Genomic DNA, 128,896 nt, shown 5'->3' with positions numbered 1-128,896 from the left:
CTCTTTCTACATGGTATCAGAGCAGGTCATCTATCTAGGGTGACTATTGGTTCTCATCACCCAGCTCAGGAGAGACCTTGGCTGTCGACCGGCTGTTTCGACTCCGATCAACATTGCCAGCGTCGCATCAACCCCCTCATTCCACCACTGTATGTTGTTGCCTGATCCAGTACACCATTAAAGGACTTCTTAGGTTTGGCTCTCAGATCCTATTTCGGTATTTGCTTGATTTGTGATTTTGGGTTATTTTGCTGCTGTAAACACTTTGGATTAGCGTTTCGGTTAGTTTTCTTTGTCTCACAAATGGCAGACAATAAGAATATTATTTCTGATGTGATTCCGGTGATGACTAAGATCACGGAACACAAACTTAATGGTTCGAATTATCTGGAGTGGAGTAAGACTGTTAGGGTCTATTTGCGTAGCATTGATAAGGATGATCACCTTACTAAAGATCCACCTACTGATGATACACAACAAACTTGGCTAAGAGAGGATGCTCGGTTATTTTTGCAGCTTCGGAACTCGATTCACAGTGAGGTAATTAGTTTAATTAATCACTGTGAATTTGTTAAGGAATTGATGGATTACTTAGATTTTTTGTATTCTGGTAAAGGGAATATCTAACGTATTTATGATATTTGTGAGGCATTCTACCGTTCTGAGAAAGAGGATAAGTCTCTCACGGCTTATTTTATGGATTTTAAACGGGTATATGAGGAACTTAATGTATTGTTGCCTTTTAGTCCTGATGTGAAAGTTCAGCAGGCCCAACGGGAGCAATTGGCTATTATGAGTTTTCTTGCAGGCCTTCCTTCACAGTATGAGGCTGCTAAATCTCATATTCTCTCCAGTTCCGAGATTTCCTCTTTGCATGAAACGTTCACACGGGTCCTTCGTATAGAAAGTACCCAATCTTCACAACCTGCCAGTAGTGCTCTTATTAGCTGTAGTCCAAATGGACAACAGGGTAATAGAAGAGGAAGTAGAGGAGCAATTACAGGCAACAGAAGTAATCAGCGTAATGGAGAGGCTAGTTCTAATCAGGACTCAAGAGGAGTCATTTGTTATTATTGCCATGAGCTTGGCCATACAAAATATAATTGCCCGCAACTTCAGAGGAAAAATCAGCGATCACAAATGGCAAATATGGCAGCAAAGGATTCTACAGTATCTTCCTCTGAGAAAACTATTTTGATATCTGCAGAGGATTTTGCACAGTTTTCCCAGTATCAGGCATCTCTAAAGCCTACCAGTTCCCCTGTCACTACGATCGCTGAGTCAGGTAAATCCACTACATGCCTTGTGTCTTCCTCAACCAAATGGGTTATTGATTCTAGTGCGACAGATCACATGATAGGTAATTCTAGTCTTTTATCTGCTTTTCAGTCTAATCTCACTTCCTCTACGGTTACTTTAGCTAATGGTTCTAATTCTTGTGTCATGGGTTCTGAAACTGCGGACCCGACTTCGTCAATTTCTTTGTCATCTGTTTTGTGTCTATCAAAATTCTCTTTTAATCTACTTTCTGTTAGTAAACTTACTCATACCTTAAATTGTTCTGTTTCCATTTTTCCTGATCAGTGTTTGTTTCAAGATCTTACGACGAAGCAGATTATTGGTAGAGGACGTGAGTCAGGTGATCTCTACATTCTGAAAAATCATGTACCGCAGTCGCTTGTTTGCTCCAGTACCTTAACACCTCTTGAAGCTCATTGTAGATTGGGCCATCCTTCTTTGTCTACCATGAAGAAGCTGTGTCCTCGATTTGATCTTTATCGATTTAGAATGTGATTCGTGTCGGTTTGCAAAACATCATCGTCGCTACGTGTCTAGAGTCAATAAATGGGCTTCATCCCCTTTTGAGTTAGTTCATTCTGATGTTTGGGGTCCTTGTTCAGTTACTTCTAAAACTGGATTTCGTTATTTTGTTACTTTTGTTGATAATTACTCTCGTGTTACCTGGTTATATTTAATGAAGAATCGTTCTGAATTATTTTCTATATTTTGTGCCTTTTGTAATGCAATCAAAACTCAATTTAATATTTCTGTGCTCATATTAAGAAGTGACAATGCCAAAGAATACTTTTCAGCACAATTTCAGTCTTATATGAAACAAAATGGCATTCTTCATCAGTCTTCCTGTGTGGATACCCCATCCCAAAATGGCGTGGCCGAAAGAAAAAATCGACATCTTCTTGAGGTAACTCGTGCTCTTCTTTTTCAGATGAAAGTTCCTAAACACTTTTGGGCGGATGCAGTTTCTACTGCATGTTTTTTGATCAATCGTATGCCGTCTTCTGTCCTTAATGGGGATATTCCTTATACTGCTTTGTTTCCTATAAAATCTTTGTTCCCTGTTGTCACACCTTACCCCTCTGTAAGGCATAACATAATCCCGTAGAATACTTAATGAACTACCGAACTTCACCTACCGATCATTAAGTACCCTACAAGGGATTTTAAAACAATTTTCTTACATTTTGAAAGTGGTGAGCATTTTGGTAGGAATTAAAAACCATTTATTCAAAGTTTAAATATTAGTAAAAAATTTTGTCCATTTAAATTTTGCCGCAAATTTTATAAAAATTTTGACAGAGTTCCGTTTGTAATTGGAGAAAACAGTTCTTCAATTACCTGCGAAAAACACTTCCAAAAATTTTTCACAACTCCCAACCTCCAATAAACCTCAATTCAACTCAATTCAATTCACTTCAAAATAAATCTGTAATTAAATCAAAATTTATCATCACAAAATATTTAATAATTTCATTCACATGGCATAAGGTATGAAATTCACAAGTATAAATATTTATTTACAGAAAGAAATCCAAAAAATAATATTATTACAATTTATTTACAACTGCTCAACTTACATTGATACATACAACATTTCTATATTTACATCAAAATTATCTACAAGGGTATAAAACAATACCCGTACAAAATGATCGATGCGGTCCACAATTCGATAGCAGCTCACTCTGCTGCTTTCTCCTTGCTCTTATCTGCGACAGCAAAATAAGCTATCGCTGAGTATAAAAATACTCAGTGGTGCACAATAAAAATTTAAAATGCAATACATAAATCGTTCATTGATGAAACACAATTTGAATACTTCTCAATCACATTTCACAAATATTAAAGTTCATAACAACTCCATTTAGTCAAATAATTTATTAAACACAGTGTTGCCAAAATCATACACAACTTAAGCCATGACACAAAATTTCAGATCAATGCCGTGCTGTACACCACGACAAAGCAATCTACAACCCCATTAATCGAAATCAATGAGGGAGGTGGCTAGCTAGCTAATGAGTACTCATCCGATCTCAACCTCAACAGGCAAGCCAGAGAGGGAGGAAAATAAACGATCTCAACCCCATAAATAGAGGAGGAATAGTGTGATACTGTCATGCTAAGTGTGAACACAAAATCAATTCAAAACAATTTATTCAAATAATTTATGAAAAATCTAATCAATTTCCAAAGTCATATTTGTGATTATAAAATGGCAACACAGTACATAATTAATCACAAAAGTCAAATTTTTGAGAATAAAATATTTAAACAAGAATTATTATGCACAGACCTGACGTGAGTCGCCTCTAGGCCTTGACTCAGTCTCTCCGAGTCTCCAAGTCTTTTTCAGTTGAAACACACAGTTTCATAGTGTTTTAGTACCATAACTTAACATAAGTCCAAAAATAAATTTAACTTCACTTTTACCTAGCTTTAATGTGTTAAATTTGACGTTCTCGAAGTTTTTGTATTTCGGGTTACTATTCACTATACTATTCAAGTCAAATTGTTGACTTTTTAAGGCTTAATAGGTATGGGAACTCCAACTTCACCCACATACCACATTTTGGTCATTAAATTTGTTGGTTTTGGTCATTTTCTCAAAGCTTAAGTCCTTCAAGCAAAATTGTCAAATTTTCAGCTTTGGTGTTCCTAGTTGCACTGTTCTATTGGTCAATCTACTGTTAGAATTTGGCAAACCTTCCTTCATAGAAAATGTTCCTTATTGTCTTAAGTTTATTCTCATTTTTGGATCACCCCAATTGGAGTTTTTTAGCTCAAGTTATGGCCATTTGAACTAGGGCTGCAGGATTGGAAACAACCCAGATTTTCTAGGCAAATTTTGGTGCTGGCAGATTTGGGTAACCAACTTGGGGTGGCCAAATGGCTTGGTTGCTGGCAGAATTTGGACTTGTGTTCTTCATGAAAATTTTAGGTCTATATCTCATCTAATCACTGGTAAAATTTCAGGTCAATTTGACCTGTCTAGCTCGAGTTATGACCAAAGGAACAAACACTGTTCATTTGGTCAGTTTGTATAGTGGCAGACTGCACTTATCCAACTTTGGTCAATTTGTTCACTAGGTTTTGGTCACTTTTTGGGCATGGTTCCTAAATGAAAATTGTGTCATTTTATGTCTATTTTCATCCCCAATTGGTGCCATATCAATTGGACTTGTAAAATTTCAGTTTTGGTCCTTCAAAGTTGACTTGGTCATGCTGCCAGCAGCATGACCATACACCCTCCGAATTTAGCTTCCATTCCAACAATTCAAACACAACTCATTTGGTCACAATTGACCATTTTTCACTTCACAATAGATCAAACACACCATTTACTCATTTCTCCAAATTTTGCCTCAAAACCCTAGGCCTCCAAACCCTAATCACACTAAATTATTGCATTCAATCACATTTAAGAATTTCAACCTTAACCATTCAACTAAATAAGGTTTTTAAACTCATTCAAATGCATCAAACCATACAAAATCATGCTCCCCTTCAAGCTGGCCGAAAATTCAATTTGGTCCTCTCCCCATATTTTTATTTCATTTCATTAGTTTCTAAGCTCATTTCAACAACTAACTATGCATTTAAAATGGAAAATAACAAGTTAACATACTAACCTCTATTAAAACTTCAAATCTCTATCTTTTGCTCTTCTTTCTTCTTGTAATCTTCTTCTTAAGTTGCAATAACAAGCTCTAGTAAGGTTTTTAGGGGAGTTATGAAGGTTGAGTGAAGGAAAATTAAGCTTAAGTGTAAGCTTAAATGAAGAATTTTCATGGAGGATTTTGGGAGAAGGTGAGGCGGCAACAAAGGGAGAAGAAGAGGTTTTTATTTTTTTTTTCTTTTCTTTCTTTTTATCTATTTTGCTTATGGAAGACCATAAAAAAAATCTAATTAATCAATTTATTAATTATACACTTATGGCATCATGCATTATGTCATGCATGATGTCATCACCTTTACTTTTTCATTTTCCCTCTTTTTTTTTTCTTTTTTTTTTCTATTAGTTCTTTAATTTAATTTTCGACTCCGAAATTTTCTTTTCTCCGATTTTATTTGACAGTTAGGTCAGGAGTCAGCTCTCGGGGTCAATTGACCAAATTGCCCCTCGTCGGTTCATCCCGGTTTGCAAATAATTCCATATTTCTTTCGGCTCCCTGACCTAATTATTTGACTGACTTAACAGTTCTTTTTCGTGATTTTCTCTTTTCCACTGTGTTCATAAGGGTCCTAAGGACCGCAGCGTCACATTTTACGGTTCGAAATTTGAGTTTAAAATGACTTCGCAGTCGTTCCCAAGGAGGTCACCCATCGCTGTGACTCTCGGCTCATTTAACTTCTTATGTTCTGTTTTTCTTATTTATACTTAACTAATTGAACATTACTAATTATTTATGTTTATGGCTTCTCTAATTGACTTAAGTGTGGTTCTAATCTCCTTAATTGTCCGGACCGACACCGGTCATCGAAACAGTGAAATATACCAGGCTATACAAATAGGGGTGTTACACCTGTTGAACCCCGTATTTTTTGTTGTACCTGTTTTGTGCGTGATGTTCGTCCACAGATTACTAAATTGGATCCAAAGTCTCTCAAATGTGTCTTCCTTGGGTACTCCTGGCTCCAAAAAGGGTACCGCTGTTTCTCTCCTACTCTTAATCATTATCTTGTTTCTGCAGATGTCACATTTTTTGAGTCCACTCCATTTTTTCCTCCATCATCTGTGTATGAGAGTCAGGGGGAGGAGGATGATCTCTTAATATATATTGTCCAACCAATGTCTAGTCCTCTCCCACAGCCTGATCCTTCTGTCTCTAGACCTACTCGACCTCCCGTTGTTCATGTTTATTCTAGGAGATTGGAGATTCCTGACTCAGATCCTCCACCAGCTACTTCGTTGGGAGATCCTGTACCTCATGCTGATCATGATTCTGATCTAGACTTACCCATTGCTCTTCGTAAAGGTAAATGTTCATGTACTTATCCTATCTCTTCTTTTGTTTCTTATATTTTGTTTCTTATAATCAATTGTCTTCTTGTTCTCGGTGTTTTGTTACTTCTTTAGACTCTGTTCCTATCCCTAATACTGTTGGTGAGGCACTGTCTCATCCTGGCTGGTGTGCTGCTATGAAAGAGGAAATGGAGGCTTTAAATGCTAATGGTACATAGGAACTGTTGCCTTTGCCCACTGGTAAGAAAGCTATTGGTTGCAAATGGGTATTTACAGTAAAGGTAAATCCTAATGGTTCTGTGGCTAGGTTAAAAGCACGCCTTGTAGCAAAAGGATATGCTCAGACATATGGGGTTGACTACTTTGACACTTTTTCTCCTGTAGCTAAACTTACTTCTGTTCGCTTGTTTATCTCTTTAGCAGCTACATATGATTGGCCCCTGCACCAATTGGATATCAAGAATGCTTTCCTTCATGGTGATCTTCAGGAGGAGGTGTATATGGAGCAACCACCTGGGTTTATTGCTCAGGGGGAGTAGCGTAAAGTTTGTAGGCTTCGAAAGTCTCTTTACGGCTTGAAACAAAGTCTTAGGGCTTGGTTTGGGAGATTCAGTGAAGCAGTACAGGAATTTGGTATGCAAAAGAGTAAGTGTGATTACTCAGTATTTTATAGGCAATCTGAAGCTGGTCTAATTCTCCTGGTAGTCTATGTGAATGACATTGTCATCATTGGGAGTGACTCTGCAGGTATTTCATCTCTTAAAACCTTCCTCCAAACCCAGTTTCATACCAAAGACTTCGGATTGTTAAAGTATTTCTTGGGTATTGAAGTTATGAGAAATAAGAAGGGTATTTTCTTGTCTCAAAGAAAATATGTCCTCGATTTATTGACAGAGACAGGAAAATTAGGTACTAAGCCTTGTAGTGCACCAATGACTCCAAATTTACAACTGTTAGCAGGGGATAGTGAGTTGTTTGAAGATCCAGAGAGATACAGGAGATTGGTAAGAAAATTGAACTACCTTACAGTCACTCGTCCTGACATTGCTTGTGCCGTTAGTATGGTAAGTCAATTTATGTCTTCCCCAACTGTTGCTCATTGGGAAGCCTTGGGACAAATCTTGTGTTATCTGAAGGGCGCTCCAGGAAGAGGTTTGTTATATGGTAATCATGGGCATTTGAATGTTAAATGTTTTTCAGATGCCGACTGGGCTGGATCTAAGGTTGACAGGAGGTCAACTACTGGATACTGCGTTTTTGTTGGAGGAAATTTGGTATCTTGGAGAAGCAAGAAGCAGAGTGTAGTTTCTCAATCTAGTGCTGAATCTGAATACAGAGCCATGGCACAATCAGTATGTGAGGTAATGTGGATACTTCAATTATTAGTTGAGACAGATTTTAAGACCTCCCTGCCTGCAAAATTGTGGTGTGATAACAAGCTGCTCTCCATATTGCTTCTAATCCGGTGTTTCATGAGCGGACCAAACATATTGAGATTGATTGTCACTTTGTTCGTGAAAAGATTCAACAACAGATCATCTCAACAGGACACATCAAAACTAGAGAGCAGTTAGGAGATATTTTTACAAAAGCTCTGAATGGAGCTAGGATTGACTACATTTGTAACAAGTTGGGCATGATTAACATCTATGCTCCAACTTGAGGGGAAGTGTTATGAAAAGTCAATCACTATATTATTTCTTTGTATATTCTGTATTCTGTATTCCTATTTAGGATTTCTTCCTAATTAGTAGAACACAATTATAGGAATCAATTGTATATATATACCCATGTACAGATTAATTGAAATCAAGGAGAATTATCTCTTTCTACATGCATCATCATCTATCACTTTCTCTCTTGGTGCGTTACACATTGTACATAGTATTCCCCACTAACTCAAATACTGCACTTTTGTAAAGACTAGATTTTTTAGATTGTTTTTTTAGGCTTTTACTTGTTTGTCTCTCTGTTATATGTCTAATATAGATATGTCCAGTTAATATGGTAAACTTGTTATGGAAATTAGTAAATGAATAAGTAGACACATAAAAATGTTGCACGCAGAAATAATAATGGTAAATTAATATTTCCCCCCAGGCTACACTACTCCGTGCCTACATTTCAAAATCACACGCACAGAGACAACAAATAGACACCTGAAGAACTTTGAGATGAATTAGTTTTGAAATCCACCCAGGTTTGTGAAAAAGATTAATATACTTCACTATGTTTAGTAAGTTACATGTCATACTCTTGAGATTGTTCACCAAGCATACATTCATGAGTTAAATTATATGAACAAATGTAATATAATCATTTTAGTCACTTATGTTGTTTCACTGCAGATGATCAAATTTACATTGTGGATTGTTGAATGATATGACACATAGATCACAGTAGTAAGAATTATTTACAAAATTGAACTATTTTAATAGGCAGAAATGAGCAATTGTTGGCCTGTATGTCCTTGATGGAAACCAACAGACAATGAGCAGCAATTGCTTTCTATGGACATAAGCAAAGCTTTCTCTATGTCTTTAGATAAACCCCTTTTGATGAGTGAAACTATATACTCCATGAACACAGCATCACATGGCAATTCAATAGGACCTCCACTTGGTAGACCAAACACTTCTTCAGACATCTTAAGTAGCTCTCTAATGATATTATTGTTGAGATATGCTATAGGAATAATAAATCGCTTATGATCATTGGTGTAGATAACAAAATTTCCTTTACCAATTGATGATGTAGTAGAACAATCTGCATTCTGGTTGCTACAGATCCTAGGAAAAGAAATTCTTTTCCTCCTTATGGCAGTTGTCCTTTGCCACTTTCTTGCTAATTTGATGAGCTTATTTGGGCTAATCATGCTTCTTGTTCTGTATTGGAAGGGGTATTGAGAACTTAAGATGGAATTAACTTGAGTGAAGGGCAAAGAAGTGGGCAGTATATATAGTTAAAAAGGTTTGGGACACTCCATATCATGTAGCTTTCCTTATATTGTTATTTTCAATGCAGAAGTATATGGTCAGTTAATTTAGAGGAGAAACATAGGGTTGTTGGCGTAGTTATTTGTGTTTAACAACTTTTGGACTATTAAGGTAGCAGAATTTGGTTGTAATCTCATTTTGTCTTTTGGTTCAAGGACATAACAAGTCCTATTCGTTTCTTCAGCGTGCCATAAATCACAATGTCTTTATGACAAAAGCCTTATGGCATCAGATTCTTCAATTTTTGCAAAACACTCTGAAGAACCTATACTAAGATTCTGGTGAACTACCAAAATTTTTCCAAGCAATAGAATTTTTGTGAATTATCATATGATTTTGATGAGACTTAGATTGCCGGTGAGGTAAAGATACAAACAAGAGGGCCAACAAAGCAAAATTACAAGGTTTGGTATTTTGTCGACTTCCATAAAGATTAGCAATAGTATAACATTATAGGAGATAGTAGATATCTTCCGTCATCCGCTTATTTCTAATTCTCTGGAAAACAATAGTGAATAGTACCTTAAACTTTGATTTCAGTTGGTAGAGATTTTTAATAAATTTTATAAATTTACATTTGTATTCTATGCTCACAAATCTAACTATAACTCTTCAAAAACTGCAAATTGATTACTGCTTGTTTGTTACTTGATCTTGAAGATAGAGAGAGTGGAAAACAACCACTAGATATGGACATCAGGAAAGCATTCTCCACTTCTCTAGTAACCTCTGTTTGATCAAAGCAATTGCATATTCCATAAGTTGTAAGAGGTCTTATACTTTGCAATTCGAGTTCTTCTTCTTCCATGTTGAATAGCTTTTTGATCATGTCATTGTTAAGATATTCCAAAGGAAAAAAGGTAACGTTTTTGTTCTGCTGAGTACGCAACAGAATGGCTCTTCTCAGCAACTAGTGATGTGTACAACTGATGGTATCTGTGATTCCAGCAGTTTGTGAAAATGTAAGCGAGCTTCTGCCCTTTCCTTGCCAAGTTGAGGAGTTTCCTAGGGCTGGTCAACTTGTTACTTTATAAACTGAAGTGAAAAATTTATGGGAGAAAGTGGATGAGAGCTTTAGATTGTAGGGTGCTGAATGCTAATCTTGTGACCATAAGGCTAAATGACTTGACTGTAGATATGCACATGGGAGACACAGTCTCTTTCATGGAGCTCCCACAATGCAGGGTTACATGGGAAGCAACACCATGTAATAAGCGACTGTGAGAGCCTCTGTTTGCTTATGTTTGACAGTCATCCCATCAAATTGTAGCAAGATGGTATCATAACTATATCCTTCTGACATGCAATTTACAAGCAAAATTGGTACAATGATCTAAACTATTGGTAAAATCTGGTTAGGTTGTGCAAGTCTGATTCTGTCGTCTACATACTTATCTGGTGGGGAAAGCAAGTTGGATCCAATAGGTCCAGGAACTGTGGCAAAACAGTTATGTTTGGAAAGTGTATCTGACAGTGATGTGCGTGTATATATTTTCAATAACAGAACTTTGGCAGAAGTTACACAACATAGTACAGCTAGCAGAATTTTAGTTTCAATCTCATTTTATATTTTGGTTCAAGGACACAAGAGGCCTTATGGGTATGAAAGGTCCCCATAATGTGCACGAAAAAAGTAAGCCAAACTCATAAGAAAGGATCCATTTGTTTTCTTCTTGATATTAGGTAGTATCTCATATTTGGTTACAGATTAACTTTATCACTATAAATCAAATCCTAAGCTGTAACTTGCTTACTAATACTGAGAAAATTTTGTTTCTCCTCTTCTCTTGGTGTTAATCACATTGTACTTAGCATTCCTTACTAACTCAAGCCAGCATTTTTGTTAATCAGCTTTTCAATGTTGTTCTGTTAGGTTCTTATTTGTTTTTCTCACTGCCATTTGTCTGCTATTGATATTTCTAAAATAATGGTTTGTAAATTTGTAAATGAACAAGTAGACGCATTAAAATGAAACACATAGAAGTAATATATAGACACTGAAGGCATATTGAGATGAATCAGTTTCTGGAATTCAACTAGGTTTATGAAGAAGCATAGCATACTTGTTGGATTTGAGGGAAGAAAAACTAAGAATAGATTTATGCTAGAACAATAGGAGAGAAAAAAACATAAATTCATTAGTAAAACAGGGGATTTACATATACAAATTTAAAGATTTTTTCTTCATTTCTTCCTCATTTTCTTAACTCTCTAAAACTCTCTTTCCAGCTCTCTCAAAGTCTCTATGCTCTCTCTATTTCCAGCAGCAACACTCACATTTTCCAGCAGCAGCACTCTCTTCCTCTTATATGGAAAGAATCCTTTCTTTAGTTAACATAGCCCATACTTGCACCATGCTTGGGTATGGCTGTTTCTTTACTTGTACACATATATTTTACCTACTAAATCTCATAACTCCAACAATACTTCAATATGTTGAATGAGTTTCCTATCATACTTTTGACAGTTTTCTCCAAGCAGACACTCGTGTCTTTACATCAACATTGCTGCATTACATGAAGTCCCACATAATCATTTTAGCCACTGATGTTTTTCATTCGACATAATCTATTTTCCATTATGAATTGCTGAATGATTTAACACGTATATTACACTGTAATAAGGATCAGTTACAAAATTGAACTACTTCAATAAGCAAAATGAGCAGTTGTTGACTCGTATGTCCTTGATGTAAACAAATAGATGTTGAGCAGCAACTGGCTTCCATAGACATAAGCAAAGCTTTCTCTATGTCTTTAACTAAACCCTTTTTGATGATTGAAACCACATACTCCATGAACACAGCATCAAATGGCAATTTGATAGGACCTTCACTTGATAGCCCATACACTTCTTCAGACATCTTCAATAGCTCTTTCATGATGTTATTGTTGAGATATGCTAGAGGAACAGTAAGTCGCTTTTGATCTCTGGTGCAGATAACAAAATTTCCTGTAGTAGTTGATGTTGATGTATTAGAAGATTTAGCGTTTCTGTTGGTGCTGATCTTAGGAAAAGAAATTCTATTCCTCCTCATGGCAGTTCTCCTTTGCCACTTTCTTGCAATTTTGATGAGCTTCTTTGGGCTAATCATGCTTCTTGTTCCATGTTGGAAGAAGAGATTTAGATCTTAAGACAATATTGAGTTGATCAGTAAATGGAAAAGCAGTGGGTAGTAAATATAGTGAAAAGGTTTGGGGGTTGGGACATTCCATATCGTGTAGCTTTCCTTGTGCTGTTGTTATTTTCAATGTAGAAATAGGTGGTTAGTTAATTCAGAGGGGATACCTTCGGTTGTTAGCATAGTTATTTATGTTTAACAACTTGTTTCCTATAGTGAAGATGAGTATTGTTTGCATTCTCATTTTGTCTTTTGGTTCAAGGACACTACAAGGTCACAAATCACAAGGTCTCCAAGCTTTAGGAGAAAATTTTATAAATTAATGGGAGATTTTTTTTGAGGTTTTTAGAATTTGGATTTCTGTTAGTAATGTTGAGTGTAGAGCATGAGCATGTTATTTTGCATTTTCAGCTGATTGGCATAATGCATGTTGGACAAAAATAAGCATGAAAAACATTTTGAGACTTTTGATAAATTGTATGAAAATAAGCTATTGTGTGCCTTATTTACAAATCTAATTATAACTCTTCAAAAACTCCAAATTGGCAGCTGGTTGCTAGTTACTTGATCTTGCAGACAGAAAGACAGTGAAAAACAATGGCTAGATATGGATGTCAAGAAAGCATTCTCAACATCTCTAGTAGCCTGTTGTTTGATCAAACCAAATGCATATCCCATATGCTCTGTGTCACATGGCAGTGTGAGAGGCCCCTTGTTTTGCAATCCAAATTCTTCTTCTGCCATGTTGAACAGCTGTTTTATGATTTCATTTTTAAGATATTCTAATGGAAGAAGGAAACGTTTTTTATCTGCTGAATACACAGCAAAATGGCCCTTTTCAGACATTGGTGATGTGCTGCAGTTGCTAGTATTAGTAATTCCAATGGTATGTGGCAATGTAATTCTCTTTCACTTGATTGCAGCCAGCTTTTGCCATTTCCTTGCCAATTTAAGGAGTTTCTTGGTACTGATCATCTTGTTACTCTATAAAATGAATGGAAAGATTTATGGGAGAAAGTGGAGGAGAACTTGAGATTTTTGAGTGCCGAATGCTAACCCTGTGATGGTTAATAAGGCTAAATAGCTTGACTATATATATATATTCAGAGGAAGACATGGTCCCTCACAATTGAAGGTCACATGGGAGGCAACACCATGTGATAGGTGGATGTAAGAGCCTTTTGGGGAGGTGGGCATGTTTGCTACTGTTCATAATCATCCCATCGAGGTGGAACAAGGTGGTGTCATATCTATATCCTTTTACCATGTAATTTACTAGCAAAATTGATACTCTGATCTCTGTTTATTGCTTTTAATGTTTGCTGATCTAAAACTATTTATAAAATTTGGTTAGGTTGTGTAAGACTGATTCTGTTGTCGACATGGATAGGCCAAGTTGGACCCAATATGTCCAAGAATTGCCAAAACAGGTATTCATGGAAATTGTATCTGACAGTGATGTGTGTGTGTGTGCTCTGTAACAGCATTGCTTATTAATAGGATGCTATTTGAGACTTCAGCAAAATTTCCACAACATGGTTCAACTAGCTGAATTTAAGTTCTGATCTTTTTTTCCTTTTGGTTGAAGGACACAACAGGCATTATCAATACAAAAGGTTATCAAGCAAAATACTGACAGCCTAGGCAGTGCAAAAACAAGATCAATATACTCTTAATTATATAGAAGGGACGGCATGGCAATTGACAACAGTAAGTAACTAAATATCACCTCCCTCAAAACAAGGTTAATTAGCATTAGTAAAGATCATACATATGTCCAACACAGTTTCATTTTGGTGCTGCAGCATCCTTGATCTCATCCTTAGCAAGGAAGACAGTGGTAAGAGCTGCTTTTGACTGCAGAGAAGCCTTCAACAATTCCAGACCCTGCAACAGAAACGCAATTAAGGACTAAAACCAATATTAATTGCATGCTATATTGCTTAATGTTCATGCTGCTATTGGAATAAATGAAGAAAAAAGAAACAAATTGTTAATATAATGAGTTGAAATTGAACATGCCTCATCAATGCCAAATTGAACCGTTTTCTCGTTAAGTGCACTAAAACCATTAACACTAAACTTGTTTAGCAGAGCAACACCGGAGATCATTGACATTGGTGACACTGACAAATCATCAGTCACTATGTACGTAACCAAGCCCTTCACAAAACCTCCCTCACTACCACTTGCTGTATTATTATCATTGATAACAATAAACTGCGGTTCAAAGGTCATTGGTGCATTGCAGTAACTACAAGGAGCATCTTTCCGATCAGTAACACACCGGTGGTGATAATTAGAACAACCATACACCTTTCGTCTTGCCCCAGGTTGGAGATGATCAATGTCAGGCAGCAAGAGAGGCATATTTGCCAGCTGGCTCAACGGCACAGTGGGTTTCAGAAGTGAATCCTTACTTTGATATGGTTGCATGTAAGCTTCATCAAGGTTTTCAAGGCTTTCGTGAAGATTTCCTATACAGCCAACCATTGCTGGTTTTTTGAGCAGCCTAATTACGGTTCCTACAGGCAAAGACAGGAGGGCGAAAAGGAAATCCACAAAATCTTTTCCAGCTTCTGCAAAAAGGACTCTATTCGCTTTCTTGTCGATCAATAGCTTCAAGCTTACTTTGTTCTCGGCAGCCATTCTTAATTGATATATAGCACGATATCTGTATTTACAGACACATATAGTTAATCTAATTATTTTTTTCTTCCAAGAAAGAGAATGATTTAATTATCTAGAGGAGAGACATATATTTGACCATAAAAGGCAGAAGGAGATGAATGTACCTGTGCTTTGGCGCGTCAAGTTCCTAGTTATAAAAACTTACTGAGTTGTGAATGAAGCCAGAAGTGATATATATAGAAGTGGGCAATATATATATATATATATATATATGAAAAATTTTCTTAATTTTCAAGAACTTAGCCTGGAAGTAACAAAGGACGACGGATGACTCAGGGCTCACTTTGCTTCCCTTTGTCTCTCTCTGTTTCTCTTATATTTGGTCTTTTCTCATTAGCTTTGTTTCTAACTTTTTTGTCACTCACTTTTTTTTTTTTATTAAAGATATTGTCATTCTTGTCTTTTTTAACTTCCTTCTTTTCATCTTTTTCAACCATAAGATGCACAAATTAATTTTAATTTTATTTATATAATACAATATCATTAATAAAAAATATTATATATTGTTAATGCAAAATTTTAATTAATGTTATGATTGTATGTAAAATGCAGTGATTAAAAAAATAATAATTTAATCATAAAATTTTAATTAAATATTTCTGGCATTACTTTTTTAAAAATATGAGGTAAATAATATAGAGCTTTTTTATTTTCATCATGATTCCTTAAATTTCTTTTTCAAGTTAAATGTTGGCAGTCATTTTTTTTTTCTTTGTAATATTATACTTAGCATTGAGTTTTTATATATATATATATATATATATTAAGTATATAATATAGTTGTAAAATATTATATTTAATTAAAAAATAAAAAATTCATGGAAATTAAGGATATTAAAAGTGTTGTGGAAAGAATATATATCAACTATTTGATTTGTGAAGAACAAAGTTTTGTTTGAAAAGGGGAAAAAATCTTTATATTTACTTCAAACTTAAACTATGACCTCAATTTTAAAATATATTATTTTTAGCTAAAATTCAATTGGAAACTCGATGCTTAACTCCTCATTAATTCGTGGCATTTGTCATTATATGGGGAAATTTTTTTTTTAGTAGGAGATTAGGGAGTAGAGACTCGAAATTACCAAGTGAATGATATATTTTCAATATCAAATTAAAACAGGTTAGCTAGAAAGTATTATACAGGTTAAATGCAAATGTCTGAGCAACTAAAATAATTTATAATAATTAAATTTAATTGAAAAAGAAAATTATATGAGCAATTGATTAATATTATGTAACACCCAAATTTAATTAATTCAAATAAATTTGAATTCTAAATTAAGAGTCCAAAATTTTAATTAAGTTATTTTAATAGTTGAATTAGGAATTATTTAAACCCTTTAGCTACTTTTGTATCCCTCCCATATGGGATACTACAAATTAATATAAGAAAATAAAAATGAAGATCTCTTCACATGAAAGCGAACATTGGAAAGTTGCTGAAAATGAAGAAGAAGAAGAAGAAACAAGCACTGTTATGCAAACTTTTCGACTTTTAAGATGTCCATCAGTGTCCTTTTTGGATTTGCAATGGCTCACCCTCAGATCAATCACAACTTATTGCTTAGGAGAGAAGTTTGTCACCAAAGCTTGTTCACTGAGAATTTTCTTACCTACACCTAGTCTATCATGGATATAAAATAAACCATATACGATAGGATTCACTTATTAAATATATGAATTGTAAGTGGGTTTAAGAAAGAGTTTTCAATGGAAAAGCATTAACTCTAAAGAGATTCTAGTGCATAGCCAAAAGAAATGTCATTACATTAATTACAAACTATAATCTCCCTCAAAATAAGGATAATTAGAATTAGGAAATAACATATATATCCAACATAATTTCAATTTGGTTCAGGAGCATTTATCCTTGATCTCATTCTTAGCGAGGAAGACATTAGTAAGAGCTGCTTTTGACTGGAGAGAAGCCTTCAACAATTCCAGACCCTGCTAAAGAAACACAATTAAGGGCTAAAACCAATATTAGTTACAAATCACTCTAAATCAGTGATTTGAAACAAAAGCTGGCTCTCAATTGCGTGCTAATGGGCAATTGATTCTCCTGATAGACTATTAAAAAAAATCCTAAATGTAATAAGTTGAAGTTAAACGTGCCTCATCAATGCCAAACTCAACCATTTTCTCGTTTAGTCCACAAAAACCCTTAACACTAAACTTGTTCAGCAGAGCAACACCAGAGATCATTGACATTGGTGACACTGAAAATCATCTGTGACCATGTACGTAACCAGACCCTTCACAAAACCTCCCTCATTACTACTAGTTGCTGTATTACTAGCTGATGTATTACTTTTATTAGTGCCAATAAACGTCAGTTCATATGTCATTCAATGACTGCAGTTACTACAAGGAGAACCTCTCTGATCAGTAACACACCGGTTGTGATAACAATAAGAACAACCATATCCCTTTCGTCTTGCCTCAGGTTGTAGATGATCAGTGTCAGGCAGCAAGAGAGGCACATTTGCGAGCTGCGTTAATAGCACAGTGGGTTTCAGAAGTGAATCCTTACTTTGATATGGTTGCATGTAAGCTTTATTGAGGTTTTCAAGGCTCTCGTAAAGATTTCCTATACAGCCAACCATTGCTGGTTGTTTGAGCAGCCTAATTACAGTACCTACTGTCAACGAAAGGAGGGTGAAGAGGAAATCCACAAAATCTTTTCCATCTTCTGCAAAAAGGACTTTGTTCGCTTTCCTGTCGATCAATAGCTGCAGGCTTACTTTGTTCTCGTTAGCCATTCTTGATATAAACCGGCTGCTTTTACGCGTCAATTTCTAATTAGGAACTCATGAATGAAGCCACAGGTGATATATGATATATGGGAGTGGGCAATGGGAGAGATACGATTTGGGCAGGCCAAAGAGAGTAGATGATAAGGTTTATCGGTTAGCTAGCTCAACATCTTGTTGAATGTATAGTTATCCTCATCTCATGTAACTGATAATTGAGGTTAATCGAAACACTACAAGATTTTTCCAGATTATAAACAGATTTCTGTTTATAATGTAGAAAAATACGTTTGTAAAATTATTTACAAACCGAACAAAAATGGTTTATATAATCCTTGTTTGTAATTTTTCACAAACAAATTTAAAATCTCTGTAAATTCAAACAGATTTTGAATCCATTTGTAATGTTAAAAAAAAAAAAAAAAAAAGCAGAATTTTTCCTTTCAAAATTTACCAAAATTTGCAAACAGTTACAAACGGATTTTGTAATCCATTTGTAGTTAAAATTAAAGGCAGGATTTTAAAAAAATGGCAGATTTGTTCTATTTAAATTTACAAACGGTTTTTGGAATCTGTTTGTAAAATTCAACATAAGCAAAAAGTCAATGAACACCCGGAGAGAAGCCTCCACGTTGAGGCAAGATTACTTTCATTTCTGTCTACGCACCTACTAAGGGCTGAGTCAATGAGTGGATGAACATCAGCTTTTAGAGCTTAGTTTCCAGACTCTACTCACTACAACTACACTTGCTTCATGGCTTGATTTTTTGCCCCGCCCTAAGTTGGTTGAAGTCGATCCTGCACCCATAGGTTGTAAATTGCTATACTTAAAAAAATAACTTTTAGATTTACAAACGGATTTTAAATCCATTTGTAAATTGCAAGCGGATTTATTTATAAATTGCCTTACTTAAAAAAAAAAAAGTTTTAGAATCTATTTGCAAATTACAAATAGATTTGCAATCCATTTGTAAATCTAAAACTTTTTTTTTAAGCAAAGCAATTTACAAATGGATTTTTCAAATCAATTTGTAAATCTTAGTATTTATTTTTTATTCAGAAATTTGCAAATGGATTGAAAATCTGTTTATAAATTGCAAATGGATTTCAAACAGATTTTCAATCCATTTGTAAATTGTTTTACTTAAAAAAATAAGTGCGAGATTTACAAACAGATTTTCAATCTGTTTGTAAATTGAATAATTTCTTTTTTTATTGTGATATCCGTTTGTAAAATTCATTTGTATTTGGGTAAATTCTTGTAGTGAAATTAAGTTTAAATATGTCTAAATTTTTTTTCACATGTTTAAATAAATCAATTTAAAATCTTTTATCTAAATTAGGCTTTTAAACTTTTCATTTAAACTAAAATTAGTAATACTCTAATTAAATATGGATATGAACTTTGTGGGGGTTAGGGTAATTATAATTAGGGTAAAAAACTATGTCATTTTTCTCTTTTTCTTTTTGCACTAGGTTTTAGTCCCTCCATCTTCTACCAATGCGAGGCTTCCTCTGGCCCTGAAGGGCAAAGGGGCCTCTTCCTCCTCCTCTACCCAAGAGTGGGTCCCTCTTAGGTGGATTGTGTATAACATTTTGATTTTTGCAAGTCCTGAGCTTATTACATTGAGGGGTTTCCTTTAGACCTGAGCAGTCTCAATTAGTCAATTGTATGTGTGTTTTTCTAGTTCATGATATCCATTTAAGCTTTCTGAGTCGGTAGGGTACTCCATTCTAGCATGGCAAGGAAACAGTCTCAATAGGTGGTGGTAGCTCACGAGGTGCAGTTTAAGACCTGAAGGCACGAGTGAGACGCCAAAAAGCCAACCAACGCTGTTCTCCACTGGTTTGGTGCTGATGTGAAGCTTTGTAATTTTGTGTAGTGAGAGTTTTTTTGGGCCCTGAGGTAGTGCCTTAAGCAAGGAAGTTGGGGAACCTGAGGGTAGAAGTGCTGGATTGTGGCTGTCCCCTACGGATACAAGAGAGTGACACGCCATCTAGGCTCTCCCTCATCTCTTGATGTTCTCCCATGGGCCTATGATTTCTATATTACCCTGGTCTTGTGCTTCAAGTGTTTGAGTGAAATTTAGCTTGTTGCCTTTCGTTCCCATGAATTTGACTGTTGATGATTGAAATCCGATGAAGGTGCAAGTGTTTAGGTGGGATGGTCCTCCATGCAGTGCTGGTGCCTCATCTACTTTTGGGTTCGTGGGTTTGAGCGCAACCCACCTTAACTAGGGTTTCTGCTTGCCTTTGCCTGTATGGGTTGGGATGTTTTGTTAGCTAGACTTATGTTGAACCTTGGGTTTTTATCTGTTTGGGCCCATAGACCAGTTGTAATGTGCTCTCTAGTTGGACCTCTCTCACTAAAATTTGGCTTTAAGTCTTACTATTGTTGAATTTCATTCTACTTTTGAAAAAAAAAAAGATATTATATATTATTTTTATGTAATAATATATTATTTTTATATAAAATTAAAATTATTTTAAAAAAAAACAAAAACCCATCATTTATCTGCTCTTTTGGAATCTTTGGTTCACCAAACAAGCAAACCTAAAACTAAAATCAAAGCCAAAGTTTATTCTTCCCTCCTTCAAAACTTTAGAATCAACTTAAATTTTGAAAATGGAGCAAGGTGTGAAGGGCATGAAGCAAGGAGCAGCCAAGTAGTTGTCATTGCTCACTATCAGTTTTCGCTGCTCGCATCAATTCGCGTCCACCCAAGCAAAGATCTAAAGGTGAAGCAAGACCTAGAGGCTCTAAATTTGCAAATCTAGACCCACTCGAAGACATCATTGTCCTTCAATCTTAATATTGCCTTCCTTCCCTTAATTTTAGAAATGTTAATGAACTCGAGGATCCTGACGCAAATCTCGTTGCCTGAACATGATGGCGGGCAAAGCCGTGCAATTGGTTATCTCGTGAATAGGGGCGGACGCAGGTGCACGGTGAGAGGGGCCCTAGCACACCATCCCTCCCCCGCCACCTCCACAACCCCCCCTTCCCTCCCAATTTTTTTTTTTAAATTATATGTTAAGCTTCTCCTTTAAAGAAATTAAAGTTTTAACAATTTTTATATTTAAATTATTAAAAAATTTAATTTTAGTGATTAATTTTATAAGTGTCTCTAATGAGAATAATCAATTTTAATATTTAAAATTAATTTTACTGCTCATTATGAAAATAATTAAATATTAAAACTAAAAAATCTAAGTTTTTTATACATAAAAATTTGCATTTATTTATTTTATTTCTATGGAGTCAAAATTTTAGTTATTACTTATTATAATAATTATAAATTATTATTTAAAACTATAATTAATTTAAAAATATCTCTGTACACACTTAAACTTTTAAAACCTATTCTATGATATTTTCATTGATGTGTTTGACTCATAATTTCTCGAACAATAAGTTTAATAATTATATAATATAATTGCTTGTTTTTAATACAATTTGAGATCAAAAGAAATATGTGCATCATTTAGAATTAAATGACATTTGCCGATTGACAATAAATTTCTCTTCGACTTATTGTATATATTAAAAAAATTGCTAAAAAGATTACTATAAATTCAATTATAGATAATTTTCGTGACATAATGGGCTTTTTTTTAGCATGCTACATATGATAATGAAGATAAATTGTTATTTAAATGTTGTCTATATCTATTCATGCGTTCACCCCTCTTGGTGAACCTTTTTGGCGTTGGAGAAGTCTAAGAGGATGTGCAGGGAGAGAATATTCTTGATGGTGTATATGCAAGGGTGATTAGCAAAGAGCTCAAAGAGGGCGGTTAATACAAGATAACATAGGTTTTGCCCTATCCACTACATGTCACCCAGTAATATCTCTGTGTTAAACTCACTTCATCAAAGTATTTGCAATGGAAAGGTCGACTTCTTCTTTTGCTTAATGGCTGTAATCTTGCTGCACACATTTCTCCAATGTCCAATGAATCTTCACCAACCTTGGATGACAACGGACCTAATCCTGATTTTTTTAGTGGTTTCAACTTATATTAAGTAGGATATTTTCCTCCATCTCTGAGCGTCTTCTATCGCAAATCGTCGGCTCCACCACCGCTAAAAGAGGCCTAGAACAAGCCAACCACCATTTTCTCTTTTGGGTCATGCACTCAAGTACTTCAACTTCGAAAACAGTTGAAGCATCTCATTAAAGGCGCTGATACTGTTAACACTTATACGAGGCATGGTCACATGTAATTGAAGAATCCCTTGTTAGTGATATCCTTCAAGGATTTGGCAGTGATTATCTACCAGTTATACATGCTATTGAGACTCAAAATGCACCTAAATCCTGTGAGGATCTCTATGCTCTTCTGCTAAGTGAGGAGACCCAATTAAGGATGGAATCTCTCCCTATCAAACCCCATGTACCACCAACTCGTATGGCATTTCCTATGCAGCCAACCATTGCTGGTTTTTTGAGCAGCCTAATTAGAGTCCCAACGGGCAAAGAAAGGAGGGTGAAGAGGAAATCCACAAAATCTTTTTCAGCTTCTGCAAAAAGGACTTTGTTCGTCTTCTTTTCGATCAATAGCTTCAAGCTTACTTTCTTCTTGGTATCCATTCTTGATAATACATAGCTTATATCTGCATTCATAATTAATCTAATTATTTTGTTTTCAGAATTGAAAAAAAAAACAAAAACAACACACACACAGAGATCGAGATGGAGAGACATATATATGAACATAAACCGCAAACGAGATGAATTAATGTACCGGCCGGGTGCCTGGTGCTTTGGCCCCAAGTTCTAGTTAAAATCTCACACCGAATTGTGAATGAAGCCAGAGATGTTTTATGATATATACAGTTTTGGAACGCCAGAGAGGGAAGGGAAGTGTGAATATTCATTTATTTATCATATATGTTTTAATTTTATCAATTTAATTCACAAATTTAAATATTAATTACTCTTAATTTTAGAAATCAGTTCAATTGACAATTGAAGTGATCCAAATTAGTTTAATTGATATGATGATTAAATTAAATTTTTGGGATTCAAAATCTTTAATATATATATATATATATATATATATATATATATATATATATATATATATATATATATATTACAGTAATTTTCATGCCACATCATCTAATTCGGATTACTTTAGTGATCAACTAGCATTATGTCCATCCTATGCATGGCAAATTTATAATTTTTATTTTTTAATTTAAGTTTTAATTACATTCTAAATAAGATAAATTATTATTATTAAATTAATTTTTAACTAAAAATTCTCTTTTATTTAATTTAAGTTGAAAAAAAAATTATCTGTTATAATAATAAAATTTTAATTAATTTATAGTGTAATAATTAAAATACCTATTTAATTCTTTTTATACATATATTAACAGTAGTTTCTATGATTACTTCAATTAAAATATAATAAAATTACTTTATTCAAAATATAATTTAAATTTCATGAAATTTAAATTATTGTATCTCATAATTTATGTATGTATATTATAAAAAATATATTAGATTAATGGGAAAATAATGTTATTTAAAAATATAAAAATATAATTTTTTATTATTAATATAATAAAAAAAATATATTAAATTACTAATAATGAATTGAATTATTTAATTTTAATAACAATGAAAATATATAATATTATTATTAATTAAAAATAACGTTTTATTACAATATTTTTTAAAAATATTTTATCCTTAAATTTTTATAAAGTGTAAAATTTTTTTATTAATCTGATATATTTTTTAATAAATTAATTCTTTCACAAAAATAATTATCGTTTTACATAAATTTATGATATAAGATAAATATATTCCATAAAAATTAAAATTTTAAAATATCATTATTTTTTATTAATATAATAAATATTAAAAATACATATTATTCTTCAAAAGACAGATTCTATAATTTTAATATTGTAACTTTATTTTTTTTAATCATCTTTACTTATAATTAAATTTTCAATGTAATCATACTTGCATTCTATTTTTGAAATTCTACTTTATATAAAAATATAGTGAGAGATAATTTATATATAAAAATTTAGATATTTAATTAAATTTTGAAAATATATCTATTTAAAATTAATAATAATAAAATATAAATAATAAAATATAAATATTAGTTATAATTGTATTCGATATATAATTATAATGAAATAAAATATTAAAAAGTTGAAGAAATATTAATTACATAAGAAATTTATAAAAAAAAATTAGTAATTAAATAAATATTAATTAAATATATTTAAATAAATAAATTTTGATAATGATAACTAATAACTTTTGAAAAAAATAATTAAAAACAGAATAAATAAAAAAATTTTTGAGAGTACCTATGTGAAATGAAAATACTTGGTGAGAGGAAAGTGGTTGATATGTATCAAATGTCTCATATGATATATTATATATGGACAAACATGTCACGACCCGAACTCACGGGCTGAACCGACACTAGGACTTAGATTGGCGTAAAGCCCCTGAGGCCCGTAGTAAACCTTACTAATCCCACATCTATAATCAGGGCCTAAAATTGAGGCCCATCATATAAATAAAATAAGATAAAATATTATATTATATTTTTATTCAAGTCAATCTAACCTGATAACTATTAAAATCTAAAGTCAGGGAAGTCCAGCGCAACCCTGAATCAATCAATTATAAACTATATAAATTTCATAAAAATTTCATTTATTAATATCAAAAACTTAAATTAATATACTATCCAACAAGGCTCATACTACTGCTAATACATACGGAGTTTTAGATTTCAAATTTTGAAATTAATAAAACAAAAAAATAACTGATGTTAAACCTGCAAGGAAGAAAACAGGTTGCTTTGAAAAAGAACTCCTCTTGGAGCTTGAAAAAATGGTGAACAGGAGTGAGTGTTCGACTCAAAGAGTAAATATTTATTTTAAATATAATTTCTATAACTATCTAATTCTAATGCATCATTGGAAATAAAATGCATCATTTTCATACAAGTCAAACAAATCATATTAAGTCACAGCAAAGATAATCTGGAACACTCACACACCTATGTCAAATCCATACTCACACATACATATATGGAGAGATAATCCCCCTACTCAGCTCTCTTAATCTAAGGCTTGCCAACAAGATCAATTCAAACTGGACTTTCGCTTAATAATCCATATGCGGGAGCCAGCAAGATCAACTCAAAGTCGTGCCTACCCTGACTTGTCCATAATAAGGATAAGGTCTCAACGAGTCAAGCTCTAGTGGCATCTACCCATCCTACTGATGCATTCATTTTATATCATCATTTAGGAATAATTTTTACACATAATTTACCCTTGTTTATAGCTATTACTATAGATATTAGCATATATTTAGTTAATTTTGCCTTTTTACACTTCTTAGCTTAATTTTTTGAATTTATTTGTTTTGTAGGTTAAATTTGGAGAATCTTGGTGTATTTTGATCAGAGCAGCCATTTGGAAGAAATTAGAGTTGAATTACAAAATTTTGAAATTGAGTTAAAGAAATCGAAAGTTGCATAACCTGTGACACAGCTTGTGTCACAGGTTGTGTCGTTGTCAGATATGAAGTTTTTCTCGAGCAGAAGGTTTCACAACCTATGACACAAGGCGCGACACAACCGATTTAGCTTGTGTCATTTTAATGAAAATGGCTGACGTAGCACTTTCGTTAAAACGACAACTCCACATATACACCAACTCACACACACAGCTCCAGATTATCAAAATACAACAACTAAAGTAATATCATCAAGTATAAATGCAAAACATGATATGTCTAATATTTAACTACATAAATATAAGTAATGCATGAGCATGCCATAAATATAATAATATTAAAATTATAAATAAAATAAATATATACTCACAATATTTTTATAAGCTACTGCAGTGGCTGGGCAGAAAAAGAAAACTGTCTCAGATCACCTAAATAATATATCAAAATTTATTAATAAACAACTTGAAACAAAACTGTAGAGAATCAAAAGACAGTCCTAAGGTTTTGCCGAAAATCCGATAGAGTTCCCCCTATACCTAGGACCTACCTCTCCTGTGAAAATGTTCAAATAACACTTATAATTTCTAAATTTCTCACAATCACAACTCATCAATAACTTATGGCCCCTCCTGGGCCCTCTAACTCAGACAAATCCCACATAATTTAACAATTCAATTATAAGGCTTAAAAGGGATATTTTGCACAAGTCATTCTAGCTAGCTCTAAAAATTCTAAAATTTATTTCGTGGTCCTTAGCAATATTATAGAGCTAACACAAAAAGAATTATAATTTTTAACTACCCAATAATATTTTATGAAATTTTATTCTAAACCCAGCATTATAAAATTGAATAAACTCAGAGTTCGGGTTTACCTATGCTAATTATGATACTTAAAACGCGTCTGAGGCGTTTGAAAATTGTGGGGTAGCCTATAACATTGACTCGGTTCTGAAGTGATTCCGGCAGCTTATCTGTTCGGCCCAAAATTACAAATCCGGACAACAGTCGAATTACAAAAAAATGAAAGTGCCTACGCAAAGCCCACAATACTAGGGGTTAGACTAAAATATTTATATTTGCATATAAAATAATTATTTGAAAATTAGGAATGTTACCAAACAAATAGAAACTATTTAAATAAAAATTTAATTTTATAACTAAATATTATTTAATTGAAAAATGATAACAAAAGTATTTAAGTTCAATTTTTAAAATAATAAAATATTTTTCATTTATTTGGCCGTTTCAATTCAGTGGCCACAAGTTAGTCATGATAATAATAATAATAATAATAATAATAATAATAATAATAATAATAATAAACATTAATTAATCATAGAAAAGTAAAATAAAAATAATATTAAATTATTAAAATAAAAATTAATATATAATAATTATAAATATATCGAATCTTTATATTTTATTTTTATAACTTTTTATATAGACTACACTTTTTAACTCTCAAATTTTTTAACAAAGATTTTTTAATAAAAATAATAGAAAATATAATAATATAATAAAAATATTATTAAAAATATAAAATAATTTAAAGTTAATTAAATTATATAATAGTTGATAATGAAATTATAAATTAATAGTCAATTTTCTTTAAGTTAATAGCTATTACTAACCTTTTATTATTATTATTGTTGTTAAATTAGTTTTTATTTTAAACTATTATTATTATTGTTAAATTAGTTTTTATTTTAAATTATTATTATTATTATTATTGTTAAATTAGTTTTTATTTTAAACTATTATTATTATTGTTGTTAAATTAGTTTTTACTTTAAACTATTACTATTATTATTATTGTTAAATTAGTTTTTATTTTAAACTATTATTGTTGTTGTTCTTGAGGGTGACATGTGGTAAATAATATTTTTACATAAATAAATTTATAAAAATAATAATATAAATAATTTTTAAATATTACATTTAATCATAAAGGGTTTTAATTTTTTAAAAAATTAAATTTTAAATAAAATAATAATTTAAATCATAAATGTTAAAGTATAATCATAAATAGAAAAATAAAAAAATTAAATAATTATTATTATAAAAAAAATATAAAAAAGAGCTATTAATAAAAGGTAACACTAATCACTATTTAACACTAATCATTATTTAACCTCCATATTTTGAAAATTGAGCGATTTAATTTATGACTTTTACTTTTACCAAAATTTGAGGTTAATCTATCCAATCTAATTTTTAGTCTCACTGGTTTCAATGATCCAACAGATAGAACTTTTGAATAACTAATTTACACTTTCTCAATTCTATTTCTCTCTCACTATTGTTTCTCTTTTCTCTCTATCTTCTCTCTCTCATCTATTATTTAATATTTAATTTTAACTTAATAAAGGGTACAATAATCCTTTCGCCTAAACTAACGGTAATTAGGTTATGAATTAGATAAAGTGACCTTGAATTTTAATAGAAGCAAAAGTCATCAGCGATTAAATTATTTAATTATAAGAATCAAATTGTCATTAATAGTAAAATTTAAAGATTAAATAGTGAAATTTTTAAAATAAAAAAATATTAAATTTATAAATTAAATCTATAAAATTAAAAAAAAAAATCTCAATTTTCAAGAACTTAGATTGAAAGGAAGTAAGGACGACCGATGACTTGGTTACACATGACTCGCTTTCTTTCTCCTTTTCCCTTCTTCTTTCTTATTTTCTTTTCTATCCTTTATAACCTCCTTTTCTCTTGCCCTTTTATTTGGTTCACTCACTTTAAAAAAAAAAAAAAATTGTAATTATCGCCTTTTGAACTCCTTTCTTTTCATTCTTTACAACTAGACATCAATCCATGAGTGTAAATTAATTTTAATTTTATTTATTTAATATAATTTAAGTTAAAACATATTTAAATATTATAATTTATAATGTTAATGCAACTTTTAAATGTTATGATATAAAGTTCAATGGTGAAAAAAATAATAATTTAAGTTTTGTTTATTTTTTAAAAAGTATTTTTTATATTTTTTATTATTTAGAACACTAAAATAATGGTAATTATAAAAAAAATTAAGTTGTTTTTAAAAGAGGAAATTATTTTTATTTAATAAACTTTAATAATCTTATAAAATGTAAAAATATTTATGCATGCATAATATAAATATATACAATTAGTTTAATATTACAGCTAAATAATGAAAAATATTTTCATAAAAAATATTTTTTTTTAAAATATTTTTCATAAAAATTATTTTCATATACAAGCTATTTTTTACGAAATAAATGAAGTCTTAATCATAAAATTGTAATTATATATTTTTAGCATTCTTATAAAAAAAAAATATGAGGTAAATAATATATAAGGTTATAATTTTTTAAACAATTCTTTTTTTTTCTTTTATAATATTATACTTAGCATTGACAAAATATCAATCAGTTCATAATTAATTGCTCATATAATATTTATTTTTCAACAAAATTTAATTATTATAAATTGTTTAAGCTGCTCATATTTATGCATTTCATGATCATTTGCAATTGATTGAAAATTATAATAATACAAAGATAAAAAAAAAAATTATATGATCAATTAATTATGATTTGATTTAGACATTATATAACAATACAAATTCAATTGACCTAAATAATTTTAGGCTCTAAATTAATTAGAGATTTTAAATAATTAAACTATTTTAATAATTGAATTAAGGATTATTTAAACCCTTTAGCTACTTTTGTATCCCACTGACTTGGATACTCTACACATTAAGAAAAAAAAAAAGAAAATTATGTTAAAAATAAAAAATTGAAGACCTTCACATGAAAGAAAACATTTAAAAGTTGCTTAAAATGAAGAAGAAGAAGAATAATAAACAAGCATAGCCACCGAAGTTATTGCAATGGACACACACTTAAATCCAGCACAATTTATTACTTATGAGATAAGCTTGTTCCAGGAGCTTATTCCCTAAGTCATTATTGTTTGGAAAAGTTACTTTTTAGTCCTTGAGGTATTACCATAATTAATACTTTTGAATCTGTATTTTTTAAAGTTAACGATTTTGTTTTTGAGTTTTTATTCAGTCGCACAAAAGGTCCTTCCATCCATCAAATTCATCGAGTCAATGGTAAAACATGGTCAATGGTGAGAGAAAACTCTTTATTCCCCAAAATACCCTTACTAAAGCAGAGTTAAAAATAAAAAATGCTTCAATCCCTAGGAACTTCTTCTTCTCCATCTTCGATCTTCATCTCTCCTACCTTCCCATCTCTCTCTTGTTCTGCAATCCAAGAAATCTTTACAAAAGGAAGACATTCAACACAACAATTAATTCAGCTTTTTATTGTGAAGGTATAAAAAAAAAATCTCATCATTTCTTTCCCTTTTTTCATAGACAAATAATAAGGTTTAAAACTGATCAATCTTCTATCACTCACCAAAACACATGCAAGATCAAAGCCCACAACTCAGAAAGGTTAACCAAAAACACCATCAGTAACCAAAGAAAAAAAAAATGTTATCATCACCAAAAGACCTATAAGAGCTCACACTTAATATGGAATCAAAAGCCAACCCAAATTCCAACCCAATCCCAATAATTCCATGATTACTCACAGATCCAGACAATGTAGGAAGTGTTAGCTCTTTCTTCTCAACAAAATTCGAATTGAAACCCAAAAGACCCACACGCGAGAATCACACTTGCAATCGTAGTTCCACAGACCCAACTTACTCATCCACTGCAATCGTTCACAGCAGAGGCGGAACCAGAAGATTTAGTTAGCGGGCAATATGCGTTAAGTTTATAACACTATATGCATGTATTCAAATCAAAGTAAATATAAAAAATATCAAGAATAAAAATAATAAAGCTTATTGTTAAATTTCCAATTTTTTTTTAATTCCATTATCTAGTAAGTCATTTATTATTTTTGTAATAAACCATTTGAATTTTCACGTGAAAGTGAATTTAATTATTTAAGGAAGCTTTTTTTTTTTCTTAAAGATTATTCTACTTAACTCAACTAAGTATTTATCCCAAAAATTTAGGATTGGCTATATGAATTCTCTTTCTTCACTCTAAACGATTTTGGGTTAAATTCTCGAAAATGTATAATGCTTCTAGGTCATGTTGTACTACTATCCTCCAAATCAGTTTAAGTCAGTTTAAAGATGATTGAAAAAAAAAATTAACATGTAATAAATATAAAGATTTTATAATTTGCAAATGAAATTGTTTTTTCTTTAGTTTAAGGATGAAGATTGTCACATATAAGATTGAACTTGAAAAAGAAATATATTACAATGAATAAATTGATTTAATTTAGTGATAACTTTATTTATTTTTTAATTTTAGTAGCATTCTAACTAATATCAAAATAATGATTTGTATTTATTCTAATTACAATAAATAAACAACTTAAAAGACTAAATGAACTATGGGGTAAATTGATAAATTTAATGGGGGCAAAATCAAATGGTGCAAAATTGATAAGTTTAGCAGAGCAAAATTAATAAATTTTATGGGGGTAAAATTGCTAAATTTAGTGGACAATATTAAAAATAATCTACCTATGTAAAGGATTTCAAAGAGAGCAGTGGGGCAAGTGCCCTCATTACCCCAGGCCCACAACAACAATATCAATAGAGACACAAGGAGGGCAAAGATGCAAATTTTCGAACCTTAACTGGGAAGACCATAACTCTCGAGGCAGAGAGCAGCGACACATCGATAATGTCAAGGTCAAGATCCAAAACAAGGAATGAAACCCTAAAGTTTAAAGTATTGATGAAATAAATTGTTGTAGCTCCATTGTCTTGAAGCGGAGCACCCAATGCGGCAACTTCTCTTGGAGTAAACAATGAAGAAGATCGGGAGGCGAGCGTGCATGTGGAACATGGTACTCTACGTGAAGGATGATGAGGAGAAGAATGGGAGGAGAGAGGTAAATGGCGCCGGACCTATGTATGTGGCAGTGGCGGAGGAGGCACACAACAAATAGGCCCTTAAAAACTAGTGTCATTTCACTTTCATTTGAGATCAAATGAAGCCCTGATGTCTTAGCCATAATTTTAGCCAATTTATATTCAACTTCTTACTGTGTTAATCATGCATTTGTTGAGTTGGCTTTATGGAACTCTATTAATGCCTTAACTAGGATTAACTTGAACAAATGACAATGTTTTATGCTAATAATTTTTCAAAAATTTTGCCTACTTTCTCAACCTCCCCTCTATCCTTTCCATTTCGTCTCCTCTCCCCACTCAGATCATTTGCTGAATGGCTTCCTGGATCAATTGTTTGAATAAGCAATTCCTAAAATACAAGAATTGGATCACAGTGCACATAATTTTAGTTGCCATCCAAATTCTAATGGATGATCAAGTGGAGGTGGGATTGCAATGTTATATATATAATGTGAAGTGTTCAACTGTACATACATGGAACAAATAGAAATTTCAAAACAGAGTAAAACAGAGTTAATGTAATTCTCTTTCACTTGACTGCAGCTGGCTTTGGCCATAAGGGTGTTTAATTAATCACTAAAAAGTGTCAAGCCTGGGTAGTGTTTTGGTAAAACCTTCCCAACAATGACAATTCCAGGATTCGAAGCCCCTGATCTAGGTAAAATCCGCCTGAGTTATATTCCACACCACTGATTCAACCATTTATTGGTGCTCAAAGAAGGAATTTAATCTCAGTGCACATGGAAATAGCAAAAAGAAAATATTTAATTAGCAGTTGTAAGATTCATGAAAATGTTAATTGAAACTTCAACAACTAACAATCAAGATGGTGCAAAAACAAGATCAATTTACTCTTAATTATATATAAAGTACGGCAGGGCAATCGACAACGGTAAATAACTAATTATCAACTCCCTCAAAACAAGGAAAGATCATATTCCAACATAGTTTCAATTTGGTGATGCAGCATCCTTGATCTCATCCTTAGCTAGGAAGACACTAGTAAGAGCTGCTTTTGACTGGAGAGAAGCCTTCAACAATTCCAGACCCTGCTAAAGATAAAAAATTAAGGGCTAAAACCAATATTAATTGTATCCTATATTGCCATTTAGCTTAGGTTGATTCAACGATTAAAAGCATAATTTTCCTTATCGACAACAAAAAAAAAAATTAAAAAATTCCTAAAGGTAATGAGTTGAAGTTAAACATTCCTCATCAATGCCAAACTCAACCATCTTCTCATTAAGTGCGCTAAAACCCTTAACACTAAACTTGTTCAGCAGAGCAACACCAGAGACCATTGACAATGGTGACACTGACAAATCATCAGTCACCATGTATGTAACCAGGCCCTTCACCAAACCTCTCTCACTATTACTAGTTGCTGTATCACTAGCTGATGTATTATTTGTATTGGTGCCAATAAACGGCAGTTCATAAGTCATTGAACAACCGCAGTTACTACAACGAGAGCCTCTCTGATCGGTAACGCACCGGTGGTTACTATAATTAGAACAACCATACAACTTTCGTCCTGCCTCAGGTTTTAGAGGACGAGTGTCAGGCAGCAAGAGAGGCACATGTGCGAGCTGGGTTAATGGCACAGTGGGTTTTAGAAGAGAGTCCTTGCTTTGATTTGGTTGTATATAAGCTTCGTTAAGGTTTTCAAGGCTCTCGTAAAGATTTCCTATACAGCCAACCATTGCTGGTTTTTTAAGCAGCCTAATCACAGTACCTACAGGCAAAGAGAGAAGGGTGAAGAGGAAATCTACAAAATCTTTTCCAGCTTCTGCGAAAAGGACTTTGTTCGCCTTCTTGTCTATCAATAGCTTCAAGCTCACTTTGTTCTCGGTAGCCATTCTTGATATAAAGCTGATATCTGCATTCAAACACATAATTAAGTAATCTAATTTTTTTTTTTCCGAAAATAAAACGCAGAACGCCATGAATGTACCTGATGCTTTGGCTTGTCAAGTTCCGGTTAAAAGCTCACGAATGAAGCCATAGGTGATATATGATATACAGGAGTGGGCAATGGGAGAGAGGAACAGTTTGGGGAGGCCAGAGAGGAAAGGGAGGTGTGAATATTCATTTATTTATGACCTATTTAAAGAAAAGGCATATTTACCAAAAAAATCAAAATTATTTATTCATTTCCAATTTTAATTAAATCTTTTAATTTTTAATTTTAATTTTAGTAACTGATTCAATTTTTTCAATTTTAAATGTCAAAAATTTATACGTTTTTCAATTTAAAATTTGTTTTCCAAATGTCACAGGTAATAGAGAATTGTGGTGTTAAGATTTTCTTTCCTTTGATGCAAATGTATAATATTTTCCTAGTAAAAATTAAATAAAATAATTTTATTATTATATATATATTAATAGAGCTTATTTGGTATTAATGTTAAAACTGTTATTAAAAAAATTATTTTTTAAATATATTAATTAAAAAATATTTAAAAATAATATAAAATAAATATTTTAATTATACTTTTAAATTATTTTTTTAAATAATATTTAAAATTATACTTTTATTTAGAAAAATAGTTTGAGTCCTGTAGACTCAATGATTATAATAAAAAATAAAAAATATTTTATAAAAAATATTTTATTTTAAATAAAAATATTTCTTCATATATAAATTATTTTTCACAAAACAAAGGAGTTTTAAACTAAGCAAATTTTCTTAACTCAACTTTTTATTTTATTTTTTTTAAATCTTTTCAAAAATCTATGAGTGCTACTAGCACTAATTTAAAAAATATAGTTTTTAACCTAATTAGCTTGTCACATTAACTTTCTATCTATTAACCCAATAGCTAAAATTAAAAGCAATGTCAAATTTTATGAATCAAATTAATAAATTTAAATTTTAAGAAATGTGTGAAAAATATTTTATTTTTATCAGTAGCCCTAAAAAATTATCATTTTACATTTTAATTTTAATCACAGTATAACCTTATTGTAAGATTTTGGAGTATTAAGCATTCAATGTGTTAACTTTTTTTGTTAAATGGCTTTATTTTATTATGTTACATCAATTAGTTTTAGCCCCTTAAATTTAGTTAAATTGCCTTATATTAATCAATTAATTTTCTTATTTTAAATTTAGTAAAATAAGCATTCACATGACTCGCTTTCTATTTGAGGTTTTAAGAATTTGGATTTCTGTTAATAATGTCAAGTGTAGAGCATGAGCATGTTATTTTGCATTTTCAGCTGATTGGCATAATGCATATTGGACAAAAATAAGCATGAAAAACATTTTGAGACTTTTGATAAATTGTAAGAAAATAAGCTATTGTGTGCCTTATTTACAAATCTAATTATAACTCTTCAAAAACTGCAAATTGGCAGCTGGTTGCTAGTTACTTGATCTTGCAGACAGAAAGACAGTGAAAAACAATGGCTAGATATGGATGTCAAGAAAGCATTCTCAACATCTCTAGTAGCCTGCTGTTTGATCAAACCAAGTGCATATCCCATATGCTCTGTGTCACATGGCAGTGTGAGAGGCCCCTTGTTTGCAATCCAAATTCTTCTTCTGCCATGTTGAACAGCTGTTTGATGATTTCATTTTTAAGATATTCTAATGGAAGAAGGAAACGTTTTTTATCTGCTGAATACACAGCAAAATGGCCCTTTTCAGACATTGGTGATGTGCTGCAGTTGCTAGTATTAGTAATTCCAATGGTATGTGGCAATGTAATTCTCTTTCGCTTGATTGCAGCCAGCTTTTGCCATTTCCTTGCCAATTTAAGGAGTTTCTTGGTATTGATCATCTTGTTACTCTATAAAATGAATGGAAAGATTTATGGGAGAAAGTGGAGGAGAACTTGAGATTTTTGAGTGCTGAATGCTAACCCTGTGATGGTTAATAAGGCTAAATAGCTTGACTATATATATATATTCAGAGGAAGACATGGTCCCTCATAATTGAAGGTCACATGGGAAGCAACACCATGTGATAGGTGGATGTCAGAGCCTTTTGGGGAGGTGGGCATGTTTGCTACTGTTCATAATCATCCCATCGAGGTGGAACAAGGTGGTGTCATATCTATATCCTTTTACCATGTAATTTACTAGCAAAATTGATACTCTGATCTCTGTTTATTGCTTTTAATGTTTGCTGATCTAAAACTATTTATAAAATCTGGTTAGGTTGTATAAGACTGATTCTGTTGTCGACATGGATAGGGCAAGTTGGACCCAATATGTCCAAGAATTGCCAAAACAGGTATTCATGGAAATTGTATCTGACAGTGATGTATGTGTGTATGCTCTGTAACAGCATTGCTTATTAATAGGATGCTATTTGAGACTTCAGCAAAATTTCCACAACATGGTTCAACTAGCTAAATTTAAGTTCTGATCTTTTTTTTCCTTTTGGTTGAAGGACACAACAGGCCTTATCAATAAGAAGGTTATCAAGCAAAATACTGACAGCCAAGGCAGTGCAAAAACAAGATCAATATACTCTTAATTATATAGAAGGGACGGCATGGCAATTGACAACAGTAAGTAACTAAATATCACCTCCCTCAAAACAAGGTTAATTAGCATTAGTAAAGATCATACATATGTCCAACACAGTTTCATTTTGGTGCTGCAGCATCCTTGATCTCATCCTTAGCAAGGAAGACAGTGGTAAGAGCTGCTTTCGACTGCAGAGAAGCCTTCAACAATTCCAGACCCTGCAACAGAAACGCAATTAAGGACTAAAACCAATATTAATTGCATGCTATATTGCTTAATGTTCATGCTGCTATGGAAATAAATGAAGAAAAAAGAAACAAATTGTTAATATAATGAGTTGAAATTGAACATGCCTCATCAATGCCAAATTGAACCGTTTTCTCGTTAAGTGCACTAAAACCATTAACACTAAACTTGTTTAGCAGAGCAACACCGGAGATCATTGACATTGGTGACACTGACAAATCATCAGTCACCATGTACGTAACCAAGCCCTTCACAAAACCTCCCTCACTACCACTTGCTGTATTATTATCATTGATAACAATAAACCGCGGTTCAAAGGTCATTGGTGCATTGCAGTAACTACAAGGAGCATCTTTCCGATCAGTAACACACCTGTGGTGATGATTAGAACAACCATACACCTTTCGTCTTGCCCCAGGTTGGAGATGATCAGTGTCAGGCAGCAAGAGAGGCATATTTGCCAGCTGGCTCAACGGCACAGTGGGTTTCAGAAGTGAATCCTTACTTTGATATGGTTGCATGTAAGCTTCATCAAGGTTTTCAAGGCTCTCGTGAAGATTTCCTATACAGCCAACCATTGCTGGTTTTTTGAGCAGCCTAATTATGGCTCCTACAGGCAAAGACAGGAGGGCGAAAAGGAAATCCACAAAATCTTTTCCAGCTTCTGCAAAAAGGACTCTATTCGCTTTCTTGTCGATCAATAGCTTCAAGCTTACTTTGTTCTCGGCAGCCATTCTTAATTGATATATAGCACGATATCTGTATTTACAGACACATATAGTTAATCTAATTATTTTTTTCTTCCAAGAAAGAGAATGATTTAATTATCGAGAGGAGAGACATATATTTGACCATAAAAGGCAGAAGGAGATGAATGTACCTGTGCTTTGGTGCGTCAAGTTCCTAGTTATAAAAACTTACTGAGTTGTGAATGAAGCCAGAGGTGATATATATAGAAGTGGGCAATATATATATATATATATATATGAAAAATTTTCTTAATTTTCAAGAACTTAGCCTGGAAGTAACAAAGGACGACGGATGACTCAGGACTCACTTTGCTTCCCTTTGTCTCTCTTTCTCTTTCTCTTATATTTGGTCTTTTCTCATTAGCTTTGTTTCTAACTTTTTTGTCACTCACTTTTTATTTTTATTAAAGATATTGTCATTCTTGTCTTTTTTAACTTCCTTCTTTTCATCCTTTTCAACCATAAGATGCACAAATTAATTTTAATTTTATTTATATAATACAATATTATTAATAATAAATATTTTATATTGTTAATGCAATTTTTTAATTAATGTTATGATTGTATTTAAAATGCAATGATTAAAAAATAATAAGATAATAATAAAATTTTAATTAAATATTTCTGGCATTACTTTTTTAAAAATATGAGGTGAATAATATATAGTTTTTTTTTTTAATTTTCATCATGATTCCTTAAATTTCTTTTTCAAGTTAAATGTTGGCAGTCATTTTTTTCCTTTGTAATATTATACTCAGCATTGAGTATTTTTTTTATATATAGTGAGTATATAATATAGTTGTAAAATATTATATGTAATTAAAAAATAAAAAATTCATGGAAATTAAGGATATTAAAAGTGCGGTGGAAAGAATATATATGAACTATTTGATTTGTGAAGAACAAAGTTTTGTTTGAAAAGGGGAAAAAATCTTTATATTTACTTCAAACTTAAACTATGACCTCAATTTTAAAATATATTATTTTTAGCTAAAATTCAATTGGAAACTTGATGCTTAACTCCTCATTAATTCGTGGCATTTGTCATTATATGGGGAAATTTTGTTTTAAGTAGGAGATTAGGGAGTAGAGACTCGAAATTACCAAGTGAAAGATATATTTTCAGCATCAGATTAAGTTAGGTTAGCTGGAAAGTACTATAGAAATCTGAGCAACTAAAATAATTTATAATAATTAAATTTAGTTAAAAAAAATTATATGAACACCCAAATTCAATTAATTGAAATAAATTTGAATTCTAAATTAAGAGTCCAAAATTTTAATCAAGTTATTTTAATAGTTGAATTAGGAATTATTTAAACCCTTTAGCTACTTTTGTATCCTTCCCATATGGGATATTACAAATTAATATGAGAAAATCATGCTAAAAAAGATGAAGATCTCTTCACATGAAAGCCAACATTGGAAAGTTGCTGAAAATGAAGAAGAAGAAAGAAGAAGAAACAAGCACTGTTATGCAAACTTTTCGACTTTTTAAGACGTCCATCAGTGTCCTATTTGGAATTGCAATGGTACACACTCAGATCAATCACAACTTATTGCTTAGGAGAGAAGTTTGTTACCAGAGCTTGTTCACCGAGAATTTTTCTTGCCTACATCTAGTTTATCATGGACACAAAGTGATAAAATTTTCTTATTAAATATATGAATTGCAAGTTTATATTTTTGGTCCACAATAGACTGGATTTAAGAAAGAATTTCTAATGGAAAAGTATTACCTCTAAAGAGATTCTAATGCATAGCCAAAAGAAATGCCATTACATTAATTGCAAACTATAATCTCCCTCAAAATAAGGTTAATTAGAATTAGGAAATAACATATATATCCAACATAATTTCAATTTGGTTCAGGAGCATTTATCCTTGATCTCATCCTTAGCAAGGAAGACATTAGTAAGAGCTGCTTTTGACTGGAGAGAAGCCTTCGACAATTCCGGACCCTGCTAAAGAAACACAATTAAGGGCTAAAACCAATATTAGTTGCAAATCACTCTAAATCGGTGATTTGAGCCACAAGCTGACTCTCAATTGCATGCTAATGGGCAATTGATTCTCCTGATAGACTATTAAAAAAAATCCTAAATGTAATAAGTTGAAGTTAAACGTACCTCATCAATGCCAAACTCAACCATTTTCTCGTTAAGTCCACAAAAACCCTTAACACTAAACTTGTTCAGCAGAGCAACACCAGAGATCATTGACATTGGTGACACTGAAAATCATCTGTGACCATGTACATAACCAGGCCCTTCACAAAACCTCCCTCATTACTACTAGTTGCTGTATTACTAGCTGATGTATTACTTTTATTAGTGCCAATAAACGTCAGTTCATATGTCATTCAATGACTGCAGTTACTACAAGGAGAACCTCTCTGATCAGTAACACACCGGTTGTGATAACAATAAGAACAACCATATCCCTTTCGTCATGCCTCAGGTTGTAGATGATCAGTGTCAGGCAGCAAGAGAGGCACATTTTCGAGCTGGGTTAATCGCACAGTGGGTTTCAGAAGTGAATCCTTACTTTGATATGGTTGCATGTAAGCTTCATTGAGGTTTTCAAGGCTCTCGTAAAGATTTCCTATACAGCCAACCATTGCTGGTTTTTTGAGCAGCCTAATTACAGTACCTACTGGCAACGAAAGAAGGGTGAAGAGGAAATCCACAAAATCTTTTCCATCTTCTGCAAAAAGGACTTTGTTTGCTTTCCTGTCGATCAATAGCTGCAGGCTTACTTTGTTCTCGTTAGCCATTCTTGATATAAACCTGCTGCTTTTGCGCGTCAATTTCTAATTAGGAACTCATGAATGAAGCCACAGGTGATATATGATATATGGGAGTTGGCAATGGGAGAGATACGATTTGGGCAGGCCAAAGAGAGTAGATGATAAGGTTTATCGGTTAGCTAGCTCAACATCTTGTTGAATGTATAGTTATCCTCATCTCATGTAACTGATAATTGAGGTTAATCGAAACACTAAAAGATTTTTCCAGATTATAAACAGATTTCTGTTTATGATGTAGAAAAATACGTTTGTAAAATTATTTACAAACCGAACAAAAATGGTTTATATAATCCTTGTTTGTAATTTTTCACAAACAAATTTAAAATCTTTGTAAATTCAAACAGATTTTGAATCCATTTGTAATGTTAAAAAAAAAAAAAAAAAAAAAAAAGCAGAATTTTTCCCTTCAAAATTTACCAAAATTTGCAAACAGTTACAAACGGATTTTGTAATCCATTTGTAGTTAAAATTAAAGGCAGGATTTTAAAAAAATGGCAGATTTGTTCTATTTAAATTTTTACAAACGGTTTTTGGAATCTGTTTGTAAAATTCAACATAAGCAAAAAGTCAATGAACACCCGGAGAGAAGCCTCCACGTTGAGGCAAGATTACTATCATTTCTGTCTACGCACCTACTAAGGGCTGAGTCAATGAGTGGATGAACATCAGCTTTTAGAGCTTAGTTTCCAGACTCTACTCACTACAACTACACTTGCTTCATGGCTTGATTGTTTGCCCCACCCTAAGTTGGTTGAAGTCGATCCTGCACCCATTGGTTATAAACGGATTTCAAATAGATTTCCAATCTATTTGTAAATTGCTATACTTAAAAAAATAAGTTTTAGACTTACAAACGGATTTTAAATCCATTTGTAAATTGCAAGCGGATTTATTTATAAATTGCTTTACTTAAAAAAAAAAAAAAGTTTTAGAATCTATTTGCAAATTACAAATAGATTTGCAATCCATTTGTAAATCTAAAAACTTTTTTTTAAGCAAAGCAATTTACAAATGGATTTTTCAAATCCATTTGCAAATCTTAGTATTTATTTTTTATTCAGAAATTTGCAAATGGATTGAAAATCTGTTTATAAATTGCAAATGGATTTCAAACAGATTTTCAATCCATTTGTAAATTGTTTTACTTAAAAAAATAAGTGCGAGATTTACAAACAGATTTTCAATCTGTTTGTAAATTGAATAATTTCTTTTTTTATTGTGATATCCGTTTGTAAAATTCATTTGTATTTGGGTAAATTCTTATAGTGAAATAAAGGCCTCTTCCTCCTCCTCCACCCAAGAGTGGGTCCCTCTTAGGTGGATTGTGTATAAGATTTTGATTTTTGCAAGTCCTGAGCTTATAACATTGAGGGGTTTCCTTTAGACTTGAGCAGTCTCAATTAGTCAATTGTATGTGTGTTTTTCTAGTTCATGATATCCATTTAAGCTTTCTGAGTCGGTAGGGTACTCCATTCTAGCAAGGCAAGGAAACAGTCTCATTAGGTGGTGGTAGCTCACGAGGTGCAGTTTAAGACCTGAAGGCACGAGTGAGACGCCAAAAAGCCAACCAACGCTGTTCTCCACTTGGTTTGGTGCTGATGTGAAGCTTTGTGATTTTGTGTAGTGAGAGTTTTTTTGGGCCCTGAGGTAGTGCCTTAAGCAAGGAAGTTGGGGAACCTGAGGGTAGAAGTGCTGGATTGTGGCTGTCCCCTACGGCTACAAGAGAGTGACACGCCATCTAGGCTCTCCCTCATCTCTTGATGTTCTCCCATGGGCCTATGATTTCTATATTACCCTAGTCTTGTGCTTCAAGTGTTTGTGTGAAATTTAGCTTGTTGCCTTTCGTTCCTATGAATTAGACTATTGATGATTGAAATCCGGTGAAGGTGCAAGTGTTTGAGTTGGATGGTTCCTCTATGTAGTGTTTGTGCCTCATTTGCTTTTAGGTTCATGGGTTCAAGTGCAACCCACCTTAACTAGGGGTTTCTACTTGCCTTTGCCTGTATGGGTTGGGGTGTTTTGTTAGCTAGACTTATGTTGAACCTTGGGTTTTTTTTTTGTTTGGGCCTACAGACTAGTTGTAATGTGCTTTCTGTTTGGACCTCTCTCACTAAAATCGGGCTTTAACTCTTGCTATTAATGATGAATTTCATTCCACCTTTTGGAAAAAAATTTATTATATATTATTTTTATGTAATAATATACTATTTTATATAAAATTAAAATTATTTAAAAGTAAAACAAAAATCCATCATAAACAAAAATATATCATTTATCTGCTCTTTCAAAATCTTTGTTTCACCAAACAAGCAAACCTAAAACTAAAATCAAAGCCAAAATTTATTCTTCCCTCCTTCAAAACTTTATAATCAACTTAAATTTTGAAAATGAAGCAGGGTGTAAAGGGCATGAAGCAGGGAGCACCCAAGTAGTTCTCATTGCTCACTATTAGTTCTTGCTGTCAGGGGTGAGCATTATTAGATTCAAACTGAATAAACTGAAACGAACTGCCTTAATTCAGTAATTTGGTTTAGACTTCAATCCTTGAACCCATGAACCAAAAACTCATATAGCAACCGAAAACACCAACACCTCAATCCTTGATCTCATCCTTAGCAAGGAAACACTAGTAAGAGCTGCTTTAGACTGGAGAGAAGCCTTCAACAATTCCAGACCCTGCTAAAAAGCACAAAAGAAACACTATTAAGGGCCAGAACCAATAATAATTGCATGATATATTGCCTTATAACAAACATGCATTAACCTCGTGACTCAGTTTATTAATAACAAATTCTTAATCTTCATGTTATTAGAAACTAGCATAAGTGTTAAGTTAAACATACCTCATCAATGCCATACTCAACCATTTTCCCTTTAAGTGCACTAAAACCCTTAACATTAAACTTGTTCAGCAGAGCAACACCAGAGATCATTGACATTGGTGACACTGACAAATCATCAATCACCATGTACATAGCCATTCCCTTCATAAAACCTTCCTCACTATGACTAGTTGCTGTATGTTGTCCCAAAAATAGTCCAAGAGATGGAGTGAATTAGACTTAAATAATTTTTCGGCCCTTACTTGAAGCCTAATGAAAAATTATTGTTTTATTCAATTAGGTGTTTCTATATGTAGTGAAAGTGATATGTGTTTAAAGAATATATTCCTAAATTACAATTCAAGTCTCAATCAATATTTATAGCAATTTTCAACACAACATGTATCACAAAATATTCAATTAATTTGTCAACATAATCAATATATCTCAAATATATCAATTCAATTTATCGTCAATGTCTCTCAACATCCAATATCATGCATGGATAATAAATTATACAAAAGTAAAAAGATTAAAGTTAGAAAAATCAAACACAATAATTTTTATAGTGGTTTGGCTTAACTAACCTACATTCATTCTCTCAAATAACTTTCTTTGAGCATTCACTCCACTATTTACTCTTTTAAAGGTAAGAGACCAAAAGTCCTTTACAAATTCTTCAACACCAAGCCTTTATAAAGGTAGCTTGAAACCTTAACAAGTGCTATCTCAAGCACTCACACTCACAAGCTTTAATAGGTGCTTGTACAACCTCTCTTAAATACAATTTAATGTTTTAACACTCACTCTCACTCAATACAAATCAAACTATAAAGAAAAGATGAGTTGATTTGCCAATGGTAGCTTAAACACTTTAAAGCTCTTGAATGAAAGCAATAAATGAAAATATCAAGATTGGAGAGCAATTATAGGATTTCATTAAGTGTAAAATGAAGTAAAAAAAAGTGTATTTATAGTTCCAAATTATTTTAGACTGTTTTAAACCTTTTTGGAACATTACACACACTGTTCTAGGCAAATTAGCCGCTATTTTGTCTTTTTGCACGAAGTAGAATAACTCTAATCATTTAGCAAACTAATGAAATTTTGGCAATAGTAGCAAACTGGTTAGGGATAAATTTTGACAACTGTCCCTGAACTTATCTAGTTGTAACATTACAGTCTCTCAACTTAAAAATGTAACATAAAACTCCATCAACTTTTAAATTTTGCACAGTAAAATCCCTCAAACCTCCAATTACCAGTTTTTCAGTTAGACGATGACGTGGATAGTTCTAGTATGGAGATTAGTCAGTATTTCTCTTTTCTCTCTCAAGTTATGTGTAAATTGAATCATTTTTCTCTCTATAGACAGAATAATTTTTCATGCATAAAGAGAATAATTTTACACTTTACATAAGAGAGGAGAGAGAAATGTTGACTAAGTATCATGCATGAGCTATTCACATCAGTTTCTAACTAAAAAATCAGTAATTAAAAATCAGAGGGATTTTACTGTACAAAATTTGAAAGTTCAGGGGATTTTATGTTACATTTTAAAATTAAAGGACTATAGTGTTACAACTACATAAGTTTAGGGATAGTTGTTGAAATTTAATCAACTAGTTAGCAAACTATAATTTTAGCAAAAATATTAGCAAACTAATATTTTAGCAAACAAGTTAGCAAACTAATTTACCAAATACCCGTTTCAAATATAAAAAAAAAATTAATTTTTAAAAATCTGATTTAGACCTTAAGAGAATTATATATTCCAATAGAAATATCCAAGGTCATGATGAGAGAATTTTATAAAGTAATTGAAAGAAAAATCAATTTGAGCTCCAATTGACTAAAACTTTCATCTATTCTTTTTACACAAATCCTGAGGCCCAATTCATAAATCTATGACTTTCATACCTTCAACTTGAGTCTTAGGTTTTATAATCTTGTTCTTTCTCAACTTAAATTCATCTTGGGATGCCTTTGAGTGCCCTTCCTCCTTAGATGCAACTTCAAATATTCTTCATGAATAAGAGAAAGAATCTACACATCACTTGGAATTGAGTTAAATAGATTTTAGTTGAGTTTTGTTATCATCAAAATCAATGCTCATTTTGAGCTAGACGGGTCAACATTGTATTACTAGCAGATGTATTATTATTATTGGTGACAATAAATGGCAGTTCATAAGTTGTTGAAGCACTGCATTTACTACAAGGTGCACCTCTCCGAGCAGTAACACACCGGTGGTGATAATTTAAACAACCATAAACTATTCTTCCTGCCTTAGGTTGTATGTGATAAGTGTCATGTCAGCCAACCATTTCTGGTTTTTTTAGCAGCCTAATTACAGTTCCTACAGGCAAAGAAAGGAGGATGAAGAGGAAATCCACAAAGTCTTTTTCGGCTTCTGCAAAAAGGACTTTGTTCGTCTTCTTGTCGATCAATAGCTTCAAGTTCACTTTCTTCTTGGTATCTATTCTTGATAATGCATTGCTCATATCTACATTTATAATAAATCTAATTATTTTGTTTTCAGAATTCAGAAAAGAAAAAAACACACACACGCAGAGATCGAGATGGAGAGACATATATATGAACATAAACAGCAGAACGAGATGAATTAATGTACCGGCCGGGTGCCTGCTGCTTTGGCTCGTCTAGTTCTAGTTAAAAATTCACACTGAATTGTGAATGAAGCCAGAGGTGTTCTATAATATATACAGTTTTGGTATGCCAGAGGGTGAAGGGAGGTGTGAATATTCATTTATTTATCATTTTATCAATTTAATTCACAAATTTTAATATTAATTACTTTTAATTTTAAAAATCAGTTCAATTGACAATTAATGTGATCCAAATTAGTAAAATTGATATAATGATTAAATTAAATTTTTGGGATTCAAAATCTCTATAATATATATATATATATATATATATATATATATATATATATATATATATATATATATATATATATATATATATATATATATATATATTAGTCTTAAATGTGTTTTCCAAATACCAAAGGTAAGAGCAGCTTATAGGGTTATAATTTTTTAGAGACCAAAAAAAAAATTATGCTAACGGTGAGGAATAAATTTTGATTAATTATTTTAATAATTAATTTTAACTTAACAAAGGGTACAATAGTCTTTTTGCCTAAACTAACGGCAATTAGGTTACAAATTAATATAGAGTGACCTTGAATTTTAACAGAAGAAAAAGTAATTAGGGACTAAATTGTTTAATTTTACAAAATATATACAGGAATTAAATTGTGATTAATAGTAAAATTTAAGAATTAAATAATAATTTTTTTTAAATAAAAAATTGTTAAATTTATAAATTAAATCTATAAAATTGAAAAAAAAAATTCTTAATTTTCAAGAACTTAGATTGGAAGTAAGGATGACTGATGACTTGGTTACACATAACTAACTTTCTTTCTCTTTTCCCTTCTTCTTCCTCTGTTTTCTTTTCTATCTTTTATATAAAAAAAAATGTAATTCTTGTCTTTTAAACTCCTTTCTTTTCATTCTTTGCAACTAGACATCAATCCATGAGATGTAAAAATTAATTTTAATTTTATTTATTTAATATAATATAAATAAAAACATATTTAAATATTATATTTTATAATGTTAATGCAACTTTTTAATGTTATGATATAAAGTTCAATGATGAAAAAATAATAATTTATTTTTAAAAAATATTTTTCATATTTTAAAACACTAAAATAATAGTCAATGCAATGCCTAATATAAAAAAAGCCAAGTTAAAAAATGACTTTCTCTTTTTAAAAGAGATAATTATTTTCTATTTTATAGACTTTGATAATCTTATAAAATGTAAAAACACTTATATATACATGATATAAATACATACCATTAATTTAATACTACAGCTAAATAATAAAAAATATTTTCATAAAAAATTGTTTTTTTAATAAATATTTTTTACAAAAAATATTTTCATATACAAATTATTTTTCACAAACAAAATAAATGGAGTCTTAATCATAAAATTGTAATTATATATTTTTGGCATTCTTACAAAAAAATGATGTAACACCCCTAATTTTTAAATTTATTATTTTTGGGTAAATATTGATATTTTATTTTATTTGAATTTTAGGAAATTATTTAAAATTTTTCGAAATTTTTGGACCTCGTTTTCGGTCCCAAGACAAAGTAAAAATTCAAAATTTTGTATCCTGAATCGGACTGGTCAAATCGAACCGGACCGGACCGATCAAATCGGACCGGCCTTTCTTTTCTTCTTCTTATCTTCCCCGCGCGTCCCGACCATCCTTCCTCTCTCTCCCGTTTTCTCTCTCCTCCCTCCTCCCCAAGCCGCGCCGCCGCCACCCAGCCCTCCCCACCTTGCCGGCGCGCCACCCCAGCCTCCACCCTCGAAGCCGGGCAATGCGTAGTGCGCTGTTTCGGCTTTCCGATCGAAATCTGGCCGATCTGGCCACCGATTGGGTCGGGTCTTGTGTCAAACACCATCTACACCTCGAGAGTTTTCCATAGACACCAAGAACACCAAAATCCATCAAGCGGTTTGTCCAATTTTTGTTCGGAAAGTTTTAGCCCATTTTGAATTTTGGGCTAGATTTCTCGCAAACCGTGAACCCCAAGAGAAAATCGAGAATACCAGAGCGCTCCACTCTTCGAGAGCTTCGCGGCAATATAAATTTCAAAATTTTCCGACACCGTTTTTTAATGGATCCCACGAAACTTCATAGTATTTTTTCAAGTATTAAATGAGCTTAGAAAATTCCGTAAAATTTATGTACTAACCCCCGTATTATGGGCTTCGTGTAGGTATCTTCAATTCGCGGAAAATTCGACAGTTGTCCGGGTCTATGAAATTCCGGCCACACAGACCGGTTATCGAAAAAGTCTTAGAATCAGATCGAGATTTTAGCTACCCCACCGTTGTCAGACGTCCCGAGCACGTCCCAGAGTCGGAATCGGCATAGGTAAACCCGAATCTTGCTTTTTCATAATTTTCTAGTGCTTAAATGGGATTAAAAATCCATAAAATATTCGTGGTAGCTCAGAAAGTTATGATTCTTTTTGCATTAGCCTAGTAATATTGCTAAGGTCCGCGGGGCAAAGTTTTAGAATTTTTAGAGTTTATTTGGGTAGTTTTTGCAAAAAGGATCAATTATAAGGACTAAACTGTAAATTTATATATTGTGATTGATGACAGTTTGGATGGGCCCAGGCGGAGCTGTGTGATGTGATTGAGTTGTGGGTGTATGGTTAGTGGATATAGAAGTGTGTTTTAAACCCATTTGCAGGTTGGGTAGGTCCTAGGTATAGGGGAGACTCTGCTGGATTTTCAGCACGACTTAGGACGTCTTTGGTCTTTTTCTTAGTGTATTGAGTCAAATTTATTAAATGATTGTAATAAAATTGTCAGGTAAGCCGGGACAGCCTTCTTCCTCAGCCCACCCGCCACAGTGACTGCTGTCAAGTCTGTGAGTAAAATATTAATTTTAATTGTAATTTCGATATTATTATATGCATGTTTATTGGATTAGATGAGGGAGCGGAGCTCCCATTTATTTTTATGACATATTGAGTATATGGAGGGTGAGCTGAGCTCCCCAATTGATTATATATTGTGTTTACAGGTCGGGTGAGTCAAAAACTTCCCGTTGAAATGTCCATTTTATGGCAGGACTCTGTCTGGTTGAATTCTTGAAATTGGGCCCAAATGGGCCTTAGAGTTGGGTTAAGGAATAGTTAGTCTTACTATGGGCCTCGGGGGCCTTAGGCTGGCCCAAGTCCTAGTGCCGTTCCGTCCAATAGGTTGGGTTGTGACATATGAGATAAATGATATATAAAGTTATAGTTTTTTAAACAATTCTCTATTTTTTTTTCTTTTATAATATTATACTTAGCATTGACAAAATATCAATCAATTCACAATTAACTGCTCATATAATATTTATTTTTCAACTAAATTTAATTATTATAAATTGTTTGAGTTGCTTATATTTATGCATTTCATGATCATTTGCAATTGATTGAAAATTATAATAATACAAAGATAAAAATTATATGATCAAGTAATTGTGATTTGATTTAGACATTATATAACAATACAAATTCAATTGACCTAACTAATTGTAGGCTCTAAATTAATTAGAGATTTTAAATAATTAAATTATTTTAATAATTGAATTAAGGATTATTTAAATCCTTTAGCTACTTTTGTATCCCACTGATTGGGATGGTCTACACATTAAAATAAATTATTGGGATAGTGTACACATTAGAAAAAAATTATGTTAAAAAAAAAATTGAAGACCTTCACATGAAAGAAAACATTGAAAAGTGGCTGAAAATGAAGAAGAAGAAGAAACAAGCATAGACACCTAAGTTATTGCAATGGATACACACTCAGATCCAGCACAATTTATGAGATAAGCTTGTTTTAATACAAGGATCTTCATTTTAACGAAATAAAAGATGTAATTCTCATTTTAGCCAAATTTAAATTCAACTTCTTACTGTGTTAATCAGGCATTTGTTGAGTTGGCTTGATGGAACTCTATTAATGCCTAAACTAGGATTAACTTGAACAAATGACAATGTTTTATGCTAATATTTTTCAAAAATTTTGCCTACTTTCTCAACCTCCCCTCTATCCTTTCTATTTCCTTTCCTCTCCCCTCTCAGATCATTTGCTGAATGGCTTCCTGGATCAATTTTTTGAATAAGCAATTCCTAAAATACAAGAATTGGATCACAGTGCACATAATTTTAGTTGCCATCCAAATTCTAATGGATGATCAAGTGGAGGTGGGATTGCAATGTTATATATATAATGTGAAGTGTTCAACTGTACATACATGGAACAAATAGAAATTTCAAAACAGAGTAAAACGGAGTTAATGTAATTCTCTTTCACTTGATTGCAGCTGGCTTTGGCCATTTACTTATAAGGGTGTTTAATTAATCACTAAAAAGTGTCGAGCCTGGGTAGTATTTTGGTAAAACCTTCCCAACAATGACAATTCCAGGATTCGAACCCCCTGATCTAGGTAAAATCCGCCTGAGGTTCAATTCCACACCACTGATTCAACCATTTCTTGGTGCTCAAACAAGGAATTTAATCTCAGTGCACATGGAAATAGCAAAAAGAAAATATTTAATTAGCAGTTGTAAGATTCATGAAAATGTTAATTGAAACTTCAACAACTACCAACCAAGATGGTGCAAAAACAAGATCAATTTACTCTTAATTATATATAAAGTACGGCAGGGCAATCGACAACGGTAAATAACTAATTATCAACTCCCTCAAAACCAGGAAAGATCATATTCCAACATAGTTTCAATTTGGTGATGCAGCATCCTTGATCTCATCCTTAGCTAGGAAGACACTAGTAAGAGCTGCTTTTGACTGGAGAGAAGCCTTCAACAATTCCAGACCCTGCTAAAGATAAAAAAAATTAAGGGCTAAAACCAATATTAATTGTATGCTATATTGCCATTTAGCTTAGCTTGATTCAACGATTAAAAGCATAATTTTCCTTATCGACTACAAAAAAATAAAAAATAAAAAATTCCTAAAGGTAATGAGTTGAAGTTAAACATACCTCATCAATACCAAACTCAACCATCTTCTCATTAAGTGCGCTAAAACCCTTAACACTAAACTTGTTCAGCAGAGCAACACCAGAGACCATTGACAATGGTGACACTGACAAATCATCAGTCACCATGTATGTAACCAGGCCCTTCACCAAACCTCCCTCACTATTACTAGTTGCTGTATCACTAGCTGATGTATTATTTGGATTGGTGCCAATAAACGGCAGTTCATAAGTCATTGAACAACCGCAGTTACTACAACGAGAACCTCTCTGATCGGTAACGCACCGGTGGTTACTATAATTAGAACAACCATACAACTTTCGTCCTGCCTCAGGTTTTAGAGGGCGAGTGTCAGGCAGCAAGAGAGGCACATGTGCGAGCTGGGTTAATGGCACAGTGGGTTTTAGAAGAGAGTCCTTGCTTTGATTTGGCTGTATATAAGCTTCGTTAAGGTTTTCAAGGCTCTCGTAAAGATTTCCTATACAGCCAACCATTGCTGGTTTTTTAAGCAGCCTAATCACAGTACCTACAGGCAAAGAGAGAAGGGTGAAGAGGAAATCTACAAAATCTTTTCCAGCTTCTGCGAAAAGGACTTTGTTCGCCTTCTTGTCGATCAATAGCTTCAACCTTACTTTGTTTTTGGTAGCCATTCTTGATATGAAGCTGATATCTGCATTTAAACACATAATTGATTAATCTAATCATTTTTTCCGAATATAAAACGCAGAACGCGATGAATGTACCTGGTGCTTTGGTTTGTCAAGTTCCGGTTAAAAGTTCACGAAAGAAGCCAGAGGTGATATATGTTGCATGTGGTTCCCTCAAACATGGAGGGTGGCAGTTACATTTTGATGGACTATTAAAAAAAAAGGTTTAAAATTCAAAAAATATGTGTGCTGGTACCAAGCTGTAAATGCTTAGTACCAAAGGAACCAATTCTTAAGTCTTAAGAATATTGATTCATGTCCAGTTATCCAATGAGGAGATAATTTAATCACCGCTAGGCACAGTGCAACTATTTTAAAATTGTGTGGGAGAGTTGTTCTAAAACTAAAGTGAGTGTTACAAGATGGTGAAAAATTGAGAGCCAGTATTGTAAATTTAGAAATTATTTTCTAAAGGAGGAGTGACGAAAATGGTGAAGAAAATTTTGTGAGTTTTTTGGGAAAACACTTTTGAGTATCATTATTTTTTGTAGATCACATTTGTACTCTTTTTACAGGTTTTATTTGGAGTTTAACTCATGGACGTAGCCCAAAATTAAGAGTGAACCACATTAAATTTTTGTGTGCGATTTTATTTATTATTACTATAGTATTTATTTTTTGTTATTTAATTTGAGGTATTTTCCCCAATAAGTTGTATTGATTCCTACCTCAAGTGCTACAGAAATGGAGGCAAAGACAAATAAAATGGTCAATATAAATGGTGTGAATTACTACATATATGGAGATACAAGATGAAGGATCTCTTATTTGTGATGAAATTGCATTTAGCAGTGTTTGTTACAAATAAACCCAAAGACAAAACAGATGAGGATTGGGTATTTGAGCATGAGTAGGCATGTAGCTTCATCCGACGGTTTGTCAAAGATAATGTGTACAATCATATTTGCAGTAAGACTCATGCCCGGACATTGTGGAACAAACTTGAGGAACTTTATGCTTCAAAGACCGGCAAGAACAAATTATTTTATTTGACAAATCATCAGTCACCATGTATGTAACCAAGCCCTTCACGAAACCTCCCTCACTACCATTGGTTGCTGTATTCCTTACTAACTCAAACCAGCATTTTTGTTGATCAGCTTTTCAATGCTGTTCTGTTAGGTTCTTATTTGTTTTTCTCACTGCCATTTGTCTGCTATTGATATGTCTAAAATAATGGTTTGTAAATTTGTAAATGAACAAGTAGACGCATTAAAATGAAACACATAGAAGTAATATATAGACACTGAAGGCATATTGAGATGAATCAGTTTCTGGAATTCAACTAGGTTTATGAAGAGGCATAGCATACTAGTTGGATTTGAAGGAAGAAAAACAAAGAACAGATTTATGCTAGAACAATAGGAGAGAAAAAAAACATAAATTCATTAGTAAAACAGGGGATTTACATATACAAATTTAAAGATTTTTTCTTCATTTCTTCCTCATTTTCTTAATTCTCTAAAACTCTCTTTCCAGCTCTCTCAAAGTCTCTATGCTCTCTCTATTTCCAGCAGCAACACTCACTATTTCCAGCAGCAGCGCTCTCTTCCTTTAATATGGAAAGAATGCTTTCTTTAGTTAACATAGCCCATACTTGCACCATGCTTGGGTATGGCTGTTTCTTTACTTGTACACGTATATTTTACCTACTAAATCTCATCAGCTCCAACAATACTTCAATATGTTGAATGAGTTTCCTATCATACTTTTGACAGTTTTCTCCAAGCAGACACTAGTGTCTTTACATCAACGTTGCTGCATTGCATGAAGTCCCATATAATCATTTTAGCCACTGATGTTTTTCATTCGACATAATCTATTTTCCATTATGAATTGCTGAATGATTTAGCACATATATTACACTGTAATAAGGATTAGTTACAAAATTGAACTACTTCAATAAGCAAAATGAGCAGTTGTTGACTCGTATGTCCTTGATGTAAACCAACAGATGTTGAGCAGCAACTGGTTTCCATAGACATAAGCAAAGCTTTCTCTATATCTTTAACTAAACCCTTTTTGATGATTGAAACCACATACTCCATGAACACAGCATCAAATGGCAATTTGATAGGACCTTCACTTGATAGCCCATACACTTCTTCAGACATCTTCAATAGCTCTTTCATGATGTTATTGTTGAGATATGCTAGAGGAACAGTAAATCGCTTTTGATCTCTGGTGTAGATAACAAAATTTCCTGTAGTAGTTGATGTTGATGTATTAGAAGATTTAGCGTTTCTGTTGGTGCTGATCTTAGGAAAAGAAATTCTATTCCTCCTCATGGCAGTTCTCCTTTGCCACTTTCTTGCAATTTTGATGAGCTTCTTTGGGCTAATCATGCTTCTTGTTCTATGTTGGAAGAAGAGATTTAGATCTTAAGACAATATTGAGTTGATCAGTAAATGGAAAAGCAGTGGGTAGTAAATATAGTGAAAAGGTTTGGGAGTTGGGACATTCCATATCGTGTAGCTTTCCTTGTGCTGTTGTTATTTTCAATGTAGAAATAGGTGGTTAGTTAATTTAGAGGAGATACCTTGGGTTGTTAGCATAGTTATTTATGTTTAACAACTTGTTTCCTACAGTGAAGATGAATATTGTAACACCCCAAAATTTTAAATTTTATTATTTTATGAGTATTATGGATATTTTAATTTTATTTAAATGTTAAGAAATTATTTGAGATTTTTCGGATTTTCAAAATCGGGTCCGATTTTCCTAAAATATAAACTTTGATGATTTTTAAAAATTAATTTAAAGACCACGTGGCAAAACTAAAAATATATTTGGAGTTTATGAATTTTTCTAAATTTTCTGAAATTTTTTCGAATTTTTAGACCTCGTTTTCGGTCCCGAGGCAGAGTAAAAATTCAAAATTTTGTATCCTGAATCGAACCGGCCGAATCGAACCGACCGGATCGGACCGATCGAATCGGACCGGCCTTTTCTTTTTCTTCTTTCCCTTCCTCGCGCGCGTCCGACCTCCTCCCCTTCTCTCTCTCTTTTCTCTCTCCTCCCTCCTCCCCTTGCCGCGCCGCCACCTCCCCTGCCTCCCCACCTCCCCGGCGCGCCACCTCAGCCCTCCCTCATGGCCGGCCGCCGCCTGGAACGCCGGAAAACGGCTCCAGAAGCGACGCGCAGCGCGCGCGCGGCCATTCATCTTCTCGGCCGAAATCTGGCCGATCCGGCCACCAATCGGACTGAGTCTTATGTCTAAACTCATCTACCCATCGAGAGCTTTCCATAGACACCAAGAACACAAAAATCTGTCGAGCGGTTTGTTCGATTTTTGTTCCGGGAAGTTTTTAGCCCATTTCAACTTTTGGGCTAGATTTCTCGTAAACCGTGAACCCCACGAGAAAACCGAGAGTACCAGAGCGCTCCACTCGTCGAGAGTTTCGCGGCGACATAAATTTCGAATTTTTCTGACACTGTTTTTCGGTGGGTCTCACGGAACTTCGCATTGTTTTTTCGAGCATTAAATGAGCTTAGAAAATTCTGAAAAATTTATGTGCTAACCCCTGTGTTGTGGGCTTCGTGTAGGTATCCTCAATTCGCGGAAATTCGACAGTTGTCCGGGTCTGTGAATTTCCGGCCAGACAGACCCATTACCGGAAAAGTCTCCGAATTGGATCGAGGTTTTGGCTACCCCACTATTGTCAGATGTCCCAAGCGCGTCCTCGAAGTCGGAATTGGCAAAGGTAAACCCGAACCTTGCTTTTTCGTAATTTTCTAGTGCTTAAATAGGATTAAAAATTCATAAAATATTCGTGGTAGCTTAGAAAATTATGATTCTTTTTGCAATAGCCTAGCAATATTGCTAAGGACCGCGGGGCAAAGTTTTAGAATTTTTAGAGCTTGTTTGGGCAGTTTTTGCAAAAATGATCAATTATAAGGACTAAATTAAAATTTTACATATTGTGATGGATGACTGATTTGATGGGCCCAGGAGGGACTGTGTGATGTGATTGAGTTGTAGATATATGGATTGTGAGTATAGAAGTGTGTTTTGAGCCCTTTTGCAGGATGGGTAGGTCCTAGGTATAGGGGAGACTCTACCGGATTTTCGACACGACTTAGGACGTATTTGATCTTTTTCTTTGTTTGTATTGAGTCAAATTTATTAAATGATTGTAATAAAATTGTCAGGTGAGCCGGGACAGCCTTCTTCCTCCGCCCAGCCGCCTAAGTGACCATTGTCAAGTCTGTGAGTAAAATATTATTTTTAATTGTAATTTCGATATTATTATATGTTCAAGCATGCCCATGCATTACTTATATGCATATATTTATGTAGTTAAACTCTAGGCACGATTTATGTTGCATTCATAACAGTTAAAGTGTCATGGATGTTGTTGTGGTAATTTGGAGCAGTGTGCGTGCGTTGGCGTGCGTGTGATGTGGTGTGGACTATGGATAGGACGGGTAGTCACGGCTTGAGTTCTTCCCGATCCTTCGGGGGTAGTCACGGCTTGAGTTCTTCGCTAGGACCCCGATTTGGTTTATTAAGTGAAAGTCCAGCTTGAGTTCTTCGCTGGCACCAGGTTAGATTTAAGAGGACTGTATAGGGGATCAGCTCCCATATATTATGATTGATGTTACAGGGTGTGTGAGTGCTCCAAATTACCTTTTTGATGTTATGATGTGAAATTATTGCTGGTGTTGCATTTTACTCTATAGGGTGCATTAGTTTTAGATAGTTATAGAGATTATGGTTAAAATTGATATTTTACTCTCTGAGTCGAACGCTCACTCTGTTCAATATTTTTCTAGGCCACAGGAGGATATTTTTGAGGTTAACCTGCTTTTCTCCCTCGCAGGTCATTTATTAATGTCTGTATAAACCTGTTAACTCTAGAATTTCCGCATGTGTTAGAAGTATTTATTGAATTGGGTCTGTAATATAAATTTTTACTTTGGACCTGTAAACTTATTATGGTATGCATGATTGATGGACTCCCATTTATTTTTATGATGATTTGTGTATGTGGAGGGTGAGCTGAGCTCCCCAATTGATATATATTGTGTTTACAGGTCGGGTGAGCCAAAAACTCCCCGTTGAAAGGTCCATTTTATGGCCGGACTCTGTCCGGTTGATTTCTTGAAATTGGGCCCAAATGGGCCTTAGAGTTGGGTTAAGGAATAGTTAGGCTTACTACGGGCCTCGGGGGCTTTAAGCTGGCCCAGGTCCTAGTGCCGGTCCGGCCCATAGGTTGGGTCGTGACAAATATTGTTTGCATTCTCATTTTGTCTTTTGGTTCAAGGACACTACAAGGTCACAAATCACAAGGTCTCCAAGCTTTAGGAGAAAATTTTATAAATTAATGGGAGATTTTTTTTGAGGTTTTAAGAATTTGGATTACTGTTAGTAATGTCGAGTGTAGAGCATGAGCATGTTATTTTGCATTTTCAACTGATTGGCCTAATGCATATTGGACAAAAATAAGCATGAAAAACATTTTGAGACTTTTGATAAATTGTATGAAAATAAGCTATTGTGTGCCTTATTTACAAATCTAATTATAACTCTTCAAAAACTGCAAATTGGCAGCTGGTTGCTAGTTACTTGATCTTGCAGACAGAAAGACAGTGAAAAACAATGGCTAGTTATGGATGTCAAGAAAGCATTCTCAACATCTCTAGTAGCCTGCTGTTTGATCAAACCAAATGCATATCCCATATGCTCTGTGTCACATGGCAGTGTGAGAGGCCCCTTGTTTTGCAATCCAAATTCTTCTTCGGCCATGTTGAACAGCTGTTTGATGATTTCATTTCTAAGATATTCTAATGGAAGAAGGAAACCTTTTTTATCTGCTGAATACACAGCAAAATGGCCCTTTTCAGACACTGGTGATGTGCTGCAGTTGCTAGTATTAGTAATTCCAATGGCATGTGGCAATGTAATTCTCTTTCGCTTGATTGCAGCCAGCTTTTGCCATTTCCTTGCCAATTTAAGGAGTTTATTCGCTTTCTTGTCAATCAATAGCTTCAAGCTTACTTTGTTCTCGGCAGCCATTCTTAATTGATATATAGCACGATATCTGTATTTACAGACACATATAGTTAATCTAATTATTTTTTGCTTCCAAGAAAGAGAATGATTTAATTATCGAGAGGAGAGACATATATTTGACCATAAAAGGCAGAAGGAGATGAATGTACCTGTGCTTTGGCGCGTCAAGTTCCTAGTTATAAAAACTTACTGAGTTGTGAATGAAGCCATAGGTGATATATATAGAAGTGGGCAATAGAAGGTAAATGAAAGTAATGTATGTACAACATTTGTAACGTTATTACATATATCCCATTATATATATATTGATTTTATTAAATAAAAATTTATTAGAGAAGAAAGGGCGATGTAAATATTAATTTATTTATGATTTATTTAATTAAATAAAAAATATATTTATCATAAATAAAATCTGAACCTTTAATTTTTTTTCAAAAAAATATAAACCCTTTTATGAATTTTCAATTTTAATAATTTAATCTTTCAATTTTATCAATTTAATTATAAACTTTAACATTACTTTCAATTAGCACAGATATCCCAATTAGCTCACTTAAAATGCTGATTATATTAAAAAATACATTTTCTAAATTTGTGGGATTCATAATTCTTTGAAAAATATATATTTTTCATTAAATCGTAATAATTAATCACCATTCCTATTATTGTTCTTAAGGCTGCGATGTTTCACAAAAAATATTTTTTATTTAAAAATATTTTTTTGCATTTTTTAATATTTAATATACTAAAAATATAAGTAAACAAAAAATATAATAACACTTTTATATATATATACCATTAGTTCAACGATCAACATTGAAATATTTTCATAAAAAATATTATTTTAAAAATATTTTTTACATAAAATATTTTTCATATATAAATTATTTTTTATGAAATAAATTAACGAAGTTTAAATTTGTTGTCTAAATTTATAAATTTCTAATTATCAAAAGATTAACCTTAGCAATCAATTAACCCGATTGCTAAAATTAAAGGAATATTAAAATTGATAAATTAAAAATGAGTGAAAATTTTTATTTTTATTTTTCAAAAACCCTAAAAAATTATTTTATCATTTCACATTTTAATTAGAGTATATATAGCTTTATTGTAAAATTTTCAAGTATATATATATGAAAAAATTTCTTAATTTTCAAGAACTTAGCCTGGAAGGAACTAAGGACGACGGATGACTCAGGACTCACTTTGCTTCCCTTTGTCTCTCTTTCTCTTTCTCTTATATTTGGTCTTTTCTCATTAGCTTTGTTTCTAACTTTTTTGTCACTCACTTTTCTTTTCTTTTTTATTATTAAAGATATTGCCATTCTTGTCTTTTTTAACTTCCTTCTTTTCATCCTTTTCAACCATAAGATGCACAAATTAATTTTAATTTTATTTATATAATACAATATTATTAATAAAAAATATTTTATATTGTTAATGCAAAATTTTAATTAATGTTATGATTGTATGTAAGATGCAATGATTAAAAAAATAATAATTTAATCATAAATTTTTAATTAAATATTTCTGGCATTACTTTTTTAAAAATATGACGTAAATAATATAGAGCTTTTTTATTTTCATCATGATTCCTTAAATTTCTTTTTCAAGTTAAACGTTGGCAGTCATTTTTTTTCCTTTGTAATATTATACTTAGCATTGAGTTTATATATATATTGAGTTTATAATATAGTTGTAAAATATTATATTTAATTAAAAAATGAAAAAAGTCATGGAAATTAAGGATATTAAAAATGTTGTGGAAAGAATATATGTGAACCATCTTTTGATTTGTGAAGAACAAAGTTTTGTTTGAAAAGAGGGAAAAATCTTTATATTTACTTCAAATTTAAACTATGACCTCAATTTTAAAATATATTATTTTTAGCTAAAATTCAATTGGAAACTTGATGCTTAACTCCTCATTAATTCGTGGCATTTGTCATTATATGGGGAAATTTTTTTTTTTCTTAGTAGGAGATTAGGGAGTAGAGACTCGAAATTACCAAGTGAATGATATATTTTCAATATCATAATAAAACAGGTTAGCTAAAAAGTATTATACAGGTTAAATGCAGATGTCTGAGCAACTAAAATAATTTATAATAATTAAATTTAATTGAAAAAGAAAATTATATGAGCAATTGATTAATATTATGTAACACCCAAATTTAATTAATTGAAATAAATTTGAATTCTAAATTAACAGTCCAAAATTTTAATTAAGTTATTTTAATAGTTAAATTAGGAATTATTTAAACCCTTTAGCCACTTTTGTATCCCTCCCATATGGGATACTACAAATTAATATAAGAAAATAAAAATGAAGATCTCTTCACATGAAAGCGAACATTGGAAAGTTGCTGAAAATGAAGAAGAAGAAGAAGAAACAAGCACTGTTATGCAAACTTTTCGACTTTTAAGATGTCCATCAGTGTCCTATTTGGATTTGCAATGGCACACACTCAGATCAATCAAAACTTATTGCTTAGGAGAGAAGTTTGTCACCAAAGCTTGTTCACCGAGAATTTCTTACCTACACCATGGATATAAAATAGACCATATATGATAGGATTCACTTATTAAATATATGAATTGTAAGTAGGTTTATGTAACACCCCTAATTTTTAAATTTATTATTTTTGGGCAAATATTGATGTTTTAATTTTATTAAAATTTTAGGTAATTATTTGAGATTTTTCAGATTTTTGAAATCAGGTTTGATTTTCCGAAAATATAAAACTTTGATAATTTTTAAAAATTAATTTAAAGACCACGTGCCAAAACTAAAAATATATTTGGAGTCTACAAATTTTTCTGAGTTTTCTAGAATTTTTTTCGGAATTTTTGGGCCTCGTTTTCGGTCCCAAGACAGAGTAAAAATTTAAAATTTTATATCCTGAATCGAACCGACCGAATCAAACCGAACCGGATCGGACTGATCGAATCGGACCGGCTCCTTCTTCCTTTTTCTTCCTCCCCGCGCGCGTCCCGACCCCTCGCTCTTTCTCTCCCGTTTTCTCTCTCCTCCATCCTCCCCTCCCCGCGCACCGCCCCACTACCTCCCCACGGCCGACCAATGCTCCAAACGGCCAGAAAACGCAGGCAAACGCCACCCCTGCGCGGGCACGACGCTTCGTATTTCTGGCCGTTTCGACCACCAATCGGACCGAGTCTTGTGTCTAAACCCATCTACACCTCGAGATCTTTCCATAGACACCAAGAACACCAAAATCCATCGAGCAGTTTGTCCAATTTTTGTCCGGAAATTTTTAGCCCATTTTGACTTTTGGGCTAGATTTCTCGCAAACTATGAACCCCACGAGAAAACCGAGAGTACCAAAGTGCTCCACTTGTCGAGAGCTTCGCGGAAATATAAATTTCGAAATTTTCCGACACCGTTTTTCGATGGGTCCCACGGAACTTCGCAGTATTTTTCCAAGCATTAAATGAACTTAGAAAATTCCGTAAAAATTTTATACTAACCCCCGTGTTGTGGGCTTCGTGTAGGTATCTTCAATTCACGGAAATTCAACAGTTGTCCGGGTTTGTGAATTTCCGGCCAGACAGACTGGCTACCGAAAAGGTCTCCTAATTGGATCAAAATTTTGGCTACCCCACCATTGTCAGATGTCCCAAGCGCGTCTCCAGAGTCGGAATCGGCATAGGTAAACCCGAACTTTCGTAATTTTCTTGTACTTAAATGGGATTAAAAATCCATAAAATATTCGTGGTAGCTCAGAAAATTATTATTCTTTTTGTAATAGCCTAGTAATATTGCTAGGGACCGCGGGGCAAAGTTTTAGAATTTTTAGAGCTTATTTGGGCAGTTTTTGCAAAAAATGATCAATTATAAGGACTAAACTGTAAATTTACATATTATGATTGATGACTGTTTGGATGGGCCCAGGAGAGGCTGTGTGATGTGATTGAGTTGTGAGTGTATGATTTTGTGAGTGTATGATTTGTGAATATAGAGGTGCGTTTTGAGCCCTTTTACAGGTTGGGTAGGTCCTAGGTATAGGGGAGACTCTGCCGGATTTTCGGCACGACTTAGGACATATTTGGTCATTTTCTTAGTTTGTATTGAGTCAAATTTATTAAATGATTGTAATGAAATTGTCAGGTGAGCCGGGACAACCTTCTTTCTCCGCCCAGCCGCCACAGTGACCGCTGTCAAGTCTATAAGTAAAATATTAATTTTAATTGTAATTTCGATATTATTATATGTTTAAGCATACCCATACATTAATTATATGTATGTCTCTATATAGTTAAACTCTAGGCACGTTTTATGTTGCATTCACAACTGTTAAAGTGCCATGGATGTTGTTGTCGTAATTTGGAGCAGTGTGTGTGCGTTGGCGTGCGTGTGATGTAGTGTTGACTATGGATAGGACGGGTAGACACGGCTTGAGATCTTCGCTAGGACCCGGTCCCTCGGGGTAGACACGGCTTGAGTTCTTCGCTGGGACCCCGATTTGGTTTATTAAGCGAAAGTCCGGCTTGAGTTCTTCACTGGCACATGTTAGATTTAAGAGAGCTGTATAGGGAATCAGCTCCCATATATTATGATTGATATTACTGGGTGTGTGAGTGCTCTAAATTACCTTTTTTATGTTATGATGTGAAATTATTGCTTATGTTTAGTTTTGAAGAGAAAAAATCGATTAAACTAAACCGAACGGAATAGTTTTATTGATTTTTGAATTGATTTATTTTTATGGGAAATTTATGAATTATATGTATATATATATATATATATATATATATATTGTTTAATTTCATTGATTAATAGTTATTAAGTTCAAATCAATGTTAAAATCAGACCAAATAATTTGAAAATCAAGTCTAAATTAAGAAATCAATTAAAAATAAAAATTGATTGTTTGAATCGAATCGAATCGAAATAGAACAATTCGGTTCGATTTAATTTTTCATCTATTTCGATTCAATTTTTAAAATTTATAATTCGATTTTTATGATTTGATTTGGTTCGATTCAATTTAAACCAAATGCTCATCCCTACTTGCTCTCCCTAATTCGCGTTCCAAGCAAGATCTACAGGTGAAGCAAGACCCACTCGTAGACATCATTGTCCCTCAGTCTTAATATTGCCTTCCTTGCCTTAATATTAGTGATGTTAATGAAATCGAGGATGCAAATCTTGTTGCTTGAACATAATGGCGGCCAAAGCTGTGAAATTGGTTATCTGGTGAACAGGGGCGGACGTGGGTGCATGATAAGAGGGGCCCTGGCCTCACCCCACACTAGGGGAGAGCAATTTTCGGTTTAAACCGAAAAATCAAATTGAACCGATTGAATTCAGTTCAATCAGTTCGGTTTTAAAATTCAATTGGTTCGGTTCGATTTATAATTTTGATAATTTCGGTTAATCGGTTCGGTTCAGTTATTTTCTTAAAAAAAATAAAAAAACTAAACCGAACCGAAATTATTAATATATATATAGGAAATAAAAAAAAAATCGAATCGAATTGAATCAAACCGAATCGAACCAAACCGAAATCAAAGAAAACCGAACCAAACCTTAAGATTTTTTAGTTTTGATTTCTAATTTTTTTTGTTTTTATGTTTTTATTATTTAGATTTAATGTTAAAAATATGAAATTTTATAAATTTCGGTTTGATCAGTTTAAAATCGAACCAATATTTATCGGTTCGATTTTCTCTTATCAATCGATTTGATTTGATTTTTAAAATTTTTAATTTTCGATTTTTGATTTTATCGATTCAGAACCGAACCGACCGTTTGCACACTCCTACCCCACACCACCAACCACCGCGCCACCTCCCCCCCTCTCTCCTTCGCTAATTTTTTTAAAAAATTATATGTTAAGCTTCTCCTTTAAAGAAATTAAAGTTTTAATAATTTTTATATTTAAATTATTAAAAATTTTAATTTTAGTGATTAATTTTGTAAGTGTCTCTAACGAGAATAATCAAATTTAATATTTAAAATTAATTTTACCACTAATTATGAAAATAATTAAATATTAAAACTTAAAAATCTATTTTTTATGCATAAAAATTTGCATTTATTTCTTTTATTTCTATAGAGTCAAAATTTTTAGTTGTTATTTATTATAGTAATTATAAATTATTATTTAAAACTATAATTAATTTAAAAATATCTTTATACACACTTAAACTTTTAAAACCTATTTTATGATATTTTCAATGATGTGTTTGACTCACAATTTCTTGAACAATAAGTTTAATAATCATATAATATAATTACTTATTCTTAGTGTAATTTTAGATCAAAAGAAACGTGTGCATCATTTAGAATTAAATGACATTTGTCAATTGACAATAAAGTTCTTTTTTACTGTTTATTGTATATATATTAAAAAAATTGCTAAAAAGGTTACTATAAATTCAATTATAGATAATTTTCTTGACATAAAGGACTCTTTTTTTAATATGCTATATATAATAGTGAAATAAATTGATATTTAAATGTTGACCCCTCCATTCCTGCGTCCACCCCTGCTGGTGAACCTTTTTTAGCGTTGAAAAAGTCTAAGAGGATGTGTAGGGAGAGAGCATTCTTGATGGCGTATAAGCAAGGCGATTGGCAAAGAGCTCAAAGAGGGCGGTTAATACAAGACAACATTGGTTTTGCCCTATCCATCACATGTCACCCCGTAGCATCTCTCCGTTAAACTCACTTCATCAAAGTATTTGCAATGGAAAGCTCAACTTCTTCTTCTGCTTAATGGCTATAATCTTGCTCTAATGTCCAATGAATTTTGACCAACCTTGGATGACAACGGACCTAATCCTGATTTTTTTAGTGGTTTCAACAGGACCAACTTATACTGAGTAGGATATTTTGCTCCATGTCTGAGCCCCTTCTACCGCAAATCGTCGGCTCCACTAACGCTAAAAGAGGCATAGAACAAGCCAACCACCATTTTCTCTTTTGGGTCTTGCACTCAAGTACTTCAACTTCGAAAACAGTTGAAGCATCTCATTAAAGGCGCTGATACTGTTAGCACTTGTATGAGGTATGGTCACATGTAATAGAAGAATCGCTTGTTAGTGATATCCTTCAAAGATTTGGCAGCAATTATCTACCACTTATACGTGCTATTGAGGCTCAAAATGCACTTAAATCCTCTGACGATCTTTATCCTTTCTACTGAGTGAGGAGACCCAGTTAAAGATAGAATCTCTCCTTATCACGCCCAATGTACCACCAAAACACCAACACCTCAATCCTTGATCTCATCCTTAGCAAGGAAACACTAGTAAAAGCTGCTTTAGACTGGAGAGAAGCCTTCAACAATTCCAGACCCTGCTAAAAGGCACAAAAGAAACACTATTAAGGGCTAGAACCAATAATAATTGCATGATATATTGCCTTATAACAAACATGCATTAACCTCATGACTCAGTTTATTAATAACAAATTCTTAATCTTCATGTTATTAGAAACTAGCATAAGTGTAAGTTAAACATAACTTATCAATGCCAAACTCAACCATTTTCCCTTTAAGTGCACTAAAACCCTTAACATTAAACTTGTTCAGCAGAGCAACACCAGAGATCATTGACATTGGTGACACTGACAAATCATCAATCACCATGTACATAGCCATTCCCTTCATAAAACCTTCCTCACTATGACTAGTTGCTGTATGTTGTCCCAAAAATAGTCCAAGAGATGGAATGAATTAGACTTAAATAATTTTTCGGCCCTTACTTGAAGCCTAATGAAAAATTATTGTTTTATTCAATTAGGTGTTTCTATATGTAGTGAAAATGATATGTGTTTCAAGAATATATTCCTAAATTACAATTCAAGTCTCAATCAATATTTATAGCAATTTTCAACACAACATGTATCACAAAATATTCAATTAATTTGTCAACATAATCAATATATCTTAAATATATCAATTCAATCTATCGTCAATGTCTCTCAACATCCAATATCATGCATGGATAATAAATTATACAAAAGTAAAAAGATTAAAGTTAGAAAAATCAAACACAATAATTTTTATAGTGGTTTGGCTTAACTAACCTACATTCATTCTCTCAAATAACTTTCTTTGAGCATTCACTCCACTATTTACTCTTTTAAAGGTAAGAGACCAAAAGTCCTTTACAAATTCTTCAACACCAAGCCTTTATAAAGGTAGCTTGAAACCTTAACAAGTGCTATCTCAAGCACTCACACTCACAAGCTTTAATAGGTGCTTGTACAACCTCTCTTAAATACAATTTAATGTTTTAACACTCACTCTCACTCAATACAAATCAAACTATAAAGAAAAGATGAGTTGATTTGCCAATGGTAGCTTAAACACTTTAAAGCTCTTGAATGAAAGCAATAAATGAAAATATCAAGATTGGAGAGCAATTATAGGATTTCATTAAGTGTAAAATGAAGTAAAAAAAAGTGTATTTATAGTTTCAAATTATTTTAGACTGTTTTAAACCTTTTTGGAACATTACACACACTGTTCTAGGCAAATTAGCCGCTATTTTGTCTTTTTGCACGAAGTAGAATAACTCTAATCATTTAGCAAACTAATGAAATTTTGGCAATAGTAGCAAACTGGTTAGGGATAAATTTTGACAACTGTCCCTGAACTTATCTAGTTGTAACATTACAGTCTCTCAACTTAAAAATGTAACATAAAACTCCATCAACTTTTAAATTTTGCACAGTAAAATCCCTCAAACCTCCAATTACCAGTTTTTCAGTTAGACGATGACGTGGATAGTTCTAGTATGGAGATTAGTCAGTATTTCTCTTTTCTCTCTCAAGTTATGTGTAAATTGAATCATTTTTCTCTCTATAGACAGAATAATTTTTCATACATAAAGAGAATAATTTTACACTTTACATAAGAGAGGAGAGAGAAATGTTGACTAAGTATCATGCATGAGCTATTCACATCAGTTTCTAACTAAAAAATCAGTAATTAAAAATCAGAGGGATTTTACTGTACAAAATTTAAAAGTTCAGGGGATTTTATGTTACATTTTAAAATTAAAGGACTATAGTGTTACAACTACATAAGTTTAGGGATAGTTGTTGAAATTTAATCAACTAGTTAGCAAACTATAATTTTAGCAAAAATATTAGCAAACTAATATTTTAGCAAACAAGTTAGCAAACTAATTTACCAAATACCTGTTTCAAATATAAAAAAAAAAATTAATTTTTAAAAATCTGATTTAGACCTTAAGAGAATTATATATTCCAATAGAAATATCCAAGATCATGATGAGAGAATTTTATAAAGTAATTGAAAGAAAAATCAATTTGAGCTCCAATTGACTAAAACTTTCATCTATTCTTTTTACACAAATCCTGAGGCCCAATTCATAAATCTATGACTTTCATACCTTCAACTTGAGTCTTAGGTTTTATAATCTTGTTCTTTCTCAACTTAAATTCATCTTGGGATGCCTTTGAGTGCCCTTCCTCCTTAGATGCAACTTCAAATATTCTTCATGAATAAGAGAAAGAATCTACACATCACTTGGAATTGAGTTAAATAGATTTTAGTTGAGTTTTGTTATCATCAAAATCAATGCTCATTTTGAGCTAGACGGGTCAACATTGTATTACTAGCAGATGTATTATTATTATTGGTGACAATAAATGGCAGTTCATAAGTTGTTGAAGCACTGCATTTACTACAAGGTGCACCTCTCCGAGCAGTAACACACCGGTGGTGATAATTTAAACAACCATAAACTATTCTTCCTGCCTTAGGTTGTATGTGATAAGTGTCATGTCAGCCAACCATTTCTGGTTTTTTTAGCAGCCTAATTACAGTTCCTACAGGCAAAGAAAGGAGGATGAAGAGGAAATCCACAAAGTCTTTTTCGGCTTCTGCAAAAAGGACTTTGTTCGTCTTCTTGTCGATCAATAGCTTCAAGTTCACTTTCTTCTTGGTATCTATTCTTGATAATGCAGTGCTCATATCTGCATTTATAATAAATCTAATTATTTTGTTTTCAGAATTCAGAAAAGAAAAAAACACACACACGCAGAGATCGAGATGGAGAGACATATATATGAACATAAACCGCAGAACGAGATGAATTAATGTACCGGCCGAGTGCCTGCTGCTTTGGCTCGTCAAGTTCTAGTTAAAAATTCACACTGAATTGTGAATGAAGCCAGAGGTGCTCTATGAAATATACAGTTTTGGTATGCCAGAGGGTGAAGGGAGGTGTGAATATTCATTTATTTATCATTTTATCAATTTAATTCACAAATTTTAATATTAATTACTTTTAATTTTAGAAATCAGTTCAATTGACAATTAATGTGATCCAAATTAGTAAAATTGATATAATGATTAAATTAAATTTTTGGGATTCAAAATCTCTATAATATATATATATATATATTAGTCTTAAATGTGTTTTCCAAATACCAAAGGTAAGAGCAGCTTATAGGGTTATAATTTTTTAGAGACCAAAAAAAAAATTATGCTAACGGTGAGGAATAAATTTTGATTAATTATTTTAATAATTAATTTTAACTTAACAAAGGGTACAATAGTCTTTTTGCCTAAACTAACGGCAATTAGGTTACAAATTAATATAGAGTGACCTTGAATTTTAACAGAAGAAAAAGTAATTAGGGACTAAATTGTTTAATTTTACAAAATATATACAGGAATTAAATTGTGATTAATAGTAAAATTTAAGAATTAAATAATAATTTTTTTTAAATAAAAAATTGTTAAATTTATAAATTAAATCTATAAAATTGAAAAAAAAAATTCTTAATTTTCAAGAACTTAGATTGGAAGTAAGGATGACTGATGACTTGGTTACACATAACTAACTTTCTTTCTCTTTTCCCTTCTTCTTCCTCTGTTTTCTTTTCTATCTTTTATATAAAAAAAAATGTAATTCTTGTCTTTTAAACTCCTTTCTTTTCATTCTTTGCAACTAGACATCAATCCATGAGATGTAAAAATTAATTTTAATTTTATTTATTTAATATAATATAAATAAAAACATATTTAAATATTATATTTTATAATGTTAATGCAACTTTTTAATGTTATGATATAAAGTTCAATGATGAAAAAATAATAATTTATTTTTAAAAAATATTTTTCATATTTTAAAACACTAAAATAATAGTCAATGCAATGCCTAATATAAAAAAAAGCCAAGTTAAAAAATGACTTTCTCTTTTTAAAAGAGATAATTATTTTCTATTTTATAGACTTTGATAATCTTATAAAATGTAAAAACACTTATACATACATGATATAAATACATACCATTAATTTAATACTACAGCTAAATAATAAAAAATATTTTCATAAAAAATTGTTTTTTTAATAAATATTTTTTACAAAAAATATTTTCATATACAAATTATTTTTCACAAAATAAATGGAGTCTTAATCATAAAATTGTAATTATATATTTTTGGCATTCTTACAAAAAATATGATGTAACACCCCTAATTTTTATATTTATTATTTTTGAGTAAATATTGATATTTTATTTTATTTGAATTTTAGGAAATTATTTAAAATTTTTCGAAATTTTTGGACCTCGTTTTCGGTCCCAATACAAAGTAAAAATTCAAAATTCTGTATCCTGAATCGGACCGATCAAATCGGACCGGCCTTTCTTTTCTTCTTCTTATCTTCCCCGCGTGTCCCGACCATCCTTCCTCTCTCTCCCGTTTTCTCTCTCCTCCCCAAGCCGCGCCGCCGCCACCCAGCCTTCCCCACCTCGCCGGCGCGCCACCCCAGCCTCCACCCATCGACGACCGTCGCCTAGAACGCTGGGAAAACGCGCTCGAAGCCGCACGATGCGTAGTGCGCTGTTTCGGCTTTCCGATCGAAATCTGGCCGATCCGGCCACCGATTGGGTCGGGTCTTGTGTCAAACACCATCTACACCTCGAGAGCTTTCCATAGACACCAAGAACACTAAAATCCATTAAGCGGTTTGTCCAATTTTTGTTCGGGAAGTTTTAGCCCATTTTGAATTTTGGGCTATATTTCTCGCAAACCGTGAACCCCAAGAGAAAACCGAGAATACCAGAGCGCTCCACTCTTCGAGAATTTCGCGGCAATATAAATTTCAAAATTTTCCGACACCGTTTTTTAATGGATCCCACGAAACTTCATAGTATTTTTTCAAGCATTAAATGAGCTTAGAAAATTTCGTAAAATTTATGTACTAACCCCCGTATTATGGGCTTCGTGTAGGTATCTTCAATTTGCGGAAAATTCGACAGTTGTCCGGGTCTGTGAAATTCCGGCCACACACACCGGTTATCGAAAAAGTCTTGGAATCATATCGAGATTTTGGCTACCCCACCGTTGTCAGACGTCCCGAGCACGTCCCCAGAGTCGGAATCGGCATAGGTAAACCCGAATCTTGCTTTTCGTAATTTTCTAGTGCTTAAATGGGATTAAAAATCCATAAAATTTTCGTGGTAGCTCAAAAAATTATGATTCTTTTTGCATTAGCCTAGTAATATTGCTAAGGCCCGCGGGGCAAAGTTTTAGAATTTTTAGAGTTTATTTGGGTAGTTTTTGCAAAAAGGATCAATTATAAAGACTAAACTGTAAATTTATATATTGTGATTGATGACAGTTTGGATGGACCCAGGCGGAGTTGTGTGATGTGATTGAGTTGTGGGTGTATGGTTGGTGGATATAGAAGTGTGTTTTAAACCCATTTGCAGGTTGGGTAGGTCCTAGGTATAGGGGAGACTCTGCTGGATTTTCAGCACGACTTAGGACGTCTTTGGTCTTTTTCTTAGTGTATTGAGTCAAATTTATTAAATGATTGTAATAAAATTGTCAGGTAAGCCGGGACAGCCTTCTTCCTCAGCCCACCCGCCACAGTGACTGCTGTCAAGTCTGTGAGTAAAATATTAATTTTAATTGTAATTTCGATATTATTATATGCATATTTATTGGATTAGATGAGGGAGCTGAGCTCCCATTTATTTTTATGACATATTGAGTATATGGAGGGTGAGTTGAGCTTCCCAATTGATTATATATTGTGTTTACAGGTCGGGTGAGTCAAAAACTTCCCGTTGAAAGGTCCATTTTATGGCCGGACTCTGTCTGGTTGAATTCTTGAAATTGAGCCCAAATGGGCCTTAGAGTTGGGTTAAGGAATAGTTAGTCTTACTATGGGCCTCGGGAGCCTTAGGCTAGCCCAAGTCCTAGTGTCGTTCCGTCCAATAGGTTGGGTTGTGACATATGAGATAAATGATATATAAAGTTATAGTTTTTTAAACAATTCTCTATTTTTTTTTCTTTTATAATATTATACTTAGCATTGACAAAATATCAATCAATTCACAATTAACTGCTCATATAATATTTATTTTTCAAGTAAATTTAATTATTATAAATTGTTTGAGTTGCTTATATTTATGCATTTCATGATCATTTGCAATTGATTGAAAATTATAATAATACAAAGATAAAAATTATATGATCAATAAAAATTATATGATCAAGTAATTGTGATTTGATTTAGACATTATATAACAATACAAATTCAATTGACCTAACTAATTGTAGGCTCTAAATTAATTAGAGATTTTAAATAATTAAATTATTTTAATAATTGAATTAAGGATTATTTAAATCCTTTAGCTACTTTTGTATCCCACTGATTGGGATGGTCTACACATTAAAATAAATTATTGGGATAGTGTACACATTAGAAAAAAATTATGTTAAAAAAAAAAATTGAAGACCTTCACATGAAAGAAAACATTGAAAAGTGGCTGAAAATGAAGAAGAAGAAACAAGCATAGACACCTAAGTTATTGCAATGGATACACACTCAGATCCAGCACAATTTATGAGATAAGCTTGTTTTTATACAAGGATCTTCATTTTAACGAAATAAAAGATGTAATTCTCATTTTAGCCAAATTTAATTCAACTTCTTACTGTGTTAATCAGGCATTTGTTGAGTTGGCTTGATGGAACTCTATTAATGCCTAAACTAGGATTAACTTGAACAAATGACAATGTTTTATGCTAATATTTTTCAAAAATTTTGCCTACTTTCTCAACCTCCCCTCTATCCTTTCTATTTCCTTTCCTCTCCCCTCTCAGATCATTTGCTGAATGGCTTCCTGGATCAATTTTTTGAATAAGCAATTCCTAAAATACAAGAATTGGATCACAGTGCACATAATTTTAGTTGCCATCCAAATTCTAATGGATGATCAAGTGGAGGTGGGATTGCAATGTTATATATATAATGTGAAGTGTTCAACTGTACATACATGGAACAAATAGAAATTTCAAAACAGAGTAAAACAGAGTTAATGTAATTCTCTTTCACTTGATTGCAGCTGGCTTTGGCCATTTACTTATAAGGGTGTTTAATTAATCACTAAAAAGTGTCGAGCCTGGGTAGTATTTTGGTAAAACCTTCCCAACAATGACAATTCCAGGATTCGAACCCCCTGATCTAGGTAAAATCCGCCTGAGGTTCAATTCCACACCACTGATTCAACCATTTCTTAGTGCTCAAACAAGGAATTTAATCTCAGTGCACATGGAAATAGCAAAAAGAAAATATTTAATTAGCAGTTGTAAGATTCATGAAAATGTTAATTGAAACTTCAACAACTACCAACCAAGATGGTGCAAAAACAAGATCAATTTACTCTTAATTATATATAAAGTACGGCAGGGCAATCGACAACGGTAAATAACTAATTATCAACTCCCTCAAAACAAGGAAAGATCATATTCCAACATAGTTTCAATTTGGTGATGCAGCATCCTTGATCTCATCCTTAGCTAGGAAGACACTAGTAAGAGCTGCTTTTGACTGGAGAGAAGCCTTCAACAATTCCAGACCCTGCTAAGATAAAAAATTAAGGGCTAAAACCAATATTAATTGTATGCTATATTGCCATTTAGCTTAGCTTGATTCAACGATTAAAAGCATAATTTTCCTTATCGACTACAAAAAAATAAAAAATAAAAAATTCCTAAAGGTAATGAGTTGAAGTTAAACATACCTCATCAATGCCAAACTCAACCATCTTCTCATTAAGTGCGCTAAAACCCTTAACACTAAACTTGTTCAGCAGAGCAACACCAGAGACCATTGACAATGGTGACACTGACAAATCATCAGTCACCATGTATGTAACCAGGCCCTTCACCAAACCTCCCTCACTATTACTAGTTGGTGTATCACTAGCTGATGTATTATTTGTATTGGTGCCAATAAACGGCAGTTCATAAGTCATTGAAGAACCGCAGTTACTGCAACGAGAACCTCTCTGATCGGTAACGCACCGGTGGTTACTATTATTAGAACAACCATACAACTTTCGTCCTGCCTCAGGTTTTAGAGGACGAGTGTCAGGCAGCAAGAGAGGCACATGTGCGAGCTGGGTTAATGGCACAGTGGGTTTTAGAAGAGAGTCCTTGCTTTGATTTGGCTGTATATAAGCTTCGTTAAGGTTTTCAAGGCTCTCGTAAAGATTTCCTATACAGCCAACCATTGCTGGTTTTTTAAGCAGCCTAATCACAGTACCTACAGGCAAAGAGAGAAGGGTGAAGAGGAAATCTACAAAATCTTTTCCAGCTTCTGCGAAAAGGACTTTGTTCGCCTTCTTGTCGATCAATAGCTTCAAGCTCACTTTGTTCTCGGTAGCCATTCTTGATATAAGGCTGATATCTGCATTCAAACACATAATTAAGTAATCTAATTATTTTTTTTCCGAAAATAAAACGCAGAACGCCATGAATGTACCTGATGCTTTGGCTTGTCAAGTTCCGGTTAAAAGCTCATGAATGAAGCCAGAGGTGATATATGATATGCAGGAGTGGGCAATGGGAGAGAGGAACAGTTTGGGGAGGCCAGAGAGGAAAGGGAGGTGTGAATATTCATTTATTTATGGCCTATTTAAAGACAAGGCATATTTACCAAAAAAATCAAAATTATTTATTCATTTCCAATTTTAATTAAATCTTTTAATTTTTAATTTTAATTTTAGTAACTGATTCAATTTTTTCAATTTTAAATGTCAAAAATTTATACCTATTTCAATTTAAAATTTGTTTTCCAAATGTCACAGGTAATAGCGAATTGTGGTGTTAAGATTTTCTTTCCTTTGATGCAATTAATTCAATGAATAATGTTTTCCTAATCAAAGCAAAAATTAAATAAAATATTTTTATTATTAAAAAAAAAAATATATATATATATATATATATATATATATATATATATATTATTAAGGTTAAAACTGTTATTAAAAAAATTATTTTTTAAATATATTAATTAAAAAATATTTAAAAATAATATAAATTAAATATTTTAATTATACTTTTAAATTATTTTTTTAAATAATATTTAAAATTATACTTTTATTTAGAAAAATAATTTAAGTCCTGTAAACTCAATGATTATAATAAAAAATTAAAACTATTTTATAAAAAATATTTTATTTTAAATAAAAATATTTCTTCATATATATAAATTATTTTTCACCAATAAAAAAGTTTTAAATTAAGCAAATTTTCTAAACTTAACTTTTTATTTTAATTTTTTTAAATCTTTTAAAAAATCTATGAGCTCTACTAACACTAATTTAAAAAATATAATTTTTAACCTAATTAGCTTGTCACATTAACTTTCTATCTATTAACCCAATAGCTAAAATTAAAAGCAATGTCAAATTTTATGAATGAAATTAATAAATTTAAATTTTAAGAAATGTGTGAAAAATATTTTATTTTTATCAGTAACCCTAAAAAATTATCATTTTACATTTTAATTTTAATCACAGTATAACCTTATCGTAAGATTTTGGAGTATTAAACCATTCAATGAATTAACTTTTTTTATTAAATGGCTTTATTTTATTATGTTACATCAATTAGTTTTAGCCCCTTAAATTTAGTTAAATTGCCTTATATTAATTAATTAATTTTAGTATTTTTAAATTTAATAAAATGAAGTTATATTAATTTATTTTTTATTATATTATATTAATTAGTTTAAATTTAATGAAACTATTTTATATTAATTTTCAAAAACTTAGAGTGGAAGTAACTAAGGACGACCAATGACTTCGTTCGCAATGGGCGCACTTGACTTACTTTCTATTTGGTCTTTTCTCATTGGCTTCGTTTGTAGCTTTTTTCATTCACTTTTTTTTAAAAATTAAAAGAAAAAAAAATTGTCACACTTCTCTTTTGAGCTCCTTTATTTTTCATTCTTTATGACTGGAGATCATAATTTTATTTTATATAATATAATATTAATAAAAGCATATTTCAAGATTTTTATATAATTACTCTGGTTCTTTGTGAAATTAACCTGCCAAACAAAGAATAAATGAATCAAGGTATTAAAGTTTTATATTAAAAAATAAAATAAAAATGAACATAAGTAAAGGAAAGTCTAAACTATTTATTAAACATTGTCAACAGTTTCCAGTACTCTTTGAATCAATGCGAATTTCACATAAAAGTCCATCAAAGGTATTTTTGATGAAAATCCTCCAATTTTTAAGTTAGAGTTGGTATAGAGAATGGTATATAAGATTTATTAAGGAGAAGAGCCCTACCTTATAGATGATCTAATCTCTTTATATAGAGATTTAGATAATAATTTATTATGATAAGTTAATTATGTCATGAATATTATTAACTAATATAATTATATTAATATATTTTCTATTTATAATGTATAATTATAGATATTGTTATTTTTTACAATTCTACTAATATAGATATTGCTATTTCTTATTAAGATTTTTTCTTTGTGTTAAATGAGTCTTATAGTGGTTGAAACGACTGAATAAATTTCATGATTGAACTATTAAATATAATTAAGCTAATGAACTATATGAAAATATGAGTTTATATATATATATATATAGCAGTAATATTTAATTAATTATGTGTATCTATAGCTAACCAAGTCTGATGCTCAATTATCAATAATTATTCAAAAATTTGTTGCTCGAATGAATGGATCACTCCAAGATTGGTTCTCAACTCCTTGTTCACCCATCTCTAGGAGCCACACATTTTTTCTAAGTTTGATCTCAAGACAGGATTTTGACAATTAGGTTGGGATAAATTAACGGTATGATCTTGAAGGTGATATAATAAATTAAAAAAAATGTTGGTAATAATTATAATTTTTCTGTTTTCTTCTTTATATTATTATAGTTATAATTGACTTTTCTTATAAATGGTGTATAATGTACTTGTGAAATATTATATTTAAATTAAGACTAAAAAAGTTATGGAGATTAACAATAATAATAATGTTGAGGTCCTAAGGTAAGAATAAATAGGATTGTGATGAAGAACAAAGAGCTGTTTGAAAAGAAAAAAAAAACTTTTAATTTACTCTAAACTTCAATTATAAATGATTAAAATATAAATATTAGTTAAAATTCAATTAATTAGAAAGATACATGCTTAAATTCTTTTCATAAATTCATATGACTTATTATAGTACGAAGAAAATACTCTCTTCAGTTTGGCGTTTTATGAGAATTTCAACTCAAAAAATTATAATAATTAAATTTAATAGAAAAATAAAAATTATATGAGTGATTAATTATTATTTGGTTTAGAAAAAATTAGATCTTTAAGAAACAAAAAACAATATTAAAAAAAATAAAAATCAAAGATCTTCACATGAAAGCAATTATTGAAAAGTTGGTAAAAGGGAAAAAGAAGAAATTAACATTATCCAAAGGAGATGCACTAATAAAGCAGGTTTTTCCGAACTTTTTTAATCTGTACTTAATTTATTATAAAATATAAAATATATAATAAAATATATATATATATTAAATAAATAAATTTTTTATATTTATATTTTAAATTCATAATATATTAAATTTAGGCAGAAATATTTTCGATCCCATCAGATCGTGGTAGCGAAAGAACTTTGGAATTGCAATGGACATTCACAAGAAGCACAACTTACAGAACAAGTTTAAAGTTGGCATTTTTGACATGGCGATGGGACACAACTTATGAGAGAAGTTTGTTTCCAGAACTTGTTCGCCAAGTTATTACATATTACAATATTTAATTTTTTATTTTAATAAATATTAATTTCAATGAAATTATCTATTTTATTCTCTTATTTTAAAAAATAGGTTAGTTTTTATAAAAATATTTTTTTATATTAGTTATGTTGAAAAATATAAAAGCACAACTATATGATCTTTGAATTTTTTTTTTTAATAAGTAATATGGAAATTTTAACTTCTTCAAATACGTTAATTTTTTTTAAAAAATTAAATTTAAATTAGATGAAAGAATTAAAGAGTAAATAAAAGAAAAATATAATTATTAACTAATATATTTTTCAAAAAAAATAATTAAAATAGTTGGATAAATTTATTCCGTATTCACTCAATTTTATTAATTGTTTCATTTCACTAATTATATTTTAATTTTTTTAATAAAATTACTCACTTTTTATTATTTTATTGTCAATCACTCAAATCAGAATCTAATAGAACTTCTCTATCGCGTATTTTTCGTAACTTTAAATCATAAAGCATAAAGAGATTATCCATAGAATAATGAAACTTTGTATGTCTCATCTTCCTAATTTAATAGTGTAATTATTTTTTATATGAATATTTAGTACACTATTTTTTAATGCAGTATACTTTATAATTTACCAAATTTTAGATGCTGCCCAAATTTCAATGCGTGATCAAGTCCAGATAGGATTGCAATGTAAAAGGCTATACGTACACATTAGCATATGGAACAAATTGGCCCTTGGCATGTAAAATTAGAACTTTTTATTTTAAAAATTCATGGGATGGGATCACGAATTTAAATGATTTTGTTTTTTATATTGCCAATGAGAAGAAAATATATACTTTTTCTACGGTACCGGGTTTACAAGCGCGCCGAAAATGAGTGATTCGTCCTTGGGTGCATTTGGCGTCGATGGAGATCCATGAGTGGGTCATTTTTACAACAAACATTACCCATGATTTCAAGCAGACTGTGCCTAAACTTTTGAGTTTTGACGTACAAGTCCACTAGTATTTAACAAAATGGGGTTTTAAGATGAAAGAAGATTGAAAGGCTACAAGAGAAAAAGGCCAGGTTTTGAAGGGAAGAATACAATTCCTCGGATTTTCATGGATGGAATTAATTGCACGTGCATATACACTACACTGAAAAGTTTGTAGCAGAGTTCGAATCTGAAACCTGATAAAGTTGTGCAAAGTCCAACTTTGTTTTATGTACACTTATGTGATGGATAAAGCAAGTTGGATTTCCAATATGTTCAATAAATTCCAAAACAGGTATTCATAGAAATTGTATCTGGCTGTGATGTATATGTGTGTGCTCTGTTACAGAATTGCTTATTAATATGTAGGATGCTATTTAAAACTTCATCAGAATTTCCCCAACATTCTATAACTAACTGAAATTACGTTTTATCTATGATCTCAATGCAAGTAAATGGCAAAAGGAAATGCCAATTAGCAACAGTAAGATTCATGAAAATCTAATAACCAAGGCAGTGCAAAACAAGATCAATACAGTCTTAATTATATAGAAGGGACGGCATGGCATTTGACAATGGTAAATAGCTAAATGTCACCTCCCTCAAAACTGCGTTGATTAGCATTAGAATAGATCATATATCCAACACAGTTTCAATTTGGTGCTGCAGCATCCTTGATCTCATTCTTGGCAAGGAAGACACTAGTAAGAGCTGTTTTTGACTGGAGAGAAGCCTTCAGCAATTCCACACCCTGCCAAAGAAACACAATTAAGGGCTAAAACCAATATTAATTGCAAAACACTCTAAACATACCTCATCAATGCCAAACTCAACCATTTTCTCCTTAAGTGCACCAAAACCCTTTACACTAAACTTGTTCAGCAGAGCAACACCAGAGATCATTGACAATGGTGACACTGACAAATCATCAGTCACCATGTATGTAACCAGGCCCTTCACAAAACCTCCCTCACTATTACTAGTTGCTGTATTACTAGCTGATTTATTATTTGTATTGGTGCCAATAAACGGCAGTTCATAAGTCATTGAACAACCGCAGTTACTACAAGGAGAACCTTTCTGATCAGTAACGCACCGGTTGTGATGACAATAAGAACAACCATACAACTTTCGTCCTGCCTCAGTTTTTAGCGGACGAGTGCCAGGCAGCAAGAGAGGCACATGTGCGAGCTGGGTTAATGGCACAGTGGGTTTTAGAAGCGAGTCCTTGCTTTGATTTGGTTGCATATAAGCTTCGTTAAGGTTTTCAAGGCTCTCGTAAAGATTTCCTATGCAACCAACCATTGCTGGTTTTTTGAGCAGCCTAATTACAGTTCCTACAGGCAAAGAAAGAAGGGCGAAAAGGAAATCCACAAAATCTTTTCCAGCTTCTGCAAAAAGGACTGTGTTCGATCTCTTGTCGATCAACAGCTTCAAGCTTACTTTGTTTTTGGTAGCCATTCTTGATATGAAGCTGAGATCTGCATTTAAACACATAATTAATTAATCTAATTATTTTTATCCGAATATAAAACGCAGAACGCGATGAATGTACCTGGTGCTTTGGCTTCTCAAGTTCCGGTTAAAAGCTCATGAAAGAAGCCAGAGGTGATATATGTTGCATGTGGTTCCCTCCAACATGGAGGGTGGCAGTTGCATTTTTATGTACTATTAAAAAAAAAAGGTTTAAAATTCAAAAAAGATGTGTGCTGGTACCAAGCTGTAAATGCTTAGTACCAAAGGAACCAATTCTTAAATCTTAAGAATATTGATTCATGTCCAGTTATCCAATGAGGAGATAATTTAATCACCGCTAGGCACAGTGCAACTATTTTAAAAATGTGTGGGAGAGTTGTTCTAAAACTAAAGTGAGCGTTACAAGATGTTGAAAATTTGAGAGAGAGTATTGTAAATTTATAAATTATTTTCTAAAGGAAGAGTGACGAAAGTAGTGAAAAAAATTTTGTAAGTTTATTTGAGAAACACTTTTGAGTGTCATTATTTTTGGTAGATCTCCTCTGTGCTCTCTTTGCAGGTTTTATTTAGAGTTTGACCCATATGCGTAGCTCAAAATTAAGGGTGAATCACATTAAATTTTTGTGTGCGATTTTATTTATTATTATTATAGTATTTAATTTTTGTTATTTAATTTGAGGTATTTTCCCCAGTAAGTGGTATTGATTCCTACCTCAAGTGCTACAGAAATGGAGGCAAAGACAAATAAAATGGTCAATATAAATGGTGTGAATTACTTCATATGGAGAAACAAGATGAAGGATCTCTTATTTGTGATGAAATTGCATTTACCAGTGTTTGTTACAAATAAACCCAAAGACAAAACAGACGAGGATTGGGTATTTGAGCATGAGTAGGCATGCATGTACCTTCATCCGACAGTTTGTCAAAGATAATGTGTACAATCATATTTGCAGCAAGACTCATGCCCGGACACTGTGGAACAAACTTGAGGAGCTTTATGCTTCAAAGACCGGCAAGAACAAATTATTTTATTTGACAAATCATCAGTCACCATGTATGTAACCAAGCCCTTCACGAAACCTCCCTCACTACTATTGGTTGCTGTATTACTAGCTGATGTATTATTCTTATCGGTGCCAATAAATGGCAGTTCATAAGTCATTGAAGCACAGCAGTTACTACAAGGAGCACCTCTCCGATCAGTAACACACCGGAGGTGATAGTTAGAACAACCATACACCTTTCGTACTGCCTCAGGCTGTAGATGAACAGTTTCAGGCAGCAAGAGAGGCACTTATGGGAGCTGGGCCAATGGCACAGTGGGTGAATCCTTACTTTGATATGATTGCATGTAAGCTTCATTAAGGTTCTCAAGGCTCTCGTTAAAGATTTCCTATACAGCCAACCATTGCTGGTTTTTTTAGCAGCCTAATTACAGTTCCTACAGGCAAAGAGAGCAGGGTGAAGAGGAAATCCACAAAATCTTTTCCAGCTTCTGCAAAAAGGACTTTGTTCGATCTCTTGTTGATGACAAAATAGAATTTTTTAAACTGTTTTTTTAACTGTATTTAAAAAAATATTTTTATTTAAAAAAGCAATTTAGACCCTGTAAAATCTTGTAACTAAAAAATAAAAAATATTTTTATAAAAAATATTTTTTTAAATAAAAATATTTTTTATAGATAAATTATTTTTCATAAAATAAATGAGCCTTAAATTAAGTAAATTTTCTTAACTCAACTTCTTATTTTATTTTTTTTTAAATTACTTTTCAAAACTTTGTGGGTGCCACTAGTGCTAATTAAAAAAATATATTTAACTTTTTAACCTAATTAGCTTGTCACATTAACTTTCTATCTATTAACCCAATAACTAAACTTAAAAAGCAATGTCAAATTTTATGAATCAAATTAATAAAATAAAAATTTTAAAAATGTGTGAAAAAATTTTTTTATCAGTAACCCTAAAAAAAAATTATCATTTTACATTTAAATTTTAATCAGAATATAACATTATTGTAAGATTTTGGAGTATTGAGAATTCAAAGAGTTAATTTTTTTTTCTTTTTTTTTTTTTAGAAATTATAGGCTCAGTGAGTTCATTCTTAAATGTACAACAACAGTATCTTCATACTTAGGTCTTGTCTTCGGTTTAGTTTGACTGGAACCGAAATTTCCAGTTTCAGTTCAATTTCAATTTTAAATGATTATGAATTTAAATTTTAGAATCACATAAAAAAATTTTATTTAATTTTGATTTATTTAATCAAAATTTTTTAAAATAATTACAAAAGATAAAATTTTTATTTTTGATTTCATTACCTTAAATTTAGCCAAATTACCTTGGAGTAATTGATTTTGTTAACTTAAATATAGTCAAATTACCTTATATTAATTGATTTTATTTTTATTATGTTATATTAATTAGTTTTATACGATCAAGTCTATAAATTATCTGAAAATCCTTGTTTATATATATATATATATATATATATATATATATATATATATATATATATATATATATATATATATATAGTGTGTGTGTTTAACATTTAATTAATTTTTATATGAGTGATTAATTATTATTTGATTAGAAAAAATTAGATATTTAAAAACAAAAAATAAAATTAAAAAAATAAAAATCAAAGATCTTCGCGTGAAAGCAATCGTGGAAAAGTTGGTAAAAGGAAAAAAGAAGAAACGTTATCCAAAGGAGACGTACTAATAAAGCAGGTTATTTCGAACTTTTTTAATCTGTGCTTAATTTATTATAAAATATAAAATATATAATAAAATATATATATTAAATAAATAAATTTTTATATTTATATTTTAAATTTATAATATATTAAATTTAGGCAGGAATTTCTTCAATGTCCCATCAGATTGTGGTAGTGAAAGAACTTTGGCATTGCAATGGATATTCATAAGAAACACAACTTACAGAACAAGTTTGTTTCTAGGAAAAGTTGTCATCTTTGACATGGCGATGGGACACAACTTGCGATAGAAGTTTGTTTCCGGAGCTTGTTGGCCAAGTCGTTATCAATGGTGAGTATTAGGCTAAAATCAATCAAATTAAATTATATATTTTAAAAATTTAAATAAAAATTAATAAAAAATAAAATTTTATATTAATTATGTTAAAAAATATAAAAACACAACTATATGATCTTTGAACATTTTTTTAATAAGTTTAAATACGTTAATTTTTTAAAAATTAAATTTAAATTGATGAAATAATTAAAAAGTAAATGACAAAAAAATATAATGATTAACTAATATATTTTTTAAAGAGATTGAATAAAATAATTAAATTATTTTGTATAATTTAATAGTATAATTATTTTGTATGTGAACATTCAATACACTATTTTTTAATGCAGTGCATACTATAATTTATCTAATTTTAGATGCTGCCCAAATTTTAATGCGTGATCAATAGGAGATAGGATTGCAATGTAAAAGGGTATATATACACATTAGCATATGGATCAAATTAGCCCTTGACATGTAAAATTAGAACTTTTTATTTTAAAAATTCATGGGATGGGATCACGAATTTAAATGATTTTGTTTTTTATATTGCCAATGAGAAGAAAATAGATACTTTTTCTACGGTACCTGGTTTACAAGCGCACCGAAAATGAGTGACTCGTTCTTGGGTGCATTTGGTGTCGATGGAGATGCATGAGTGGGTCATTTTTACAACAAACATTACCCATGATTTCAAACAGACTGTGCCTAAACTTTTGAGTTTTGACGTACAAGTCCACTAGTATTTAACAAAATGGGGTTTTAAGATGAAAGAAGATTGAAAGGCTACAAGGGAGAAAGGTCAGGTTTTGAAGAGAAGAATACAATCCTCGGATTTTCATGGATGGAATTAATTGCACGTAAATACACAATACACTGAAAAGTTTGTAGCAGAGTACGAATCTGAAACCTGATAAAGTTGTGCAAAGTCCAACTTTGTTTTATGTACACTTACGTGATGGATAGAGCAAGTTGGATTTCCAATATGTCCAATAAATTCCAAAACAGGTATTCATAGAAATTGTATCTGGCAGTGATGTATATGTGTGTGCTCTGTTACAGAATTGCTTATTAATATGTAGGATGCTATTTAAAACTTCATCAGAATTTCCCCAACATTCTATAACTAACTGAAATTACGTTTTATCTATGATCTCAATGCAAGTAAATAGCAAAAGGAAATGCAAATTAGCAACAGTAAGATTCATGAAAATCTAACAACCAAGGCAGTTCAAAACAAGATCAATACAGGACGGCATGGCATTTGACAATGGTAAATAGCTAAATGTCACCTCCCTCAAAACAGCGTTGATTAGCATTAGAATAGATCATATATCCAACACAGTTTCAATTTGGTGCTGCAGCATCCTTGATCTCATCCTTGGCAAGGAAGACACTAGTAAGAGCTGTTTTTGACTGGAGAGAAGCCTTCAGCAATTCCACACCCTGCCAAAGAAACACAATTAAGGGCTAAAACCAATATTAATTGCAAAACACTCTAAACATACCTCATCAATGCCAAACTCAACCATTTTCTCCTTAAGTGCACCAAAACCCATAACACTGAACTTGTTCAGCAGAGCAACACCAGAGATCATTGACAATGGTGACACTGACAAATCATCAGTCACCATGTATGTAACCAGGCCCTTCACAACACCTCCCTCACTACTACTAGTTGCTGTATTACTAGCTGATGTGTTGTTTGTATTGGTGCCAATAAACGTCAGTTCATAATTCATTGAATAATGGCAGTCACTACAAGGAGAACCTCTCTGATCAGTAACGCAACGGTGGTTACTATATTTAGAACAACCATACAACTTTCGTCCTGCCTCAGGCTTTAGAGGAAGAGTGTCAGGCAGCAAGAGAGGCACATGTGCGAGCTGGGTTAATGGCACAGTGGGTTTTAGAAGCGAGTCCTTGCTTTGATTTGGTTGTATATAAGCTTCATTAAGGTTTTCAAGGCTCTCGTAAAGATTTCCTATACAGCCAACCATTGCTGGTTGTTTAAGCAGCCTAATCACAGTACCCACAGGCAAAGAGAGAAGGGTGAAGAGGAAATCTACAAAATCTTTTCCAGCTTCTGCGAAAAGGACTTTGTTCGCCTTCTTATCGATCAATAGCTTCAAGCTCACTTTGTTCTCGGTAGCCATTCTTGATGTAAAGCTGATATCTGCATTCACAGACACATATAACAAATCTTTTAATTATTATTTTTTTCGAATAAGGGATTGATTTTAAACACTGGAAATTGATAGAATTCTGCCCACAAATACAAGGCCTGGAAAGGTGGATCAATACCCAAAGCCTCTAAGGGTATATTTCAGAAGGTATCTCAAGAGGAATCGAAAGGAGACAAATTCTGTTGAAATTATCTCATGGGAAGAAAGAAAGGAATAAGACCTTCTCCTGGTTAAGTGATTCTGGCAATCTTTATTTTCTAAATTCATCAATACAAGATTACCATTTCTCCAATTTCAGTTCTTCTATATCTCTGTCGCTGCTCCTAACTCTATCACAAACAAATCAAATGTTCAAGATGAAGTTAATTTTAGTCTATTATTTAAAAAAGAAAACGATATCCATATATCGCATTCTCCTACCAATCATATTTGAACATAAAACGCAGAACGAGAAGAACGTACCTGCTACTCTGGTGAGTCAAGTTCTACTTAAAAACTCAGCACTGAATTGTGAATGAAGCAAGAGGTGATACATGTATATATAGGAGTGGGCAATGGGAGTGACTGTTGGTTATCTCAGTTTAGAGGTATATAATAATAAAGTAAATAAATTTTCATTTATTACGTAAAACTCTTATAACCTTTTATTTCTAAATTATTTATATTGATATATTAAATTAAAAAAAATTATATTTTCAAGAATTGTTAGCTTTGAGTTGGGTATTCATAAAATTGTTCAAACCTATGAGATCGTATTAATTCGACCTAATTTTTATTATTTTCATTTGAGTTATATTGATTATGTGTTAAAAATTATGTAAACCGATGTATTTTGATTTGATTTTGATTTTGAAAATTTTTAAACCGATGCAACTTGTGTCGATACTTATTAAAAATACTAAAGAAGGGGGCCATGAATATCTCTACTATAAGTAAATATTTTATATAGTGTATGAAGGAATAAAAGAGAGTATTCCTCAGTGCATGATATTTGCGGATGATATTGTTCTGATAGATGAGACACAAGAAGGAGTCAATAGAAAGCTAGAGCTTTAGAGAAGTACTATAGAGTTAAAAGGTTTTAAGTTAAGTAGAACGAAAACATAATACATGCATTGCAAGTTCAGTGAAGGCCAAACTGGTGATAGGAAATGAATTAGTTTGAATAGAGTGGTACTGTCCCAAAATAATCACTTTAAATATCTAGGCTCAGTCCTTCAAGTAGATGGGGGGATGTGAGGAAAATGTTAGTCATAGAATTAAAACCGGATGGTTGAAGTGGAGATGTGTCACGAGAGTTTTATGTGATCGTAAGATTCCCAATAAGTTGAAAGGAAAATTTTACCGTACAGCCATACGACCGGCTATGTTATATGGTAGTGAGTGTTGGGCACTGAAAGAGTCGTATGCGTCTAAGATAAAAGTTGCAGAGATGAGAATGTTAAGGTGGATGAGTGACCATACTAGATTAGATAAAGTCCATAATGAAAGTACTAGAGAAAAGGTATGAGTGATGCCAATTGAAAATAAGTTGAGAGAAGTGAGATTGAGGTGGTTTGGTCATGTGAAGCGTAGACATACGGAAGCTCCAGTTAGAAGATAGAAAGAAAAAAAGGGGTAGACCTAAATTGACTTAGAGGAGAGTAGTACAACATGATCTATAAGCATTACGCATTTCTGAGGATTTAACCCAAAATCGTTTAGAGTGAAGAAAGCGAATCTATATAGCCGACCCCAAATTTTTAAGATAAAGGCTTAGTTGAGTTGAGTTAAGTATGAAGTAATTTATAAAGACTAAGTATCAAGAAATCTAATTTCAATTGAATGCATTAAATTTTATTTTTTTTATTAATGATGGAAATAATTTTAATTATTCAATAAAAAAAATAAAAGTAAAAAACTTAAAAGTTTTATGAATCTAAAAAATTAAAAGAAAAAAAAGCACAACTCGAACCTACCCCATTTTATTATAAAATCGAAGACATTGATTTTGTAATTTGTTTTATTAGTTTCGGTTCTAAAATTTTCCAAACCGACTTGATCGGTTGGGTTTGGGTAAATACGTTGAACCCAAGCAAACCAACCCATGTATATCTCTAGTTTTGAGTAAATACATTTTAAATTAAATTGTACAATTTGTACCGTTAGAACTGCAAAGGAGAGAATAGAGGAAAGAAAAATTAGGGAAAAATTAATTATAAATATTATTTTTAATTAATTATATTTTTCTTGCAAATATTAAATTAATAGATAAAAATTCAATTTTTTTTTAATTTAATAAGTGTCACATAAATTAAAATAATTTAAAAGTTAACTACTGAAAATTAAAAAAATAAGTTTTATATCAATCAAATTATATATGAGGAAGTTTTAAATTACAAATTAGAATTTAGTGTTTTATTGTAATATACTTTTAAGTATATGTAATTTAGAAGATAGGCTGCAAAGCTATGTGTGAATATTCATTTATTTATGACTATTTAAATAAATAAATAAATAAATAAATAAATATATTAATAATTATCTTATACAAAAATTAAATAATAAATTATCTTAATTTTAGCCGTTCAACTTCTTAATCAGGTACTTGTTAAATTGGCTTGATGAACTCAAATATATATATATTCCTTAATTTTTTTAATAAGTAATATGGAAATTTTAACTTCTTTAAATACGTTAATTTTTAGAAAACTAAATTTAAATTGATGAAAGAATTAAGAAGTAAATGGAAGAAAAATATCATGATTAACTAATATATTTTTGAAAGAGAATGATTAAAATGGTTGGATAAATTTACTCAGTCACTCAACTCTGTTAATTGTTCATTTTAATCATTATACTTTAATTTTTTTTAATAAAATTACCCACCTTTTATTATTTTATTGGTGACCACTCAAGTCAGAATCTAATAAAATTTTTAGTGAAACTCTTCTATTCGCGTATTTTACGTAGCTTTAAATCATAAAAACTAAAGAAATTACTCACAAATCAATAAGACTTTGTGAGTTCCATCTTCCAAATTTAATAGTATAATTATTTTTTATGTGAACATTCAGTACACTATTTTGTTATGTAGACAATATAATTTACCTAATTTTAGATGCTGCCCAAATTTGAATGCGTGATCAACTGGAGATAGGATCGTAATGTAAAAGGGTATACATACACATTAGCATATGGAGCAAATTGGCCCTTGGCATGTAAAATTAGAACTTTTTATTTTAAAAATTCAGGCGATGGGATCATGAATTTAAATGATTATATATATATATTGCCAACGAGAAGAAAATAGATACTTTTTCTACGGTACCGGGTTTACAAGCGCGCCGAAAATGAGTGATTTCGTCCTTGGGTGCATTTGACATCGATGGAGATGCATGAGTGGGTCATTTTTACAACAAACATTACCCATGATTTCAAACAGACTGTGCCTAAACTTTTGAGTTTTGACGTACAAGTCCACTAGTATTTAACAAAATGGGGTTTTAAGATGAAAGAAGATTGAAAGGCTACAAGGGAGAAAGGTCAGGTTTTGAAGGGAAGAATACAATCCTCGGATTTTCATGGATGGAATTAATTGCACGTAAATACACACTACACTGAAAAGTTTGTAGCAGAGTTCGAATCTGAAACCTGATAAAGTTGTGCAAAGTCCAACTTTGTTTTATGTACACTTACGTGATGGATAGAGCAAGTTGGATTTCCAATATGTCCAATAAATTCCAAAACAGGTATTCATAGAAATTGTATCTGGCAGTGATGTATATGTGTGTGCTCTGTTACAGAATTGCTTATTAACATGTAGGATGCTATTTAAAACTTCATCAGAATTTCCCCAACATTCTATAACTAACTGAAATTACGTTTTATCTATGATCTCAATGCAAGTAAATGGCAAAAGGAAATGTCAATTAGCAACAGTAAGATTCATGAAAATCTAATAACCAAGGCAGTACAAAACAAGATCAATACGGTCTTAATTATATAGAAGGGACGGCATGGTATTTGACAATGGTAAATAGCTAAATGTCACCTCCCTCAAAACAGCGTTGATTAGCATTAGAATAGATCATATATCCAACACAGTTTCAATTTGGTGCTGCAGCATCCTTGATCTCATCCTTGGCAAGGAAGACACTAGTAAGAGCTGTTTTTGACTGGAGAGAAGCCTTCAACAATTCCACACCCTGCCAAAGAAACACAATTAAGGGCTAAAACCAATATTAATTGCAAAACACTCTAAACATACCTCATCAATGCCAAACTCAACCATTTTCTCCTTAAGTGCACCAAAACCCTTTACACTAAACTTGTTCAGCAGAGCAACACCAGAGATCATTGACAATGGTGACACTGACAAATCATCAGTCACCATGTATGTAACCAGGCCCTTCACAAAACCTCCCTCACTATTACTAGTTGCTGTATTACTAGCTGATTTATTATTTGTATTGGTGCCAATAAACGGCAGTTCATAAGTCATTGAATTTTTGCAGTTACTACAAGGAGAACCTCTCTGATCAGTAACGCACCGGTGGTTACCAGAATAAGAACAACCATACAACTTTCGTCCTGCCTCAGTTTTTAGCGGACGAGTGCCAGGCAGCAAGAGAGGCACATGTGCGAGCTGGGTTAATGGCACAGTGGGTTTTAGAAGCAGGTCCTTGCTTTGATTTGGTTGCATATAAGCTTCGTTAAGGTTTTCAAGGCTCTCGTAAAGATTTCCTATGCAACCAACCATTGCTGGTTTTTTGAGCAGCCTAATCACTGTACCTACAGGCAAAGAGAGAAGGGTGAAGAGGAAATCAACAAAATCTTTTCCAGCTTCTGCAAAAAGGACTCTATTCGATCTCTTGTCGATCAACAGCTTCAAGCTTACTTTGTTTTTGGTAGCCATTCTTGATGTATAGCTGATATCTGCATTCACAGACACATAACAAATCTTTTAATTATTTTTTTTTTGGAATAAGGGATTGATTTTAAACACTGGAAATTTATAGCAATCTGCCCACAAATACAAGGCCTGGAAAGGTGGATCAATACCCAAAGCCTCTAAGGGTATATTTCAGAAGGTATCTCAAGAGGAATCGAAAGGAGACAAATTCTGTTGAAATTATCTCATGGGAAGAAAGAAAGGAATGAGACCTTCTCCTGGTTAAGTGATTCTTGCAATCTTTATTTTCTAAATTCATCAATACAAGATTACCATTTCTCCAATTTCAGTTCTTCTATATCTCTGTCACTGCTCCTAACTCTATCACAAACAAATCAAATGTTCAAGATGAAGTTAATTTTAGTCTATTATTTGAAAAGAAAACGATATCCATATATCGCATTCTCCGACCAATCATATTTGAACATAAAACGCAGAACAAGAAGAACGTACCTGCTGCTCTGGTGAATCAAGTTCCAGGTAAAAACTCAGCACTGAATTGTGAATGAAGTAAAAGGCGATACATGTATATATAAGAGTGGGCAATGGGAGTGACTGTTGGCTATCTCAGTTTAGAGGTATATAATAATAGAGTAAATAAATTTTCATTTATTACGCAAAACTCTTATAATCTTTTATTTCTAAGTTATTTATATTGATATATTAAATTAAAAAAAATTATATTTTCAAGAATTGTTAGCTTTGAGTTGGGTATTCATGAAATTGTTCAAACTTATGAGATCATATTAATTCGACCTAATTTTTATTATTTTTATTTGAGTTATATTGATTATGGGCTAAAAATTATGCAAATAAATGAATTTTGATTTGATTTTGATTTTAAAAATTATTAAATTGATGTAACTTGAGTCTATACTATTAAAAACACTAAAGAAGAGGGCCATGAATACCTCTATTGTAAATAAATATTTTATACAATGTATAAAAGAATTTATAAAGATTTAATATCAAGAAATCTAATTTCAATTGAATGCGTTAAATTAAATGACTTTGTCGGTTGGGTTTGTGTAAATACGTTGAACCCAAGCAAACCAACTCATGCATATCTCTAGTTTTGAGTAAATACATTTTAAATTAAATTGTACAATTTGTACGTTAGAACTATAAAGGAGATAATAGAGAAAAGAAAATTTTGGAAAAAATTAATTATAAAATGTTATTTTTTTAATAAGTGCCACATAAATTAAAATTTAATATTTTATTGTAACATACTTTTAAGTTTATGTAATTTAGAAGATATGCTCCAAAGGTATGTGGGAATATTCATTTTTTTATGAATATTTAAATAAAAGGCATATTCAGAAAAAAAAATATTTATTTTAAATTTTAGATAAATTTATAGTTTTATCAATTTGATTTACATATTTTTAATATTATTTTAAATTTAGTAACCATTACAATTGACAATTAAAGTGATTCATAATTAGAATTTTAAATAATAATAATAATAATAAAGTCTTCAAGAAAGAATATATAGGACTGTGGAGAACAAAGAATTGTATGAAAAGGAAAGAAAAAAAAACTTTTAATTTACTCTAAACTTCAATAATATATGACGTAATTTTTTTTAATAAGACATAATTATTAAATTTTAAAATATAAAATTTAGATAATATTCAATTAGAAAGTCACATGCTGTCGTCATATCACTTGTTCGCAAATTGCGATGGCCTACGCCATAAATAAAGCTTACGAACCAAGTTGTTTCTAGAAATTTCTGGCCGAATTGTCATTTTTGACAAGATGCAACACAACTTAATTGTTACTTTTGAGATAAGTTTTGTTAGGGGAAAAAAATAAATTACTTAAATTATAATAAAATATTTTTTTTATCTCATTTAATTAAAAAATTTATTATAAATTAAGTTTAAAAATTTATAAAATTAATTTTTATATTTAATAAAAATAAGAATAAAATTAAAAATAAAAATTAATTAATATTTCTTAATTTTTTTAATAATAATTGTTTTAAATAAAATAACTGTCATTGGTGAATTATGATCAATTTGACCCATTATTATTTTTTGTTTTTTTTTTTGTTTTAAAAGGATCTGACAAATTTACTCTTATCAACACTTTCATCTATCACTTCATTTTTTAGCATATTCTGATCTATTTTAATGACAGCATGAAATAATTTTATTATTAACCATAGTAATATTAATGAACTTTTTAATCTATTTTTTAAATAAATATATATATTAATAATTATCTTATACAAAAATTAAATAATAAATTATCTTAATTTTAGCCGTTCAACTTCTCAATCTATATATATATATATATATATATATATATATATATATATATATATAAAGTATGCCCACATGATATTCTCTAATGAGAGTTTGACTTCATATATATATATATATATATTCCTTAATTTTTTTGTTCTCCAATGAGAGGAAAATGACAGAACGCAAAGGCCGAAGAAGAAAATGGATAGTTTTTCTACGGTACCTGGTTGCATTCGGCGTCCATGTAGATGCAAGAGTAGGTCAATTTTACAACAAACATAAACCATGATTTCAATGCCCACAAGCACTCTCAAGGCCATCAAATATCAGCCCACGCCACCCAAACTGTGCCTAAACTTTTGAGTTTTGACGGACAAGTCCAACAGAATTTAGATAAATGGGGTTTTAAGACGAAGGAGAGAGAAAGGCTGCAAGGGAGAAAGGTCAGGTTTTGAAGGGAAGAATGCGAATCCTCAAGGATTTTCGTCATTTGAGTTTGGCTAATGGTGTAGCACACAAGTTACAACCATGGGAATGCAAAAGGATTAAAGCAAAGGAGTACGTTACCACCCAAAACCAAAAATTCAAAAAAAGAAAAAAAGACAATTTACTTCCAAGTTGGAATTTCCAATGTATCTATTTCCTGCAAGAATTTGTTTCTAACAGTAATGAATATACAAGAACATTAAATTTGTGGAACAAAATGATTCAGTAATGAGGGTGTTACAGTACTGTACAACCAGATGAGTAGCCACAGAGAACCTTAGAAAGCAGCCACCTGCATTGCAGACATTACACAAGAATATGTAAAGAAATGTACACTGACCATGATATAAGCACAAATATTCAAAATTAATACAATATGATTTGTTGCTTTAGGCATACTAAGGCAGGTAATTTTTAGCTAAGCAGAGTCGCAACTACTTTGCAGTTGCATTAGTCCTGCCATTGCACAACTACTGATGGGCACACTTCCCCCGTTATCTTGAATTTCCAACCTCACTTGGAACTAAAGTAGAGGAAACAAACAAAGGAAAAGGACTAAAATTACTTTAATTGCTTAAGAGAATTTACACATCTTACTTTACACTGCTCTTTCAAACATCCAGGTGACGGTAAATTGTTTATGTTTGCCTAGGTTGTGCTTTGGATTTGGAATAGCATTAAAATAATCAGAACTGAAGCAAGCTTGACAAAGAAGAGCCTGCTAACTAAGAACATATATTCTGAGAATTCATGCACAACCATGCAAGCTCCAGCATTCTAGGATCAAATCAGGAAAAGCATTCTTCCTGATACTGGCAGAATTAACTGGTGCAGTGCCAGCGCCTATTTTGGTAATACAAAGCAAATATTAGAAAAGAGCTACCTAGTAATCTCCCACATCAACATGGAACTTCTATACCTAAGGACCTATGCAAAAATAAACTGATCTCTAAATTGAAAAATTAGTTGCCGCACGTCATTAATCAAAGCATGGTTCATAACTAACCAAACAATCTCCTAAAATCAGCATGAACATAAAAATGCAAAATAATTCATTGATACCGGACTAGCTTTATAGAGACAAATAAAGAACAAGTGAATTACCTCACTGGTTTTGCCACGAAAGTTCATTTTAATGCTTGAAAACTTGTGATGTAAATTAGGCCAGCTAACGTAACTGAAAAAAAAAACATTAAGCTATTGAATTGCAGATACATCCTTGATCACAGCAGTGCTATACTGCACTCAACAATGCAACAAATTCAGCTGGCTCTTCACCCTCTTTGATGATCTGTTCATTATCAGAATTCAAAATGCAGAGTTTATCAGCACATTATGGTGATGCAAAAACGACAAAAATTTCAGCATTTGACACTTTTGGTAAGGAATCAATTAACATGAAAGGCTGAGAAATATAGAAAAATAAAAGAAACTGCAAAAGAACCAAAATAGAAATTCAAAATTCAGCACGATAACCACATTTCTTTGAGAATTTTTCTCCATAAGAGTTTCAAAGCATTCCCTGCACATCCGTGTACACTTCCTGTCCAAGTTTCCCAAACATAAGATTTCTTTGTTGATGGATCAAGATCAACACAATCTTTTACTCTCTTTGCTATAAGAACAAATCTCCTCACACGTTGGCATTTATTCTATTTTACTGAACAGCAGTAAAATTAAAAACCATGAGAAAGCACCAAGCCTCCAACAAAATGCACAGTTAAGTATTTGCTTGTTCACTGCACTCATGCAATCCCTAGTATCATTCATGCATTATTTGTGCACGCTTTTGGAATCCTTTGGACCTCATTCAGAAAACTTAGATCAAGGACTCAGCATTTTTTTTCCTTTGCCACATACAATGTTTATATTTCATGAGATTCACATAGCAGGATTTAGCATTAGTAGGCCAACAAAGCTTTTAATCTAAAATTCATGAACTATTTTCTATCCATGGAAATTCTTACTAAATACGCTACATATCTTAGACTCCACATAGGTGTTTTCCCCACTATAAAACATGTGCAAAACTAAGATGGGGTTAAACATTTTAAACTCAGCAGCACAAAAGGATTGAGCATCAGGACTCAGGAGGCCAATATTTTTTCTAATCTCAATTACATTGAATATTTTCTTGTATTTTCTGCAATGCCAGCCATGCTAAGTTTCTCACAAAGAGAAACCAGGCACTATGAAGTTTTTTCACATAAAGAAACCAAGCACTTTACAGGAGACTAAAATGCACTAAACTGTTCTAAATTCAACTAAAATCTAACTAACTTAAGAAAAGCCATCGAAGCACCTTTATGTTATCACTGCTAAAGATATAATAAACAAGCCTTACTTTTAAATAATTCACCCTGGCAACATCCCAAACCCTCATGCATTCACTTATGGGTCTCAAACCCCCATTACAATTTCCCCTACAGAGAGATTATTGCATATGATAAGAGGATGTAGCCCTACACTAACATATATCGTGGGCTGTGAAATCACTGGTAAGTAACTAAGCATGACTAAATGAGCTTTTATTTGAATAGGTTTAATAGCTTGTATCTGAATAGTGCTCCCTCTACCTCGTTCTGATCTGAGCAGATAACAGAACCATCCTGTTGTTATCGATTGTAGAGGATGAATCTGAAAGTAATTAAATTCCTACTACCACCTTCTAATTCAGACATCCTTCGAGCCCCACTTGCAAGTATGCTGCTTATTCGATTCAAGAATAACCATGTTATCCAAAGTGTCCAAAAACCACGTTATCTAAAGTGTCCAACAATTCAGATTACAAGACAATATAAGAACCCAGTCTATGCTGACCCAAATTGTGCAAACAAGAAAATACCCCACCCACACACCATGCAAATTAACCATCACAATTATTGCCCTTGCTAAATATGATTTCATCACAAGTTTTTGCCCCTGTTAAAGATTAATTCAAAATGATAATATAACCAACTTAAAGAGTCACATTTAATTGCAAGCATTACATTTTGTTTAACCAAAATCCAATTTACAGGTTCATATAAGTTTCCTTAAGAATTAGTTACAAACGAAGTATTCATTTTAAACATCTATAACCATTTCAAGAACAAGAATTCAAACATCACTTCCCTTATGCAAAGGATTAAACAACTTTATTGCAACCTACCAAGAATTTTTTACTCTCATACAACACAGAAACAACTTAGAATCATTGTATTAAAGAAAGATAATGAAATTAATAAGAAATAGACTCAGCAAATAGAAATTCACTATCCTTTAGAACTGTTGCAACACAGAAACACAAAAGAGGAAATGTTTAGATTCTAAATTTAACTAACAAAGTGCACACATCAAAGAGAATGACAAAAGTAATCGAAACAAAAGATAAGAAAGCAAGCACATACCTTAACAGGGATATCCTTCGGAAGACCCATTTGAGTTAGAACACGACAACCAACTTGATTAGAGTCAATAAAATTTCCATCCATTAATACTTTGTTGCAATCTAAGTGAATCAGACTCTCATCAAAAGGAAAAGACCTTCCTATCCAAAAATATAGAATCCTACTCCCATCTCTGCCTAAACCAGTAGCTGGTGCTAAAATTGCAAAAGCAGCTTTAGAATCCAAGTTGCTGGTACCAAAAGTTGCAATTCTTTCCAAACTGGGCCAGTGGCAAACCAATGATTGCATTATGTTACAAGAAGATGAAACATTTTCCTGAATCCCATTTGCGATGGAACACCCCAAGCCTTCACCCGAAAGACAATATCTATCAGGTCCATCACAATTATTTACAAAGGCAGCTTCTCTGTCACATGAGTCAGCACTAACTAGTCTATCTTGAGATATATTCAACTTGCTTTTTTCCATTGAATCTTTGCCTCCTTTAGCTTGATTCTTGGACTCTAAAACAATTTCTATACTATTTGAATTACGCCAAGAAAAAGTATTCTTGTTTATCCTAGCACCATCTTCCTGAGAGGCAAGTAAACTTGGAGGTGTGCTAGTCACCCTCAAATTATCAGTCATAACTGGCAGCTTCAAAGACTTAGACAAGCTACCTCTGCGTTCTGCAAGTGAAGGTGAAGATTTCTTAGATGTTGAGGAGGTTACTTGGGAACATTGATTTGACATGCTATAGACAGCACGATGTCCAGGAGTGTCAGATGGTAGCCAAGAAGAAGCCTTGGATGAGAGAAGAGACAAGTTATCGAAGTTAGACGATGGTGAAGATACAAGAACAGAACACGAAGCTGGTGAAGGAGAATCTAGAGAGGATTCTGAGTATTTTGAGCTGGTACTAGATTCGGAAGAGATTGAATCTGGAGAGAGATAAGGAGGAGAAGATGATGAAGATGAAGATGGTGATGAGGAGTGCACTATCATCATAGAATCTGAATAGACCCTGGAGAGGAATATCTTTGGTGCTGAGATGAACTCCTTCATATCAACAGGGGCAAACTTCCGCCTTAGGACACTCCAACTGCTTTCTCTAGCAGGAAGGTGGATTTCATGTTCATTCTCTGATGGTGCAATTGAAGGCACGAAACCTCCCTTGATTGCTTTCTGGAAAATCTCGAAATCAACATTATATACATCCACTTTTCTCTCACCAGGGCAAATCTTAATTGCTGAAGGCCCAATATCCACTCCATTACTAGATTTATCCATCAAAGGTAGATAATTTGAAAAAGCATCCCAAAAATAAACTGGTTCCTCTCCTTCTTTAACAACTATAATTGGCCCTTGCGCTCTCTCATAACGAACAATCTGGCATACAGCCCCTCTAGCATCCCTTTCCATAATGGCCTCACAATTTTTACCAATCCAGATATAGATTGTGGAAGGAATATGAACAATAAAGGCACCTCTAGAATCCAGAGCAGATGGTGAAGGTTCATTCAACATTTTTGGGACAAGATGCAAGGGATCATATGGTGAGTGAGGTGCAATTCTATACATCCTCAACAATGAAGTAGGACTAAGAGGGAATGCATGAACCCTCTTTTGGCACTGTAATAACTGGCAAGCAAAACCCATATTTGGGTCAGCAATCCCTCTCGCTGCTTTGACATATTGAAAGGCATCATCAAAACTCTGACCCTCTCTCCACATAAGATATGCAATCACCAGTGAAGTGGACCGTGAAACCCCTTGGCAACAATGTACAAAAACTCTCCCACCCTGTTCCCTGACATCCTCAAAATAATCGAAAACATCATACAAAATACTTGTGATATCCTCTGAAGGACTATCCTGCAACCACAGGGTCCTATACACAAAGTCAGTCTTGAAATACTCGGGACAAACAAAACCCACACAATTCAGCACATGAGTAATTCCATTTTGTTTCAAAATCTCCCTATCTCTAGCAACTGCATCCCCACCAAGATACACATGCTCAGCTACCTTTGAGCATTCTTTGTCGAAGAAAGCAATCTTATCTCTCTTGACTAACCCAGCATTTCTATCCGGGTTTCTTTGGATGGAAGATAAATCAAGTTTCAACCTCTCGCCACACCTGTTACCACTTGGGGTGGTCGGCAGAGGCCACTCGCCTAAATCGTCAGAACCCGCTTTTGGCCACTCATCTAAACTTCTACGAGCAATTGACAATGGTTGCAAAGGTGGTAAGCATGACCGTGCTTTACAGTTTTGTTGGGACCGTGGGGTTAAAGGAACAGGGTACCTACGGTTTTGCACGTTACTACTTTTACCAATATCATTAACATTCGGATCCATAACGCAGTCTTTCTCTTCGGCTTCAGGGTTTTGAAGGGCAGTCCTGGAAGAAGACCAGGATGCGGAGCGCCAGAACATTTTGCGGGACCCAGCAGCGGAGGGAAGCCGGGGCGAATCCAGAGGATTCCCATTCCCTTCACCCACCATTCCACTCCACTTCAAAAAGTTTAAAAAAACGCAAGATTTGAGAGAAACCCAGAAATCTTTAAACCCTTCCTCGGTGTTCCTTTTCCCCAATATGTGTACTTGGATTGGAGAGCGACCATGAAAAGGTTAACTAGAAAAATGAGAAATGAAGGCCCATATCAGATCAAGCAGTGTCCTACCCTACAGAGCGTCACTGCAAGCAAAAAGTAGCAGAAAATCAAGCATTTCAGCGCAAAACTAATCAAAACAAAAATAATAATAATAATAAAATAAAATAACATAGAAGAAACCAATTCAACACTAAATCAATAGTTGACGCTAAAAACCAGAAATTCAAGAGCCCAATAAGAAACCCAGTTAAAATTTCTTTGCAGGAATCAACGGAAGTACAATAAAATCATATCCTAGGTTTTCTTTTTATTTCCTTCCTTCTTGATTCGCTGTTTTCCTCCAGTGATGCAAAAATTATGGAGAAATTAGATTTGATACTTACATAGTAAGATTTGAAGGTGAATCCACGAACAGATGAAGATTTAAGAGAAAGATAGAGAAGGTTTGAATGATACGATGAATGGCTGAGGAAGAGTAGAGGGCCGGGAAAGGGGTAGAGAGAGCCGGAGAGGGAACTGGGAAAGGGCAGGGGCGCTAGCAGTCCTTTTCAGTTGTGACTTTCTTTCTTTATTTATTTGACTGAGGGAGCCATTAGAACATTGCTGATTTGTTTCTGATAGATTTTTTGCTTTGTCACTTCCTTTAATTAAATTATTATTTATATTGATCTATTATAAATTAAAGAAAAAAATATTATTTAATTTATATATTTTTATAAATTAATTATTTAATTTTTATTTTTTAAAAATTATATTATTTAATCTTATAATAATTTTTATTAAACTCTCAAATTTTTTTATTAATTAATATTAATTAATCTACTATTTAAATTTTTTATTTTAATAAATTTAATTAATTAATTTTTATATTTAAAAAATATATATTAATTAACTCCTATAATTTAACTCTATTAACTATTTAGTTTTATAATTATTTTTTATACCTAAACAATCATAACTCTATTACCGTACAGCTATATGACCAGTCATGTTATATAGTAGTGAGTGTTGGACACTGAAGAAGTCGTATGTGTCTAAGATAAGAGTTGCGGATATGAGAATGTTAAAGTGGATGAGTGATAATATTAGATTAGATAAAATCCGTTATGAGAGCATTATAAAAAAGTAGATAGAAGGGAGATTGAGGTAATTTGACATGTGAAGCGTAGATATAAAAAAAATATAAAAAATATAAAAAAAATAAAAAGATAAAAATAAAAAAAATAGTAGACTCAAACTAACTTGGATGAGAGTAGTATAACATGACCTAAAAGTATTATACATTTCAGAGGATTTAAAACAAAATCATTTAAAGTGGAGAAAGATAATCCATATAGTCAACCCCAAATTGTTGAGATAAAAACTTAGTTGAGTTGAGTTGAGTTTATTATAATTCTCTTTTTTCTATTTCTTTCTTGTCATTTCTTATTTCTCTTTTTATATTTTTTCTTTACACTCACACGTTTCTTCTCTTTATTCTCTCTTTATTTTTATCTGTCAATAAAAATAGTATAAGCTAACTTTTTATTTAAATTTTAAATAATTAAAAAACATTTTTAAATAAATAAAATATAAAAATGATGTCCAAAATAATAAATTAAAAAAATGTAAATTAAGATTTAGTTTTTATATAATAAAATTTTTATTTTTATTTAAGACTATATTTTTCAAAATGTATAAACTAACTACTTAATTTTATTAAAATAAAAGAATTATATAATAATATTTTTTAAAATATAAGATCAACTAATTAATTTTTTTAAAATAAAAGGACTAAATAATAATATGAATAGTATAAGTAACGAAAAATTTAACGAATTGGTGAAATAGTTTAACGAAAATTTTTATAAAAATAAAATAATATATTTTTTAAAATATACAAATTAAATAATTAATTTAATTAAAATACATAAATTAAATAATAATTTTTCTCTAATTAAATACAAAAATATATATGGAACATCCTTTCACATTTTCTCCTCTCATTGTCTTACCCGTCCCTTATTTTCCTTTTCAATTTTTACCAATTATCCTACAAGAGCGCATTTGATTGCCAAAATTCAACATCACTTCTCTATCAAAATAAACTTTCAAAAAAGTAATATCACAAAAGTTCTTTGGATCGTAACGTCATATTATATGTCAAATCCTCCATTAATGCTTCGTCAACCTCTTCTTTTGGGTCTGAGGCAAAATTCAGGATCAATCATCCATATTATAATTTTGTATAGAATTTTTCTAAGGGCTAGGCCAATTGTTTGGGTATGTCCTCTCTGAATTTATCATCTTGATCTTTAATCTCATGCCGTTAACGAATGGGCCAATTGATCCTATGTGCTCTCAGGTCGAGCCTTTAATTATTTTCAGATGTCGACATCTGTGAGTATACTTGTCACTTTCTCATAGGCCAGCTATTTTAACCCTTAGGAATATAACATTATCATAATGTTATTTTTTTTTTAATTATATTAATATTTGGTTAGATTATGAAATGTAAATTAAAGCCAAGTATATCATCAAAATATTATCAACATAAATATACTTTTATGAAGAAAAAAAAATTATATCCACATGATTTATTATATATCTAAAAAATATATATGTAATTATCACATATTTTATATATAAATTTTACTATATGTATTCTATCTTTAATCTATGACGGATTAAATATAAATAATAATAACTAAACATAATTAAAATAATATTAAAAATAAAAAATATTAATTATTAAAATAAATAAATAAGTTTTTGATTTAATTTATGAAAATTAATTTATAAGTACTAATTTGAATTTATAAGTATTAAAATTTTAAGCAGTTATATATTTGATTAAGGTACTTATAAATGACTAATAAATAGTTAATGTGTTCGATTTGAAAAAGTTTATAAGCATATTTATTATTAAAATGATTAAAAAGTTTTTTAAATTAGATTTACAATGAAATTTTAAAAATTAGGTATGGTAATATAATAAAATAATTAGTAAAAATAATTTATAAGCATCAAAATTAAAAAAAAAAAATTAAGTGTCACAGTTTATTTTTTTAGGTTATAAGTTTAACTTATAAACAAAAAAATTGTTATGAATAAATAGATCAATTTATTTTTAAAACTTATAAACTAATTTGATCAACTTATAAATTAAAACAAATAACTTTTAAGATATTGGAAGCTCTAGTTCTACTTATTATTGAGAATTTTATCAATTGTGTCCATAAAGAATATTTATATAATTATTTTTAAAAATATATATCTCAATTTATATTAAATGTTAAAATTTATTTTTTTTTTTTATAAATTATAGTAGTTAATAGGAGCTCAATAAACTAAATGTGATCACCTCATAAATCCATTATCCATGATAAAATTCAAAAGCCATATATGGTGTTGGTAAAAAATAAAACTCCTTTACATAGCTTTTCCGGTAATTGTTAATGGTAATATCATAAAAACGCATAATTATTTTTCTAAAGTGTTAAATTTAAAGATAATACTAATCAAATTATATATTAATTCATCTTAATATAAGCTTATATAAGTTATTAAATTACTTTACACATCAAAATGACTAATCAATTAATGTTACAACTCAACCACTTGTATATGGTTCTTTTACTTCATATTTTTTCGATATGCAATTCCTAACACAAAGAGACTTCATGTTGTATTGACCTAACGTAAGACCCTAATTTTTAAATTTATTATTTTAAGGTAAATATTAATATTTTATTTTATTTAAATTTTGAAAAAATTATTTGAAATTTTTCGAATTTTTGAAATCAAATTCGATTTTTCAAAAATAGAAAACTTTGGAGATTTTTAAAAAGTAATTTAAAGATCACGTGATAAAACTAAAAATATATTTAGACTCTACGAATTTTTCTGAGTTTTCTAGAATTTTTTTGAAATTTTTGGGCCTCGTTTTTTGTCTCAAGGCAGAGTAAAAATTCAATTTTGGGTATTCTGAATCTAACCGATTGAATCGAATCGGTCCATTCTTTTTTTTTCTTCTCCTTTCCTCTCTCTCCCCGACGCCATTTTCTTCCTCCCATTTCTCTCTCCTCCCTCTCTTTCCGCACCGACCACCGCTCCCCCACCCCTCCCCACGCTGTCGCCAACCTTCCCCACCCCTCCCTCGTCGCAGGAAAATTGCGCCAAACTCCTCCCTGCGCGCGTGCTGCTTCGACTTCCCAGGCCGATTCTGGTCAATCCGGCTACCAATTGGACTGGTTCTTATCCCAAAACACATATACACCTAGAGAGCTTTCCATAAACAACAAGAACACAAAAATCCATACAGCGGTTTGTTCAATTTTTGCTCGAGAAGTTTTAGTCTATTTTAATTTTTGGGCTAAATTTCTCGAAAATCGTAAACCCCACCAAAAATCCAAGAGTACCAGAGTGCTCCACTCATCGAGAGCTTCGCAGTAATACCCATTTCAAATTTTTTCGATACGTTTTCCGATGGGTCCTGCGAAATTTCGCAGTATTTTTTCGAGTATTAAATGAGTTTAGAAAATTCTATAAAAATTATATACTGACCCCCGTGTTGTGGGTTTCGCGTAGGTACCTTCAATTCAAAGAAATTCAACAGTTGCTCAGGTCTATAATTTCAGGCTGGGTAGGCAGGCTATCGAAAAAGTTTGAGAATTAGATCGAAATTATAGGCTACCATACCATTTTCAGATGTTCTAGATGCATCCCCAAGGTCAGAATTGGCATAGGCAAACCCAAACCATACTTTTTCTTAATTATCTAGTACCTGATTTCAATTAAAAATCTATAAAATATTCATGGTAGGTTAAAAAAATATAATTCGTTTTGCATTAGCTTAATAATATTGCTAAGGACCGCAGGGCAAAGTTTTAGAATTTTTAGAGCTCATTTGGGTAGTTTTTGCAAAAGGGGTAATTATAGGAATTAAATTGTAATTTTTCAAATTGTGATTGTTGACTATTTGGATGGGCCCAGGAGGGGCCATGTAATGTGATTGAGTTATGTATGTGTGACTTGTAGATATAGAAGTGCATTTTGAGCCCTTTTGTAGGTTGAATAGGCCCTAGGTATAGAGGAGACTCTAATGGATTTTCGGCACGACTTAGGGTGTCTTTGATTTTTTTCAAACTTATATTGAGTCAAATATATTAAATAATTACAATAAAATTTGTCAGGTGAGCCGGGACAGCCTTCCTCCGCCGCCCAGCTACCGTAGTGACCTTGGTTTAAGTCTGTGAGTAAAATATTAATTTTAATTATAATTTCAATATTATTATATGTTCAAGCATGCCCATGCATCACTTATAAATATGTATCTATGTAGTTAAACATTAGGCACATTTTATATTGCATTCTTAATTGATGAATTGCCATGGATGTTGTTTGTGATAATTCGAAGCAGTGTGCGTGCGTTGGTGTACATGTGGTGTGTGGCATTAAATATGGATAGGACAGGTAGATGCGGCTTGAGAGACACTCGCTGGGACTCGGTCCTTTCTGGATAAGTCAGGTAGGTATGGCTCGAGATGATCTCGCTGGCCCCCGCATTTAATTTATCAAGCAAAAGTCCGGCTTGAGAGACACTCGCCGGCAGATGTTGGATTAAGAGAGCCGTATAGGGGATCAGCTCATGTATATGTATTGTTTGAACATTATTAGGTGTATGAGTACTCCAAATTGCCTATTTACTGTTATGATGTGATGTGATTGAAAATTTTGATGATGTTACATTCCACTCTTTATGATGCATTAGCTTTAGGTAGCTATAGAGATTGTAGTTAAAATTGGTATTTTACTCTCTGAGTCGAACGCTCACCCCTGTTTATCTTATTTTTTCAAGCTATAGGAGGATTACTTGTTGTGACTAACCTGCTCTTCTTCTTCAAAGATCAATTAGTAATATCTAATGTATTTTGTACAATTTAGTCAAATTTTAGACTCCGCATGTGTTAGAAGTATTTTAATCAATTTAGGACTATAATATAATATTATGTTGAATTTGTAAGAACATTAAATGCATGCAAGACTAGATTGGATGAGGGAGCTGAGCTCCTATTGGATTTTATGATATTATGAGTATGTGGAGGGTAAGCTGAGCTCTCCAAATAACTATATATTGTGTTTACAGGTCGGGCGAGTCAAAAACTCCTTATTGTATAGTCCATATTATGGTCGGACTCTATCCGATTGAATTCTTGATTTGGGCCTAAAATGGGTCTTAGGATTAGATTGAAGAATAGTTAGGCTTACTACGGGCCTCGGGGGCTTTAGGCTGGCCCAGGTCCCAGCGCCGGTCTGGCCCATTGGTTGAGTCATGACACCTAAAAAATTACATTCATCCTTTATTTTGCCTGCCTTATAAACCCAAAATTATGTCTTCATTCTATTTCAATTTTACTATTTCTGCCTTACATTCATCTTACAAGGGATGGAATGGAAATATGTTCAAATAATTTGAGAGGGTGATCAACGGTGTAGGGCTAAGGGTTGGGTAGGCACATTCTTCCACCTGTCTTTACAGAAATTCCTTCCTATATTTGATCTATCATAAACTTAACACATCAAAGATCTATTTTAATAGATAAATTTTATTATATATTTTATATTTTAAATTTATAATAGATCAGATTTAGACAAGAAAATTTTATATATATATATATATATATATTTGTCACTATTGAATAAGTAGATTCTTGCCACATATCCAACTTTCTTTTAGGTGAATAAGCAATAGGTTTGGAATTACTTAGTTAGACCTTATAATTTATTAGTTATGTAATGGTTAAGGTTTAGGCAAAAGAGGAAGTGCTTGGAAAAAAGTTGACAAATGAATGTGAAGTAACAATGCAAGGAAAGAAAAGGACCTTTTGTTACCGAGAAATGTTTATGAAGTTTGCCAACCAATGACACGATTTTTAATAATTAAGGAATTTTTGTTTTTATATAATAAAATTTTGTAAGTGATTTTTTTTAAGTTATAAACTTTAGAAAAGTCATTTGAGAAATGTTGTTATCCTAACCATTATAAAATGTCTTGTTGTTGTGATTCAACTTCTAAGTGACCCTCTTGTGCTTGTGACCTAGAAACAAACATGAAATAACCACAAAAATGTTCATGAGAAACAAATGATGGTAAATATTTCATTTATAATATTTGCTTTATACAAACTAATTAAATGTGAATGCAAATTAAGAATATTCATATTAATTTTTCTTCAATTTTAAATGCGCATAATTTTTTTTAGTAAAAAGATTGGAGATTCAAATTTAATTTTACTAATTAAATAATATGCTTTCAGCTATTAAACCTAGTCATACTAGACAAATATATATAGAGTTAAGAGGTTTCGAGTTTAAGTTTTTATATATATGGGAAATTTTTACATATATCCAGTGTATCATCATAAATTTAAGACATAAATATATGAGATCTATATATTTAATAAGTATTTTTTATCATATATTTTATATTTTGAATTTATGATAAATCAGATTTAAACATGAAAAATCCTATATATAAACAATGAGAAGCGAAAATCATTAAAAAAAGATTGTCTTTTATTGTATATATGTATTTGATGTACTTAAATTAAAAAAAGAAAAACAAATTATAATTGTAGGAATTTTTCTTATTTAGATAAAGTTATCATAAATTTAAGATATAAAATATATAATAAAATTTATTTATTAAATATATAAATATATTTATGTGGTGAATTATAACGAATTAATTCTGAATAAGAATTTTCTGAATTGTAGAGAATTTAAGCATCTCATGCACAAAGTTAGTGGGCAAATAAGGATGCTCACTTTTTCCTTGCATTTTTATGGAAATTACCCTGAAGAGGCAAAATGGACCAAAAGTATGATATTTTCCTGTAAAATATAAACTTTATTCTACACCAAATTAAGCATCTTATTCACCAAATTAATGGATATTTCTATAGAAATGACCTTGAAGATGTAAAATTAGTCAAAAGTAGTGATATTTTGTTATCAAATAGAAGATTAGTGGAACATGTGACCCAACTCACCAAGAACCAATGAAATATTCTAGGCTAAGTGGGAAATTAGGAGAAAAGTTAAAAACCAATCACATAAATGATGAATTATGAATACGAAAATTTTGGTAAATTAGATATTTGAATTTTAAATAATTATGATTTTTGATTTTTTTATTAATAAAATGATTATAGAAAATGATAAAATAACTTTAAATTTTTAATATAAAATAATTACATATTTTATGTTTTATTCTATTAATTAAATGGTCTCTCCATTTAAATTTATTTGTAAAGTTTTTCTTTTTTATTTTTTTTATTTACATGATAGCTCTTCTTTTGTATTTTTTTTAAATTAAATATTAATTTGCCACTATATAATTTAAATTTTTATTTTTTAAGTAATAATTAAAATGAGTGTGATTGGCATTTTAAAAATAGATTAATGTTATTGAACCATTTTCTTAATAAAGTATATGAATAAAAATATTATATTGTGTGATTTATTAATTTGATCAATAGAAATTATAATAAAATTATTTTAATTGTTTTAATTTATTAATTTTATAAAAATATTCAAAATAATGATAAATTGTACAAATTTATATGAAAGTACTAACATATATGTTTTCTTTTAGATTTTTATATCCTAATGGACTGGTTACAACTGATTGACTATAGAGATAATCGATTGCTTTTTCATTATAAAGATGAATAATTTATAATGAATAACCTTACAAGAAATAAGTAGAGATACTCGAATATGAGACTTTCTCACTATATGCATAATTAACTAGAATATCTTTGATTGGGATTGACATATAATTTTTTATAAATCTAAAAAATTAACTTGTAATTTATCCTAGAAAGTTCCATTCATGAGGTTTCTCCAGAAATCATCATAACAAAAAGGTAGGACCCAGCAGCAATCTCCTGCTACAAGATCAAGCAATTGCTAAGCAACCATGAAAGTCATATTCATTATCTTTTGCAGCAAAAAATAACAAAACAGTGCACTTGGATATATATATATATATATATATATATATATATATATATATATATATATATATATATAGATCAAAGGCAGAGACTTGTAGATCAGTTTTAGGCAATACTATTACTGAGAGACTTTAGTTTGACTAGTAATCACAGAATCCAATTGACCACTTCAGCATATGGGTTTAGTTTCCCAAGTTTGTTCAAGTACTTTCTGACAATTTGAAGAAAGTTTACATGTAAATTGCTGAAATTTATGGTTTCTAACAACTGATTTCATTCTCTCAGTGTTTGAAATGTAAAATTTTATAAAAATTTAATTCAATTGATTTTTTTTATTTATTTCTATATTTAAAATAAAAAAATTAATTTTTCTTAACTTAAAAAAATTCATTTAAAAAAATAAAAATCAAGCATTATTTTATGAAAATTCAATCTGTTCTTGCAAATAATTTATTTTGAAAGAAACTTTTTTTTTAAAGAAATTTATATAAAAGAAATATATTTTTTTTTCTGAATTTGATATTTTAAAATAATAAAAAAAAACAGATTGTTGCTGCACATAAAAATCCATAAAAGTAAAATTTTCTGACTTTGTTAATTTATTTTCTCAAAATATTTTTTAAAAAATCGGATAACAAAAATAAAATATAGAAAACAAAATTGTTGCCAACCTATCTCTTAAATAGAAGTAGTAGAGGTTATTTGTCTTAATTTATAAGCTGATCAAATCAACTTATAAGCTCTAAATATAAGTCGACCTGTTTATTTATAATAATTTTTAGACTTATAAGTTAAGTTTATAAGTTAAAAAAAAAATATGAGACCCAACTTTTTATTTTGATATTTATAAACTAATTTGATTAAGTATTTTACTATATTATTCTCATTTAATTTTTAAAATTTCATCATAAATCTCATTCAATATCTTTTTTAGTCATTTTAATAATAAATATACCCATAAAATATATTTTACTCAACACGCTTATCAGTCACGTATAAATATTATAACCAAACACGTACCTACTTAACTGCCATTCAACATTGAGTTTGCAAAATCCAAACTGTTTTTCTAAATAAAATAATCATTTTATATGCTATTAAAAAAAGTAATTTAGAAAAAATTATTTTATTATTTTAATATTATTATGATTAAAACTTATTAAATTTAATTTTAAATTATTTTTTAATACTCTATAGTTAATATATTTAAAAAAATAATTTTCTTAACGGAACTTCCAACAGTAATACCAAACAGACCTTAAAATTTTAAATTAGCTTATAAGCTAATTTTCATAAGCTCACCAAACACCCTCTTACATAAAAGATTTACTCTTTTCAATTGTCGTATATAATTTATCATTCCTTGCGAGAGTTGAATTCGAAGTATTTTAATTGATAAAAGTTTTTCAGACCCTTAAATTTTAAGATTTCATATGGATTGTGAGAATTTGAGAGAAGAAAATTCCAGTTAATTATGACAATTTATAAAGTTCAGGGTTCAATATGCAATGACACTGATTTATCAGTTCTCCACTTGCCTTCCTATGATGAGTATGAAGGAAGGGATCACTTACAATACAAGGTAGGAAGTTTGATTAAGCTTCCCTATACACATTCTTGGCAAAATTTGCTGGAATATCCACAAACATCGAGGAGTAGAGTACAATGAAGTTTCTTTGGAAATTCTCAGGAATTTGTGAGATAAAGCAGTACATTCTGGAAAAATAATTCATAAACAGAAGCACAACAACACGGTTAAAATGGCGACCAAATCAAGAGATGCATTCAGCTTGCATTTATAGAAACACATGATGGAAACATGAAAGGTATGGAATTTTTTGGAGTCCTTGCATTTATCGTAAACAAAATACAGATTTGGCTTCAGATACATTAAATTACCTGATTTGATACCAAGATTTACAGTTCATAGCATGACCCAGGACCAATAGGAGGTTGTCGGGCATAAAAATTTTCAACAGGAGCAGCTTGAACTCCACGCCTATTCAATAGGCATCTGAAGTAGTGCAAGCGGGGTAAAGCCGTTAAGGTAATATTTCCAGAAGATATGGCCTCTCTTCTACTCCATAAGCGTTCTAAATAGAACACAAAGTGCAAAGCAATATCATGCTTAAGAATCAGGAACAAATACATGAACATTTAACCTTAACATAATTTGATATTCAAAATACAACTCCTCATCGTTGATAAATGAAAATAACAGTTCGCACACATCTGCAAATGAATAAACTGATGTCTGATTGGCTATTAAGCACTACTCCCATTGAGGAAATTTGAACTGGCAGCAATGCAGATTTTGAGTTAGAACTTTTAAGTACCTGTTCATGTCTGTTAGCTTACATGGGGACAGTTTTAAGGTGTTTCACTTTCATATTTTTCAACCGCTTTCTTTAACTGATATCCAATGGATCAGAGAGAATTCTTATTTTAAGAACTTATATTTCACGTCTTACTCAGTTTTCGGATTTCTTTTTTAGGAGAACGTCTTATTCTTTCCCTTGCACATGTTCCCCTCTTCTATCCCAACAAAAGTCTTCTTTTGTGGTAAAATTTCCAGCATTAGTCAAAAATGATTCCCAAGAGATCACTAAATTATTGGAACTTTGAGCAAATTGTCCACTTATTATGCATCTAAATATGGGATTAAGAGAAAAATAAAAAGGGCTGTTCAATTTGACTCTGCTATTTTTCAGTGTAATTCTTGAAAGTTTATGTATGCAAACAGAGGAATACCTGCAGCAGCTGCTGCACGAGGCCATATTGTTTGCTGAATATTTGAGGTATCAGCTATCTCAGCCCACATGCAAACTTCTCCTCCAAGCACAAGCTCTTGTTCAGAAGTGATATTTATTCCTTCCAGTGGCTCAGCCTCGTAAACTTCATCCCAAGGGACATCTAGATGATCAAGATACCAAAAACCTTGGTTACTGAAGATGCACCTGAAGCCTTTTGCAACAACCTTTGGGCAAACCCCACCACCCAACCTATGGCATCACAAAAAGGAGTTCATGCTTGAGAAACTGACAGAACACCTTCGACTTAACATGAAATTTAAATAAGAGGGATAAAACACACCAGTTGTGCACTATAGTCCTTGGATGAAGATTTGATGCAAATGTATTGAAAGTTTCCTCCCTGAGATAACAAAAATTAGATTTGCCACATCTCCATGGAGCTAAATTGGAGAATACATGATATTGATAATAATATTTAATGTTAATGCTTTCGGACTGGACTACTCATTGAACTGGAGGAGAGAAGGGGTTGAGGAATAGTAGTTTGAACACAGTTAAACTAGGTTAAGGAAGGAATTGCATAAATATATATTTATTAAAACATTTTGAAAAAAAAAATAAATTAGAAAAATATAACATAATAAAAAATTGGGCCATAAATATGTAAATAGGATATGTTATTAATGATAAAAATGGGTAATTATATTTTTAACAAATCAAAATTTTGAAAATATCTTTAATTATATACACTGAAGATATAAATAAGTATCATTAGTTTTCTTTAATATTCTTTCATATTAAATAAACTACATAAAGAATAAATAAGTATTTTTAATTTTCAAAAAATTATGTTGTCAAGCTTCATTAAGCTATAAATTTGAAATGGATGATAAGATGCATTATACACACACACACAAAAAAAACATACTCCAAAGAGTTTATGAAAATATCTTTATGTTCCAAGCTCAAGTGATAAGTTGAATTTTACATTCAACTTATCACTTGAGCTTGGAACATAAAGATAAGTTGAATGTAAAGGTTAGATTCTTGTCTCAAACAAATATAAACATGTATTTTTCAGAGATTAGCTGACTGGATTGACCCACCCATGGAACCATGACTGTCCGCCCAACTAGATCAAAGATTGTTAAGCTAGTTCAAAAAGGTGGAGCTGGGTTGAATTAAAAGAGAGTTTGAAGCAGCATTGTGCATAGCTTGATTCGAGGATTGAAAATCCCCAGAACTGCACCAAATTTGGGTTCTCAAAAAATTCAAGAATTGGAACAGACACAGAATCAAACTGAAATTTGATTCAATCCGGTTTTATTTTTTGATTCTCACCACCTCACCAGACAAAAAATTTTTTTAATACTTGCAGGGCCCATATGGGCACCATGTGATGGCTGACAAACCACCAAATGACTATTAAGACCCCTTTTTTGTAATCAATAACAATCAATTTAAAATTTCAATTTATACAAATGACCCACCATTATAAAGACTTGACAACATAAAATACTATACAATTAAATTTTCATTATAGTTATTATAAAACTTATGAATATTGAAGGTTTAAGCTAATAATCATATTTTAAGGTTCCAAAAAAATACAATAAAACATGTATAAAATGATACAATTTGGTTCGGTTATTGATGAAGAATCAAAATCATACCAAAACTGTAAAATAAATTCGGTTTGGTTCTAGTTCTTTTCGGTTTGGTTTGGAAGAACTAGGAATCGTGCACAACCCTAGTTTGAAGATAGCAAAACCAGGCCCTTGGGCCTTTTGGATCTCAGTCTGGAAAATCCAATTGGCTAGGCAGGTGCAGGTCTAACAAGCATGTTTCATTGATTAACTAAAGTTCAATTAATGAAATGATGAAAAAGTTATTTGATTGATTCACATATAAGCAACACAATATTTCATAATTAAATTTCAATAGGAATTTTGGACAGGAAAGTCCAGAAGAGAAACCAACTTTTCGAAATGCTAATAACAAGTTTACTGATGAAAGCATACCAGTTGACAGGGGTCCAACCTTTGGAAATTGCTATTTCTTGAGCTCTAAGTACAAAATATTGATATGCATCCTTGGTAGTCAAGTTGCGATCCTGAAGCCTACAATTAGATCGGTGGATGTATAATAAACATGAAAGTTAGGAAGCATGCTGGCCATGAAAGCATGTTAGACATGGTATGTCTAGATCAACTGTCCAGACCCAATTCTGTTCTAGGAAAGATGAAACCTAAAAGTTTGGAAACATGACTGCCAAGAAAGCAAGACAGGATGCATATAGCATATGCCATATACCATCCAAACCAACTCCCCAGAGCGCTACTTAAGTCATTCTTTACAGCTCATTGTTGCTTAGTTTGAAAAAAAAGAAAAATGGATCTCACCAAAGATAAAAGAAGATTTGACACTGTTATCAATGATTATAAAAGATCCAACACCAAAGTATCTTAGGCATTCTTTACTGCTGATTGTTATTTGAGTACCACATAAGAAAGGAATCTCATAAAAGATGAAAGAAAAGGCTCCATTCCTTTTTCAAGGTCTAATGGCTAAATGTGCTAATACATATTCAGAACAGAATTTAGTCACATGTAACAAAAAAGATAAGGTGAATTTGATAGATCCATTTTCTGCAATGTCCTTCATGGTGGGCATTAGCTAAAGAAGTCTAACATGCTTATTTGAACAACAGTTTCCTGGGAATTGGAAGTCATCAAGAAACAAGTGATCAGTTCAGGTACATACCATTGTTTCACATGTGAAGTAGAGTTCCAACAATCTGTCAAAGATTGAACCAACTTGTATCACTAAACACCAAAAGGCATCCAACATAAATTATAGCATAGAGAGAAATAGATGGATACATGGAAAGAGTAGCACCACGCCATGGATTTTAATTATGTTTAAATACAAAGCAAGAGAGTAAATTTTATTGATAATTTGATCAAAAGCTCAAAGATGTTGCCACTTGGAAGCCTTAGCTTTGTGCTCTTAAGCTCTCTTTATTCAAGTTAAGATCTTCCTCTCTTCTCTCAGATGGAAAATTGATTTTGTCAGAACTGGAAAAAAAGGAGATTTTATTTTCAATAATTTTCAGGTGACAAAAATTCAATTAGATATACCTAAAGGTTTCTATTATTCTCATGATTCTGGTTATTTCACTGGTATTAAGCAGACGACTTACATCAGAAAGCTCCAAAAAGCCATGCTGTCTGCATGCTGCTGATACAACAGCAGAACTGCTCTTTAAAACAGCAAGTTTTATAGCTCTAAATACATCAAAAAAATTCTTTTAACAACCAATAATATGCCTAGTCAATGTGATGAGAATTTTCATACGAAATTACAGTAGAATTTTTATCAAACATAACATTTGCCTTCTCTTTTAACACATCGCAGAATCATTTTTGTTGTAGCTATGCTATTTCTTTTGTTGAATAAGGCTAGAAAAATCTTAGCTTTCAACAAGAAAAGACATGCATACTAACCTGTGTTAACCTCATCACCACCCAAGTGGAAGAGCTCAAAAGGGAAGATTTTTCTCATGTCTGTAAGAAAAAAATTATAAAAAAAAGAGAAGGAGATGAAACAAAATCCAAAAACAATGAAAACAAAATTATTTCAATGGGCATAAAACATTTGATTGACAAAGTCGATGGTCTCATAACTTCACCAAAGATTACAACCTCCATAAATTGTCTTACAAAAAATATAATAGCCAACTTCCACATAATTATCAACCAAGCCAAAATCCAGCTAATTTTCTCGACCAATAATCTCCAGAACTATGTATCACAAGCATGTATCATGTTGCACATAAATGCAAAAATTAGAAAAGATAAATATCACCAAAATAAGTCATGTATAAAGTAACCTAAACACCTATCCAGAAAAAGGAATAAAAGAAACTTAACCTGTCAAAATGCCAGATATCACATCAAAGGTAAAATTTTTTGCAACATCCAGTGGCTCCCTACATGAAGCAGAAGGCCAAAGATCAGGATATCCCATGCCCCTGCACAGGAAAAAGATCACAAATTTGAAGAATTTCTTAGTAATGAGGAATTTTCTGTACTACCAATGGATTGACAGTACACATCTAGTCGATTACAATATGAAATAAAAATAATCATAAAAAAAAAGTTTATGCCTCAATTCAAGTTGATACAAGACCTTTTACTATTTTATGTCAACATATTTTAGGAAGAAATTTAGGAAATTTAACTATGAAGTTTTTATTTATTTAGGAAGTTTGAGTTGGTTTAGTATTCCAAATTAGTGTTAGTTTAGTATTTTCTTATTTTGGGATTCCTAGTGTCTATGTCATCAAGGTATTTTTGTGTTGGTAATATGCCATAGAGCAATGCCATAATGTTGTGTATTGTAAACTTAATTTTCTAATAAAATGGCTTTAATAAAGAGTATATGTTTAATCGAATAGTCCATTAGTTTCTTGTTAGGAACTTAAATTCTCAAAAAGTTGAGAATATAAGTCATGGAATTATCCCGTACAAGTGTTATAAATAATGATTCACAGCATAGTATGGAAATGGAAACATTAACACGGGAAATGTGGAAATAGACACGGGGAAATGACATTTTAAAAAATATAGGAAATGGAAATATGTGATAAATGCATAAATAAAAAATAAAAAAATAAAAAAACACAGGTGTGTGTGTGCGTGTGTGTCCAAATCATGAAAGATATCCCACAATAAATGAAGATATCCAATTTTTTAAATATAGAGTAAAACCAAACCAATAAAACTTAAAGTGTGACTTTTTTTTTATAAATTTAAGAGTTTTTAATTAATTGGATAAGATTTAATTAGAGCTAATCTAAACCCATTAAGAAATCAAACCCATTAATTGGAAATTTTTATTAAGAAACCAAATCCAGATGGCAGATGCTGATTAGAGAAAATGAAGATTTTTACAAAAACGCAAATGCCCACTTTTAGCCTAAAAGCCAACCATTGATGAAGAAAGCATGGGAAGCTTAAAGATCCAAACATACATCAGGTCACCAATCTTCTTCTTCTTCTTCTTCTTCTTCTTCTTCTTCTTCTTCTCTATTTCAAGCAGCAGCCCTCTGTCTAGCTTGAAGACCTATATCTTTTTTTTTTTAAAGACATGCATGTTCGAGCACAGAAACAAGTTTTCAACTTCCCATATTTGAGGCAACGGCCCCAACAAGCCTTCCTTACATTTCTCACTATTTCTGTGTTGGAAACATTTCCAGCATGGGGAAACATCTTTGTTCAACGTTTCCATGCATCATAAGTTCACAGTAAAGGATACTTTATTAGACATGATCTATACAACTAGACTGCCACCTCTGTTTGTTTCTATGGATTTGTATGAGATACTAATAAAAGTGGAATGACAAATCTCATGCCATTTGACATTATGATGTTGGGACAAATAGAATGGACACTTATCAGATAAGTAAGCCGAACTAATGGTGTTTAAATGATATATACATGGAGTTTACTCTTGTCAGTATATCATCATCTACATCATACTAGTGCATATAATCCCTTGACTTAGGATGATACGGTTATCTCGTGTATAGATGGTTTGAGTTTGATACTGCTTACATACTTGTACAATGTATGGATATACTTGCATGTGTTGGCATCTATTAGTTATATATAGAGATAAGTGTTTAGTCAAGAAGGGATTCGTTATCCTAAGTAAATAGGAATAAAGTCCTATGGTATCTAAATTGTTCTTGACAAAGAAAGTTTCTAGCCAGGACAGTTTGACTTAGTAAGAAAAGAGTTTCTAATGGTAAGTCTTATTAATCAATAATTAGAATTAAGATGAGGACATATAATTCAAAGTAATTAGAGTTTGACATATAACATGTCTCTAGCTAGGATTGAGGCTTTGTAACGAAGAGATTTTAGTTAATAGTAAGTATGATCAAGATTCTTAAGAATGTGACAAATTTCATTTATCACTAATTGCGTAGTCATGGTATGTTATGTTAGGTGTTAACGACAATTTATGAAAACTAATAATGAAGAGGGAATTTCACTCTACGTATAAAAAGGGTCTAGTAATATTAAATAGTTAATATCATATTCTCATTGCTAATTAGTTATCAACCTAAGAAGTCATACAAAAAAGAACTTAAATGATCAAGATAATATTAATTTGGTTAATTAATTAAATGGTTTAATTGATTAATAAATTAATGAATTTAGTTTACAACTAGATTGCAAAGTGTCTAGCATGACTTGAAATTAAATTCAGAGTAAATGGGTAATTTAAATAAGAAGAAAATTAGTTTACATTTAAAGTGTTAAATATAAGCTTAAAATTAAAAGAGTTTAATTAAGGCATAATTTATATTAGATATAAATTACTATGAGAAAAGAGTGTATACATGGCTTACGTGGCTTGAAAACCCATGAGAGAAAGAAATGTGGCTTAGTGGGAATTGTAAGAGGCTTGCATGACAATTCCATGGCTGCCTATGATAAAGACACATAAGCCATTTGACTCCTTTAGAAGGAGACAAGTGGCCAACACTATTACCAAATGTCAAATGTCAAGTGGCCAACACTATTACCAAATCTCCACCAACCACATATAAGGTTTAGGGATTTCCATTCCCTAAATCAAGGAACTCACATACTAGTTTAGGGATTTCCATATCCCTAAACTATAAATTGAGAAACCCACATGCAAACTATGAGGAATTGTTCTTCTTCTTTTTCTTCTCTCTAAAAAGGCCAAGATTCTTCTTCTCCCTTTTCTTCTTGAAATCTCTTACATATTAGAAATGTTACCTTGAGATTTGAAGGAAGAGATTTTTTCTCTATCAACCTAAAGTAATTATCCATTTGTTCTACCTAAAAGTTGAACCATATCTTGCTTGTGTCCCTAGTGACCAACCAAAGGGGAGAAGCACAAGGGAGTGTCTTCAGTTCAAGAGTTGGTTACCTTCATCACAAGGGTTGTGTGGACCAAATAGAGGATCTACAATTGGAGGCCAGATTCCTAGAGGGTGGATAGTGATTCAGCACCTTACAGGTAAAATCCCTGAACTTAGTTTAGAAGTTTTCTCTTCTTCTGTTTCCCATTTCCAAAATGGGCTAGAAGATCAATTGCGTCACAATGGTTGTGACCATTTGATAATGTTGCATGTTGATTAGAATGAAATTGGATTGCATGTGATGTATAAAACTTAGGTTTTTTTTTAAATTTAAAATGCCCAATTTGCTTGCCCCCGCGCTTCCGTGCCTTCGTTTTCTAGAGCTTATGATAATTGAAATTGAGAATTAATATAATCTTGAGAGTTTATTTCTTTTCCCCTTTTGAATGTTTTTGTGGTTCCACATCACAAGTGCTTTTGACTCCTTAAATTCCCCATATATCAAGTTCGGGTAATCGCCAAAGAAATAAATTAGTTAAAGGAAAAACTTTAAAGTTCCCATTCTGCAGACCCAGTTTGCACAAGAGATAAAACTCCCAAAAAAGAGCCGAGTATCCTATTTATTCTACAATAAAGATCAGAGTGATCAAAATGCACTAATTTATATGCCTTCTAATTGCTGCACGATTATGAACTATATGCAAAATGCTAGCTTAACTAAGAAGAAATCTCAGTGGATATATCCCTGTGTATGTAGAGAATTGTAGCAAGTATAGCACCATAAAAAATTGAAAATAAGTAGTGCGTTACCATGATTCAGCATGACCAGGGACATCAATTTCTGCCATTACATTGATGCCTGCCAAGTACCCACCATAAACCACCAAGAAATATTAAGAAAAATGCATATGAGAAATGTTATTTTAACTCCCAAATAAAACCACTCTATGGCCTAGTAATGAAATTATTGCAATTTATTTTTCACATTAAATTCTACAGTTCCAATTTTCAATAATAATATTCAACTAAATAATTGAACAAAAATATGTTAGTTCAGAAATATGGCCTAAGAATTTTTTTTGCTAAAGTTTCAAACCATAATATTGAGACTCACCTCTTAACTTGGCAAAGCTTCATGTTGATGATACATGGAAACATTAAAAAATAAAAAGTAAAATAGGTGTTAGAATATGCAGAAGGAAAGAATGACATACAATAAAATGAGAAAGATAAGAAGACAGAACGGGGAAGTGAGAAAAAGAGAGTGGAGGAGGAGGAGGAGAACGAGAAGAAGAAGAAGAAAATGTAGAACCACAAAAAAATGCCAATTGTTTATCCAAATATTTGTCTCATTCACTTAGAGCTTAAGTTCATACCATTAACATTTCTTTTTCTCTTTTCTTAAATGCCAACTTAATGTTTGCTTGATAACAGAATAATCAGTACAAATCTTACTTTACAATTTCATAGGCATCCTCCACTGTGTACCGCTCCCACTTTGTATATGAACCTTCCCACAATTTTGGATATGTTGGTATTTCTATAGGAAATGACTGCTCATCTATAATGTGCCAATGAAGGACATTCTAATAATGTAATATCCAAAATCAGTATTACTTGCAGAATAATAAAAGAATAAAAGGGATGGCATAATGAATAAATGAATGCTCCACTTAATTCTAATGATGAAATACAGAACTCCCAATAGCATATCTTACAAGTTTAGCATATGACATGGATTCAATTATCTGCTTAATGACAGTTATTGGTAAATAATGCCTCGATGTATCTGCAAAAGTATGTGTTAAGAAGGCAATTGAATAATATTCCAACACAAAATTATGTTGGATGAAAATTTTGCAATTTTACTTTCTTCCTCTGTAGAAGAAATGTGGCTCACCAAGCAAAAGCCCACGATACGAAAATCTTGGTTTGTCTTGAATGTACCATGGTGCCTTGTAGATTTGTACAGATTTAGTTCCATAATCAAACATACATAGTTGGCTGAAGGTCTGAAAGATCACAGAAAAAAATATAATGAATGAAGAAAGTTGACCTGCACACCACAAATTACTACAAGCTCATCAATATTTATGAGAAGTCAGTTGCATGTTTAGAAGCTAGATTAGCTTTTACACGCTAAGCAAACACCATCACACAACTTAAGAACTAAATACAGTCATCAGTAATAGACCTATCAGAAAATGTACAAATTAAAATGTATTGATTTTCTCATTTCGACTTGAAAGCCTAGTGCTTTTTACTATTTAATTACCAACCAAATCATGGTAGAAAGAAGCAACGTTAGGCTTCAGCATCATTACACTAGCTATATATCTAGTTCTTCTGAAACTAGCATTTATAGGGATCTGTACTCTCATAAATTTCTAAGAGTTGGTAGGGTCAGCTTCAAAATAAGCCAGACAGGAGGCACTGATGGAATGAAGGAAAGTATCAATATAAAGAAAACAAAATTAAAGTTTTTATCCAATGATACACAACAGCACCAAATCTGAAAGTTTAAACACTAATCTACTTTCACCTTTCTGTTCAGGACTTCAGGTCTATGAGAAGTCCAAAATTTGTCCATACAACCAGATGTTTTTCACAATAATTCTGCTAGATTATCTCTTCCCTTGATTTATAACACATTATCCATACATTTTATTATACATTTGTTATAGGAAATCAGGTTGACAATGCCTAGGAAACAATATATCACAACAATTGTTCCAAAGATGTCATGCTTTATTCAGAGAATTCTTCAGATCGTATTATAATAGATTAAACCTTAGCAGTCCCATAACCCAACTGACCCAAGTTTTAGGCCCAGAAAGAGAATCTGAAGGGCCAAAGGGAGTTATATGAGATAGAGAGAGAGTATTTAGCATTATCTCTTGTGCTTATCGCCATAACACCCCACACATAAACAACAGTCTACCCGTGTAATCCATTACAGAAAATTAATAATAAAAATGAATTAGCTAGCCTACACGCCCGCAATCCACCCAACTTTCAAGACAGAGCATAGCATTCACAAGTTGTATGCATGCAGTATTGAAAGTAATTATGCATGTGACCACTTTATTATGCAATTCACGGTAACATTAATACCTCCAACCCTCTCAGTGCACCATAGACAGTATTTGCCTGCAAAAAAGGGAATATGAATATAATTTGCCTGCAAAGAAGGGAAAATAACCAAACCAACTAGAGTGAAATGCATGGTCACATGCTCACATTTGATTTCCATAGATTAATAACTGAACTTAAGAAACAATGCCATGTTAGATTTTGATCATTAAGGTAGTTTTTTTTTTTTTTTTTATCATGACACGCACCTTCATGTAAAGTCCGTTGGGGTTGAAGCATGGACAAGCATAGGACTACTTAGCATATGTTGAAATTGAATTAATAAGAGGAGAAATTAAGCATTCTGCCTTGGAATTTTTAGCCAGACAGGTTCTAAAACTATGTTATGGAACTAGTCAAGCTTTTAGTTGAGGGACTAAGAATGATATTTCAAACATTGGACACATAAAATGCCCACATCATGGTGTTAAAGATATAATTGAGTGAAATCAAAGGGTGCATCCTTCAAGAAAATGAAGAGCTGAAAATGGTGCTATTTAGCAAACGAAATGTAGCATCCATCAAATAACCAAATCAACATCTAGGTATGCTATCTAATCACGGGAAAAAGAAAAACCCCGTAAACTCAAACTCCAAAACTTTTTACCTCAATGGTCGCTTCCGCAATAATTGACTGCCCATCATTCTTATCCACGAATAACGAATAACTCTCATCCACTCCAAGCTGAAGCTGAAAACAGTCATAAACCCACAAACACAAAAGTTTCAAAATTCACAATATAAAAATAATAAGCAAGATCCCAATTCAAAGTGGAAAAATCTCAAATCACTCACCTCCTCACTACGAGAATGAACCTCAATTTTCAATTTACTGATATCATAAGCCGGTCTTATATATCTAAACATTTGAAAAATAGAAAAACTCTCCCCATGCTTGAAGATAATCCTCTTGTATCTGTCAAACGCATCTTTGATGATTGAGGAATTGCCTCCGTCGCCGCTGACAACAAGCGAAAGGGCAGGGTCAACGGATAGGGTGTGATCGCCGGAACTGAACTCCGATGGCAGCGGCCAGACATAAGTGAGCGTGTCATCCAGTTGAAAGGCGAAACTCAGCCTTAGGATTGCCAAGATTGCGAGAATTATCAGAGATTTCAGTAAACCAGGGGACATAGTGGAGCGAAAACAGCTAGAGAGAGAGAGAGAGAGAGAGAGAGAGAGAGAGAGAAGAGCTGATGAATTATTAGGTAGAGAAAGAGCGAGCATATATGATTCTGTTTTTACCGTTAGGTGGATGTCTTCTGCTTCACTGTCAAGGCAAGGAGAATCTCTGTTCTTGCCTATGCGCGAAATTGCAATGGATGGCGTCTAGTGTCAAAACGATGGCGTTTTATGGTAGCAATCAATTTCATAGTGAAATGAACTGACCTGAATTCAGGCACCACCCTCAGTTTCTTCCAAAGGATGGCGAATAGTATCAAACGATGGCGTTTTATGCTAGCAATTTCATAGTCAAGTGACCTGAAATCAGGTACCATCCTCAGTTCCTTCCATGGGAAATTATTCATGTGTTGTAGTAGGTGAATTCTCGATTAGGTCTTATCAATAATTTCTTAAAATGGAAGAATTATATTTAACTTTTAAAATTTATTACTTAATTTTTAAAATTTTAATTTATTATAATTAAAATTTTATTTTTTTAATTTTAATTGATTATTAAATTTGCTTAGGTTGCAGATTTTCATATTAAAAAAATCCTCCTAAATAATATTGTAACGCCTATAAATATATTTTCAGCACATTTCAATGAAAAAAAAATTCAGTATCTTTTCAAAAGGTAAATTATGATGATAATATTAATATTTTTATGATAGATTTAGATAATAATTTTAAAAGTCGATATTTTGTTAAGTGTGATAGTAAATGGGGTAAAAAAGTAGCAAGTTATAAGATTTTTTTAAAATTAAATTAAAATTCATGACTTTTTTTATAATAAATTGAAGATAATAGCTGAAAGTGAAATAGAGGTATAATTTAGAAATAAATTATAAAAATTATCCAAATTATGAGGATACAATGAAGAAAATTCAAGGAAATTAAAGGCAAATTTATTTCGTAAAAAGTAACTTGTATATAGAAGAAAATATTTTCCCTGGAGATATTATTCTTGTTTAGTTATAATATTTTGTTTTTATATTAATTATAAATATAAATATTTTTATATTTTAATAATATTGTTAAAATTAGAAAATCAATTCTTCTTTTAAAAATAATTATTTTTTTAAAAAATAACTTAATTTTTTTTTAATTAAAAAAATATTTATTAACATATTATTTTAGGTATTCAAAAAGCTAAAAAAAACGAAACGCAAAACAAACGGAGCCTTACTAATTTTTGCACCTTCCTAGCCTTAACCCTATTCTTGTTTTGTGATTTCTTGATTGTTTCTCTTACCATATGTTGTGGTTAGACTGCAAAAGTCTTGAAGAAATTAAATTATCCAACCATTCAAATTAAGATAATTTTTTAAATTTACTTATAAAAAAAAGACTTATATAATAATTCATATTTTATATTTATATTTTATTTTTAATTAATGAAATATCTTCTCCTTAAAAAAAATAAATAAATTTGACCACCAAGACAGAGGGAGAGGAAACTAAGATGGGCCTGAAGCCTGAGCCCAACTCTACATCCATGTCTCACCTTTTAGCTGGGAATTAAGCCTTTCACACAATAATTTATTTGTAAAAAAAATTAAAAAATATTTTTCAGAAAAATAAATTATTTGTTTAAAAAAATGGAATAAAGACAAAAACATTAAAGCTAATAAGTAATAACTCTAAAAAAAAATTTACTTTCTTTTAATTTATAATATTATAAAAATATTTAAACTATACAATTTTTTTTTACTATTTTATTATTAAATATAAAAAAATACATAATATTGTGATAATTACCAATAATCTTGGATAGGAGCTATTAAAAGTGGTAGGTCTAAATTTTTTTTTCAAGTTTAACATATGAAATAATAAAATATTATATAAAATATTTAAAAATTAATATATTATAATTAAATTTGAAAAAAATTAAATTCTTAAAACTATAAAAAGATTATATCCAAACACATATCTTTAAAAAATAATTATACAAATATTTATCAATTAATATTGATAAAGTTCATTATGAGAATAAGTATATTAAAATTTTAAAAGTAAATAAATATTTGAATACACAGTAATTTTTTATCTTAATTAATTTAAATTTATAAAAAAATTTAATAATTAAATTTATAAGAGAAAAGTATAAATATATATATATATATTAAAAAAATATTACTATAACCTTTGCTCTATTAGAATGAGAATTTTCATCAATTGTTTAAAACATAAAATTTTATATAAAACAAGCTATTTTTAAAGTATTGTATTTAAAAGTTTCCTATTTTATGATGACAATAACTGACTAATTTACAAGGGCTCTATTGATTAATAATTTTTAATATAATATTTAGTGTTTTGACTATAGTTAAAATATTATATTTATTTTTTATATTATTCAGTGATATAGTATTTAAAGGCTAAGATATTGATTCACGAAATTTGACCTTTTTAATTTTTAGAGATTGAGAAATTTTTTTAACTAAATAAAAAAAAAATTGATCACTATTTTTATATGAATAATTAATTAAACAATTATTTTTATTAAACACTTTTATTTTAAAGTCTTATTCGATAATATTAATTATTCTAATAGCTGTTAGTTATTTTAATAATTATTAGTTATTTTACTAACTGTTAGTTATTAGATACTAACAAGTAGTAATTAATTATTTATATAGTGATTTAAAATAAAAGTATTTAATAAAAATAATAATTAAATTAACCGTTAAATATAAAAATAATGATATTTTCTTATTAACTATAGCTAAAAAACTCTATTAATCTCTAAAAATTATAAATAATATTTAAATTATATTATAAATAATAAATTATAATAAATAATATCTAATTATCAATAAAATAACTAATAATTACTTGAAATAATTAATAATTATTAAAACAGTTAATATTAGACTGATATAAATGTGTGTAATACATGTATGAAAATAATTAATATTAAAAGTGAATACAAATTAAAAATAAATAAATAAATAATCAAATAGTATCAGTGGCCATCAATTGGAATGAAGTAGGAGAAAGATTAATTATGGTGCTTGAATTTTTTTTTTTTTGGGTCAAAGTATTTTAAGATATATTTTTACATACTAAAATTAACTTTTGTTAATAATTTTAAAATTTACATCCCTTCATACCATTTTAATAAATTTAAAATAAATAATTTTAAAATATTTTTTAATAATAATAAATTCTAATTAATAAAAAATAAAATTTTCATTTTATTAATCGAACTACTTCTATTAAGTACAATGCAAGAAATTTTTCTTTTTCAATGATGAACGTAAGATTAAAGGTAATACGAAATCACCAATTGACCATACACGTCTATCAATGCCACGTCACTCGTTATGCTCGAATAGTAAAACTTCCATGACAATGCCGTGCACGTCTTGCTTTTTCTTTTGAAAATGCTTCGTTTATAATAAAATATTTATAAAACAAAAAATTAATTAAATTTTTATATAATTGAGTTTTATTTTTATCATAAAAATATTTTTCATATTTTTTTATTTAAAATATTTAAAAATTCATTAATAAAAAATATTTTTTTAATTAAAAAAATTAAATTATTTAAAAAAAAATAACTTAATTATTTTTTATTTTTTAAATTTTAATAATTTTATTAAAATATAAAAATATTTTTATATATATATATATTAAATAAATATATATACCATTAATTTAACATTACGATCAAATAATAAAAAATATTTAATAAAATTTTTTAAAAATATCATTCATAAAACAATTTTTTTCATATATGAAGTAACTGGAATCTTATATTTAATTTTTATTTATTTAAAAAATAATTTTAAATTAAAATTTTAAATTACTCAATTTGAAATATTAGAATTGATAAAAAATAAATAAATAAAATTAAATTTTTATAAAATTTTAAATTTTATAACCTTATTCAAAAATAACTTTTAAAATAGTATTTAATATTTTAATTATAATTAAAATATTCTCTTTTATCATTTATATTATTTAATAATATAATATTTATAATATATTTAAAAATTAAAAAACTCACAATATTTTGATCAAAATTAATGAAATAATATCAATATTTTTATATTTAATAATTATTTTTATTAAAATTTTTATTTTAAATTATTAATAATTAATATCTACTATTAATAGTAAATAAAATAATTAATAATTATTAAAATAATTAATATTAAATAAACTGTCGTATTTAGCCTTTAGTCTTCCGGATACTATGCAAGTCAACATCACTTAATATTATTACATGAAAGATTTTTTTTTCTTTATATTATTTGGCTGCAGTAGGCAGTGGCCATTTCAATTCAAAAATTCACAGTCGACCACGGGTCAATTTTAACTACGAATAAAATTAAAATTGATTTAGGTCAAATATGAGATATTGACCAACGGTTTCAATTCTTGAACCGATTCAAAATTGAAATACGGGAGTCAATTTGGATCTTTCTTTCTTGAATTTAAATTGGAATCCGCGATTCTAAATTGTAATTGACTCGATTTATTTATTTTTTTAATTATGTTTAAATTTTTTTAATTTTTATTTTAAAATTAGATCAAATCGTAAATTAAACTGAAATCATATTTAACTATTTTTAATTAAAATTATTTTAAATTGAAATTTGTCTAAATCATGAAGTCCTAATTGTCAAAATCTTATTTGTAATCATATTGAACTGTTTTTAATTAAAATTATTTTAAATTGAAACTTGTCTAGCAAAATTTGATTTGTAATTTCTTATCTATTAAAGTATATTAATGGTTATTGACAATCGAATCACTTTGAAATATCAATTAAATGTGATGACTTGATTGATAATTATACAAATTTTAAGATTTGATTATAAAAATTAACAAATTTCACATTTTTCTTATAATTAACCATATATTATTATTATAATACAACGTTTTCCTAAAATCAAAAGTTTCTCACTATACAACAAAGTTAAGAGAAAATATTTCATAAATGAATTGACAAAAATAAAATAAAATTGACTCTCAAACATGGGATAAGCTTTTAAAATTGATTAAAAAAATATTTTATTTATTCTCATTGTGCAACTCTTTTCTCATGATAACAGTAAAAACTTCTGTTTGAAATTGACAAGGCAAAGAAAGATTAAATATATTATAATCCAACCATTGTATAAAATAATGCAAGGGAATAATATATCCAAAATATAAAAGGAATCAAATTATACTATAAGCTAATGAATTGACTTTTTTATATACTTCATTCATACTTTAAAGATAGGTTTACTTCTATTTTCTTATTGATTAAGAAAATAAATTTAATAAAATTAAGGAAGTCAATTTTATTTAATTTTTTAAATATATTATTTACTTATATTGCTCTATTAAAAATTAAATAATTTATATTATTAATTATTTTTAAAATTAATAAATTTCACTTTTTTAATTTTATATTAAATATTCTCTGTATTTATTTTATCCATCATTTTTTAAAAGTTATTTTCTCCAAAATTTTTTATTGTTTTGAGAAAATAAGAATTATTTTTTTTTTTATTTTATCATTATCTTTACTAAGTTGATCAAATCTATTTATGAGTAAAAAGTTATAAATAAATTAGCGTTTGGTTTGATTTATAAATTAAAATAATTACTTAAAATGAGTTAGAAGTTATAAATATGGTAATCTTACTTATAATACTTTACTTATAACTTATTTATTTATTTTAAAACTATATATTAATTAAGTAAAAACTATATTATCCTAATAATTTTTGAAAAATTAACACTATTCTTATTTTAACAGACTCAGAATTCAAAGATATATTATTTTCTATTAATTTTATAAATTAAGTTTAATCACCCTTTAATGAAACACTTAATCTATTTAAAGGTTTTTCTTAAATAGTTTTATCAAAAAGTTAATTACTTATTTTTAAATTAATTTATAAAGTAAAAAAATATATTTTATGTCAAAAGTTAAAAATAAATAGTTAAGCCAAACTCCCTCTAAATGTAATAACTATTTTTATATTTTTTAAAACACATTTTATAACTTCTTTCTTAATTAAGTAAAATAAAAAATAATTTAAGTAAATTAAAATATATTTTATTATAATTATTTTTCTTAATTATCATATAAAAACTTTAAACAATAAATTAAAATTAGCGAAGAGACTATGTATATGTTAATAAATTAACAAGTAAACTATTATTTTTAAAAAGGAAAATAATGAAGGGAGTAGAGATATATTAATAAGTAAACCATTATTAAAAAAAATTATATTTTGGATATAAATAAGAAAAAAAAAAAGAAAATAAGCTTATTTTGATGGGAGAAAGAGAATCATTTTTTTCCCATTAATTTAGTTTAGACATGTACAATTGGCTCTTGAGTAAAAACAATTTAATATAATAATTTCATTTTAAATATTAATTATAATAAATTTCATTTGTCTTATTATAATCAATAAATAAATAAATATATATATATATATATATATATATTTTTATAGAATGTCCTTTTTTAAGGGGAAAATATTGAATAATAAAGAAAAAGAATAGTTGAAACCATAAACGTGACATTCACAACCATCATGTGCCATCATTTATTGATGAATAATGTCTACAAAAACATTTATAAAAAAAAAAAATGGTCCAAGTGGTATTATTTCTTTTTTTTTTTTTTTTTTAAATCCTAAAATTGCTTATAGAAAACGTAACCTTGAAATTTAGAATTGTAAGGAAGTCAAAATTGGGTAGTAGAGAAAATTTTTGTTACTTTGATTGATGGTACCCAATTAACAAGATAAGGGCCATGATGGGCCCACGAATCACTTGATAGCTTTGTGACCTTGACTCCCTATTTGCCTTTAACTTATTATTTTATATTGTTTTACAACAAAAGGAAAATATTTTTATTTTATTTAATTAAACAAAATAATTGCTAAAAAAAAATCATAAATATCTTTAAACATGATTTATATTCTAATCTTATTTATTAATATTAGTTATTCTAATAATTATTAATTATTTTAATAATTATCAGTTATTTTAATAATTATCAATTACTTTATTATCTATTTATTATTAAATATTAATTATGAATGATTAACTGTGTATACAGTTATTTGAGTCATATTTTTAATAATTTTTAAAGTAATATTTTGATTATAATCAAAATATTATTTCTCTTATTTATATTATTCGATGATAAAATATTTATAATAGTATTTAGAGATTGATGCAGTGATTCATAAAAAGCTAATTTTTCTTACTTTTAGAGGTTGATAGAATATTTTAACTAAAATTAATAATATAATACCATTATTTTTATATTTAACAGTTAATTTAATAGTTATTTTTATCAAATACTTATATTTAAATCGCTATATAAAACAGCCAATTACTAATAATTAATATATAATAACTAAAAGTTAGTAAAATAATTGATAATTATTAAAATAATTAATAATTATTAAAATAATAAATATTATCAAACAGAGTCTAAAATAAAAATATTTAATAAAAATTACTGTGAAATTAAATGTTCATATAAAAAGTGTTACTATCTTATTAATTTTAATTAAAATGCTCACTTAATTAAAAAAAAACATGAGAGATAATTTTTTATTAATATTTTCTAATTTTTAAAAATTAGTATAAATATTAAGTTATTCAATAGTGTAAATTAAAAATTGTGGGTGGACGGTGCATGGAAAGTTTGTTAATATTACATTTTAGAGGTGCCCCTATCGACAAATATATCATAATCATGTGTGAATGACCTTTTTGTAATCTCCGTAGGCCCTCTATTACTTTTATCATGATCCAACTAAAAAAATGGGACCCATCTATGTTGAAATATAACAAAGTCAACATCATTGCTTGCTGTAATTATCAATCCATGTGATTCCTTGTATGAAATCTATCCTTACACGTGTAACCTCCACACGAAACACCTACGCCCCTACCCAGTCAACCAGATGCTTGCCACCTGACCAATCACGTAATACCAGGTAGGTAGTGATTATTCTCTTAAATTTAAATTTTATATAAAAATTAATTTTATAAATATTAAATTAAAAAATATATGATAAATATATAATTTAAATATAAATATTTAATTATAAAATTTATTCTCGATTTTCTTGAATTTTCTGTTTGTGGGGTTCGAAAAATGCACCAGCGTCTTACCAACCACGACGTGCATATTGATATCTCCAAAATACCCTTCTCTGGATGTTAAATTTCTAGACTCTGCCCCCTATTTTCACCAAGAACACTTTATTATATTAAAAACACACTTGCACTATAGAGCTTCTTGAATCCGGGGGCGTCTAGTGAGTGACCCGAGAATGGTGGAGCCGGTGAACCACGAGAACGATGAGGAGCTTTCACTGTTGCCCCTCAACAGCAGTTGTGATGGGTCGTGGAGGTTAAACTTCGATGGATATCAGCTATCTGCAGAGCAAAAGGAGAAAAAGCCGCCTCGGGGCCTCCACGATTGCTATGGGGTTTTAGGTAATTTCTCCAACTTTCCCTTCTTTGAATAATTTCTTTTCACCAAAACAGATATTATACAAATATATGAACTTTTTGTTTGGTATCTGATTTTAGTTTTACTTTTTTTTTTGCTCCATTTGTGTATTTTGATTCTGAATGGAAATATTCTGTTTTAGCTTTTGGTGTACTATGATTTTTTTTTTTTTTGCTTGTTTGGGTATTCATTTATTATTCGTTTGATTATTTATTGTTTTGATGTTTTATCATTTATTTATCTTTGGGTGACTATAGGATCGCAGATAGTGTGAGGAGTATGAGAATTGAGTTCTTGA

The 128,896-nt window shown here is 31.0% G+C and overlaps 13 protein-coding genes and 1 pseudogene across 18 annotated transcripts in view; 1 reads left to right on the top strand and 13 right to left on the bottom strand.

Moving 5' to 3' along the window:
• Positions 1-11,887: 11,887 nt before the first annotated feature.
• Positions 11,888-13,228, bottom strand: LOC131173012 (auxin-responsive protein SAUR66-like). Its single transcript, XM_058134656.1, has 2 exons — positions 12,979-13,228; positions 11,888-12,390 (listed from the first exon to the last, which is right to left on the bottom strand). The coding sequence occupies exons 1-2, from the start codon at positions 13,226-13,228 to the stop codon at positions 11,888-11,890; spliced, it is 753 nt and encodes a 250-aa protein (XP_057990639.1).
• Positions 13,229-14,030: 802 nt separating this feature from the next.
• Positions 14,031-15,312, bottom strand: LOC131172546 (uncharacterized). Its single transcript, XM_058133535.1, has 3 exons — positions 15,178-15,312; positions 14,405-15,056; positions 14,031-14,269 (listed from the first exon to the last, which is right to left on the bottom strand). Exons 2-3 carry the CDS (start codon positions 15,029-15,031, stop codon positions 14,171-14,173), a joined length of 726 nt encoding a protein of 241 aa, XP_057989518.1. The 5' UTR covers positions 15,032-15,056; positions 15,178-15,312; the 3' UTR covers positions 14,031-14,170.
• Positions 15,313-16,930: 1,618 nt separating this feature from the next.
• On the bottom strand, positions 16,931-17,838 carry LOC131173011 (uncharacterized). Its single transcript, XM_058134655.1, has 3 exons — positions 17,454-17,838; positions 17,192-17,295; positions 16,931-17,023 (listed from the first exon to the last, which is right to left on the bottom strand). Exons 1-3 carry the CDS (start codon positions 17,836-17,838, stop codon positions 16,931-16,933), a joined length of 582 nt encoding a protein of 193 aa, XP_057990638.1.
• A 14,625-nt stretch (positions 17,839-32,463) lies between these two features.
• Positions 32,464-33,339, bottom strand: LOC131173010 (uncharacterized). The gene is made up of 2 exons (XM_058134654.1): positions 33,237-33,339; positions 32,464-33,161 (listed from the first exon to the last, which is right to left on the bottom strand). The coding sequence occupies exon 2, from the start codon at positions 33,139-33,141 to the stop codon at positions 32,464-32,466; it is 678 nt and encodes a 225-aa protein (XP_057990637.1). The 5' UTR covers positions 33,142-33,161; positions 33,237-33,339.
• A 1,282-nt stretch (positions 33,340-34,621) lies between these two features.
• On the bottom strand, positions 34,622-35,135 carry LOC131173299 (auxin-responsive protein SAUR68-like; annotated as a pseudogene).
• A 605-nt stretch (positions 35,136-35,740) lies between these two features.
• Positions 35,741-56,923, bottom strand: LOC110660228 (uncharacterized). 2 transcript variants are annotated; one of them, XM_058133533.1, is made up of 3 exons: positions 56,885-56,923; positions 36,115-36,766; positions 35,741-35,979 (listed from the first exon to the last, which is right to left on the bottom strand). In XM_058133533.1, the coding sequence occupies exons 2-3, from the start codon at positions 36,739-36,741 to the stop codon at positions 35,881-35,883; spliced, it is 726 nt and encodes a 241-aa protein (XP_057989516.1). In that variant the 5' UTR covers positions 36,742-36,766; positions 56,885-56,923; the 3' UTR covers positions 35,741-35,880. The 2 variants fall into 2 exon arrangements, with proteins under 2 accessions (XP_057989516.1, XP_021674139.2); XM_021818447.2 differs by lacking the exon at positions 56,885-56,923 and adding an exon at positions 36,888-36,972.
• Positions 49,547-50,944, bottom strand: LOC131172544 (uncharacterized). The gene is made up of 3 exons (XM_058133532.1): positions 50,756-50,944; positions 50,015-50,682; positions 49,547-49,848 (listed from the first exon to the last, which is right to left on the bottom strand). Exons 2-3 carry the CDS (start codon positions 50,660-50,662, stop codon positions 49,750-49,752), a joined length of 747 nt encoding a protein of 248 aa, XP_057989515.1. The 5' UTR covers positions 50,663-50,682; positions 50,756-50,944; the 3' UTR covers positions 49,547-49,749.
• On the bottom strand, positions 56,253-64,318 carry LOC131172545 (auxin-responsive protein SAUR68-like). The gene is made up of 2 exons (XM_058133534.1): positions 64,309-64,318; positions 56,253-56,689 (listed from the first exon to the last, which is right to left on the bottom strand). The coding sequence occupies exons 1-2, from the start codon at positions 64,316-64,318 to the stop codon at positions 56,253-56,255; spliced, it is 447 nt and encodes a 148-aa protein (XP_057989517.1).
• A 7,000-nt stretch (positions 64,319-71,318) lies between these two features.
• Positions 71,319-72,664, bottom strand: LOC131169221 (uncharacterized). Its single transcript, XM_058133531.1, has 3 exons — positions 72,527-72,664; positions 71,784-72,451; positions 71,319-71,620 (listed from the first exon to the last, which is right to left on the bottom strand). Exons 2-3 carry the CDS (start codon positions 72,429-72,431, stop codon positions 71,522-71,524), a joined length of 747 nt encoding a protein of 248 aa, XP_057989514.1. The 5' UTR covers positions 72,432-72,451; positions 72,527-72,664; the 3' UTR covers positions 71,319-71,521.
• Positions 72,665-77,242: 4,578 nt separating this feature from the next.
• LOC110650201 (uncharacterized) lies at positions 77,243-78,496 on the bottom strand. Its single transcript, XM_021805050.2, has 3 exons — positions 78,342-78,496; positions 77,600-78,267; positions 77,243-77,537 (listed from the first exon to the last, which is right to left on the bottom strand). The coding sequence occupies exons 2-3, from the start codon at positions 78,245-78,247 to the stop codon at positions 77,439-77,441; spliced, it is 747 nt and encodes a 248-aa protein (XP_021660742.2). The 5' UTR covers positions 78,248-78,267; positions 78,342-78,496; the 3' UTR covers positions 77,243-77,438.
• Positions 78,497-82,444: 3,948 nt separating this feature from the next.
• LOC110650200 (uncharacterized) lies at positions 82,445-88,404 on the bottom strand. The gene is made up of 4 exons (XM_058134653.1): positions 87,739-88,404; positions 87,628-87,700; positions 82,812-83,479; positions 82,445-82,749 (listed from the first exon to the last, which is right to left on the bottom strand). Exons 1-4 carry the CDS (start codon positions 88,384-88,386, stop codon positions 82,651-82,653), a joined length of 1,488 nt encoding a protein of 495 aa, XP_057990636.1. The 5' UTR covers positions 88,387-88,404; the 3' UTR covers positions 82,445-82,650.
• A 2,859-nt stretch (positions 88,405-91,263) lies between these two features.
• LOC110650199 (protein-tyrosine-phosphatase MKP1) lies at positions 91,264-97,756 on the bottom strand. Of its 3 annotated transcripts, none has more exons than XM_021805042.2 (4): positions 97,536-97,755; positions 94,556-97,235; positions 92,271-92,457; positions 91,264-91,458 (listed from the first exon to the last, which is right to left on the bottom strand). In XM_021805042.2, exons 2-3 carry the CDS (start codon positions 97,040-97,042, stop codon positions 92,401-92,403), a joined length of 2,544 nt encoding a protein of 847 aa, XP_021660734.2. In that variant the 5' UTR covers positions 97,043-97,235; positions 97,536-97,755; the 3' UTR covers positions 91,264-91,458; positions 92,271-92,400. The 3 variants fall into 3 exon arrangements, with proteins under 3 accessions (XP_021660734.2, XP_021660735.2, XP_057989513.1); XM_021805043.2 differs by lacking the exon at positions 91,264-91,458 and adding an exon at positions 91,488-92,009; XM_058133530.1 differs by lacking the exons at positions 91,264-91,458; positions 92,271-92,457 and adding an exon at positions 92,475-93,872 and having other exon boundaries at positions 97,536-97,756.
• A 9,860-nt stretch (positions 97,757-107,616) lies between these two features.
• Positions 107,617-120,404, bottom strand: LOC110650198 (beta-hexosaminidase 1). 2 transcript variants are annotated; one of them, XM_021805040.2, is made up of 16 exons: positions 119,739-120,404; positions 119,551-119,634; positions 118,926-118,961; positions 117,712-117,823; positions 117,530-117,600; positions 117,267-117,397; positions 116,926-116,942; positions 116,622-116,670; positions 112,840-112,940; positions 112,414-112,473; positions 111,671-111,704; positions 110,929-111,027; positions 109,248-109,307; positions 108,906-109,156; positions 108,054-108,247; positions 107,617-107,870 (listed from the first exon to the last, which is right to left on the bottom strand). In XM_021805040.2, exons 1-15 carry the CDS (start codon positions 120,168-120,170, stop codon positions 108,072-108,074), a joined length of 1,713 nt encoding a protein of 570 aa, XP_021660732.2. In that variant the 5' UTR covers positions 120,171-120,404; the 3' UTR covers positions 107,617-107,870; positions 108,054-108,071. The 2 variants fall into 2 exon arrangements, with proteins under 2 accessions (XP_021660732.2, XP_021660733.2); XM_021805041.2 differs by lacking the exon at positions 110,929-111,027.
• A 7,812-nt stretch (positions 120,405-128,216) lies between these two features.
• LOC110664802 (metal tolerance protein 11) overlaps positions 128,217-128,896 on the top strand; it is a 4,445-nt gene continuing 3,765 nt past the window's right edge. The window contains exon 1 of one of the 2 annotated variants that reach the window (XM_021824663.2): positions 128,217-128,582. In XM_021824663.2, coding sequence (XP_021680355.2) covers positions 128,417-128,582 — 166 coding nt within the window. In that variant the 5' untranslated portion in view covers positions 128,217-128,416. The remainder of the gene's footprint in view (positions 128,583-128,896) is intronic. The other variant, XM_021824662.2, reaches the window with a different exon arrangement.

Source organism: Hevea brasiliensis, chromosome 14 (genome assembly GCF_030052815.1).
Source record: "Hevea brasiliensis isolate MT/VB/25A 57/8 chromosome 14, ASM3005281v1, whole genome shotgun sequence".
Classification (NCBI taxonomy): domain Eukaryota; kingdom Viridiplantae; phylum Streptophyta; class Magnoliopsida; order Malpighiales; family Euphorbiaceae; genus Hevea; species Hevea brasiliensis.
Note: the sequence above shows the minus strand (reverse complement) of the source record. Positions and strands in the feature narration are given on the sequence as shown.

Excerpts from the sequence above, each read along its gene's own strand:
- LOC131173012 (XM_058134656.1), bottom strand. The coding sequence starts at position 13,228 with ATGTCTGAAAAGGGCCATTTTGCTGTGTATTCAGCAGATAAAAAACGT. Across the intron at positions 12,391-12,978 it reads GACATCCATATCTAGCCATT|ATCTAAATCTCTTCTTCCAA; the intron begins GTTTTTCACTGT and ends TATTGTCTTAAG.
- LOC131172546 (XM_058133535.1), bottom strand. The coding sequence starts at position 15,031 with ATGGCTGCCGAGAACAAAGTAAGCTTGAAGCTATTGATCGACAAGAAA. Across the intron at positions 14,270-14,404 it reads TTCAATTTGGCATTGATGAG|GGTCTGGAATTGTTGAAGGC; the intron begins GCATGTTCAATT and ends TTTCTGTTGCAG.
- LOC131173011 (XM_058134655.1), bottom strand. The coding sequence starts at position 17,838 with ATGGCTAACGAGAACAAAGTAAGCCTGCAGCTATTGATCGACAGGAAA. Across the intron at positions 17,296-17,453 it reads GTGTGTTACTGATCAGAGAG|TGTCACCAATGTCAATGATC; the intron begins GTTCTCCTTGTA and ends GATGATTTTCAG. Across the intron at positions 17,024-17,191 it reads TTGAGTTTGGCATTGATGAG|GGTCTGGAATTGTTGAAGGC; the intron begins GCACGTTTAACT and ends TTTCTTTAGCAG.
- LOC131173010 (XM_058134654.1), bottom strand. The coding sequence starts at position 33,141 with ATGGCTACCGAGAACAAAGTGAGCTTGAAGCTATTGATAGACAAGAAG.
- LOC110660228 (XM_058133533.1), bottom strand. The coding sequence starts at position 36,741 with ATGGCTGCCGAGAACAAAGTAAGCTTGAAGCTATTGATCGACAAGAAA. Across the intron at positions 35,980-36,114 it reads TTCAATTTGGCATTGATGAG|GGTCTGGAATTGTTGAAGGC; the intron begins GCATGTTCAATT and ends TTTCTGTTGCAG.
- LOC131172544 (XM_058133532.1), bottom strand. The coding sequence starts at position 50,662 with ATGGCTACCAAAAACAAAGTAAGGTTGAAGCTATTGATCGACAAGAAG. Across the intron at positions 49,849-50,014 it reads TTGAGTTTGGTATTGATGAG|GGTCTGGAATTGTTGAAGGC; the intron begins GTATGTTTAACT and ends TATCTTTAGCAG.
- LOC131169221 (XM_058133531.1), bottom strand. The coding sequence starts at position 72,431 with ATGGCTACCGAGAACAAAGTGAGCTTGAAGCTATTGATCGACAAGAAG. Across the intron at positions 71,621-71,783 it reads TTGAGTTTGGCATTGATGAG|GGTCTGGAATTGTTGAAGGC; the intron begins GTATGTTTAACT and ends TTATCTTAGCAG.
- LOC110650201 (XM_021805050.2), bottom strand. The coding sequence starts at position 78,247 with ATGGCTACCAAAAACAAAGTAAGCTTGAAGCTGTTGATCGACAAGAGA. Across the intron at positions 77,538-77,599 it reads TTGAGTTTGGCATTGATGAG|GGTGTGGAATTGCTGAAGGC; the intron begins GTATGTTTAGAG and ends TTTCTTTGGCAG.
- LOC110650200 (XM_058134653.1), bottom strand. The coding sequence starts at position 88,386 with ATGGCTACCAAAAACAAAGTAAGCTTGAAGCTGTTGATCGACAAGAGA. Across the intron at positions 87,701-87,738 it reads TTGAGTTTGGCATTGATGAG|CCCTTAATTGTGTTTCTTTG; the intron begins GTATGTTTAGAG and ends TATTGGTTTTAG. Across the intron at positions 83,480-87,627 it reads GTCAAAAACAGCTCTTACTA|ATATCAGCTTTACATCAAGA; the intron begins GTGTCTTCCTTG and ends CTGTGAATGCAG.
- LOC110650199 (XM_021805042.2), bottom strand. The coding sequence starts at position 97,042 with ATGGTGGGTGAAGGGAATGGGAATCCTCTGGATTCGCCCCGGCTTCCC. Across the intron at positions 92,458-94,555 it reads CGAAGGATATCCCTGTTAAG|ATCATCAAAGAGGGTGAAGA; the intron begins GTATGTGCTTGC and ends GATAATGAACAG.
- LOC110650198 (XM_021805040.2), bottom strand. The coding sequence starts at position 120,170 with ATGCTCGCTCTTTCTCTACCTAATAATTCATCAGCTCTTCTCTCTCTC. Across the intron at positions 118,962-119,550 it reads TTGCGGAAGCGACCATTGAG|GCAAATACTGTCTATGGTGC; the intron begins GTAAAAAGTTTT and ends CCTTTTTTGCAG. Across the intron at positions 117,398-117,529 it reads CCATGTCATATGCTAAACTT|AATGTCCTTCATTGGCACAT; the intron begins GTAAGATATGCT and ends TTACATTATTAG.